Source organism: Gambusia affinis, linkage group LG17 (assembly GCF_019740435.1).
Source record: "Gambusia affinis linkage group LG17, SWU_Gaff_1.0, whole genome shotgun sequence".
Classification (NCBI taxonomy): Eukaryota; Metazoa; Chordata; class Actinopteri; order Cyprinodontiformes; family Poeciliidae; genus Gambusia; species Gambusia affinis.
In genome coordinates this window covers 11,038,278-11,145,736 of record NC_057884.1, presented here as the reverse complement: position 1 = coordinate 11,145,736, position 107,459 = coordinate 11,038,278, and the positions used below count along the sequence as shown (strand labels likewise).

The 107,459-nt window shown below is 36.9% G+C and overlaps 3 protein-coding genes and 1 long non-coding RNA gene across 7 annotated transcripts; all 4 read right to left on the bottom strand.

Moving 5' to 3' along the window:
* Positions 1-5,101: 5,101 nt before the first annotated feature.
* eng (endoglin) lies at positions 5,102-53,488 on the bottom strand. Of its 2 annotated transcripts, none has more exons than XM_044096568.1 (14): positions 53,363-53,488; positions 52,197-52,354; positions 35,418-35,548; positions 21,820-21,933; positions 17,568-17,739; positions 15,989-16,166; positions 15,792-15,894; positions 15,374-15,578; positions 15,085-15,251; positions 13,176-13,424; positions 12,536-12,602; positions 9,245-9,355; positions 8,329-8,376; positions 5,102-8,247 (listed from the first exon to the last, which is right to left on the bottom strand). In XM_044096568.1, the coding sequence occupies exons 2-14, from the start codon at positions 52,252-52,254 to the stop codon at positions 8,126-8,128; spliced, it is 1,725 nt and encodes a 574-aa protein (XP_043952503.1). In that variant the 5' UTR covers positions 52,255-52,354; positions 53,363-53,488; the 3' UTR covers positions 5,102-8,125. The 2 variants fall into 2 exon arrangements, with proteins under 2 accessions (XP_043952503.1, XP_043952504.1); XM_044096569.1 differs by having other exon boundaries at positions 9,245-9,325; positions 53,363-53,454.
* Positions 35,865-39,676, bottom strand: LOC122819662. Its single transcript, XR_006368647.1, has 2 exons — positions 37,513-39,676; positions 35,865-37,434 (listed from the first exon to the last, which is right to left on the bottom strand). It is a non-coding gene; the product is annotated as an uncharacterized LOC122819662 (long non-coding RNA).
* Positions 53,489-62,217: 8,729 nt separating the features above from the next.
* On the bottom strand, positions 62,218-68,367 carry ak1 (adenylate kinase 1). 2 transcript variants are annotated; one of them, XM_044096567.1, is made up of 7 exons: positions 68,234-68,367; positions 63,802-63,839; positions 63,121-63,156; positions 62,874-63,037; positions 62,658-62,774; positions 62,393-62,584; positions 62,218-62,301 (listed from the first exon to the last, which is right to left on the bottom strand). In XM_044096567.1, the coding sequence occupies exons 2-7, from the start codon at positions 63,806-63,808 to the stop codon at positions 62,236-62,238; spliced, it is 582 nt and encodes a 193-aa protein (XP_043952502.1). In that variant the 5' UTR covers positions 63,809-63,839; positions 68,234-68,367; the 3' UTR covers positions 62,218-62,235. The 2 variants fall into 2 exon arrangements, with proteins under 2 accessions (XP_043952502.1, XP_043952501.1); XM_044096566.1 differs by lacking the exons at positions 63,802-63,839; positions 68,234-68,367 and adding an exon at positions 63,260-63,635.
* A 610-nt stretch (positions 68,368-68,977) lies between these two features.
* On the bottom strand, positions 68,978-93,908 carry gpsm1b (G protein signaling modulator 1b). 2 transcript variants are annotated; one of them, XM_044096564.1, is made up of 14 exons: positions 93,648-93,908; positions 86,124-86,345; positions 84,677-84,812; positions 84,386-84,528; positions 82,994-83,117; positions 81,953-82,068; positions 81,669-81,824; positions 80,921-81,029; positions 80,700-80,814; positions 78,904-78,974; positions 78,596-78,769; positions 72,634-72,805; positions 72,294-72,499; positions 68,978-71,291 (listed from the first exon to the last, which is right to left on the bottom strand). In XM_044096564.1, the coding sequence occupies exons 1-14, from the start codon at positions 93,707-93,709 to the stop codon at positions 71,091-71,093; spliced, it is 2,007 nt and encodes a 668-aa protein (XP_043952499.1). In that variant the 5' UTR covers positions 93,710-93,908; the 3' UTR covers positions 68,978-71,090. The 2 variants fall into 2 exon arrangements, with proteins under 2 accessions (XP_043952499.1, XP_043952500.1); XM_044096565.1 differs by having other exon boundaries at positions 72,634-72,790; positions 93,648-93,907.
* Between the last annotated feature and the right edge of the window lie 13,551 nt (positions 93,909-107,459).

Here is a 107,459-nt window from a genome sequence, read left to right as displayed (position 1 = left end):
CTTAACAGTCAGATCTCTGCTCTCTCACATGAGAATTTGTGTTAAGCCTACATCTACCACACTTTAAAACTGAATGGCTAGATATTGTTTCAGGATGCCTAATTTCAAGTTGCAATGAATTGAAATATCCTTTATAAACCCTAGAGTGATTTCTGATGTTGAAAGAGTTGAAACATTTTTTTAGAATGATTTCATAATCACATATTTAGTCTTCCTTTTTTTCAGTTTAGGAATCATGAGTGAATTGGAGCGTACTACAAGAGATGTCAGGCATACGTTTTTTCCCTCTTAGAAATTTCTTCTGTTTTTGCCATTTTCGTATATTTTGCAATTACAAGTTTTAGGTTATCAAACACATTTCTGGATAAAGACTTACATATAATTCAGATAAACTCAAACGTTCAAGTATGAACGTGTATGCATGTTAAAGTATAAACATGTATAGGCCTACTTGCATATTTTTGATCCAGCATGGCTAAAACAAAAATATTTCTGCAAAGAGGAAAAATAGGAAATGATCAATTTCAAAGGATAATAGGTCAAAATTCCTCTGTGGTGAAGCTAAAGACTCACTGCCAGCCACCCCAAACTGTTGACGTCAGTTGTTGCTAAATGTGGCACAATTAAATGAGTTTATGAGTTTCAGGGTGACTTACTTTTTCACATAGAGACATTTTTTTCTTTTCTTTTTTTTTTCTTGAAGAATGCTTTTACATTTACTCGGGTTACCTTTATGCACTTTTGAGCTCATTTTTATGACCTCACAAAAAAAAAAAAAAACAGAAACAAACAAAAACAGAATAAATCTGTAAGTGGTAAGCCATTCTTCACAGTATTGCATATAATAGACAAGTAGCATCCAAAGTAATTCCTGGAATTCTGGTGTCTGCATGTTGTAAATGTTTTCTTGGTTCATTACACCTGAATCAATTGAATAGTTCATTATAAGCCTCTGCAGAATGTGATGGCATACAGAATATGGTATTTCCACTACTTGAATCCATTTGAACTGTGTTGGGACAGGGACACTTCAAAGACACCCAGCATTCCAGCTCCCTGAAGATTGAAATCAAATGCCACTGACCTAGAAGATCACCAGTACATCACAGACACTAATTACATATTTATTTCCCAAAATGTATGTCGTATTGATACTTTATTCAGAGATCTTCCTGCTGTGAGAATTCCAAATTCAAAAATCTGTCAAATAACTAAAAATAGGTTGACACAGTACAGACAGTTTTCCACATCTGATATTCCATTATTTTTCAACTACCGGTAAATATGACTGACATTCATGTGGACTTAAGATGTTGTTTGTAGTTTCACTTTTACCTCCCAAGGTTAGAGTCTTTTACATATTTTAAAAAGGAATTTATTCTTAGAAACAATGGGAATTTATGCAAAAAACAAATAAACATAGAATGTATCATATATATATGCATCCTGATGTGCCATTGAAGAAATATTGAAGTACATCATCCAAACCCAAAACACATAGATCCCATTTCAATAGTATATGATTTATTTAAACTGGCATGTGTTGAGGAATTCTGATTGACTGAGCATTAAATTAATATGAGATTGGTAAATATCCAGTCATAATAACATGTTGTGTTAAATAAAATCAAGTGCCACTGCTATTCTTGCCAGAATATGTGATTAGACCCAGAGTTTTTCATACACTCTGCAGACTTAGATTTAAAATTATTCACATTTAGTCAAGCTATTTGATTATGAAAGGAAAAAAGACAGAGCAATGTGTCATGAAAATGTTTTAAAAGTAGCATCATATTTGCATATATATATATTAATAAGGTTATATATTTTGTCCTTATTAATAACCAATGAAATAATTATTGACTTTACAGCAATCAAATATTCCAATAATTGCTTACCAGCTTATTTGCATAGTCCTTATTTGTGTGTCTCTGAGGTTGAAAGGCATCACTCCCAGCCGGAAGAAACATGTTGGTCAAATTGAAATATTTCTTCAAAGATAGATCTGCCAATGGTATGAATAATATTTGCCTTACTTGTACAAATATGTTGTCTTGAATTGGCACACTGAACAATTATTTGCTTACAGGAAAGAAGAATGCAAAGCAAGGAAGACAACATGAAGGAATATATAAAAAAAAAAAACAACATTGTGCTGTTTTGCCTCTGATGTGTTTTAGCCAAACATCATCTTGAGAGGCGACTGCATTTTCAAGGAATGGGATTTGCTTGGGGCACACTGCACTGCCTATAAGTTAGAGGATTACCAAGGACCAGGCTGTGGATAGTCAGTGAGGTGTGGGTAAGTATGTTGATACTTGCGAGAACGTGAATGTCTGTGTGGGGGGTGAAGGATGAGGACAGGGGCAAAGCCTGTGCACAGCCTTGAAGAGTGTAAACAACTTTGTGTGCAGCACAGCACCTCGGGGTGTGAAAGTCTGAGTGAGAGAGTGCTTACTGTGGGTATCTTCACATGTAGTTTCCTGAATCCGACATGCCCCTGAGGCTTTATCAGCTTTATATCAGACTGGGCTTACAGATTTGTTAATCTGATTTTAAAAACTGAATTAAACAGACATATAGGATAGTTATAATCAAGTCGCTGTCAATGTTGGATCAACAAGATTTTACCTACATAGCTTTCATTTCTTTAACACTGTATTGCAGTATTGCTCTTCTAATAATATATCAGGAAAATCTCATTGTCTTGTTCTGTTTATAAGTAACACAATCCCTCTTGTTGCAGAAAACCGGATAAAAGAAATGCACCCTCTGGTGGTAGCCTCCAGAACTCTTTTCTCAATGTAGTGAGAGAAAAGGGGCATTGCCAGGCTTCTGTACATATGCAGATAGCTTTAAAATGTTATTTCCGCTGAACACATCTGTTTGAAAAAAAAAAATGTTATATGGAAAACGGAGATTTGAATAAAAATTCTAGATTAATTGTAACATTTTAAAAATAAAACTAGCCATATATATCATGACCACATTATAAAATATCTTCAGAAGAAGAGTAATATTTTTTATAGCACTTGTTTAAAATAAGCTTCACAAAAAAACTCAAGAGTTGGCTCTAATTACCTCACCTACCATATTATCTTTTTCCAAGTTATTGTAACTAAATGTGGCATATAGTTTTTATATTGCTTTATTGCTAAACACAAAAATCCATCTTCATCCTTCATCAACAAAGAAGGAAACAAGCTGTGATCTACAGCAGTGGGGGGAAAAAAACCTCCTTGGAAAGAAATGTTTCTTTAGGAAATATATTCATTGAACCTGGAGCCTGATACAACACTAACATGTGTTTCCTTATTTACATACAGACACAAATACTTCATGAGACCATTACCCCCCTACCCCACACCTTGATTTTACAAGAAAAGAGCTGTGATGGCTGGTTTTGCCCCAAGGCTATTGTTGGATCCTGTACACATAGCCCAAATAACACTCTTCACAAAGCATACTTTTTGCAGACAAGAACAGATTTCTACACTGAGATGCGAACCGTTCAGCATACACCCAGGCACAAACACAAACAACGTCTGCTTCTCTCGGCTGAGTGGCTCCATGGTCCTATTTTGGAGAATGAGACCTTCTACAAACATTTCTTGGGTGTGTGTTATTGCTCTATTCCAAACAAACACTGATTTAATAATTAGCTTTTTTTTTCTTTTCTCCCCTCCAAGGGGTCTTTTTGTGGGCTCTAGTGTCCCTTATATGACAGTAGGCTGACAGGAAAGGGGGAGGGAGAGGAGGGGAAGACATGCGGCAAATGTCGCCGCGTCCGAGAATCAAACCCACGACGGCCGCGTCGAGGACCTAAGGCCTCCAAAGGCGGGTCGCGCTATCCCCTACGCCACCACAGCATGCCTAGCTTCTTTTTTTTTTTTTTTTTTTTTAAGTTTCTAATTATAATGTCTAGCTTTATGTAAGACATAACTATATTTTAGTCTTACACTCCACAGCATTCTGTGTATTAAATTTGTGGTAAACCAAAACTCACATTTAAATCACAGCATTTTCTTGTAAAATAAAATGGCTGGCTCCCTCATTCAAATTTAAAATATTGTTTAGACATAAACTAACTACTTTGTCCATGTGCAATAATTACATAAATAGATTGTAAATTCACACCACAGAATTCATTGAGTAGAGAGCCTGGACATTTGTGAGAAGCATTTTTTGTTAGGATTTACTCTAACTTAGTTCCAATGTTGTGTATACTATCCCTCGCCACCTGTGTTATTCTTTATCTCTCTTTCTCTCCCCAGACATCAGTAAGATGTTTCTAATCAGCCATCTCTTCCTTGTTCCCTGATCAAGCTCCTCAGTATATGTTTTACTCAATCTCAGTCATTCCTTGCTGGTTTCTCCTGTTTATTCCCATTACTTCTTTGTTTCTTCCTGGTTTCCTAATTCCCCATTGTTGTTTTATCCTGACTTGTTTAAGTGTTTCTGGTTTTGTAAGTTTTCCGTTTTATTATTAAAGAAAATTCAACATGATCCATACTCCCAGTTCCTGTCTGCATTTTGGTCTATCCACAAACTCACTGTCCATGACAACAGGAAGCAATCATTTATCAATAGCCAAAATCCCAGACTTCCTGTACAAAACAAAAAAATAAAGCGTAATACAATGGGTTGGTTTTTACCAGGCTATCTCTAATGACACCAATACTTCATTCTTGAAAACTAAGAGAGTTGCCTTGTACAGTAAATAAAAGTATAAAATACAGTTATTTTATATATATAGGACTGAAACTGTCTATGTAGGAACCTCACTGTCAGAACAGGCCTTTGTAAATCCCATTGCAGTTGTATCAGACACAAGGAAATAAATACATCTGCTGTTGTAGTGATTATTGAATAATATTTCTTGAACCTCTTGGGAAATTATAGCTTGGAAATGTTGTATCATTTAGTGTTTCTGTGTTTTCATTGATGGAAGGAATGTTTTAGAGCTTGCTCCATTGTGTATTTGGCTTCGCTGCTCTATCAATCTCCAATATGGTCTTGCCAAGTTTGCTGATTCACACATGCGTGCATAATGCTCATGATTACACACTATATTAAGGGATTATTAAAAAAAAAACAGAAATATCTCTCAAATTTACTTTATTAGGATGATTTTAGAAACAGAGTCTCTGGGAAGAACAACAACACAAAAAATTAATTACCAAAGTTAATTCTCAACAAATTAAACCACTTAAAATGGTAAAATGTTGCTCACATGAGCACAAAGATAACACTGCAGGGTTTACAAGTGGATGAATTGACATCCTGTCTATTTTCACTGTTGTGACGGAAACAAAAGTTGCTTTAACCCGGGCAGTTTCCCTACCCTATCATATCAAAAAGTATGTCAGTACTGCAAATAAGGGAGGAACCGTATATTGATAACAGTGTGCTGAATATTCATCTGGAATGTATTAAATGGTGAGACGTCCTGTCTTCAGAACTGACAACCCCACCACACGGTCTGAAGATAATACCATGAACACAATTCAAAGTCAACATGTCAGTCCACAGATTTGTTATGTTTTTGGTTCACAGAGGACTCAGAGGACAAAGGTCAAGCAGGGTGAAACTGCAATGTGACCAGTATGTGATGTGACATGCATTGTCACAAATGACTGGAATAAAAAGTCAAATGTTTTGAAATACAAAGAGATGCGTCTTGTGCCCTGTTTGAATTGTCTCAAGAAACAAAGAAAGACTTAAATGATTCAAAGAAAGACTATCATATAACACATACAAAAACAAAATAATTACATATGGACATTACATGCAAGTTAACCTCTCACCATATTGCACAAACTCTCAAGTGGCAATTTGTACTGGCCCTCTTTGTTTCTGTCTCAAAAAAAATATATAAAAAATGCACATGAGTATAAAGGAGAGAAATATGCTACACATATCCCAAAGCTGGTTTGGAACAGGTCTGAGAATGAAGCTGACCAAGAATAAATAAAACTGGATATTTTTATAGAACCTATATTATACAGTTTGGACATGAACTGTTCATTTTGACCACAAACTAATATTGAAAATAAACCTATTTAGATTACAAACAGGTGAAAATATTTTTTTTATTTTGTTTACATTTTCAAATGCCGTTAGAGCAGTTAAAATAACTAATAAAATATGTCAATGCACATATGGAGGGATGTGGAAATGTTAATATTAATTGTGCTATAGAGTCTGAATGGTCTGTATTCAGAGCTGACTTAAATAAGAGATTAAAAGATACATTCAACCATTTATATGAAAAATATATGTATGTATTTATGTGTCAATCAAATTTAGAGAAGAACATTTCTGTGATTATAGCGCTTTATCAAGTCCAGAGGACCCCAAAGCTCTTCCCACTACATTCAGTCAATCACCCATTCACCGTGAATGTGTGAATATTAGTTTTTATAACACACAATATCATTCTGCTCTTATGTATCATTGTATAATAACTATTACAACAAGAACGATCTTTGAAACTAAATGCCATTAGTAAATGTGTCTTTCAAAGCGTTCAACAGCCTTTTGATAGAGGCAAAATAAGTCTAAATGAATGGCAGGTTAGGGTATAACTGTTATCAAGGTTGTTTCAGTTTGCAAAGCAAACTGAATGAAGCATGATTCATAAACGTCCTGTTAAGTCCAACGAAAATCTTTTTAACTCAATAATGCCTACAAAACAGAAAGGACAATTGAGAATAGCTATATTCCGAGAAAAGGAAAATCAATAGAAGGAAAGAGGTTATAATAATGATCAAATCTTGGTTTTTAAATCTGTACAACAACAAAAAAATCTATAAGGTTAACAGTGTAATGAAAATCATAATACAGGACTTGAATTCATCATACGAAGGTCTGTTCCACAGACCTAAAACGTGCACAGTAGGTTGGTAAGTTCTGGTGAAGAACTGGTGTTACTGGTGACAATGGGTGTTATGCAAAGGAAAACTACTGAAATTTAACTTCAACACTTATTGGGATGAGGGGGGACTCCACCTGGAGTCCAGGGATGGGTGTTAAATGGTAAGATGCAACAATGTGATGCCTGGAAATCAAAATGTAGTAACTTGGTGAATCTCTACAAACACTACTCAGCTCTGAATACAGGAATACATATTGGAAAATGGTACTCCGCAACAAAATAGTGATGCATCCTCAGCTCATGTAAGTAACAAAATCCATGTTAGTCTACATTAAATGTATTCTCTTATCATTTAGTTTTGCTGATTTATTACTAAATGTTGTTCAAATCTAATCCGAACTGAGTGCTATGGAAAAACAATATGATGACACTTATTTATCCACTGGATAACAAGACAATGGCATCATAAGTTATTTTGTGAACTACAAATGGCCCATAGGGCCACTTTAGGGTTTTAATATGGTAGCAAGAAATGACAGTAAATTAAAAAGGAAAAAAAAAATAATAATAACTTCACTACAGAAACCTAGTTTTAAGTTTTACCTTAGCTCCAGATTTCTACTCAATAAGAGGTAGCAATAAAACCATGGTCCTTGGACTGCAAATTAGTCTAACATCATACAAGGAAGTATTCCTTTGTCTATTTGGAAATGCTAATACGCAGAACGTCAGATCCCTTGATGTTGTTGATGAATTTCTCTGGACTGACCTAGCACACAACCTGTCATATTTTTGTTTCTTAAATGTTCGCAAAACATCTTTTCATCTGTTTTTCAAAGCTTGTCTTTGGACTGGTTTGTCTCCTGGATAACTATTATTGTGCTCCCATCACACAAGCACAATTCATTGGAAAGAATGTTGTGAATTTCCTGTTAGCTCTTAGGGGGATATGGTTTGTTTTTCCTGTTGCTGGGAGCCAATTTTTTTTTTTTTTTTTTTTTCCCCTTTTTGTCCTCTGTAACATCCTGGCTGAGGAATTTGAATTTACAGAGAGGCTACAAAGGAAAGCATTAAAAACTAATATCAAAACTTTGGTTCCTCATCATTCATTCTTTCTCCACATCTAACTACAGACTCCCAGATCAAACCCACTTTAGACATGGTATGTCAAATACAATCAGTTGTGCTTTTTAAGCAACAATTTAAACAGAGCAGGGTATGGACAAATGCTTTTTTTTTTTAAGGATCTTATGCCATGCTGCTGGTCGGTGTGCTTTGAGTGCTTCCAATGCTAGCATTCGCGCTGCTATTCTCAGAGGGTGATGTGTTTGAAGAAACAGGTTGTCGCTTTGCTCTTGAACAGGGACATCCTAAAAAAGAAGGCAGATTCTAATTAGAGCCTGATCACAACAATAAAAAATACATTTATGAAGAACAGTTATACTTCTTACCAGGAAAACTGGCAGCAGGTGATCTCATGTCAAGTCCAACTGGATACCCTGAGTTTAATTCAATGAGACCACGTTAAGTCTAGGCAAATTTGGTTGGGTCATTTGACAAGTTGAAACACAATATCCCAAGAATAGAAATATGGAGAACAGCAGTGAACCTCTACCCTCAGGGCTGAGGAGAAAATTTTGACAAATATTACAACAAATAAATACCTATGGGATGACAAAGGTAATTAATCTTTATTCTTTATAGGAAACATGCAGTCCAGGCTTTAAAAAAGCAATTATTTTTGAATATCAGAGGTTTTCAGTGAGTTTTTATCAGAGATGAAGAGCACAGATGCTAAATTATGTTTCACTTGTTTAGATGTGTTCAGGGAACATGTAGTAAAACACAGGTCTGTGATAGATGGTGATCTGCATATTTCAAACAAAATAAGAAACCCTGAAACGCATGTAGGTCTAAGACCATCCCATCTCTTAGATTTAAAAATAAAACATTTTGATCACAGGAGCTAAATGTGAGGTTTGGTGTAAAATTACCTATTTTGTGGCATTATATTGGACTCTGGCAGGAGCATCTTATAAAAGCAGCAGCTAGTTGATGCTTTTCTTTTCAGATAATGGTAAAGATTATTACAATAATCAAAAATGCTGCAAATAAAAGCATGCACATGTTTTTCTTTACCTTGTTTTGAATGGAAACTATTTGGATAATCTTTTTTATTACTTTTTAATGGTGGCAAAATGATACAGTAATAGACTATTTGTGGATGTTAAAATGTAGGTGTTAAATGTGGTAAACATTGCTATCTGAGCTAGTAAGAATATGTTGAATAAAAGTGATACAGATTTATGTAATGTTTTTTACACAGTTTATAATTAGCGAAGTATATAAAACAGAACATGCATTTACCTGTTTTAATCTTGATAAACCACAATGCTCCAATAAGTAACACTCCAATCAGGAACCCTCCAAAAGCAATTCCAAGAACACCTGACAGGCCAAAATCAAAGCATGGCTGATCTGAAAGTCCACAAAGCAAAAAAAAAAAAAAAAAAAAAAAAAAAAAAAAAAGCAGTGCAATAAACCTTTAATTAAAGAACAGCAATTGAATATGATCAAATTGTGTTGTGCTAATTGTAAAGCTATGCAATGTGGGAGGATTAGTTTACAATTATATCATGCCTTGTAGTATGTTTTTGTATCTTTTTACATTTGGAAACAACTGGCCAGCAGTCGTTACCAATTTTGCTGGCCAGTATATTTGACATAGTTAAATATAGCTCTGTTGGCATTTTTATGTCATCGTCCCCCTAAATTTTATTGCACATATGAAGCAATGGTGGCCATTGCAGTTCAAATTTTAAAATGGATTTAAAAAATAATTGTATTTCAATGAGGTTATAGTTAGACTTTAGTAGCTGCATGTTAAGAAGTATAAACATAGTTTGTCTGCAATCAATTTAAGGTCAGTTCATTATTAGAAATAGGTATGCCCCAATACCACTTCTAAAAATATTGACTTATGGTGTAGATTTTAATATAGATATATATTAAAATCTACAAAGTGATATATTTGCAGAGTAGTTAATTTTTAGGTGCTAGTTGTACACTTGGAAAAACTAGGAAAGAATAGCATATAGCTACAGCAAATTGCTCATGCCTCTGAATATAGACCATTCTCACTTTATAGCTATATAGCTGTTTTATTATGATAAAACCCTACCTATATTTTCTTGAGAATAACATCAATTTTGCCCTTCCATCAAAGATTTTTCAACCCTATCACCTCTATTAATAAATAATGAATTAAGAGCTTTCATTTTCGTGTATTATAAAAAAACAAAACAAAAAAAAAAACAATCTTGGATGTTCCTGACACCTTTTGTATTACTGTCTAGTTCTTTTCATCAATTTTAACACTGAGAGAGGTTCAGTGCTTCACATGTTTGCGTGTCTGACTGAGAGGAATCATTTTTAAAATTCTAATTTGCAATAGCACTATGTAAGCTGTTAGAAATCTCCACCAAAGCAGAGACACAATGCTTGTTCTGAATTGTATAACAATAGAGACAGAGTGCAAACAGGTGCTTTTTTTCTCTCTCTACTTGCCTTGCTACCTGTAAAGATGTTCTCCAAAGCAACCAGAACATTTCTAAGAAACTAATCATCACCTGCACATGAGTTTCTCTCACCTGCCTCTGCAGCCTCCTGTTTCCTGCTGAAACAAGCTAAGTTAAGTTTTGCAATAGGATTCATAACTTAACTCATCTGTTGTTTAATCTGGGACAGAAAAAGCTGTTTTTGTTGAAACATAAACAACGGGTGAATTTAAACTGAAGTATTGTGGAAAGTATGAGGGAGTGAGATAATGGAATCACTTGTTTCTATTAGCAGAAAATCTTAAAGTAAAATTAAAAGCACTCTGAAGCATCTAATATATACACACCATGTTGTTTATTCAGCATTTGTGTATTAATTCCAAAGCGTAAAGCTGCTTCTATTCAAACAAAAACACTGATAGTCAACCTTAAATTACTCCCAGGGCACTGAAACAGTGACATCTGGTGGCCTTTAACACCGACTGCAGTCCAACCTCGTTTGTTGATTTTAAATTACAAAGGAACATTCCTTGTCTTTGAATTGGGAAGAAACATCACAGCATCTTGAGACGGCCTTCCTCAGAGACTTGTATTCTCCAATCACTGGCAGTGTTAGTTTGTATAAGTGAGCCTTTGACAGCAAAGCTGAATAAACAGTTGCAGGAAACAGAAGCTGCAGTGCAGGTGGGGAGAAATGGAGGGACATCAGGCCTGCGCCATGACTCCCTGCCCCTGGTATGAAAACTAGCAAACAGGAAGGATTACTGAATGGAGCAGTCACTGCCGCTTGATAAAGACTGGGAAAACAATGACGCCTGCAAGTTATGCTTATTTGTAGTAATTATTCTATCTCTGTCATAATAAACTGAACTCCATGAAAAGGTTTGTCAGACTTACAAAGTTTGAAGAAAAAGTTGTTTTTTGTTTCTTCAAAATTTTAACACCTTCCGTGACATGTAGTAAACAAATTAATCGATTTCATCTGAATTCTGCAGCCAATCACGGATAAGTGTGAAGAGAATGGTGGCACATGTGGTTTGCATTTAAAAGACAGTGTAGTTACTAAAGTTCATTCTGAAATATGGGCTTGTGTGAAAGTACATGGCCACACAGTTCTGAGATCTTCTGTTAGGATATTTTTTTTTTTTTTTAATTGAACAAGGTGTATAAAATGTGTGAAGAGAGCCAATGACTAAAGGAACAAGTGAACCAATAAATTAATTTAGAAAACTGATTTGCAGATTTGCTTTTCCAAGAAAACTTTATGAATTATAATGAAACAGAAGAAGTGGAAATTAAAAAAAAAGATTGACTACAGCATCTGGAATGTTATTTTCAATAAGTCGTATTGCTGATAAAATAGAGAGTGCTATATTACTGAACTGCTACAAAATTTAAGCTAAATAGCATGGCATTAATTTCCTTAATATTTTTCTAGTCAGATTTTGCTTCTCTCATTTTGAGAGAAACACATTCTTCTTTGAGACAAGAATGTTCATCAGTCTTTCAATAGCTCAAAGCTCACCAATGTGTCTGGACATCAGAATAGTCAGACTTTTGGGAAGCACAAAGGATTTTAGCCCCCCTCCACCGGCCACTCTTTCCCCTGGGGGCTGTTACGTGTGATGGTGGCCACAAGGTCAGCCTGCAGACCTTCCTAAAGGACGAGGCCCTGCCCTACAGCCGCTCACTGGCTTCATTGAATATCCTGTGTTCACTGCTATTAGAATCGCCCAGGCAGCACTGTGTGTGCTACTAGCAATTGTAAGAAAAAATATATAGTATTACTCAATTACTGACTGACTGACTGAGTAGCAGTTTAGTCCAGGGGGCATGAAAGGCAAATTATATGTTATTATTATTTGTGTAGGAGTTTCACAAGTTTGTTACTATGAAACTATCAGTTGTTTTAACATATAATTTATAAAAATCAAGGTAATAGAATAAATGAATTAATTAATTAATCAATTAATCAATTAATCAATTAATCAATTAATCAATTAATCAATTAATAATAATAATAATAATAATAATAATAATAATAATAATAATAATAATAATAATAATAATAATAATAATAATAATAAATAACTTTTCTCACCCTGTGATTGGCATGACTGCATAACCTCCAGATTCTCCTCTGCTGTCCTCACTTTATCCTCACAGATCTGTGGGTAATATAAAAAAAAAAAAAGAAATTAGTTTTCAGGAAGTGAGTTGAAAAACTTTTTCAGTAAATGTGACTGGACACCACTTTATACTACTTGGACAATCCCCATACACAAACTAGGGATAATAATATAGCATAAAAGTACATTTTGCATTGAGCACATCAATAATACGATGTAATTGCTATAATGCTGCTTTTCACTTGCAAAGTTGAAAACCAAAAAGACCCACAAAGACAAAGCAGAATACTGAAGGAGTGAACAAAAAGTAAGGTCAAAGCAAATAAAAAGGAGAATCCACCAGGGATTTCCACAGGTACCACGCTTCAGGCAAAGCTTGTGAAATATTTTCCCTCAAAGTATGAAAAAATAATCATTTATGACTATGGTAATATTTTCAATAATTTCTCAAACGCTAAAAAAGGATTATTCAAGACACTTTCGATGTAAATACCTCTAAGCTGAAATTGAGATATTCACGTATATTATGCAGAATGTTTTGTGCCTCTGCTTTCATTTAAAACACCTGAAAATATATATTGTTTTGTCAAAAAGCCATGGTGAAATACCCACCTCACTCTGAGGTAAGTGGTCAGAGGAACACAGCTTGATAGAGCATTGTAGAACCCATGTGCTGGACGTCCCCTCTGGCATCTGATCTAAGGAGAAGCTGAGCCGAGCACTGTTGTGACAGGGGCCTTCGGTGCAGGACTCTGAGAAGATCCGGAGCTCTTTCTCTGCAGAGGATGAGGCCTTTGGCCTTATGCTGCAGCCAATGACCTTGAGGGCCATTTTCATGTCACCTATAGTGTTTGTAGATATCTATAAGGAACAAAGAAGATATTAAATGAACTGCAGGGAAGCAACACAACTTTTAATAAAATGTAAGCAAGAGTTGCTTTTAGCAATCTGCAGCACTTTGGAAATTTTGTTTTGTGATCTCTTGGATGAGTCTTCTAAGTACTCTTATAGGAATTTTGGTATCCTTACCCTCCTGATTAAACTTACTTCTGTTCCATGTTTTTCATTTGCAGTGATGGGAAGAATGGCATTAAAACAAATTGCGTTACTAATAACAGTACTTATTTTAGTAATGAGTAAGCCACTAAATTATTTTGTCCATCGTTACAAGGATCTTTCCTATACATAAAAATGTGGCAGATTACTTTAAATCAGGACAGAGAAGGTGAAAGCACTTGACCAGGAGCTAAGGGGAAGAAGAATGTGCCACTGATTGGCTGAGTAAGAGTAAAGTAGACATAAATTAATCATGACATCACATGGTTCAACAAAAATAGTCCACAAGAATGACGATGTGGCTGCTAGCAGGCGCAGACTAAACCCTGGTGAAACTAAAATAAGCCTGGCATATAAAGCAGATGGAGTGACCCTGTCTAAGCAGAGCGAAGCTTTGTTTCACTTGCACAATGTAGCTACAACAATAGTGTACAGATAGTGTACAGAGTTTTCCCTATACACTATTGCTGAGAGTTTAGTTATTGATTCTGTTTTGTGGGGAACATTAGAATATATATTTTAAAGTCCTAGTAAATGTTCTAGTAATGCCCTGAGAAAAGGCATTAGAACCCCTTCCACGTTGATAGATGCTAACATGCGTTGATGACTGTTTCTCATTTGTTATTTCTTGATTATGCAAGTCAAACAATAATCCAGTTTGGAGAAGCAGTGAAGTTAAACTAAAAATATGAGTTTATTTAGCATTAATAAATTAGTTGATAATGGGAGAAAATGGCTTTTTCACATTGTGCATCAATATTTGAAAACTGCATTTTTGTTTTGTTTTGTTTTGTTTGATGTTAACATTTTGTTCAATGATCTGAAACATAAAAGATTTAAAGGAAACAAAAACAGATAACATATATAAATTACATAAAGAATATAGGATATCAATACATTTTCACAAAGATACATGATTGCTCAAATTTTATATGGTCAATTGCTCAGTGATTACAAAGTAATAGTTACACCGTAAATAAAATAAAATAAAATAAAATAAAATAAAATAAAATAAAATAAAATAAAATAAAATAAAATAAAATAAAATAAAATAAAATAAAATTCTAATGTATGGGAACATACCAGCAGCTGTTTTATCATAAACATAAGCCAAAATTCTGGCAACCACAGAATTTTAGAGAATAAATACGGATTTTACCACCACAGCTGCCGGTATTTAACTGTAAATTAGGGACTTTTTTTTTTCTTCTTCTTCCTTTTTTTCTTAATAATGTCATGTTTGCTGCTTTTCATCACTGTCATAACTGGACTGTTTACTAAACATCAAGGTTAGTGCTAAGTTTAACACACTGATGATCTCTGCAATGTCAATTACTGTGTGAGTGCATTTGTAAAACAAACTGAAATTAAAATAGAAAAATAAAACATGGCATGAGTGGGAAAATGTGTCTTGTAAAATAATGTGATTTGGGTAGTCAGAAAAATTGTGAACAAAAATCCTTACCAGTGCGTAGATTCTCTTGTTAGTCTGCAATCTGGTTAGAGGGTCTAAGGGAAAGCGATAATCTGGGGAGGTGTACAGATGGATGTTCAGAAGCATCTGATTCGGGGCATCAGTTGTTTTGGGAATCATACTTTTTCCCATTTCTTCTATGACTGAAGGAAATCTCTCTAAAAATTAAACAAAAGCGACATTTACAATGTCTATCAGTAGTTGGCGTCCCAGCTTTGTGCATGTATTTCTGTATTTCTTTACAGCTTATTTTTCTCTGACAAGAAAGAAAAAGTCATACCTGGTAAATTGTGTTGTTTTTCAATCACTAGAGAAATGGTTGATGCATCCAGTGTAATTTCACTGTAGCTGGTGAAATAACTCACTTTGAAATATTCCAAAGCCATTTTCTGTACAACCTCTGCTTTGTCACCACTCACTGTACCATTATATTTAGGTAGTGTAACTTTTTTTGTGAAAACTTGCATCTGGACGTCGTTGTTAGACTATAGGAAAAGAAGACAATAAAAATAAAATCTGAATAATATATCACAACAAGTACTTGACAAGTGCCGAATAATAAAGGAACTTCAGAAAGCCTAGAAATTGTTCACTAATACAATCAGCTTGATTGTTTTGAGTCAGACATAAATTTGTCTTAGAATAAATTCCATCATACTGACATTTTCTAAAGAAATACAGATAACATGGAAACTTACGCCAAGCTTCAAAAAGCCTGTGTTGAGGAAGGTCCATGTGGTGCCTGGAGGACCTCTCAGGAAGAAAGAAATGCCCTGAGTTTTAACGAGCAAGGATACATTGCTACCATGTGGAGAAAAAAAAAAAGGATTATGAAAAATGTTTTGGTAAAAATTGCAGTACATAAAATTCTGTTTCTTAAAAAGATAAAGGTTACCGAACAGGAGAACTATCTGGAATGTTTATGACATGAATCTCCTCGTGGCCTGGGTTTTGTGATTTCAGTGTACAAGACGTGATCTTATCTGGAACCATGTCAATCTTCATAAAGTGCTTTTCTGAGATGTCTTCATTGTTAAGTACACAATCCATAGGACCAGCAGTAGGTTTAGTTCCTACAAACAAACAAATCACAGCTCATCATTGAATAATACAGCATTTCATTGGAAAGTTAAGTTTAAAACACAGGCACTGTGCAGAGTAACGAGCAAGTTGATGCTTACCACAAAGCAGTACACTAAATCTATTTAAAAGTGTTACAGAGGTTAAAGTAGTTAAAGTAGCAGGTCTTAATGAGAGTGTTGTTCAGGTAAAAGGTTTCAGACAAGATTGCTAAATTTGATTAGACACTTTATAACGTGGACGAGAAAAAAAAAACATTCTTAGTCTCTTCAATATCCCTTTAACTATGTGATGTTTCTTTTTCTGCTCTGCTGGCTGTCAATATTTTATTTTATTGATTTTTTTGTTAAATAACATGGCATAGTATTAAAGTGTAATCTGTGTTAGCTGTGTCTTCTGTTACATAACAACAGCTACATAAATTTGATCACGTATGTCAGGCTGTGCATGAATATTTGTGCCGCATATATCTGAAAAGTTACTGCTTTACAAAGCAACTGTAATAAAAATGGATTTGTAGCCAACACACATGTATTGTTTTGGACCCAGCTTGATGCATTAGGGTTTGATTTAACCATTAAACATGTAACGTAATGATGACAAAATATGGGAGATTTACTTGCAGTTACCTTCATACAGGTGAACATGTGGTAGTAATACCATTGATCCCTGTTATATTCAGCTGGTCAGCCACAGACATCTCTGTCTATTACATTTTTCCAAACTCCATTTGGGTTTTGGAAATGAACTAACTTATTTTTCTCCCTCTAAATGCTCTGGTTACATAGCGCATAGTGACTGCATGTTCTCCACTGATAACATTTAAACTTTTTTATCATTTATTTTCCACGGTATCTCTATGACGACAGCGCATTTGTAATAATAAACTCTGACGCTCTGTCGGAGGTAAAGCGATTCAGTTCATCCCGTTAAGGGGCGTTTCACTTTAGAACAAATTGCAATTAATGAATGGACTGTTGCTAACAAACACACTGGATAGATCGACATGTGGTGTCTTACAATTTTGATCAAGTATTTATGTCGTCCATGAAGGAGACAAACTCTAGGGTTGTAAGGGAACCTGAGGATACTTTAACAAACATTGTTGAGGTGGTTAAGAATCAGTCTGGTGATTTTCCCTCGAGATGCTGACAACTCTACCTTTTTACCTGCGGAGTGACAGGCCCATATTTTGGTGCCAGTCTTGCTCTTTTGCTAGTGAATTGTCAGCAGCATTTCGTTATTCGGTTTTTAATGCTGCGCTGTGAGGTTTTTATATGTCCTATGATTATACAAGTCATATGTATGCACTGGACAAATTTCTTGACAAGCCTCTACAGTGGCAAGAAAAGCTCTTTGTAAACCCAAGCAAAGTTAAATGATATTTTTCTTACCTTGTGCGTCTATTAGTGTGATTTTATCGGGATTTTTAACAGTAGTGAATGAAGTCACACCCTCAAATTTTTGTTCTGCCCACTTGATAAGTTCCTCATTTTGATGGGGGATTTCTTCTTTGTGGATATTGTTCAGATGCGGATTAAACAGCGTAATTGTGGAATTATTTACCTGTAAAACACAAAACAAAACCAGCATTTCATTAACTGCAAAAACGCAGGGGTGAATAAATGCCTTTTTTCTCATCGTGTTCCCTTGTCATTCTCCTCCACTCCTTTTTCTTATCCTTCACCGAACTCTCCCTCTATTCTCTGAGCGGGGCTATGAAAAAGAAATGTTTATTATGGTTAAGTGTCCACGAGCCGAGTTGCACAACCTCTTTGGAGCCAAGGTCTTTCCTTTGCTTCCTGAGTGGGGCCAGGAAATGGGACCTTTTTTAGCTTTGTGCGTCACCATAGTCGGCTGGAATCTGGCTCCATACAAGGTATAAATATACATCCATCTCATTGACTAGACACTGCTGTTTCCTTGTCTGGATGAATGGGAAGTAAAGAAGTTTGCATGTTGAGTTTCATGGATTAGTGAACAGCAGCAGAAATGTGGTGTGGGTAGTGTCTTACGTTCTCAGAATGCTGAGAGCAGTAATGCTTTCCTAGTGTTACAAGAATCTCAGTGCACTAAAAAATCTCTTTTAACTAAATAATAAAATTCTGAGTTGCTTCTCTTTTGTTCAAGGGTTTGAAATGCATAATGCATATTAGATCGTACCTCAACAACTACAACCTCCTCAGTCTGTTATTCCACAGATTCTTGGAGAAGGGATTCAAAAGGCTAAAAATGTTTCTATCTCTTAGGCGGGAATTTGTTAAGAATTAAAAAGACGTTTAACGAAACACCCGTGATGTCACTGAATTATCCTTTAAGTTACCATGAAGTGTCTATTTTCTAAATTTCTAGAAATCTTTATCCTGGCCTGCGGATGCGGGTTTGTGTGCATGCATTTGCGTCCCAAATTCAGAACAAATGTTGTAAGTCGAGTATGCCAGAGGGAGTCCTATCTCTTTCTACATAAATATTTGATTGATAAGATCAAAAATAGTGTGGAAAGAAACTGCAAACATTAAAAAGCAGGAGGAGGAATTCACAACAGAAACAAGCAGATGAAGGAGTCGTCAAAACGAAGACATGAAGAAAAAGGTAAAAAGCCTAAAGTCATGGAAATTTAACCACATTAGTGTCAGCAATAATCTACATGCTACCAGAGGTTTTGAAAGTTATAGCCAAAAACAGGACCGGTGTCTAATGGGAATGACAGAAACAACTAAACTTTTAATTATTTCGTATTAGTCGTGAGTAATGTTTTGTACATGTTCAGTTCCACATGACAGGCGACATAAAAACTGATTTACTTGTAACACACAAGTCCAATCATATTTCCCATAAAGAATGAAATGAGAATAACTCTCTTTGACAACCACTGAACTGTTACTTACAGAAAACACGACTGCTCACAAGATTTTGAAATTCAGCCACTATCCCACTGGCTTTTTATGCAACCTTGAGTGTTAGCGGCAGCCTCGGGAGGCCAAGAGGAGCTGTGACACTGAGACATGCTGTCAAGCTGTTGACGTACTTCCTCAGATGCTGAACAGATGTTTATTCTCTTACAATGCAATCTGCTGCAAAGCGCTATTATCCCCCAGTGATAGAGCTCATCTCACAACAACATCCTGCCGTCACAGGGAATGTTGTCCAGGCTCCTGACAGGACACGATACAGGATGTGGTACCATGCTGCTGTCAGCATATCAGTAATTGTTGACACGCCTGCAAGTGTGTCATCACATTGATTGGACAGCTGTTTTTCCACTTAATTTACACATATGTGATGTCTTCAGTGTGTCTGCACAATGTTCACTATATTAGGAAATATTTTTAAGACTGCGAGAGCTTCTGTAAAGAAACAAAGAGCGAATGAGGACAAACTGCTGAAACTTCAAATTAAAGTGTACCATTCTGAAAGCAAATGTGGCTTAATGTTAGTTTTTAAAAGACTGAAGAAATCTTTATTTATGATAAATTTATTTAGATATATTTATGTATCTCCTCAAGCCTGAGTCTTGAGGAGTCTTCAGGCTTTCTGTTAAAAAGGTGTTTTCCCTCCCACTCTCACTTCATGCATGCTTAGGATGAAGGATTGCAGCAAATGTGAGCAAGTGTCCAACATTGGTACATACTCATCCAGGAAGAGTGAATGCTGTAAGTCAGTCACTCGAGGAAATCTGCTGGGTTTCTGGAAATGGAAACTTTTCTAGCTGTTTAAATAAATAATTACCTGAACTTGGCAGGCTTGTTTGATAATTAGGATGGATTTGGAACGTATCTCTCTGTATGATTCGAAGAAATTTCCTTTCCAGTGTCCTGAGACAACATGTATTGTCTGCTGGTGCTATATAAATAAACTGAACTTAAAATTATAGTATCATCATTATAAGTTAAAATATATTTTAAAGCTGCAGTAGGTAAAATATGTTTTATATATATATATGTATAATTAAAATGGTGACTATGCCCTGTGAATAAAATCTAGCTCCTCTCCCTTCTCCCCATTGTTCTAATGGCAGAAATGCACAGCTCGGTCAGAAACAACCAGTCAGCTCCAGGACCACTGTCTGAAGAGTGTCAATCATGCTTGTGTACCAGGTGCTCACACCCACCCCGTTACTCTCTGCTGCAGAATAGCTCCTCCCCCACAGTGAAGCCCGTTGTGAATGTGCAGCCTACTACTTACAACCACTGATGACAGCAGACAAACAGTTTTCCAGTAACGCTAAGTTGTTTCTCTGCCATTAGCACAGCTGCAGCAAATTGTCAATCCTGAGCTAGGTGTGTAGAGGAGAGGAGCAGCAACACGTACAGCAGCACGATTGACAGTGCTAAGACTTCTTCCTGGCTCTGATTGGTTGTTTATGATTGTGAGGGTGCATTTCTGGAGATGGCAGTAGGACCACAGGGAGGCAGACAAACTTGATTTTTTTCACAGATTATCTGCCTCATTGTGTCATAACATATTGACAATTGAAGCAAATTTGTAAAAACATTTTTAGGAGTTACCTACTACAGCTTTAGTTCTTTATTTGTTTTAATTTGTTTATTTATTTAACTTCTGCATAGCTTGTATAAAAATGTATATAGCTTAAATTTAAATTTATATGTTGATGTAAGGAAAACAGTGGTCCGCTAATTTTCTTTCATGGTTGTAAACATAAACATTCCTGTCATTATCAGACTAGAATTCACCAGTAAAACTCTTTGTTTGTTTTACTCATTACATCTACATCTGACTATTTGGGCAGCTCAATTCATGTACTTTTTTTTAAAGATGTGATAAGTGTATAAAAGTCTGAAACTACCACTTACTGGTACATTAATTTTACAGTCAATGCCGTCATCCACACTAGTTACTGGCTACTTGTTGGTTTTATAGTGTGGATAATAAAAGCACTAAAACAAAAACTGCTTCTCACAGAGCAAGCCAGTGGGGAAAATCCAGAGAAAATCAAAGTGGTCTCAGTCTTCCAAAAGACTCTCAGTGCTGCACAGCTGTGTCATTTTTACTGCATGTAAAGCAGCTGGCACTAGACTTTAACACAGGAAAAAAAAACTCCTACAGTAATGAAATGAAAGAAGTTCGATGCAGTATTAGTGTTTCAACAACAGCATAATATTTGCTAAAAAGACCCACATGATCTACAGTCCAAAGCAAAAGTATTCACAACCCTTGAATTTGTTCATATAAAGGTTTAGACCTATGAATATATAATATACAATATATAATAAAGTAGACTCGCTCTGTCCAGTCAGTTTTGTTAAAGTATTTTGCAAAAAGAACGCAAAATATTTCAATCTCTAGATGTGCAAAGCTGGTGAAGAAATATGACTAATGACAAATGATTAATGACATTTGGCTGTAACTGCAGTGAACATATCATGGGGACAGGATACAATTGCATATCACACTTTGTAGTGAAAGTGCACCTCCACCTTCGAATATACACTGATTTGTGCTGGTTTTTGACATAAAACACAAATAGAATAAAGTCTTTGGTGGTAAAAAGTTTTGGTTAAAATAGATTTTTGAGAAACACAAATGGATCAACAGATATTACATGCTGAAATATTTCCAAGAGAAATACAAACATGACTCTCCATACAGAAAATACATCTAGAAAAACTCAGCGGTGCTACTCACATAAACTTTCACGCCTTCGCAGGAGTCGCAGTTAGCATAAGCCATTTTTGACGATGAAATGATAAGAATCGCTGGTTTTGAAATGTTCACGTGAAGAGTGAAGAATGAAGTATCCTGGCAAGACAAAAATAGACGGTGACACATTTCAGTTCATTTGAGTTTTTATAATTGTAACATCAAAGCATACAATTACATACTTATTGTTAAAGTTATTAGAATTCAAATTCTGCTCAGCTTTAAATGTGTGTGTGTATTATTATATTTTTTTTCTTTTTACTACATCAGAATTTCACTTTTCTTTTTCTTTTTTTCTCTAACACCTCTTCCTCATTTGCAAACCTCCCGATCTGCCCTTAAATTACCAGACATCAAGTTGACAGCGTCGAGGGGACATATTGTGCTTGCTGCGCCAAGTTTAAAAATATCCCCCAACGGTAGTTTAATTCGGTAAAAGTTTGATTCCTTTTCTCTGCGACTACAAATCAGTGAGGGACGTGACAATCCCTCCTGGTTTTCGCAGCTGAGCTCTGAAATGTCACCATTCCACATGCTTATCCGCTGAAAAAGCAGTGCCAGTCATATGGCACCGCTTATATGACTGCTTATATGATGTGGTGGAGGCATGAAAGCTTTCTTTCCCGTCTGCGTTTGTATTGATGCAGCCGTGAAATGAGGTAATGCAGCTTTGCTGTGTTATTACACCTTTGTGCTGTACAAAGGGGGGAAAGGTAATTATTTTCCTCATTGTGCAATGAGCTGTAATTTTTTATAATTTACGTAATGTGCAGCCAAAGCACTGGCACAACGCAAGCATTTGTAGAAAACTTCTATGTTTTCACTATCATTTCATATATTTCAACCAATCCTCCCATATATGTCTAATCTCATCAGAATTGTGCGGAATATAAAACCCCTTAACATAATTTACCACATAATGTAATGTCTCATCAGCTATATTTTATCCATTGTAACATAATGGTGATGTGATTTGCTAATCACCACCACCGTCACTCTATGAATCAGCCTTAATTACTATGCTCTACATGTGCGTGGGGTAAAGCTGGAACTGCTGAGTTTTATGGATGCAAATGGCGCTGAGTGGTGACGGAATAATAAATTGGAGTTTAGAGATATATATTTCCAATCCAACTTAACACCAATAAATCCGTGTTCTAATTACTTTTACTTCTTTAACAGCCCAAAGATAATTAGATTTAGGAGAAGTGAAAGATTTGGGGGGTTTTTCTTTTCTATTCATTTGTAATCATTCATAAAATCTCAGCTTGACGAAAAAGGGGAAATATAAGAAAAATAAAAAATAAAAAAAATTCTTGAAAGCATCTCTTCAGAGTGATTTTATTTTATTTTTTTAATTAAGATGTTACTTCCATAAACTGAAATGTTTCCCATTTTCCGCCTTTGATAAATTTAAATACCTAAATGTCCACTTTTTGAAAATATGTTTATTGTAAGACAAGGACTGTTGGTCAGACAATCAACACACTGAAGACACAGCATGAATCCCTTCTACTGAATTTATTTACTCGCTGCCTGAGATCGCCAGAACAGAAACTAAGACAATTGTTACCAACCCAAGCTGGAGCTACGCAGATTTTTGGGCGCCTGCAGAGCAAATTAGGCCTAAGGAGACTGAAGTCAAATTGCCTGTGAGCCAGACACAGATGCATTTTGAAGGAGCTGTTTGTAAGCCGAGTTAACAGACGGAAGGAAGTGTTATCCTCCATGCATACAGACATACACTAACAGTGTTTTGTGCATAGTGGGACTGGAGTAATGAGTGCATCTAATTAATGGTTTCAGTTTCCTCTGAGGGAAAAAAAAGGCTGTGCATATGTCAGCGTTTGCTCCTGAATTTATGAACATCTTGGTCACTTATAAAAGCGGCTTGTCTTCACTGTTTACCCCTCAGACTGTCTGAAGCCATTACACAGCTCAAACTGGAAATGTAGATGCGTTGCATAAAAAAGGCACATAATTCTATGCAGTGGTCGATATTAAATCAAGCTAAATTTTTGGAATCATTTATAAAATATATGATTAGTATAGCAGTAGTTAGAACAATGAGAAAGAGAAATTTGTTTCATGAAAAAAAATTGTATTGCTTTCTTTAAATGACTTTAAACTAAAAGCAGAAGATGTCATGACAACATGTCCTTTTTTGAAAGATGATGCCAATTCAAGAAATATTAATATGGAATCTCAAATTTCCAGGGAAATTAGATATAAATAAAACACTTCAGTAAAAATAATAATAATAATAATAACAACATTTGAATAAGAAATACATTAACCAAAACATTTTACATTGTTTGAAAACAACAGATTATTCCATAGCATAGCTTGCTTATGGGGCACTAGAGCATAAAACCTTAAAATATTTCCATGTGCCCACACCTACACATGGATAATGCATAAGATGCAGCGTGAACATCGCCGAGAGTCAGAGGTAATCATGTTTTGGTTAGTCCTCCATCTACTGTGAAGAATATTCATTACAGCCAAAGATGGCAGGTAGATTGCCCTAAAGAGTTTCTGAAAAGAAAAAAGAAAACTCAGTTGTTATTCAAACATGAGTCTGAACTAAAGAGTTGTGTGGTGCAGCAGCGCGACATCTGTCAAGAAATACCTCTGAGGATTTATTTCAGTTATGTTACATCTGCATGCAGTAAGTGAATGAATGGCATTTCCTGCAGAGCCACTGCATCTCATGCAGAGACACCTCGGGGATGTTTTCTTTAAATACTCCTTTTTAATGAGCTTCATTGTTTTGCAGTCTAGTTTTGGGACTTTGTTCTTGAACTTTGACCCCGACCACTCACCTTTTGCTGCTTTTGTTCCTAAGCTTTCAGGATGCAATTGTTTTTCTCTGAATCTTTTCTCTTTTTTCTTTTTTTCAAGGGCCTTTGCTGATGCAGTTTCCAGTTATTCTTTCGGCTTTCTCTCCCCTAAGTTGTGTCGGCTCCATTGGTCTAGTCTCGGCCTGGTGCCAAGACACCAAGCCAGTGTGTGACATCAATGGGTCTAGCACACAGGCAGCACCTCCCAGCAAATTCTGCTGGTTTGTGCAGCCGCTTGACGCTCCTGCTATAATTCAGCAGTGTGGTCAAACTGTGATAGTCAAATGTCTCGGGTGGGTTGTAAATCCATAAGAAAATAAAAGGATGAGGAAAGAGGTGATAAGGAACTTTAAAGGACAAAGAAAGGTGTAGGGAGAGTAAAGCTCCTTGCTGACTGTTCAGTTTTCGCCATTTTTTGTCTGTTTGCTGCATTTATTTATTTATTTTTTTCAAAAGAGTTTTCTGTTAAAACATCTTACGACTAATTTATTATATATTTCACTTGATCAAAAATCCACTACAAAGACAAAGCCATTCATCCACCCATCAAGGCCAAATGGCCAAATCATGGAATAGGACTCAGTTTTAGTCCCAATTGAGGAAAAAAATATGATAGCTCTCGATGATGTCCTCTGCATTACCAGGATTTATTTGTTGTTGAAACTTGTTAAGCTCTACACTAAAATTAAGTATTCTAAAATGTCTCGTTTTCCAGAAATGTTTTAAATGTGTTTTATCATCAGGATGCATTTTCGATTGATTTAGAGTCAGGCTTATCAGCATTTAAAACAAATGCAAAGACCCATTTGCAGCATGTTGAAACTAATTTGGGAAATAAATTTTATATGGGCCTATCATTCATGCTTACAGCCAAAGTAGTTACTGTAAAATGCAATGCCTAGCTTACCACGCTGATTATAAACTGCAGCACTTTTTTAGTTAAGAAATAATCCTTCAGGTTTTCCAAGAAGCATCTGAGGGAGAGACCCCTGCAATGATTTAACAGATAAAATGGATTAATGTGATTACACAGTATTGCACCATCATAGGCAGAATGTCGAGAGCTGCTTTAATCCATGTGAGAAAACTGAATATAAATCCTGAAAAACTAAACTAAAAATACCAAACAGTAGTTTAACAAAGGTTAAATGGAAGTCCCATATATAGTACAAACAACTCGCTGATAAAGGAATGAATAATGTGAGCTGACCGACAGCACCGGGCAGTGAAAAATGTCCTCTAGCAGAGCAATAACTCCACATAGATTAAAAGTTTTCTGAAGTAAGTTCTCAATGTCATTCTTTAAAGAATTGCTTAAAAATCAAATTGCCCCACTGTGCTGTCAACACTTATTTTGTGTGTTTTTACTTTAGCAGGGAAATCTTTTTTTTTTTCTTTTTTAAATGCAGCCAAATTATATAAACTGGCTCATTGGGAAAATCTGTAGTCATTTCTAGTATCTGAAAAATGTCTCCACTATCTGTCCGATAGCGCTGGTTATGGAGTGAAACTGTGTGTTATATTTTATGATGTCAGGGCATAGTTTGTGGACTCATTTCAACATGAGTATTAGTTTGTGTGCAGCATATTGAGTCAAATTCACAGCCAAATGTGTTTGAACAAAAGCATGTTTCATTATAATTCAATATTTTTTTCCATCTTACAGTCTTGGTCTGCAGTTTAGCTGCAGCAGCTTCCCTATACGCTCCTGTGTGAACATTATTAGCATTAATTTTATTCCTCCTGGGCAACATCAAGCTGTCAGTGTTGACTTTATCAGCTTATCACATCGCATGGCTCAGCTGCTCATTTTGAACTGGAATAAACCTCTGTACATAATACAGAGCCACAGATTTGACCAAGAGCAGACTAATTCAACAAAAGCTGTCTTTGGTTACATCTGAGCTCATTATGTTGTGACAGCGAACCAAAATGCATCGAGTCAAGAAGCAGTTATTAACCTTATAGGTCAATGTGCATTGGTGAACAACAAAAGGCTTGTGTGTCTTTTCTTCATACATCAAAAGTCCAACAATTCTGCGACGATGTCAAGAGGAATCTATGAAGTGTCATAAAAAAAATTGGAAAAAAGTTGTTATGTGACTATAAATTTCAAAGCAACCTCGGTTTCCATGACACCTGAGGCACAGGCTTATTGCCTTCTTCCCACGCCGCATTGATGCAATAATTCATGCAAAATGAGGACAAACTAAGTATAGAATGCATATTCTGTGTTCTATATGGAAATACCTTCTCAACATGTTTGTATTAAAAAATATTTTTCTATGCCCTGACAATTGTCCAAGACGCTGAATTTTGGGACTTCATTGGCTGTTCTAAGCTAAAATCAAATGTTATGAACTTAATCAAAATTAAAAGAAATACATTTAAACTAAGGTTGAAATATAACCCCCGAGTGTAATGGACCTAATTAATATCTGAGTTTAGCCTTTTTTTTTATTGAATAAAAAAAATAGATCACATTTTAAGGAGACATTTCAATACGACAACTTAGAGACATATTGAGATGTCCCTATATTAATGTGTCTTGAATATCATGTTATATGCAACATAATTTACTGATAAACCTTTCTGCTTAGTGTACTTGTGGTACTCTTTAAAAAATAATTGTAAAGGATGTGTTATGTATTCCCAATCTATCCTTTTATTTGAGGCTGCCACAGAAAAACAAACTTCAAGTGTGCTGTATTTCTATGCATTTTAATAATGCAATGGAAAAAGCTGAAACCACTTACATCAAGGTTTATTGAGAGAATGAGGGGAAAAGGGAGTGGGTATTACGGCATATGTGTCTCCAGGCTGGAACAATGTGGAAGTGGGTCATTACTGATACTGGTTTTTAATACACATAGATTTTATTTTGTGGTTGCACTTAGTGAAACAGTGGACAACACTGTTGCCGTGTAGCAAGAAGGTTCTTGATTTGTATTCCTGCCTGAGCTTGTTTCTCTTCTACAGGTTTGTATGTTTGCATAGATTCTCTCAGGGTATCCCTGCATCCTTCCTAAAGCGTGACTTTTAGATTTATTGTTCTCACTAAACCTCTTTCATGTGGGCATGGTTGACAATCTGACCAATGACCGACTAGTAAAAAAAAAAAAAAAGTTTGCTTATATACTCTTATTCTGACACTCTCCATGGATCCACTTGTACAAGCCGAGTACAGGCAAATCTTTCAGAGATCCCACTTATGAAAATGAAGTTAGTCTGACACACACGCTACTTTTTTTTAATAAGAGATCTTGTTCATTTATCTTAGTGTGACAGAATGGACATTAGAAGTATTACACCCCCCTCCCTTTTTTTACTTTACTTTATTTAAAGACTTCTTTTGACCGTGCCTTTGGGCTGCACTTCCCCTGCTTGAGCTGGGATGCAGTTACAGCAGTTCGCCACCAGTTGGCACATGGAGCACGGTGAGCACTCCTGACTCAGCGAGCCAACGGCAATTTAGTGCAGTAACGGCTGGTCAGCGGAGGCGCTCACTGTCGCTCTTGTCTGTGTTAACAGTGTAAAGAAAATAAAGAACCTGCGAAAAACACACTGTCTAATCATTAAAGTGTGCAACAAAAATTGGTGGCCCGTACGGGGATCAGCGGTGCTTCAGTAAAGAGAAAGAGAGATCGTGGCACACCAGCGATGGAGTTGGAGCAACTGCAGGACCAGCTAAGTAAGGCCCTAGTGCAGTTGAAAGTGGACCAGCTACAAGAGGTGTGTTTATATGGAAAAGTCTCAGCAGAAAACCAAACCAGGAAGCACAAGCTGATCAGTCTAATAAATACAGCTGTAGATACAGCTATAGATTGTGAGGAAGAGGATGTGGCTTGTGAATTCCTCAGCAGATTAATATCAAAAGCTAAAGAAGTGAGCGAAAATGAGATGTCACAGATGGTCGATGATGCTGTGAATCAGGATAATGCTGCTCTTATAAGTTTGCAAGAACAATATGCAGCATTACAGTTAAGTTTCCAGGCTGCAACAAAGAAATTACAGGGAGAAATGGCAAAATTGGAAAACAAAGTGAAAAAACAACCTACCAACCCCATTGTAGCACATCCACCAGAAGTTACAATAAGAAGAGAATTTAAAATTAATGGCCAAATTGGAGAAAGAGGTCAGAGAGACAAACTGTCCTATTCAAACCTGATCCATCAGATTGAAATGGGCCTAAAAAGAAATCACAGTGAAGTGGAGATCATAGAGGCTGTGGTCAGGGCTATTAGCCCAGGTCTACCCCTCCGCGACATGCTAGAGATCAAAACAGACCTCACTATTGCACAGCTGCGAACAATACTAAAGGGTCATTACAAAGAAGACAGCTCCACTGACCTGTACCATCGGTTAATTAACATCACACAGGACAGTAATGAGTCACCACAAAATTTCTTGTTTAGAGCAATAGAGTTAAAAGAAAGATTGCTCGCGGCATCTAGAGAACCTGGCTCTGAGGAAGATTACGGCCCAGAACTGATTCAAAAGAAGTTTCTGAGAGCAGTAGGAACAGGACTTATTAATGATAATGTTAAACACCAGCTCAAGAACTTCCTGGATGATCTGACAGTTGCAGATGATGTACTGATAGCAAAGACTAATGAGGCAGCTAGTATTGAATGGGAAAGGCAACAGAAGTTCAGAAGGAATAATAAAGATCTGAAAGTGAGGGAGGTTAGAGCAGAAGCACAGGCAGTTCCCAAAACAACAGTTGGAGCAGTTTGGGAGCAAGAACAGCCATCTTCCATCGAAAAAAAAAATAGAACTGGAAAAGTACAATCATCTGCTTCTCACACAGAAACTGAGCTCCTAGATGCCATCCGACAACTTCAAAGTGAGATGCAAGACATCAGGAGACTGGTTAATGACTCTCATTTATCTATTTCCAAATCAAAACCAAGTCGGAGACGTGGATGTAAACATTGCCAGGAAAACAATAGAGGAGAGTTTTGTGACCATTGCTTCAAATGTGGACAAGGTGGGCATCTATCACGTGGGTGTAGATTTGTTAAAAACACATCAGACAGGCCCGGAGAAGCAGATATGTCTGTGAGCAGTGTGACATCTGTACCAGCAACAGAATATGACCAAACAGGAAATGGACACAAGCTGACCACTGACATCACACATCATTCGGAACTTAAGTGTATGGAAGAAGTGAGACATGCAGCACCTGAGTTGAATGAGAGTGTTGGTATCAACCTCCTCTCTCCATCACAAAGAGACAAACTGCTTAACTTGATTGGAAAGAAGTGTACCATTATCTGTCTGCTGGATGGAGTGGAAACCAGAGCTCTATGGGATACCGGATCACAGGTCTGCCTCATGAGTGAAAAATGGAGAAAGCAGAATCTCCCTCATGTTACTATCAGAAGTCTCACTGAGATTATTGGACCTGGAATATTGGATGGAAGAGCAGTGAATAAGACACCAATCCCTTTTATTGGCTGGGTTGAGGTCAAATTTAAATTACCATCAGTGAGTCAAACACAACTAGAGCTCTGGGTGCCAGTTCTAGTTGCTGAAGAGGATGCAGTGGGAGAAGAACCAATCATTGGTTACAATGTGATTGAGTACCTATTAAAAGGGGGTCTAGATCCTCCCACCATCATCACAGAAGCTGTTAGTACAGCATTTTCCATTGAAAGTAAGAAGGCAGAGGTATTTCTAAAAGTCATGAGAAATATGAAGGAGGAACAGGGCATAAGTACTGTTAAAGCATCGAGAGAACTTCATCATCCCAGCTGGCCAGACGAAGATGGTGAAGTGCAGTACACGAGCTGGTCCACTTGCAGGTCAGCAAGGAGTCCTGTTTGAACCTCTGTCACAGTCGCAGCTACCAGAAGGACTAAGGGTTAAAGAAGGAATAGTGCCTACATCAGAGTTCCTGGTCCTGCTTCAGAATCCCAGTGAACAATGATACTGCTCATGACATTATTTTACCCTCCAAAAGCAAAGTAGGTCAAATCCAAGCAGTAAAAGCAATGTATGTGGCACCAACAGAATCAACAAAAATAAATGAAATAGAGACACCAAATTTCAATTGTGAAAAGGAACTTCAACAGGATCAGAGAGCAAAGGAGAAAAAAAGGAGAACCAAAATAGGGCTGAAAGTGAAGATCTTTGGGATCCACCAGTTCCCATCAGCCACCTTTCCCCAGCACAACAGCAGTTGGTGAAACAACTACTCCGAGATGAGTGTAAAGCCTTCTCTCATGATGATTATGATGTTGGAACCATCCCCTCACTGCAGCTCAAAATCCGACTGCAAGATCCCACACCAGTGACAAGAACATATATATCTGTTCCAAAACCACTGCACAATGAGGTAAAAGAATATCTTGAAGATTTGTTAAATAGAGGATGGATCACAAAGTCTAGGTCAAATTATTCTAGCCCAATAGTCTGTGTCCGTAAAAGGGATGGTAGCCTCAGACTGTGCTGTGATTACAGAGAGTTGAATAAGAAGTCTCTGCCAGATCGTCATCCCATTCCCCCATACAGGACATGCTAAATAGCCTGATTGGAAGTTCTTGGTTTTCTGTCCTTGATCAGGAAAAGCCTATCACCAGGGCTTTCTGGAAGAATCAAGTCGCCTCACTGCATTTATCACACCGTGGGGTCTGTATGAATGGGTGAGAATACCATTTGGATTATCATCAGCACCAGCAGAGTTTCAGAGGTCCATGGAGGAGTGCCTGACTGGACTACGTGATGAGGTGTGTTTGCCTTACCTGGATGATAATTTGGTGCACTCTAAAACATTTGAAGACCACTTGAATCATCTTAGAAGTGTATTGCAGCGTTATCAGGAAACAGGAGTCAAGCTGACACCAAGGAAATGTGACATCTTTAAGAACCAAGTGAGATTTCTTGGAAAGTTGGTCACAAAAGATGGATATACAGTGGATCCTGCAGATATTGCTCCTGTACAGGCTTTGAGAGAGAAAACCCTCCACAGTGGGAGAACTGAGAAAATTATTGGGATTTGTCTCCTACTATCGCAGTTACATCCCAAACTTCTCCGGCATAGCTAAGCCTCTATATGATCTTCTCTCCTTAAGCCCTGAGAAAAGGGAAAAGGAAAACACAAAAGCGAGAAGTAGGAAACAAAATCAGAACAGTGGACAATTACCATCATCACACCCAATTATATGGTCAGCAAAACATCAAGAAGTGCTTGGCCAGTTATTAGATTTTCTAGTGAAGCCACCAGTATTGGGTTATCCGGACTTTGAACAACCGTTCATTCTACATTGTGATGCTTCACAAGAAGGGCTTGGTGCTGTACTTTACCAGAGACAACAGGGAACTCTAGCAGTCATAGCATATGGATCCAGAACGCTAACACCCCAGAAAAAACTATCACCTTCATTCAGGAAAACTGGAGTTCCTGGCTCTGAAGTGGGCCATCTGTGAGAGGTTTAGAGATTATCTCTATTATGCACCACCATTTACAGTTTACACTGACAATAACCCTCTTACATATGTGCTTTCCACAGCTAAACTGAATGCAACCACTCATCGATGGGTTGCTGAACTGGCTGATTTCAGTTCTCAATAAAGTATCGCCCAGGTAAAGTAAATGGAGATGCAGATGGTCTCTCCCGAATGTCACTCAGCATGGAGGAGTACATGCAAACCTGCACACAGGTAGTACACCCAGAGGTGATGAACAGTGTTATTCAAGCAGTTGCTCTTCAGTTTCAAGACTCTGAGCCATGGCTATGCCCAGCAACCATCAACAGTCTGGTCACAGAGGAATGTGATGCAGCTAACACATCAGTAAAGGACATCAGTAGAGCAGCTCTTAGACAAGCTCAACAAGATGATCCAGTGATTAGTGAGGTATTGAGATGTGTTACTGCACAGAAAAAACCAAAGCATGGCTGGCACAAGGGCAACAGGTTGGCTGTTGCTCTGATGAGACAAAAACACAGATTATATATGGATGAAGATGGACTACTCCACCGCAAGACAGCCAGTCGCTCACAACTCCTTCTACCACAGAAATATCATGCACTTGTTTTTAAGGAGCTTCATGAGGAGATGGGTCATCTTGGAGTTGAGAGGGTGTTGCATCTCATCAGAGATCGTTTCTATTGGCCTAACATGCAAGGTGATGTTGAACACTATGTCACCCGTGTATGCAGTTGTTTGAAACAAAAGCGGCCCAATAAACCAGCTCGAGCCCCTCTTACCAACATCATCACTACATACCCATTTGAGTTAGTCTCCATTGATTTCTTACATCTGGAGAAATGCAGTGGTGGGTATGAATACATCCTTGTAGTGATGGATCATTTCACACGGTTTGCCCAGGCTTATCCTTGCAAAAACAAAGCTGCCAAAACAGCTGCAGAGAAAATATTTGGGGATTTTATTTTGAAGTTTGGTTTTCCCACAAAGCTGCATCATGACCAGGGTAAAGAGTTTGAAAACAAACTATTTGCATCACTCGAAAAGTACAGTGGAGTCAAGGGGTCAAGAACAACGCCATACCATCCGCAGGGTAATGGTCAGGTTGAAAGGTTCAACAGGACACTACTTGCCATGCTGAGGAGTCTGCCAGAAATTGAAAAAAAAGATTGGAAATCTTCTCTACCAAAAGTGGTTCATGCATACAATTGCACACGCAGCGAAGCTACTGGCTATGCTCCGTACTTCCTCTTATTTGGTCGTCAGCCCCGGCTCCCCATTGATCTTATGTTTGGTCTCAGTGAAAAGAACCAAAGCTCTTCCCACCGGGATTATGCAGAAAAATGGAGGACAAGGATGAGTGAAGCCTATCAGTTGGCATCCAGGACAGCCAGTAAGCAAGCGATGAGAGGAAGGCTCACTATGATAGGAAACTGCATGGAGGGGAGTTGTATCCAGGTTGCCGAGTGCTTGTTAGGAATCTGAATGAGAAGGGAGGACCAGGAAAATTGAGAGCATTCTGGGAAGATAAAGTGTACCTTGTTAAAGAAAGGAAACATCAGGACAGTCCTGTCTATGAAATTCACCCAGAAAGTGGAAAAGGCGAATCAGGACCATCCACAGAAATCTGCTGCTTCCATGCGATTTCCTTTCGACAGAACCAAAAGTAACCACTCAACCTAAAAGACCCCGAAAAGAGAAAGAGAAGCAGAGACATGCAGACAGCTCTGATGATGAAGACGACTGGGAAGCCATCATTCATCCACCTCTACAGCATCACAAAATGGAGTCAGATCATCTCATCGAGAGTCAGCTGAGAGCGGAGGCACCAGAGTTCCACCCAATCAACGAGGACATGCAAAGGGACTGCATAGCTGATGGTGGTGGACCAGGGCAACAACCAACTCTTGGTGAGGACATGGATGCAACACTAGAAGACGACTTTCATCCAGAGAACATGAACAGTGGAGATGAGTCTCACCAGTCAGCTGCCAGTGACCAAGAAGAGACTGACATATCACCCCACAGGGTGGGAAGGTATCCTTTTCGAACAAGAAAACCTATGTTACGATTCAATTACCATAATTTGGGACAGCCTTTTCTCTAATGTGAATAAGTTAGAATGATTTGCATGATTAACTACTTTTTGATGTATCTTAGGTAGAATGATAGATGAGTACCCATGGTATCAATTTCAGCATGTTTTTAAAGGTAGAGTTTACTTTTAAGTTAAAGTACCTTACTCTCAGAAGAGATTGCAGATATTTACGCTACTGGCGGATCAAGTGGTGGATTGTCATCGTGCACAATGACGTCGACTGCAGCAATGTGACGTTAATAGGAGATATATGTCATATTGTCGGACTGGACACAGCATAGCATCTCTTTGAACATTCATTCTGACTCCTTCCTAGAAGTACTCTGCATAATTGTAAAGCATTAAAACATGTTTGCTGATTTATTTGCTGTAACGCTAGGGTACCCGAATGTCGGGACGACATTACATTTTGGAGGGGAGAGTGTGACAGAATGGACATTAGAAGTATTACACCCCCCTCCCTTTTTTTACTTTACTTTATTTAAAGACTTCTTTTGACCGTGCCTTTGGGCTGCACTTCCCCTGCTTGAGCTGGGATGCAGTTACAGCAGTTCGCCACCAGTTGGCACATGGAGCACGGTGAGCACTCCTGACTCAGCGAGCCAACGGCAATTTAGTGCAGTAACGGCTGGTCAGCGGAGGCGCTCACTGTCGCTCTTGTCTGTGTTAACAGTGTAAAGAAAATAAAGAACCTGCGAAAAACACACTGTCTAATCATTAAAGTGTGCAACATTTTATTTTGTGGTAACAATATTCATGTGTCATTACAGTTGAGGTAAACAGAAGAAAATGTCTTCTTTGCCAGTATTTTTGTTTTTATTTTTAATCCTAAAAAGATTTTTTTTTTAATTTGTTTAAATTAAATATTTGGAATTTTAAAATGAAATGCAATTTTCTTTCCTTTTTATTTATTTTTTACTTTGTTGTTTGATGAAAACATCCAATTGCCAGAACACAAATCGGCTTAAGCTGCAGCAACTATAGATTTCATTTTTCCTGATGCAAGGTTTCAGTATAGCAACAATAATCTTGTATTCACCTGCTGACTGAATTTTAAATCTACTTCACAGATTGACTGAGCTGCTTATAAGACCTTTCTCCCCAAAATACTGCAATGGTGTATTTGCATTCAGCTCAGGGTAGAATAATGGTTGACCTGTTTGGATTTGCTCATATGTAATCTCAGTTTTGTGCCACTCAGACAGTCTTACCTTGGTCCAAATCAGGTTGAGGATGTGGACCTCCGCTTTGTCTCCTCTGACAAAATCGGTCCAACAGCCCATCAGCATCTCTCTCACGTAGATCGTCTGTTGTTGTTGCGGTCCGCATGTCTGAATTGATGCTGAAAGAAATCAAATGTAAATGATTATGCAGTGTCAGCAGTATTTTTTTTTTTTTTTTTTTTTTTTTTTTTTTTTTGTCTCCCGCATATGCATAGAACTCATTGTATTCTTTTGTCAAGATTTCACTCCATCTACAACAGTGCTGTCCCATTTTGGCATACAGACTGAATGAAAACCCGTGTGTATGAAAGCCAGAAAGCTATCATTTAACAGATAGATCAGCCCCTCCGTATTACAGATCCCCTGCCTGGAAAGAGCTAAAATTGTTATTAATCATCCTGAAAGCTTTTCCCTGGTTTCAGCGTATGGATGTTAAATGTGTGGGTAGGACTACATTGTTTAAAAACATATCAGCCGCTCCACGTTTATCAGACACGTCAGGACTCTGAGCCGCAGTCATCCATCAAGACCGCTCACTTGGCTCACTGCTACGAGGCTGCTGTTTAACCTGAGGATCCATGTCTCTGGAGGCTGAATTAATCGGGCCGAGGCTGTGCGGTCATGGGTGAGGTTGGTTATAAATGCTTGCTGTTTGACCTGGGCGATGTGTGTGTGTATTCTATTGTGTTAAATTAGAGTGCGTGTGTGAGTGTGCTCCAACCTGTCTGAGGTTGTCAGGGACAAAATCTCCGGCAAACTATTTTTCTTTTCCGAGTTTGGTGTAAAAGAGCAAAGTGATTTTTTTACTTTTTTTTAATCTAAATGAATCAACTCTTCAGTGTTGCCTTGTCCTGCTTCTATTGCTAACCAGAGATTGTAGGAATAGTATTGAGAGAGTCACAGACTTAAAAATGTGTGGTACATTTTCATGTCACCTCCTTTACTCCGAAGAACCTAAATCAAAAACAGTACAACAAGGTGTCTTTAGAAGTTACATATTTTATAACTAGTGATCACTTACGTGCAAAAAAAAACAACAAAAAAACCCCGCAATACCTAAGCCCCGAACAGAGCTTAGTTTAATCCATCATCCAAAACAGATCAGAGAATAAGACACAATTGGAAATTTAACAAGACATGAATTGCTACCAAAGAGAAAAAGAAAAGCAAATATTTGGACGAAGATTCTCTGCTGAGAGGAGGAATTAATTTTCTTTTGGCTCATCTGCAAAATGTCATCTGTGAGGTAAAACTTCAAATTATTTGAGCACAGCGTCCCCATTCTGGCAGGATCCGGCTGTGGGAAGGCTTTTCTACAGCAGGGGATGGGAAGATGGATGGGGCTAAATGAAGGCAGTTTTAGAAAGATATATGGTAAAAGGTATAACAAAAAATAAATAAATAAATAAACTATAGATGGCAAAAATTTGAGTCTTTGAATGTGGAAAGCTGGGATGTGCATGAGCCCAAACGCCATGCAGCTATAATTGCACCCAAGGGGGTTGAAATGTGATATTTGACATTGATGTATGCCATTTTCTTTTTTATGTCTTCCACTTACTAAAAAAAGTTAGAACGTTTCTGTGTTGGGCCGTAACACAAAATAGAAATAAAATACATTGGTGTTAGTAATTATATCCTGAAAACGTCTGGGAAAATTACAAGGGGTATTGCTAATTTTGCAAGGCACAGCATTTCAAAATTAATTGAACGTCAGATAAATCCGACTGTAGCAGGCCCCAGTGACTCTGTTGTTGAAATTCTTCACCACAACAGCTAGTTTAGTAGGAAATCCTGCATGACAGACCGCATCACTGACTTCTATGATATATTTGGACTGTTAACGCAGAGTGACACCATCCATCAGGGAGAGGGGATGTAATGAAGGTTTTCATTACTTGTATAAAAACACTTAAAAGGGGTTGAATGATGAGACAAATACAAATTGAAGTATTTTATTGTTTGTGTTTTGTCCAGTGGCACCTCAGCTGGAACTGATGGTGTCCTGTTAAAATAAAACAAACAAATGGATGGGTTTTGTAACTGTCTGAAATACACTGAAATGTTTGTAGAAATGGCTTACCTCTGTCTCTTCCTCTGCAGGGTGTTCAGGCTAAAAGATTCCCCGGGGGCCTGAACACCTTATAAAGGTTCCGGAAGAGACCAAATGCAGATGGAAGAGGGGGAGCGATGAAACTATGTATTTTAGAAGTGTAATGATTGGATTTATATTTATAGAAAGGTATTTTAGAAATGAAATGGCAGCTTAAAAATGAAGAGTGTTGTTATGATTATGTTGAAGATTTAGTTGTTTTGTTAAGATTGTCTGTATATAGGTATTTTGTCCTACCCTGTTTCTTGGTGGGGTTGTTAATGGGAGCAGCCAGGGACTATAAAAACCTGTATGTTGGCCACATTGCAGGTTAGTTGGTGTGGCTGCTGCTAAGACCCATGGCCATTGTAAGCAGGATTGTCTCCATGTTAAATGTTGGAAAATAAACACCTGGTTGGTCTGCACTATTTCTCTGCCTCAAGACTCCTCTGTAAACCAGCCGCTAAGGGCCATCCTAACAGGGGACGTGTAGAAAAGCTCTGTTAACAGCAACTTGTAAAGATTGGAACTTAAACTGGATGCCCCTTATTTAGAAAACACTAATGAGAAGACTTGGCTGAGGCAATAGCCTCACTATCAACAGGAGGTAGATTAAGACAAATTGAGACAGAAAGCAATAAACAAGAAAATGAGTCTCATAAGAAAATGTTTCCCATAGTAACTCAAACAGGTTAATTGCTTAATCATTTGACTTTTTAAAATGGCATGCTTTAATTATTATTTGACAAACATCTCTCCTTGTCAAAAAATACAATGTTCTTTCTAAGCCACATGGACTCACTATTTAAATTGAGGTCAGAGCTCAATTTAAATACTACAATGTTTCAGAGTTAGAACAATAAAAGATTCCAGGTTTCTATACATTTCCAAATCCTTCTTCTAAAATATTATAATATTTACTTTCAGTTCTGCATTTTCTGCCCTCCTTTAAACCGTTATTAGTCAATCATCCTTTCTTTATGGTACTAGGTATTATAGTGCAGATATTTTTGCTTTGTTGAATGGTCTAAAAATTATGCATGAGGGCAGTATTTTCAGAAAAACTAGCTGTCATCAACAAATAAAACAAGGGATGCAACAGTCAACTCCCTTTTCTTAGGAGTCTACCAAAGCATAGTCCTGGTGCTTCACACTCAACAAAACAATCAGTTGTCTAAAATTGTTGTCCTAAATAAAACCAATTTTAACATAACTACAAGTTGTTGATATATAGCAACTAGAAATGCACTGTAAAAATTGTCTGGGGACCTTAATTAGACACAAACCCTGATCATTTAACTAACATTACTATTAATAAAGAAGCGCTTTAAATGGCATATTTCACATCATGGATGGGATTTTAAATAATTCCCTCCTTTACACAGAGTTTATATATCATCTAATTTAAACACCTATTTTCAACCACTTAGAAGGTTAGGGTTGGGAAAGGTTGCGTCAGTTGTTGGATTATGGTTTGGTACTGTGAACAGGAGCTCTTGCTGTAAATCAAGACTGAGGATCATCTGTGCCCATTTGCCTTCTGTCTTCTCCGCTCTTGCCACAGAGGTCAAGGCTCACTTCCTGTTATTCTGGCCTTCTGCATTAATGTCTGTTACTCAATATCCACATCCATTAAGTTATTTCTCTCTTGTTCTGCTGTGACAGAGTCAACGGCCCATGACTGTCACCCGAGGTCCTCGCGTAAATCACACTGACTGAGTAACAACGTTTTTGGGGGTGTGTATGTGTGTGTCACTTTTGCCTTTTTACGAGCCACCATAGGATATGAAGAACATTCATTTAGCTCCCTTGACCCCGGAAATGCCAATGGCTTTGCTAAGCGGTTTGCTGGTAAATGAGGTATAGAAGAGCCATTCCATCGTCTGTCCCCTTTATCTACTTATATCAGTCCCCATCATTTCCCATTCCATGAGAAGATGTGTTTATGGATGTCAGTGTTTTCCATCTAGATGTTAAGTATCTTGTGTAAATGTGAATAAAAACATTAAGCAGGACAGAAAATGAACTTGATTCATAAAATAAGGTTAGATTCAAAGCATCACTTTAAAAGATACTCTCTTTTCATTAGATTGGACAATAATGATTAGATATGAAAAAATAAAAGCCTTAAAGTAAAGTGAGTGAAAGCTCATAAAAGAGTATACAAATTCTAAAGCATGTTTGCATAAAAAAAGTGCACGATTTTCTGGAACACCACAAATCCATTAGTGAAATGAGGCAGGGGTGAGGTGGGTTATGAAAATCCCATCTGGTCATATACTTGTTCAAGAGTGTCGGCTTATGTTTTCCTAACCTCCGATACGTTCTTTAAGGACACAGAAGACTGCTTGATGAAATGACAAACATCTGTTTTCTGTTTTTGCTCAATTGTGCACACAGTACCATTAGACTCTTAGTGCAACTGCAGCCGTCGTCGGACATCTCCAGGTCGACTTGTCATTAACTCATTTCAGTCTGCAAGTCTTTGTTTTGTTAAGTGCTGTGTTTTACTTTGTCATACTTTGTCTAATTAATGATTTGGATGTGTACAAAAAAAAACAACCCTGCAATGAAATGATGAACATTGCATTGCAGCTGAACTGCAGCCAGTGGCTGTGCTGGTGCTTCCTTATGGGGTTATTTAACATCAGCCAAAAAAGAAAGTTCTTCTAAGCTAAGCTAAATTATTGAAAACCTTTGCCAATTTGATAACAGTGGTATGACTTAAGTCTGTTTTGTTAGCATTTCTGTTTGTCAAAAATAATAATAAAAAAGTTGTTTGCCGCTTATTGTGTAAAGATGGGACCTCCTTGGACAAACAGTAATGTTTTTGAATGTGCAGAGAGAGGTATGCAAAATATATATTTTTATTTTGTTACCATGAATACTTTAAGAAATGTGCTTGTATGGTTTGTATCAAATGTTAGAAAAAATAGAGGTGTATTATCGGGTTTTAATGCATAGAGCCAAAAATAAAATACTTTTGACTGAAACTAAGAATATCTAAGCAATAAAACCTGAGTGTTAAGACAAGACTCAGTCTAACACATGCGTATTTGTTGATAAACTCCATAATACTTTTAGAAGTGTTACAATCAGAACAATACAAGATGTGAAGTTTCTACATATTTCCAAATCTTTCTTTCAGTTCTGCTTTTTCTACCTCCCTTTAAACTCTTACTAGTCAATCATCATTTTTTATGATACTGGGTGTTGTAGTACAGATATTTTTGCTTTATTGAATGTTCTAAAAAGCATGCATGGTGGCAGCATTTTCAGAGGTCGGAGCTGTAAAAAATAACTGAGTTATCAACAAATAAAACAAGGGATGTGACAGACAACTCCCTTTTCTTAGAAGTCTACTAAATTAGTCCTGGTTCCTCACACTCAAAGGTTTTCAAGAGATGTGGTTAAAGCTTCAGTATTTTCGGGGTCAGGAGGTGTTTAAGAAGGAAGTCAAAGAAAGTAGGACATTTTTCAATAAGCTATTCTAAAGGTATTTGTATTTTCTGTGTGGACATATTGGTCTATGAATCAGATTCTCCTTGGAATCTGTTTGTCATTGTGCAGCTTTGTCTTTTTCACAGCTTTGGGGACTGACTTCAGCAGCCAACTTGGAGACTGAAGGGAGCAAAACAAAACTGCTCTGTTTTATTCTTCTAAGCTTTCAACTTCTGTTATAAAACATACCGGATTTGGAAATGTTGACAACCTTTTGTAAATGTCAGACTTAAGGCCTTCACATACCTTCCAGTCGCTGTGAACATGAGCTGGTCAGACCTGGCAGACAAGCGACCCTATTTGTATTATTTTTAGCTCAGCTGAAGAGCCACCTGCCAATTAAAGATACACAGTTTTCACCAAAATCCTTTAGGAGGTAGTAATGTACTAATAGATCTGAAAGACATACATAAGAAAATTAATGCAACTTTTGTGTCCTCATAATGAACATTATATTTTCTATAGAGAGAGAAAAAACATTCCTTGCTGTTTTTTTTTTCTTTTTTCTTAAATAGTTGCACTGATGTTCAGATGCTTCTTATTTTATGACCTGTCGTTTTCATTGTCTGCCACATGTTTGGCATCATACTCTGAGAGAGAGGATTATTGTCTCTGTTGGCACACACTGTCAGCACAGTCATAGAAGTCTGGCTGCAACCAAACATCTGCAGAGAGTCCTAGTGGACCATAAATGGCAGGTAATAATGACAAAATTCTCATCCCACCGGATTCTCAATGAAGCGGGCATGAAATGGGCTGAGAAGTATAAATTAGGCATTAAGGTAAGGTTCTACATTCTCCAGGGATCACAGGCTGTTATTCACAGCAAGGAATGACAACCAGGCTTGTTGTGTTAATTGCTACTTTATGATGCCGAGGAAAGCTTAAAATATCACATTAATTTAAATCTGGTTTGTTTAACAATAAATAGTGAATCCCTATTCTGCTTTCTCGCATACATAGTGTGACATGATCTTTGATTCTAATATAAATAATTAATTACATCCTGAGGGCAGAAAAATGAGAACAAAGATTTTGGATACAATATTCTAAATAAATTTAATTGACTAGCCTACTAAAAACCAACTCCTTGTACTACACTTTGCTCCGTACAGCAAAGTATGAAGCATGAGCTTCTGGGCTGTTGGCTATTGAGAAACGATTGCTCCCTAGAGGGGTGGGCTGTGTTTAAATTTTACCCAATTGCTAATGTTTGCCCATGACATATGTAAATTCAATGCAAAGAAGTCTACCGGAAATTGCCTGCGCTGTAAAAAAGTGTCCTCAACAACAAATAGAGAAATGCTGATTTGATTCAATATTTGGAAGCGTGGCCGACACGGACTGAACGGCTTTGTTGCTAAAACTACAGGCTGACTGCCATTCTAAAATAGCGCAGAAAATCAACATCAACATCATTGGCCGCAAACGATCCAAGTCAAGGGGAGAGAGCCCAACACAGAGGGACTGTGCTGGAAGTGAGAACAATTTTAGACCCGACTTGCACAGGAAGGCAATGGCCAGCCAAGAAATTGACCGAAATCAATATCATCTGGTCAAAGCATTGCAAAAATTGGAGACTGGGCTTTTGCTGATAATTTCTGATAAGTGCATATCCCCCTGCAGCTTGGAGTTTAATTTTTATGACATCACTGGGAAAAAAAAAAAAAAAAGTAATTGCCAACAGTTTAGCGAGTGAATTAAGACCTAGAGACATTAAAGCTGGACAGCATGGCAGCTTTTTATGAGGAAAGAGAGGGAAGAAGAAATGAGGGGGAAACCCTGATAGCGAACAGCGTCAAGACCAACTGTCTCCTGTGGTCTCTGGGGACGGAGTAAACTGTTTGTGTCCAGGGTCGGGCGACAGAGTCATGACGGCGAAAGAGGAGGGAGTGTCGGCAGTCCTATCAGAGTGAGTTGAAGAGGAAAAGGGGAGCTTCAAGGCTGGCTCAAGTTTCTCTCTTGACTCCACACACACAGACCCACACACACACCTATTGTCCCAGCGTTTCCGCAGCTGTAGATTGAGGCCTGACCATCCACAGGAAGGTAAACAAGCTCTTATCAGTGCACTGCAGGGGCATAAACTGTCCCCTGGCCTCTAACCCCTACATACTACACATTACACACGCCATACAACACACAAGCTTCCTGACTGTGTCACCGTCATATTCATATTCCTGAAGCTCTGACAGAAAAAAAAGAAATGCTTATTAGTCTTGTCAGTTTAATGGCTTATGATGATTGTGCATGTATCTTTGGGCCAAGTCCTGCTACCAGTGTTTACTGGAGAGGAACTGAGGATGTGAGAGCTGTTCTGGAGACAGGCTGTCTTCACACTAGCACTGTTTACACCTCTGGGAGCCATTTGTCCATCGACTCATCGTTGAACTCTAGCAACTGGCATTGTTGGCCTCAGTTTACATCTCGTCTGCTGCTAGTATTTAGCCATTTCAGCTTTATCGAATGAGATTATCAGTGGGGACAATTTAGAGAGAGAGACGAAAAGAGATGTTTTCCTGTGGTAACGCACATAAATCATCTATTATATTCCAAGCACCATCAGTTTCTGGGGAATGTGCAGCTCCTATATTGCCTTATGTGGTAAACGTTTTCCACAGTACAGTGAAAGAACACAGGCAACACAACAATTAATCATCTTACGATTTAAGTGGTGGGACGACAGACTAATTTAGAAAGTTTCATGCTAACTGTGTGCAGCAAAAGCAGACTGAGGCATTAGAAAACTCAGTGCACAGTGGTTGCTTCCAATCATTTGAGATTGATGTAGCTTTCGTTCAACATATGGTTCATGTTGAGCCAACAGAGATTACCTTGTTTTCCATGACTGATTTCTGCCAGCAAATATTAATGATTTCCTATATGATAGAGGCTTTATAATGAAGGCTTCAAGAAAGTGACAGCACACACCAATGTGTATAGCACAGAACTCCCTCTGCCTTCTTGAGCATAGAGGCTTTTGAATTATCTTACAGTAAGATTTATGAGACAGCTTCATGTTCATGATTTCATTTTTACTGTTTAACTAATGAAAGTGTCTGGACAAGAGAGAGAGTTCGAGCAAAACTGTTACTTTATTCCCTCAAGCATCTGTAAAAGGATTATTAAGTATCCAGAGTTTGACTGTTTGATATGATATAGTAATAGTGCATGAGCCGATATTAGAATAATCTGTCAAGCCTTTCTCACTAGTTTCCACATTGTGCTCCCCAACATATCACATAAATTGACGTGAATAAAGATGATACAGGGATGATTCTTCCATCACATCGTCCTTACACAGACTCACTGTAAGCAGACTCACAGACTTCAGAGAGGGACTTTTCAGATTTTTAACATACAAACAGACTAGTGTGGCACCTGAATCAACAGGAACCACTGCTTTCATAAACTGGTACGTCTGCTCCAGTGAGTTTCTGGTGGTTTAAATTGAATATAAAATGTGTAATTGTGAAATCTTAACATTTAGGGAGGGTTTAGAGCATGCTTAATGGAATTTGAGGAGGGAAAGCTATTTAATGTTGGGTTTTGTTGAATTTTGAGTTCGTTTTCAAGGTTTATTTTCAGGGCAAGGCAGGTGGAAACATTTTGAATCTTAAACTAATTCTGACCTTTACCATAACCAAACAATTTTTTTCTTTCTTCTCTTTTTTTCCATTGTCACAAGGACCCCTCTGACTCTTAGTAGCTTTATCACAAAAATCCTCATAGAGACAGTCTATCAAATTCATATATACCCACAGTTATGCCTAGCATTATTCATACAGACTGAATTAGGTTTATAATAATCTTTTAAATTTACCAACATGTTACTTCTGACTCAAAGCAATGTTAACATTTTGGAGCAGCACAGATATGATCCTGAAGTGACTTTGTTATTGAGTCTGCAAAGGGAGCTCAATATTAGAGTGTTCTTTAATGCCTTTGCAACCTCAAAGACTTGATGATCATCATCAAAGAAACTGTCAAAATGCCTGTTGAACATTTTCAAGAAGAGTTTGATTCCTATGATGCCCAAAAAAGCTTGATAATAAAGACAAATAAATGACACTGTTGAATAATATGTGAACAAACCCAAGTAAATGTATGAAATTTTTTAAATGTACTTTCTTTGCATTGTTTTAGTGTGAACTGCAGGTTCACTGTCTGAACAGATTGCTCAGCTAAAAGGGTTGCCAGCATCAACTCTACAATGAGTAACAGCAAAAAGCATTTCACTATGTGCAATAAGCATATTTTTCCTGATTTAGTTTATCTTAGTGTTATTCTTCCGCTTTTTCTTAGTAAATCGTTCTGTGCCCAAGCTCGGGGTAGATCCAAGTGTGTTCATTTTTCAGTTTATTCGTTTTAATGCTTTTCCCTCAGCTGCTCAGTTCGGAGCCTAGCTGCATTGTAACATCTAACTGGTTTCCATCTCACTAATCTCCTCTCCAGCTGTTAGATGTCACTTCCCTTATGTCCTGGTCAGCTCCTCTAGACACCTGTGATCCACTTTCCTGTCCTTCTGGGCCTGTCCACAGATAGTGAGTAGTTTATCCAGCAACTGGCAAAGCAATACAACTTCGTTTTCAAGTCGAATTGCTTGAGAACAAATAAAAATGTGCATTATTTTATGCCTGATATTTTGGTAATTTTATCTTTATTGTAATTTCTAATTGAAAATATATCACTGTCAAAGAAAGCATGTATGCATGGTAGTTATAGCAATTATAAGTGTCCACAGTTTTTTAATGATATCAACACTGCACAGAGTGATACTGTCATAATAAATTTGTATCATATTGTGCCTGCCTAAGTGCCTAACAGCAATAGCTTCCATGTTTGGTGTCTTGAATGTAAATAATTAAATCTTCTCGTGCATTTTTGTTTATCTAATCTTGTGTAAATTTTACAAAACTGTCAAATGTTTTTCCTCAAGGTTTTCATGCCACACAATTTCCATACCAGTGCATCCCGACAGTAAATTAATGTGTTTGAGTAAAAAGGCATACCTGGGGGAGAGGAAAACTCTGCAATGATACCAACAGCACACAGAATCAAATATTTAATTGTATGCACAAAATGAATTTCACCAATAAAAATAATCTGACAAGGAAGCGACAAAACACTCGATGACAGAAAGCCTTGAAGCTTTGGCTGCGAATATAATGTATAATGGACTGATAGGTCACATCATCATGTGCATTTAACCTGATTTAAAGTCCAAGAACTATTTAAAGAAGCCCATATTTATTCCAGACGCAACCATCAGAGGTCATGACACTTTGCATAAGTAAAACCTGACAGTTATATAATGCATGGATAGAAATTGCACCTGAGAAATCATGTCTGTAAAAGAAATGTACAAATTTGAATTGACCATTTCTAATGTGTGAATAGACTTTAACAATATGAATATAACAGCAGAACTGTGTGTATAAGCATAGGTTCACATGAAGGCCATGCGCTAACAAACTGCCTCCTGGATAACACCCAGGGGACTGAGAACACACGCTTAGAGCTGAATTTTCTTTTGTATGCATTTTCCACATACAAAATGGTTCCGCATACATTTTGGTTTTTTGAAACGCAACATCACCTCTAATTTCTGTAATGTCTCTAAATTGGAAATTAGTGGTTTTGTTAAGTGTAGGAGTATTTTGAGAAGCTGGTTTAAACATATTACCAGATACTAATTGTAATTGGATTTAGATCACACAAAAAAACAGGACTGGCAAAATTCCAAAATGGCATTTTTATGTGTTTTCAATTAACTCACCCTTCAGTAATGCTCCCTTAAATGTCTTTTCTAATAAGCATGAGCTGCACATTTCCAGTGTTTGTGTGTATCTCTGGGTTTGAACAGGTCAGATGGACGTTCAGATAAGGATACATAACGCCATGCCTTATCTTCACAGACAGCGGGCATGTTGACATGGGCACAAGTGGCCGCCATGCAGACGACCTATTTATCTCAACCGCTCCAAATGAGCCAGTCAATTCACATGCAGCACCACAATAAAAGCCCTGCACCCAAGGGTTCAAGATATGGAAATTAACTCATTAATTGCAATAAGGTGAAATCAAACAATGCTGTGAATATATCTGCTATTCATAAACCACATGAGGTCTGCTTCAGTTCTAAGAAGTTATGATGTTAAAGTAATTTTGTGGCAAACAGTTGTATTTCTTATTTTTTACTATTTTTTCTGATTCCACTATATAAGGATTATTTTTATCACTCACTAAGAAACTTTTTTTTTTGCTATTTATTTACATGTATAGCATTAATACCGTCCCAGTCATGTTTGAATTATCTTTAAAAAATGATCTCTCAAAAACATTTGTAGAAAAAAAAAAAAAAAAAAAAGAACAGAAGGTTGGTGAGGCTTCCTCACATGGGTTTTTTTTTGTATTCAAACAGTGGAAAAGAAAGGCAGTCAGAAATGGATTGTTATTCGGGAGGGGCATAACATTGTAGGAGATTGAAATCGGTCTGAGGCAGCGACAAGTGGTCGCGTCTCCCTGCCACCCAGTCTGACTGCAGGCTGAGCTGGCTCACTACAGTCAAACAGGGGAAGTCGACTGTTTTGACTCACAAAGTCATTTTTAACAGCTCGACTTCTGAGAAACGTATGTCAGCTTTCTTTATTTTTCTTTGTTTCTTTGTCAGTTCTGGACAGCCAAAATGTCTGTGTTGAGTCAAGTTTTATAATTCATTTGTCTGATTACTCTTTAATTGTCACTTTTTGTGATTTAATATTTTCATTTGGCCCCTGTATCTGACACTCTTTTAATACTTGTCTTGTCCTGTTTCCTAAATGTCTTTTTTTTTTTCTATTTCCTTCTTTCCTCCTAAATCTTTCCACTTATCTGCTCTTTGACAGTCACAAAGATTTGACCCCCCACTCCCTCACTGTCTCCATGAATAAGCCTTTATGAACTCTCTTATCTCTGTTTGTGTGTCTGTCTAGCCCTGCGTCTCTCTTTTGGTCCATTCTCAGACTCAAATCTCCCCAACTCTCACCCCCCCTCCCTCCAGCGGCAGGCTAATCACTTTTGTACTTTTCCCTCAGCCCGTGGCAGGAGACTCAGGGGTTGGCAAAAATGCAGCAGGAGGTCTGGCAGTTAGCATCATGAAGCCTATGTCCCTCTGGGAAAGCTGCTGCAGCAGGGGGGATGTTCAACACTATTTCCTAGCCAGGAAACGCTGCACACACAGTGCATAATCACAAAGTCTTCAGTCGGACTCAAAGATAATTGTAAATCTGTCCAACTGCCACAGCTAGCTTTTATGATAGTGATTATTGTGCTTAGTCTGAAAAACATAATCGGAAAATTGTCTGCTAAGGAGGTGGCACGCGGCTGGTTTCCACGTAACAACAAACCAGTAAATCCGAATGTCACCCAACGCCTTGCACCGGTAGAGTAAAAACACAAACTAGAATATTTTGATTTAATCTCCTTTTGGTGAAACTGTAATAATTTGCATGTTACTCTTTAGAAGCTTCCTCAAGTTTGAGCAAAAGTATTTTAAGATATTTGCATGGTTATTTTACTTCCACATTGGGATATTTATAGTGCAGTATATATTATTGGAGAAAATACTGAGCTGCACTGGTTAAGGATGTGTCTAAAGTCAGACAAGAGACTTTAAAATATTTTTGTTAGTTTAGAGCTTAGAAATACAGCACATTAAAGATCTGCTATTGTATCAACCTTCCGAACCTCAACACACAGGCATTCATAAAACAATAACTAATACTAAAAACTATTTGACGGTTACTTCCTGATAATCAGGTATTACCCCGACTGGTAATTTTGATCAAAATGACTAATTTTCTAAATATCTGCTTTAGGTCTTATTAGTTTTTCTTCATAGCCAAACTAAAAAGACACTAAGATCACTTCTTAATCCATTTTCTCTTAAAAACAAAATTACATATCAAATCAGCTGTTAAGACTGAGTGTGAACACACACCACTGCTGAAATATGATCATCGGTCTGTGTAATCTAATACTTATAAAACAATTGCTTACTGAAGAAATCAGATACGTTGTGACCTAAATGCGTTTAAAAACAAACCTGCTGGCTAAAGCCTTTAAGACTATTAAAACAGGAACACTTCTGACAAAATTAGTCCCATAGGGAGGCCGTGTAGTGAAGCTAACACCTGCCTAATAATGGCTGTTTTATTGAAGCCTTGCAAAAATCGTCTCCAAGATTATGGATAAGTTGCTAACAAGAAGAGAGAAATCTGACTCATTTCAGCACAAAGGGACGTATTTAGGTTTAAGAGGGAAAAGAGTGGTCTTTACTGGACTGTAACCACATAAGCTCAGTCTTATTTTTGTTGGTCAGTTTACTGATTGAGAGATAGTGTTTGAAAATCATTACTACTCTATTAAGCACAGTCATAATCAATGGAAAAAATGTGTTCCTGATGAATCCCAGTTGTCAGACTATTAGTACTTTTTGCAACTAATAACTTTCAGGCAAGTTTTAAACATACTTTTAATTAAGTCTACATTTCTGCTTTAAAAATTGTTTTGTACTGGTTTAATGTCATAATCCAATCTAAAAGGTTTGCTGTAGCTCTCATAACTAACAGAAATAAATACTTGGGGAAAAAAATAAAATAAAACATCAGTCTATGTGTAATTAATCAAGATGTGTCGCTCATGGGGAGTTTAGTTACTAAAATAAACAAACTGTTGAATGGCATTTAATTTTTTAAAATATATCCCACATTTATTACACAAAATAGGATCCAAATCCACATCCTTCAGTGAAGTGTTAGGGTAAAGTTACCTGCGAATTTAACAGTAGATGTTGCTTATAGTCATGCGTCATAGCTGACGGCATGGTCGAACATATAAAAAGATTACAAAAAGCTAAAGCAGGCCTGAGCTGAAGGAAAACACATTGGCCAATGTGTTTTGGCCAAGTATGTCATGGGATTAGTGGTGGGCTGCAGGTTATTTTTGATTTACTTTAAGTTTTTTCTGTTTACTTCTTTTTGGCACCTTTTCTCAACATCTGTTTTTTTAGTCACAGTTACAACTGACCGGGTTTTTATTAGAAAAAAAAAAAAAAAAAAACTTAAACTATTTTGTGTATGCTCAGAATTAATTTCCATATTTGTTATCAGTCTGGAAAAGTACCATTTTGAGAGGACGTGCCTGGCTGCGGTGTGACACAGCTCACGCTTGTGAAACCAAAACAAGTAGCGCTAAGCCCAGGAGACACGTTTGAAAAATGACAAACTCATCTGACACAAAAAAAGACGAATACACAATGAACGAGATCCAGCATCTCGTCTCATCAACGTTTTGATTAATGTCTCAGAAATCCAGAGCACAATATCAGAATATACTGCTGTAACAATGTTCCAGCTCCCCTTGGGTCTTCACCTAAAGCTGCTCTGGCAGATGCACAAATAAGGGGAAAAGAAGATCCCCAGAGCCTCATTTAAGAAAGGAAAAAACGGATATTGGGTTCAGAACTATGTGTCATACAGGCAATTAGGACTGAACTAAACAGTTCCTTGCAAACTGCAGCACCAGAAAGCGAGACTGATCCCCTGCAGTGAAACTACATAAGGTCAAACTCTCCACAGGTTTGCCAGTTGGCTAAAGTACAACACTGTATCTGTGCCTCCAGCACCACGCTGAGAGGCTGCTTAGTACCTAAGGAAATACTGTGATTTGTAATACAGCAGGTCAGCACTGGAGCCAGATTGTCTATGCAGGCTTGGTTTGCTAGAAGAAAAAAAAATTAACAACCTCATGTCTATTTTATGTTTCTCCAGAAAGAATGATGAAAATGTCACTTTATTTATTTATTTTTGGCTTGTTTGCTTCTTTGGTATGTGTTAAGACCTTTGAATGTGGGCGCAAAATATCCAGCACTTGCAACTTCAAGCAAAACTAAAAGAAATAAAAATAAAAATCCAAGAAACTTGTTGTGGGAACGGTGAATGTCAAAGTACATTAAACAGTGAAAGTGTGTTTGTTGTTCTGACATTTACATATTCACGGACAACTGTAGGCATCTGTTATTCTTTTAATAAAAATGTTGGTAAATCAGATGCAGTTTGTCAAAGACTAAAATTAAACAGTGACTTTAAATGCAGCAAAAGTGAAAATGTGAACTATTTCACGCTTTATTGCATTATCACCGTCCATCTATTTATCTACCAGCATTTCAAATATAGAGACTGAAAAGGTTACCCATTTATTAACCATTTTAGGATTTAGGTCAATAGTCATCTTAAAAGTGGTGAATCCAACATGAAGAACTAAAGAGGGAAAATAAGTTTCTGGGTTTTTATTACCTAATGCTGAGGCAATCTTCAACATAAACCTTGTCCACAAATAACATCTGTCCATGAATTTAAAGTGCAAGTAAAAACTGTAAATTTGTTATCTCTAAAACTTAGTGAGCATATCTGGAACACTGCAAAATGTTAGGTCTAGTTTTATTACTGATATGGTTGTGAGTGTTGGATATTAATCTCACTGTTGGGAAATACATGGTAGCATGATTCAGAGCAGACGTAGAAGCCTGATTTTTGCTCACTGGGTTAGGTAGGGTTTCGTTATCTTCAATACCTTGTGGGGATTACTGGTTTGAATCTGTTACGGTCAGTCAACCGCAGCAGGCGGGCTGATGGATGAGGGGCAACTGGGAAGGATTACATTAAATCGGTATCCACATGTTTTCTTGTGTCTTTGGACAAATTTTAGAGACATTGCTTTCTAAGCAATAAAAGCAACCTATACTGTCAGGTTACTGGTAGACCCCAGTAACCTGACAGTAAAGGATCCTATTTGAAACAAGACTAACTCTACTGGGACGTCTTTCGTGTGTAATTATTCACAAGGAACTATTTTGTGCATTGTCTGCCTCTACAAACTGATGGACAACTACAGAAGGCCCTTTTATGTGCTTAGAATAAGATGACGTCAAAAGAAGGGACTAAATCAAGATTAATATCTGGCTTTGAACTTTAGTTTGACAGAACTATCACTCAAAGGTTCAACATTGACTAAATATATTGGCCTTTTGCCTAAAGTTTCAGGCTGCTTTATTTCCATGAATGAAAGGCTTAGATAAGAAAGTCTTCAGATGTAAAAAGTGAGAGAAATAAATATTAACCGGTAAGACTTACAGGAGGCTGCAAGGGCGATGCACAGAAGCAGACCGAATCTCATCAGGTATCCCTCCATCACTTAAAGTTTTCTGTAAACGCGGGATCTCAGCTTCTGCAGTGTGAAGGTGCTCGGTCAGTGGTTCAAGTGTCCTTGTCCGGTGGCAGGGAGACAATGACTGTGGCAGTGAAAGAACAGATAATTGCAGTCTTAGAAGGTGGAAAGGTCAGGATAAGCAAAAATGAGGGAACCAGTAGAGAAATGTGGTAATTTATGAGATGACTCCAAGTGTCAGAGTCCCATTGTATTAGGAGTGTGTCATGCTAATGTTGCAATGCAAAAATAGTCTCTGTTGCAAAAATAAAACATGATGTATAATTGATAAGAACAATAGAAGAGTACATTTCTCCCTCGGAAAAAATTCCAAGTATGTGTCCATCAAAAACAAAACCAAATTTGAACAATGAAACTGTGAAAGTAGACAGGTCACTGGTCACTTAAACAGTATGGTCAACAGGAATTTACTCATAAGACAGCAAGGCAACATTTCTGCCCATCTTCCCGATGCACAATCAGGGTCTGAACCCAGAGGTTATCTGCTGGTCACTGAACGTCTGGCAAACTCTTTCAGGAAGCTCTGCGGCATCGTTGTCTTTAAATAATACCACAATGCCGACATCAGATAAGAGGGAGACTGTTCTTGTTATATAATTCATATGGAGGGGAAAGGAAGACTCTGTGTAAACTGTTTATGTAGCTCTAAGGAAAACAGAAACCCTTGCTGCTTCCCCGAACATCACACTGCAAGACTGAAAAAAGAAGAAACTCAAAAGAAAAGCTGAAGCACTGAACTGCTAATATAGAAACAATTTAAGAGTTTTTGTTGGTTGACCTAAGCCCTGATGGTAATCCTTTTGAGCCGCAGTTGGGACTTTCAGAGAATATCTAACAGATATAGCTTCCCACCTTTTTTTATCAACGGGTTTCTGTTTTTATAATAAAATATTTGACAATCCCACGAAATAATCTGCAGACACACAACCCCAGTAAATTGCTTTGATATATAATAAAATGGACTGGCGCAGAGTCAAGGAAAAAAGAAAAAAAAAACTGGCTTCTGCCCTCTAAGCTTTCAGGGAAAATAACAGCAGAGAGGAAGAATGAAAGCAAACAAATCCAAACTTACTGTTTTAAAATAGGTGGCTCTCTTGAATAATAGTTAGGCTTTGTAATCCACTGGCGGGAATGTGGCTGCATTCAGCAAAGTGACGATGTGTGGACTTTCCAAAGTTTTTGTTTCTGCCGGGGCGGTACTGACTAACTTCTGTACCCCTCCCACAGGATCCCTTTTTTTTTTTTCTTTTTGTCCAACTGTTGCTTCTGAGAACAGAAACAGGCTGAGTCCTTGCGAACAGAAGGGAATGTTTAAAGAAGAGAGAGAGAAGAAAAACTAATTCCCTTCAGTTCATATAATGATCAAGAGATGAGACAGTAAGCAGAGCAATTCTCTCATTCCCTCTGAATACAATCAAGTTTGAAAGAATGGATTGTTTGGTGTCAACAAAATTAAATATAAAGGGTTTTTTCCTAACACATAAAGTAGGTAAAACCTTATTTGTAAATAAAACTTCTGTGACTCACATCAGTAAGTCACAGAGGTTTTATTTGGCAAGAGCTGGGCATCCGTCCTCTAAATTAGTAATACTTATTGTTGTTACAAATGTCTCATCAATTTCCTTTTAAGGTATGTTAATTAGCTAGAATTTTGCTAAGGATAAAAGAAGGCTCATATTATACTCTCATTAAAACATCTAGTAACACTTTATTTGACGGGTTGTGAATAAGACTGTCATGACACCGTCATAAACAAGACATAACAACTGTCAGGAACATGAGTAAGTCTTCATGAATATGTATGACTGTTGTCATAAAGTGTCATTCGGTAAATCATGGCACTTTTAATACAAAGTTGACGTTATTCAAAATGTCTTCTTTATGACAACTTGACAGTAACCAAGAAATCAAGTTCTGACATAAATTTGTTATGAAAGCATTTCTGATTAAACTTTTAAAAAAATATGTAGTTTTATGTTATTAAAGCTAAAGTTTAATCAGTAAAACTTTTCTAACAAATTTATGTCAGATCATGATTCCTTGGTTAATTAAATTGGTATTTCATTAACCAATTTCATGATAGATAGATAGATAGATAGATAGATAGATAGATAGATAGATAGATAGATAGATAGATAGATAGATAGATAGATAGATAGATAGATAGATAGATAGATAGATAGATAGATAGATAGATAGATAGATAGATAGATAGATAGATAGATAGATAGATAGATAGATAGATAGATAGATAGATAGATAGATAGATAGATAGATAGATAGATAGATAGATAGATAGATAGATAGATAGATAGATAGATAGATAGATAGATAGATAGATAGATAGATAGACATTCTGCAGCAATCACTGTCAACAAACAATGCAGACATTAAGTGCATCTCTCTGCAATTCTCAGATCGTCCTGTAAAAGTTTCATGTTGAATTAATTTATTCTGAGGTTACAGGGCATTCTTGAGTGAGTAGATATTATTGCTCAACATATTCTATTTTTATTCTTAAGAGACACAGAATGTGACTGAGAATGAGCCTTCTGACAATATGTTCAGCTCCAGGTTTTCTTTATATCCTTGAGATTTTATTGTGTCCAGCGCTGATTCAACTTGGCCAATGCCAGCTGTGAGAAATCATCCCCAAAACATCATGTATCATGTTCTTCTCCCTGAAATGTTGGACTTTCCTTCCTGAAAGCATAGCTTCAACGTGACTGGCCAAAAAGCTCTGTTTTTGTTTCATCAGCTCAAAGGGTATTCTTTCAAATCCTTTAGGGCTTGCCAACATGTTTTTTGCCTTCTCCATTCTGTCTGTTTTGTGTTTTTCCATCAGTGGTGCAGCCCTCCCGGATCTTGAACTTCTTCCATGGAGCCCAGTATGATTTGAAATGCAATGTATGTTGCAATCAGCATGTTAAGTATTTTGGCCTTGGAGTTCTTGAATGGCTTTAAGTGACTCTTTTTTTATCTATCATCTGCACCTTCAATCTGATCAACCGGATTGCTTACACAGTCCACTGAACGCTTGATCTTCTGATAGCATTAATAACTACAGTCACAGAGAAATGAATTTGTTTGAAATTGATTTTTAGTCTTTACTTGTATTATGGATATCTATATATTCTTCTTTCTGAGGTCCTCAGAGAGCTTTTGCTTTTCCTTTCTCTGCAAATACTTCTAAAATGTTAGTATTAAGTCTCTTTAGGGGTAGCACAAATCTGCCCATACATTTTCACCACATCACTCTGCAATAAAAAGCTAAGTATTCATAATTCTGTTTGTTTATTTTGCCAAATACTAATGGCGGACAAGTGTACATTAGACCTTAACTGCATCACTTGTCATGACATATTAATTATTTTGTAATAAGCTGTCAGGGTAACAAGAAATTTGTATGCATTTATAGGTTTAAAAATAATTAGCGACATTCTGCCACACTGCAAGAAAACTGCCTCACATTACACTGTAGGCCATAACAATAATACTGTCAGCTGCAACCTCATTTAACAGCCTGTGGCAAGTTTGTATTATAATGATCTCCTGTTGCCACCTCTCATATTACAGTGTGAAATTATTGGTTGGAGATGTTGATAAAAGGGTTGAGCTTTTTTTTATCTTTTTTTTTCTTTTTTCTTTTTATTTTTGTCTACATGCTTTTTCTCAAAATAATTCCTCCAATCTTCTGCCCCCAGCAACTATGATTTGATTATGCTAAAATCGGGGCTCTTTTTTGCAGTCTGTTCTTTTATTGCTTCTGTTCCATCAGTTCTCATTTCTGGCACTCTATTGTCCTCAGACCCACATGTGATCTCGTAATTTTGAAGTGAGTTTTTGTATCCCTCAGGCAAGCATTTTCTGTGTAATTACAAAGCTATTATAGAAAATTACACACCTATTATCAGTTAAAGGTCATTGCCATATTTTATGGTCTATACTTCCAATTTATAAGCCAGAGATATTAGTGAGTCCATTAGTAAAAATGGGTTAGCAGGTATTGCTGCCGCTTTTTTCTTTTCTTTTTTTTTTTTTACGTTCAAAAATATCTACTGACTCACAGCTTTCAGTTCTAGACAAAAATAAAATTCCGAAATAAATAATATTTTGCAGCCATACCACTGCAGGTCTAAATTGTAGGAGATAATTAAGAGTCGGTCCATCAGACAAAAAAAATGATAGTGTTTTTGAACATGGATCAATTAAAATTATAAACACTAAAAGTGATGGCATCAGAAGAGGAGAGGTCAGAGTGAATAAGATCATTTGCTTTCAGAACAGACAATTTCATCATAGAATTATAAAAGAGCAGAGGAACTAAATTTTTTTTCACAAATCATCCATCTCAGATACTGTCAATACATAGTGACAGTTTAAACAAATATGTAAAAAAAAAAGGATATTTTTTAAGTAAAAGTTACCTACTTTAGCATCAATACTTGTTTTATTTGAAAATGTTTAACAATTAGGTTAGATCAAAAATTTTTATTATGATTCAGTGGGACATAAACCAATACAAAATCAATACACTTTAAGTCTGCTAGGTGTATTTGTGGGTGCCTTTGCAATCCTGGCCACGCATTTTATTCATGGAAAATTTAGAAAACTTTCTATTCACAATTCTGCACCATTTTGTATTCTGCCATGTTAGAATGAATAATAATAATAATAATAATAAAAAATAAAAATAAAAACATTTGTGCTTGTGACAAAATGTAGAAAAGCTTAAGGGAATGAATATGTTTTCAAGGCCTTGTATATTTGATCTTTGCCGTTTTTTGTTTGTTTGTTTGTTTTGTTTTTATTTTTCTGATGTAACAAAAAGCTTGACGTTCTCAGGGAGCAATGTTTTTCTTTGGCTGCTTCACCATCACAGAAAAAAAGCCACAAAAGGGTAGACAAAACATCCTTTCCACTATGAAAGGACTCGGAGAAGTCATATTCCCATTGAGTCAACTCCACACGCAAAGCCTTTTAGTTGAGGAGAAAACTGAATAAAAGATAAACACGGAAATATTTTAACGTGTCTCCAAGAATATTTATAATATGACTGGGTCTCCCTCTTTCAGCGGTTGGAAATAGTCAGAGGTGAGAATCAGCGTGCTGGAGCACATCTCTGTGGACACCAATGTTGTCGTCACACTTCTGATTATGTCATATGAACGCACAACCCGAAACAGAACTGTGCCAGCTCTTTGTCAGTGTGCATTCAGTGAGGGACCGCGGCAATCTAAGAGCATCCTATTTAGACGTTAAAATGTGACAAATAGCAACCTAAAGTTATTCAGAGAGTCTTGTCTTTTCAGCCTAGATGATATGTTACGTCTTAACTCCGCAAATCTGACCCCATTCTATCAAGCAGCTTGTTCAAACAAATTCACATGGGACCTAACCCTAAGAGGGGGCAGTTTTGTTCTACTTGTATTCCTGTCCAAAGTATCTGGTATATAATTGTCTGCATTCGTCACGTAGCTCTCTTGGCTTACATTTAGCTGATGAGCAATATGTCAGGGTTGGAATTCACCTCTGTTCCTCACCAAAGGACATTTTTAAAGCAGCTCAATACTTCAGTGGCATTCCCTTTCACCGGAGCCCTTCCTCTCCCCCTCTCAGACTCCTTTCCCCAGTAGTACTTTTTCAATAACAGGAAACAATCGGCCGTCGTCTTTCATCACAAGCTGACGTTGGTTCCCGCACGGTGCCACTAGGTCTCTATGCTGCCAGCCAGCCAGCCAGCCAGCACACAGCCAGTCTACAGCAGAGCTGAGAGAGAATAAAGAGTCTGTGTCGGCTTCCTCGTTTCCTTATCGTCCTCTTAGGCGGTGGGGGATGAAGGGGTGGAGGGGTCTCACGCTTGGGCTTTCATTGGAAGTGCCCCAGATTAACACAAGTGGAAAGAAGACTATCACCATTACAAAGTCATTTAATGTGCCTCTCCAGTCTTCCAAGCAGATTAAATGATAAGGCGCTTGTTGCAGAGCAGTCTCGTTTGTGAATATCCATCTCATTTTTGAAAGCAGTTGACAGTTTTTTGCTGGAATTAAAGTGAGATTTTAGTTACGTGATGGGTGGAGGCAGTCTATCACAGAAAATGACAGACTGATGATGTTAAATCAGTCCTGTGTTGATAACCAAACAGAGGCCCCAAATGAAAACCCCAGGATAATGAATCTTGATGTATACATTCAGCTAAAAGCTCTTGTTGTAAATAGACTGTGTGGGTGGTTCTGTGCCAACCTGTCCTGATTTCTTGTTTTCATCTACAGTTACTGAAAATCAAAACAAATCCTGAACAATTCCCATGCTTACCATGAAATACTTTGACATGAAATAATCATCTGCAGCAAATTAACCCTTAACTGTAGTGATATTTCAAAAGCAGCACTGCATGCATGAAGCAGGTTTCCGAAGCTGAAACATAATGCACCAAATATGCTTCATGTACGTAATTTTTTGCTGCTGATATCTGTCACAGTAAGCTTTATTAGTACATCTTTTTGGTGAATTATAAATGTAGATTATTGGAGTACTTACTCAGCTTTAAGTGTCAGACTTCTCTGAGATATCTGCCTCATCAGATGACAGCAGTGCTTTAATAAATTCAAAACATAAATATGTAATATATTCAATGCCTTTAAAATATGCACAAAACATTACTTCAGTTTTTCATCTCGTCAAACCGTAAGATTTTTAGGTAGGAGTTTGCGGCATCTAAAATGCATTTGTCAAGGATTTTACAAAAAGGTTGTAATCCGAATGTGTTCAGTGACAAATAAATATATCTAGTCTGATGAAGAACATCATAAAATATTATTCTTTTTTTCTCCAAAAGGGCAATCAAAACATTATCACATGACATTTCTATCTAACCCACATGTAGGGTCAGTATCTTTACTCTAATCTTGAATCAGCAATAAGCTAATCCTTTTAATTTTTTTCTGTTGCCTGACTAATTCAAATATATATATTTTTTTGTTCCTTAATTTCCTGTTTCATTGTTTTGTATTTTACTTGTAGGCTTGAACTATTTAAGCCACTTAGCAAAGTTCAGATGAAACGAAGATTTGAGTATGAATTCTGACAAAAACAAAACTGAAGTTCAATATTCAGAATTTGAATCACTTTTTTTCTCTTTGCATGTCAGCCTCCTGTGTTATGCAATATATTTTTCAGAGCTTAACAACGTAGAAAAAAGGAGATTGAAGGGAACTAAAGATAAGAGTGGTTGCAAGGAGGCCTTTCATTCTCAAAGATTTAGGCTAATCATCAAATCACTAAATACTGAATCATAAAATGTTTTGATTTCTCCAATGGTACTGTAGTTGTTTTGTTTTTTGTTTTTTTCCATTTGATTACTGATATGGTTCTAAAGAAATTCATGCTATTTCAAAATACAATGTAAATAAAAACTTTACCCTCTATTTTCTCTTCATTTACTCTATTTCCATTGCTTTATTTTATTTATTTATTTATTTATTTATTTATTTATTTATTTATTTATTTATTTATTTATTTATTTATTTATTTATTTATTTATTTTAGATGTCTGCTTCATTTCCTTTCAGACATTTCAGCATGCAATAGAGAGCATACGCTCTCTTTTGGCGCCTCAGGTGGCTATTTAAGGAACTGCGGTTTAAATCTTCCACAATACAACTTATAAGACCTGAAAGTTGTGGATTTCTGTGGATGTTTCCGCATGAAATTTTAATGAACTATTAATCCCTTGTCATCCTATCTGAAAGCAGAGTTCTCATCTCATTTCACCTGCAGTTTGGTCAGTGTAATACTGGTATAATAAATAGTTTGCTATTTCTATGATATTTCAGAAACATCTACTTGAAAAGACTGAAATGTACAACCCTGACAAAATACATCTTCTATGCTACTTGCTATTTGCTGTATATTGTTTTGTCTCATTTCAATGACTTAACAGATGATTCTGTGATTGCACAACAAACATCTTTCGCAATAACTTTCACGTTGCAAGTTATAATCTCAATATTCATTTAAAAACAATTCATGCTTACGGTATAAGTCATCAGGCGTTATGGCTTACAGATGTTTTTGCATATATGACTAATATTGTCTCATATTTGTTTGAGATGAATAAGCTTTCTGTCAATCTTGACACCAAATCTTTTTCACAGTTGTACGTGGCAAATTCCACTGCAAGCTCAACATATCCTCTTTGTTTTCTACATTTATGAGGCAAGAACAAAATTCTTGGCATTCCAGCAGCATCCTCAGTGACTCTATGAAAGCGTCTCAGGCGCCTTCTTCTGATTGACTTTCCGACGGACACATCCTGTCCACCTTCAGAGGCCATTTTCCCTTTCCTCATCCCCACAGAGCATAGTCATGATCAGAGCTGTCCTTGGAGAAAAGTCCGGATACCTGCGGTAATGTTGGCTCAGCCCCGACTGGAAATACGTGTGTTTGTGTGAGAGAAAGATGAGGGAGGTGAGAGGTAGAGGAAGAGCAGCTGGTCATTTGGGCCTCAGAGGAGTTATTGGAATAACACTGCTGAACTGCGGCTGCTGCAGGGTGTCCTGTATCCTGTTGTGTCTACATTCTCCAGCGTCCTCGTTGTGGTTTATTAATAGAAAGCATTTCCTGTGTTGACTCCTTTTTAGGTGTTTGTCCAGAATTACCAACAATCTCAGTATGGCGGCGTTTAAAAACATACAAAGTGGGATCTAGGAATGCAGCTCAGTACATATACCACTACAAAATTAACATCAAACTACATTGTTTTATATGATATTGTACATCTGTATTCTTTACAACTTTATAGAGATCTCTTTCACATTTGTGCATATTGTCACAATGAAAGCAGTGCAAAATATCTAGAGAGCTTATAATGGGCTAAAAAATTAACTGAAAAGTTCAGTCTATGTGAACAATAATCTTATTTTATCATTTTGTCTTTGTTAAATGGCACCAGAAGTCATATTGTAGCAGCGACATATGAGACATATAAGCAGTGGTTGTTTTTATGCGCTTTGAACTTCTTTTATCACAAATGTGTTGAACAGATCTATGTTTGTATAAAAGTAAGATTTTGTCTTGTAATTCTCGGCGGGTAATGTGACTTTTACCACATTACCCGCAGATGTCGCAATGTAATTCATTGGTATAACATGCTCTGTTTGCTAAAATGGACAATACAAGAAAATGATAAGAAATTTAAACATCAAAGCTCAATGACCAGCGGTATTCAAGTACAAAAATAAAATGTTCTACCCTCAATCAGGAATACAGCAGAGTCTCTTTGAAAAATAGGAAAATATTATGTAAGGTGTCTGTTACATGGTGGACACCCATGATAATTTTTTTTTAAATATATCATTGCATAAACAGCATCTCAGTGCGATACTCCAGCTGCAATATGGCACACAAAGGGCCCTGAAGAGGACAGTGAGAAGAGCTGAAATGGTTGCTGGAGTGTCTCTGTCCAAGGCCTGTTTAGCAGTCGCTGCAGTGCAGTGACAGGGTGCTGACCTTTACCAGAGACCCTGAAAATCTCTCTGAGAACTTATTACACTGCAGTTTTCAGGCAAACGGTGACGACAAATAATAGCAGAATTACCAGATCGGCACACAGTTTTTGGCTCAAGCTGTTAAAATGCTGAACTACAGCTGGTATTATAATAGTAATAGTAGTAAGGTGGTTATTTTATATGCATTGGATGTTTTGTGTTTTTAGCTGTATTTGTTTTAGCTAGGTATTTTAGGCTTTTGCACACTGAACTGTCCTCAAACTGTTGTGAGCACATTCTATATTACTTTGAAATGATTTAATTTTAACACTGGTGGGGTGTGGAGGTCCTACAATAAGTAGCCAATCTTCCAGTCAGGTTTAGTCGTTTAAAAATCCACACATATACTCAGAAGAAAACAACATCCAGACACAGCTCATCCAGTTATGTTGTTTTACTACAGTGCATCAATAGCCTTGGAAACCTGGGCAAAGACGTCATCCACTGCCAGCTCAGAATCCACCTGCAAGATAAATAGAAAAACAACAGCATGAGACTTCTGTTTCAAATATATTCTACATGTTTTTAGTCAACAATGTGTTTGTCGTACACACCTTCTTCACAATGCCACGGCCCTCATAGAAAGTGATGACTGGCTCCGTTGCCTTGTAATACAAGTCCAGGCGTTTCTTAATGGTCTCTTCATTGTCGTCAGAGCGACCGCTGGTCTCCCCGCGCTTCAATAGTCTCTTGACCATGGTTTCTGCTTTCGCGTCGACGTACAGCAGCAGGCAGGGTTTGCCAATCTGAGGTCAAAATGAAAACTTCTTAGATTTAAGGCTGCAGAAATAAATAATAAATCCCCATGTATGTTCTCACCTTCTTCTCAAACTCCTCTCCCTGTTTGACCTCACGAGGATAGCCGTCAATGAGAAACCCCTTTGAGACATCAGCCTTGGCGATCATGGCATCCTTAATCATGTCCAAGACTGTATCCTAGAGAGCAGACATGAAAAGGTGATGAAACTTTACAACATAACAGTTCTAACAGAAAATGCTCATAGCACTACTTTAAACTCTTGGTCACGTCCTTACCAGAGGAACAAGCTCCCCTTTCTGCATGATGGCCTGGAGCTGCTTGCCCCTTTCAGAGCCAGAGGCCACTTCCGCACGTAGCAGATCTCCAGAAGACAAGTGAGTGTAGCCATACTTTGCAACTATCTTTTCACACTGGGTTCCCTTACCAGAGCCAGGTCCACCTAAGGACATCAACACAAAACCCAATGTGGTGGCATACATATAAAAAAAAGACAATAAACAAGGACTGGTGCAGAATACTCACCCACAACAAAGATGATTTTGGCATCCTTGATTTTGTCTGCAATAAGCATTGCAAAGAGAAGTTGTGAACATGTACAACAACACTGGACACTTTCCTACAAATCTAATTTTAAATCCACAAAGAGATTTAGGTAACAAACCATCTTGTGAGGTGGATGCTTTTTTCATTTTTTATGTTGCAGAACAAAGAGTCTTCTTGTGCAGCAAGCTGCTTTGGCTGTGCTTGCCTTGAAGTGAGTTTGTGTCATTACTCAAACTGCGTCGACATGGCAACTGTTGCTACCTAATTATACTATGCAGCCAAGGGGTTAAGAGAGAACTGAAAGGAAAGTCATAAGCTTAACCACTGCAGAAGAAATCCCCAACACAGAGTTATTGCATAGATTATAACACATTTACATGTTTATTGAAATTAAATATATCATTTCTATTCAAATAATGATTTATTTCTATATTAACAACTAAATACCACAAATACGTGGGACAGTTAGGATTTTTCTTGCAACCTATAAAAATACCAGTAGAGGGCAATAGAGGCCTTTAAAAAAAAAAGCTGCCGTCTGGCTCTGCTTTACTTAAACACCATTAGATTACTAATGGAAGTACAAATGAAGAAGTTTCACCTCATTGATTATATGCAGTAAAGCATGTATCACTTCACTGAAAGTGATATATTGATTACCTGCCATTGTGTTGTGTCTCTGGAGTGTTTTCCTTCAGCTGCGAAAAAATAAATAAGAGATTAAGTAAATGTGAAAAAGGAATACATTTCAAGGTACCACGAACCCTAACCAGTCATCATGCTGCTTGACAATTGGAAAACAACATGCAGGGAAGTGAACTCTTTCTACTTCACTTTTTTTTATTATTCTTCATTACCACTACCCCTTACTGTCAATACAGAGTAAAATACAAATAGATTTTGTAGTCTGAACTGGCTGACATAACTTTTCTCAGATGATTTTTGTATTGTTTCCAAAATCAATTCAGGATTGCTCTTTCTAATGTAGCAGCAGAACACTAAAGGTCATCTAAGGTTTTCCTTTAGGAGTTACAACTATTTTATTGATTCTGACATTCCTTTGGCTATGACTGAACTGAAAACATAATTTGTTTCTGAAGTTGTTTCATACTATTTTATTGTTCTTTTATTTGTTAGCTTTTTCTCTAAGGAAGTTATGTTTGTCCGTACACTCATTGTGCACATTTGATTCATTCATACGGTCCTGAAAATATATAGAATGCATAATTAATATGATAGAATTGAGTTTAAGTTTAAAGTTATCCCTAAGAGGACAGGTTTTGTGCAAGAAGTAAGCTACAAATGCAATGACATATGAAACATTAATATAACTCAAAACACAGTGGAGAAAAGCAGGATTTGCTCTACATGAGTTCTGCATTTTTGCTTCTTAAAATGTATTAATAGTAGTACTAGTAGTAGTAGTAAGTGTCATGTCATTGTACTTTTTTGCTTCTTGTGTAAACCCTAAACACAAAATACACACTGCAATGAAATTTTTGTTGTTTTTATGTTATTATTTGGCCATAGGTAAGTAAACATATGAAGACTTGCATTTTCACATACTATTCCTGGCAATATTGCTCAACCAGTGGAAAATTCAATAGATACCATCTAAAAAAAATCAATATTAAAATCCCCACATATTCATAATTGAACCATGTCCATTTTAACACATGCTTCTGCCTGGTTCTAAGCTTTTCCACTCCAGCTCTGCCCGTAGGTTTAACATATTACTCATTCAAAAGGGTCTATTTAAGTTCTTTTCTGTCAACAGCATGTACTCTCCCATCTTCCAATCAACTCAGACCAGGCTCCCTGTTCCTGCCAAAGAAAATAATCTTCACAGCATGATACAGCTGCCGTTATGGATCATCATGAAAATAGTGTGAAAATCGTGATGCACACCGTTACTTTTCAAACAAAGATAGCATTGTGAATGGAGGGCAAAAAGCTGAAATTTGGTCTGATTTGACAAAAGTTCCTTTCCCCACATCTTTGTCAAGATTTCTACATGGCTTCTGGAAAAAATACACATACAAAGGAAGTTTACTCAGTATGTACTCAGCATATCTAAAGAGAACACAGAAGGGTATTAGTAAATATTCTTTGCAGCTGACAGATAAAAGAATGAGGAAGTAGGTTGGAGGTAAGCGGAGGCGAATATATTCAAGTGCAAACTTGCCCCAAGTCTCTAGCTTAAGAGCTTCACTAGTTCCTGTAAATGTTTGCAGGATTTTCCCTTTTTTAATTTTTTACAAATGAATGATGCATTTTGGTTATTTAACAATCATTTTAAGATGTATACATTTAGAGTTGATTATCACACAGTCACATTTAGTTAGTTAGATTTTTTTCTGAATGGTTTCCTATGGTTTTATTGCTGCATTATGAAATTGTTCATTCTAAAAGTAATTTTGATTTTACTTAAATGAAACAGTACCTCTTTCTTTGATGCATTTCTGCCAATTAAATAGGACATACTCCCAGTCAAGGGTGGATTGAGGAGAGAGAGTGCCTGAGGGTAGAGTCAGTTTTGGTGCCCAACCCAAAATTATTTTTACACATTCAAATTGTAATAGATTGAAAAGTAGATGCTCATCTATTTCAAAGAACACAAAAAACAAAAGGGGGAGGCATGGAGAATACAGTTAAAGAGTGTTGTCATTATGATTTTAGGTGCTTCAGATGAAGGTTAAGGCTTGAGGAAGTGTAATAATGTAACAGTTTTTAAAAAGATGAATTTTGGGCAATGATAGCAGAATCTAACTAAACACACTCACATAATATAGGGTTAAAAGCTTTTTTTTTCTATTTTTTTTTTTTTTTTTTTGGAAAGTTGTCGTAAAACATTCATTGAATAAAAGAAAAAAGAAAAACTCTTTGGATCCCAAGCCACTGCCATGACAAGTCTGTGCAATACTCTGCCAAGGATCAATGCTAACAAAAATATAACATGTTAAAACCTTTAACATGTTATATTTAAGTTTAGTTATATAAAATAGAAAAGATTAAAAGAGTATGGCTTATAGCTTGCAAAGATGCATGAAAATGATAATTACCGGACTATAAACCGCTACATTTTCCCCCACGCTTTTAAACACGCGGTATAAACCGGTGCGGCTTTTCTGTGGATTTTTCTTCAACCACCAGGGGGCTCTTTATCAGGAAGTGAATCATTGGAAGTCAAAATTGAAAATCAAACAGTTTCCATTTAGAACAAGCACATGCTAGGATAAGCACATGTTCATAGAGTTCATCATTCTATGATGCAGCTTTTAAGTTGAAGGCTATCGATCTGGCTGGACAGGAGGGAAATAGAGCCGCTGCACGCAAGCACGGCGTGAACGAGTCTATGGTTCAGCGTTGACGACGGAGGGCTGCGTCTTTAATAAATCCTGCAGATTTATAAAAAACCGAGAGTGGCGGAGACACCAGCGGCTTATACGTACGTTTCCAGGGTTTTTTTTTTTGTTGTTCTTTCTTTCTTTTTTAAACTTTGTAGATCCGGCTTATAATGAGGTGCGTTCTATAGTAAGGAAGATACATAGAACATTTTTAAATTAATTTTGGGATATCCGTTTGTACCTTATGAACCGTATTACCTTTAAATCCTTGCTTAACGTACATTCCCAGTAAAATAGTGGCTTTGGGTTAAATTAACTAACACTTGCCATTTGACTCATTAGTTACTAGACTCGGTTGTCAGCATTCCTGCACTGGGTCAGCTTACGCTAAAGTTTTGAACTAGTGTTAGAATGGCGTAACAAGTTCTATGCAATTCATCTACTGTAAAATACAACCAAAAATGATTTAATTAAGTGCTAATTTAATTTGATGAACACCTAAAGAGTAATGGTGCTGTATTCTCAGGTTTCCGGTTTTATGATGGCACCCACTGACCCCGTGGTCAGAGTAAATGTCACTGGTGGGCTGTTATCGAAGTCAGCAGGTGCCGCTTTGGGATTCCCACTCTGGCCTATTATGGTGCCTTCCTTCTGGACCCTTGGTGGTTTGGTAACTTCGACCAGTATGGTCAGTGATCCAGTGTTTTGTGAAATTACAAATTAGCGGACCACTGTACATGGAGGAAGCATTCTGAGCCATTGTTTGCAGCCAACAAAATTCTTAAATACCCTGAGAGTAACATAAAGTTAAATGTAAAGGAGTTATATTTGTAATCTCCATTAGCCATAAAAGTAGCAAATTAAAATTTAAAAAAAAAAAAACCTTAGACACTCCAAAACTCTACATTACACCCTCACATCTTATTGCTGCTTTTTAATATGTAGTCGGTCCTGCTAAAAAAAGACCCAGGATGTCTGCAGCTGTTAAAGGATTTAGTGACACCCATTAAGCACGTGGAGATGCAGCCCTGGCCGACTGCTCTTCAAGCAACTGGACATGAAAACATGGTTGAGTTTTTCAGTGCACAATTTGGTTAAGCTTTCCTGAAGTTTAATTTGCCGTGCTGCCCCTTTAATGGACCCTTTGACGTCAGTGCACTTTGAGACATTCCATGATGTTTGTGAATGGATGGAGTGAGAGAAATCTTGTTTGTGATCTGGTTGCAAAGTAGAATCAATAACACTCTTGCACTAATCAGTCGTTAATGACCTTTATGGGGGCTTAGAGAGAGAATTAAATGGCTGCAGAGAGTTGCATCACAATGACCTTTATTGGTTGCAGTTCAAAATATGGTCTATGCATTGATAAAAAGGGGGCAGAATGTGTTTCTGATGTACATTTACATAGAATTATGTAAATGTCCCTACCCCATTTCATCCCTAAAATACCCAAGAATGACCAGGCATACATGCCTGTGCACTATTAAAGAAACATACAATTCTCTAAAAATGCCAATTTGAAATGATTTACAAAATGTCTGTAGACCTCAAATGGCAGATGATAACTACACACTCAGCCTCAGTTATTTTCATTTTCCATCCCCATAAACAGCTCTGCCCACTCTGCCTGCCTTCAATCTCCGTCATCTCCATTTGGCACTACGTCTCACAAAAGAATAACTGTTGTCACACAGACAATTCCTGCCCGATCTTCCTTTACCGAGCCTTTCGTCCTCTGTACTGACCTCTCTTCCACGCTGTGGCTTCAGATCCCTCTGCAAAGGGGGCTGCCTTTCCCTGGATTCCCGTGTGTGTACTCTGCACAGTTCCTGCTGCACGGCAGCCCTCCCTCCCCCATTCAATGCCTTTTTATAGCGCAGCTGAGTCTGCTCAGCCTGCAATGCATGCTGGGTAAGAGGGAGGAAGAATAGATGGGGAGAGGGAGGGAGGAAGGAAAGGGAATGTCTGATGAACTGAAGAAAGCAGGAGTAAAACTAAAGGGAGGGTAACTTGAGGGGAAAACTGTGGCAGAAAGTTTAACGGTTGTATAGAAGTATATCCAATAATAAGGTTTAAATGGCTTTGCAAGATCATTCAAAATATGTTCTAACATGTCTGGTAAAGAAATTATGCATGGACATTAGGAGGAAGTAAACTTTTAAAAGAGGAATTGCTACCTACTAAGTTAAGTGACATATTCTAACTGAAATATGATATAAAAGATTGTGTTATAGTTCCTAGGCTTATTATCTTTAAGCAACTGCTTAAAAAAAAAAAGAAAATACTTTTCAGCCCAACCCAGTTGTGGTTAAGCGATGATGGCTGAAGCTAGAAAACCTGCTTGGCTGGATCTTTTCTACAGTTCCAGTTTCACAAACTCGTTCAGTAAGTAGTACGTAAAGGCATAACTTTTCAGCTTGCTGAATATGTTGACATAATTAAGTGTGGAGCATCTGTTCCTGAAAGGAGGAAGTAACGCAATTCAGATAAACATTCGAAACATTTTATTAAAAGCATGAGGCGACATATTCATGTCCTTAAAAGGAACATAAATACAAAATATATTTTTATGTACAAATTATGGCAAGGATAATTAAAAGCATTCCAGATATTTTTTCTAAAAATGTTCATTTACAAAAAAAAAAAAAAAAAGAATATTTTCACTGTAGCTCCCAATATGTTTAATATCAAAGCGAAACGGACTGAGTATTCCAATGTGATTCACAATTTTGATTAAATTACATGGGATGAACTCTGAGGTTCAAATATGAGGTATGTAAATAAAAAAGAAAAATCTAAAGTTAAGAATATATAATCCCAGTACCATTAAAACAGATACGTTGTAGAAGGTCTTACTTTCAGACTCATGGCAAATTTAAGCTTTTTATGTGTAGCCTGTAGTAGGAATTGGGTGATTAGAACTGTCGAGGTATACCGTCGTTTAAAGAAAAATAAAATTCTTTGAAAACTGCAAGTAATTCCATTTTATAATTCCTGTGGCTTAAAGTCTTTCTTAAAGAGATGCTGCAAGAAGGGCTAGAGAAACCATTGAGGAAGCAGTAACACAAAGTCAGCTCACTCACACCTGTTGCTGCACATAGGTGGCTGGAAGTTGGCTCAGCTCTTTATCAATTACACATTAGACAAGTTAGCAGTTCTACGTGGGAAAAAAAAAGAAAAAAACAGGCAGAAACTAGAGGATAAATAAACTAATATTCTGCACAACTAGTTTTTTTTCCCCCCTTTTGATAGACTTCAACATTTTGCTGGTATTTTGCACCTTTGATACCAAGGTAGTAACAATAAAAGTGTTAGATTATTTTGCAGAGATATGTTTACTTGTTGCATTTCTGTTTTAAGTAATTGCAATTAGATCAAATTTAAATTTCTGTAAATTTCATAATACCGCAAACCCATGGTGTTTCTTCAAGGTTATACCCTGAGATTCTTACACCAGCCCATGGAAAGTCTACAATTCTTGTACTTTATAACTAACAAACTGAAAAATGTACTTATATGCAATTGATTTATAGCTTTTATAATGATAGCAACAATTAGCACAACCAAAGTAATCATGCAGAACTGTGATGCTGAATCACAATGTCACTCATATTAAAAGACCACACCCTTCAATTCACAGACGCAATAAGTTTTCACCACATTGAGGCAGTGTGTTATAAATACATACCAGAAACATGACATCCCTTTGCTTTTATCCAATAAATAAAAGCTGTGAAATGTAACTGGTTGCCAGATCGTCTAAGGATCACAGGCAACTGAAAGAATCACCTAAAAAAATAAAAATTCAAAGAATTTAAGGCTAAATTAGCAAGTAACTCTGGTCTGTACCCATAAAGAAGCTGTGTATGTAATTTGCCCTTTAACCTTGGTATAGAAAAATTTGAATTAGAATTTTAATGTAAAAACAATGACAATTTTCTCATTTTGTCACTTGATAATTTTTTTTTTAAATCAAAATAATTAGTAAAATAACTCAAGATGACCAAGTGAGTTTGTCAAAGGCCAACACTAATACTGTTACTGCACAGACAACACTATAAGTGGTAGAAACCACAAACAGATCAAGGATAAAACTAAGCAGCATTAATCAGAGCACAATGGAATTAAATTTCTAAACATTATAGTTCATGTCAACAAACGTTAGTGCACACCTCCCACTGTAACTATACCGTTTTATAAGTTTTACTCTCCACATCATACTGTATGTCCAACCTGTGCATTCAAAAATTCATTTGACACTGGGGAATACAATCTCAGGTCTGAAAAATCATCTGATTAAGGCATTAGACTGAGTATATTCACTTTTTCTATCCTTGTTAAGTCACCCTAAACTTCTTGCAGACTCCTCGAGCCTCCCATTTTGTTTAACATCGTATTTACACACGTTATACATAATACATCAAGTAACATTTAACAGGGCACCACCTATTGCACATGAAATTTCTCTCTTCATTAATTAACTGGTTAGCTCAACCATCAGTACCTTGTTTTTTTTTTTTTTTTCTGCCTGTTCATCCTGCCTTCACCTCTGTTTTCCATTTTAAACGACATGACAAGTTGTGCAGCATTATTCACCAAGTCCTAGCTTGGAAAGTCACCAGGTGGCTCCTGGTCAGAGGAGTGAGAACTGTCCTGGTCATCGGAGGGCAGCTGGACACGCTGCTCATCCATACGCTTCGCCTGTACCCTCTGGATTAAGCTGAAGAAGTCTTCATCAGGCACTGTGGGAGCGTGAGGGCCTGCTTCTGGTGGGGAGCACCGTTGATCATCAATCCTAGAGGACTAGGGCAAAAAGAATGAAAGAAGTCAAACGAGAATAAATGATGGATGCTCAATGACAATATCTTTCGGTATAAGTCCATCTTTGTCTTTTCTCCCTTTTGGCTTTTCTTCCATTGCTCTGAACTTGAGCACTTATCTGCTGTGAACTTCTGCTGACATGAGATAAGCAAGCTATGACTTTAGCACCTATAATAAAAGTTCATAATACTTGGAAAATGTTAGCCAATAATTATTGCACATTAAACAGTGCTTGTTCCACACACCGACTGGGATGACAATATAGTTATGATATTAATGAAATCCTGATACTGGCTAAGCTTGATGTTTCTTATATCAATGTGAGTTTTATAAAAGATGCAACAACTAATAGGCAAGATGAAGATAAATGACACATGCTTGCCCACAGAAAACTTTATCTTGCAAATCCTTTGTTTGGATTCAAAATCTGTATGTCTGTAAATTTTTCCCCTTTGGAAAGCTCTCTGTGTTCCCAATTTCTAGTCTGTTGGAGCAGATTAACGCTCCTACTGAGCCTGCTTTTGCTGGCAATTTTTTCATGTTAAAAAGACTCATTCTTGCAACTGTCACCACATGCTTGCTCAGGATGATGGATTCCATCAAAGTCAATGAGTCAAGGGCTGAGGTTTCTTACATAAATAACTTTTGATGCTAGAAACTGAGCTAGAACGTCTAGTTTTATATGTTGGATCGGGCAGAACTGCATCTCATAGCACCTAATCTGCCTTCATGCCTGGATTATAGTGAATTCACGTCGTTCAACTGCAAGTGTTTAGGAGCAGTTTTTCTTATGTCATCCAAGGATGACATTTGTTGTAAATCGCCAGTAAATAATAAAAAAAATAATAATAATTTTGTTATTTTTCCATGCATAATTAAACATTTCAGTTGAGCAGTTTTATGATTGCACGGGAACCCTGACGTCTTTAATGTGTTTCCGTATTCGGTGACAATTTAGCATTTGTATAAGAATGGGGTTCTGACCTGGCACTTAATAAGCATGTTGAAGAAATCGTCGCTGGGTTCCTGATGATCTCCCTCACCAACCAGATGTCCCAGGTTGTTATGAGTAATCCTAAGGCCTGGGAGGTTTCCAACACTAACACGCTGATCATCAAGGCGGCGACTCTGAGAGCTAGCAATCAAGTCAAACAGCTCCTCAGTCTGGGGGGATGTGGTAATTGCAGGATCTATAAAGGATAATACAAAACAGAGAAATCACTTCCTAGTGTGACATTTCAGAATGATTAGCTTTTCCCCCCAGGTGCACATTGGTACTAAAACTGAAAATGTGAAGAAGAAAAAAATAAATTAATTAACTGACCTATCATCTCACTTAGGGATGTGTTGGCAGCACCTTCTGTGTTATCTCCGTTCTGTGTTTCATCAAGATGGCAGCGCTGATCGTCCATGCGGCTGCTCTGGAACTTACTGAGAAGGTCAAAGAAGCAGTCTTCATCGGAGGGGTCACGGCCCAGTTTCTGAAAAGAAAATGACTACACTCTTAATCATGTGTTTTAATTTTTCTGGACCACCAGATGATGATCTACATCTTCTGAGTAAATAAAATAACTTTTAAGTGTTTTCATAATAGCAAAATAAACTATTCTCGCAACGGTGGACTTTTGGGATAGAAATGCCTAGCCCTGACGCCGAATGTCAGACAATGCAAAAAGAGAACATACGCATGGATCAAAATGAAGAAAATATTCAGAGACATACAGTAGATGTAGTGGCAGAGAAAGTAATCACAAATTAAAAATTCTTAATTGTCTATATTTCTCCAAGAAAATGAGATTATCAGTCACTAATTAACAAAATATATATTTTTAGGATGGGTTTATCTCTGCTAAAAAGTCTAAGGATCCCATTCTTGTTTCATTGATGAAAACTGGCATGGACAAGAATAATAATGTTACTCTATGATAACCTTGACTAAAACTACCATAATTTCATCATACTAAGGTATTTCAAGCTGCAGTAATTTGTACATTCTTACCTTCATGCAAAACAAACATAACAAATTGGTTTGCAAATATCTTTACAATAGCTTTACAACCTATTTCCTTAAACAATATCAGAATAGCAAAACCTCTAAATAAATATTACTATCCATATTTCCTGTAGTGCCTGGTTGTAAGACAAAATGGAGCCTCTTATTTAAAAATGCAGTTATTGACAAAAGAGAAACTAAATGCTGCCATTCTATTTTTTTTCTACTTGCAGCTGGACACTGTGAATCCTCTGATAGTTGTCTGGATTGGTAAGCTACAATGCCTTTACAGAACACAAGTCTTAAGTCATCAACCCAAGGCTTAGGTGATCAACACTGACAATATGATGCATGATCTAAATGACATGCTGACAACTAAAATAAATTACATGTTCCCCCAACATTATGGAGGTGGCAGTAAATGCAGATGAATAAATTTAGTAAGAATTGGGCAAGGGATGAGGCATAACCGATTAGTTGAGGTACTTGCTGGATGACTCAACTGTGTAGAGAAAGCGGGGCTTGGGTAAGTAACTGATTAAGAAATTGAACTAAAGTATCTAAAATTAGGATATTCTATTCTTTTTAACAGATGATTATATAAGGGTTGTGATGTCAGTTTTACTGTTAATTTCAAACTCCATTATTTATTTATTTTTTTCTAAAATTTGTTCCATTTTTTAAGAAGTAATCCCAATCTCAAAAACAGTTGTGGCATAAAAAAAACATAACTTAATGTTTTTGTAAAGTTCTTAAAAATACATTAATTATGTATATGTAGTTGTGTAGCACAAATCATGGCCCAAGTGCTTATGAAAGTACAGAAACTGCCCAAGGATTGGCCGCTTCACTTCAAAATTAGCATGTCATTACATGGTCTACAATGCTGCTAGGACTGTGTAGTCTCTAACTCATGCCTTTGTGTTTTCCAGCTGAATTGCCCTATTTTGTGACTTCCAAAGGCATAGCTTACTGTTAGTCACACATCTATAGCCAAAAACAGATATCCTTCTGGTACCCTTTTTTACAATGTATAAAAACTCCAAGTAAAGTGAAACATCTTACCAGCAGTAGTTGTCGTCTAGCCTTTATCTCGCATTCCACTCTTTCCGGATCACTCTGATCACATGTCTGGCTCACACCCCTTTCTTTTCTGCCATCACCCAAGACTCAATATTCTTCCGTTTGCTAAACTCGACCACTAGCCTCAGATTTCTTCGACTCTGCTAGTCCGCTATTCCAGGCCTCTTTTAAACTGCATACTACCTTGTCCTCTCCGGTCTCTCAGTTTCTCTCTCCCTCTCTCACTCTCTTTCTCCCTCTATGTAGATCTCTGGCAGGCCATTTTTGTCCTGTTCACCCACTGTGGGAAAACAACTCATTATGGGAAGCTAAGCGTTTGACCCTGTGGGGAGGGTACCAGCTCTCCGATCAAGGTCACATTATCAGCTGAGAGGCAGAGCGGTGGGGGACAAAGCGGGAGGAAGGGAGATGGAGGGTAGAAAGACGTATGCAGGGGGAGTAGTTATGTGAGCAATGCTTGGCAACAGGCTGTTCCAGTAGGGATCAGATGTGCTAAACAGACGAGGAACCACGCATTTTTTGCTTTTCAAAAAGTCTAATCCGGTGTGACTTCTAGTAATTTGTGTCCTGTGTCCTTGGCCCAATGGATTCTCTGTGGATCTAGTCACTTCCTACTTTGTGATGTCCAATTAGTCAAGTAGGCCACAATGACAGAACAAGAGAAAAGAACATGTGATGATCAAGAGAGAAAAGGGGACAGAGAAAAGTTGGGAAAGAAAGCTGCAGAAAACAAAAGAATTTGACTGAGAATGTGAATGATAGTTTAGAAGAGAGGCCTTGTCTACTTCAATCCTCACAGTCCAGAGGTAGAACAGGCTGTGGCCATAAAAGCTGACAATGCTTCAAATATGCCAACATAGAACCTGTAACTCAAACAGCAAATAAAAACGATGCCTGGGTGACCAACTCCACTTCTTGAGAGCTACCATCCTTCATTTTTTTTTTAGTTACACCCATTCTATAATACACCTGAATCAAATGAAGAAATCATTACCAGGCCTCTGCAGAGCTGAATGATGAGTGAGTCAAGCCATTAGTTTTAGATGAGTTGGAATAAATATTTACCTTTCTGGAAATATTTTTGCTCATGAAAAACAGATGGTCATGTTGTTCTGAGAGTGAAAGAGACACTGCGTTGGCTGCTTCAATGCAACATGATCTGTTTGGACAGCCGACAGCCGTCTATTTGAAAATGTCATGGCCAAATCAGAGGATTACATTTGTGAAACAGTGAAAAAAAGAAAATATTAATTTCTGCATAAAACATTAACTGGTGCTGCACTGTAATATATTACTAGCCAAATTATTGACAATATTTATGAAAACAGAAAAGTAGCATGTGAGCATTAGCTCAGGACTTCAGATGCTTCAGGTGAAAATATAGTCAGCAGTGTGCTAAGCCAGATAAATATTGAGAAACAAGATTTACATCCTGCAGGGAAAATATGGCATATGGACTGTATTATGTGTATAGTACTTTATCAAAACCAGACGACCCCCAAAGCACTTCACACTACATTCAGTAATTCACCCATCAACTCACACATTCACACCCTGTCAGACTCCACCAGGGCAGCTGTGGCTACAGTCCTGTAGCTTGCCACCATCAGAGACAAAATGCACCAGTGCCACCAGCCCTCCGACTACAACCAGCAGGCAAAGACCGACAATGCAAGGATTCAAACTGGCAAACCCGATTACAGGTCAAACTACTACCAATGTACATCTTCAGAACAAATTAAATGCAATTTCTTTTTTTTTTCTTCCAAAAACTAAGCTTCGAGATTCTGAAGTTTTCTGTCCAAAGAAATTAAAGCAGTTCAACCAAAATGTATGTCATTTTTGGAAACCTGTCAATTCAAAAAATGTCTAGCAATTGCATGTCTCTAAAGGAAACTTTGGAAAATAAAAATTCTTTAGGAGAAAAATTATATATTTCTAACAAATTAAGTATCAAAAACAGCATGTTTTTGTTACTGTAGAATTGTGTAAAGGTGTGAAAAAATTTCAAGAGGATTTTAATTGCATCCCATCTCAATGCATAACTTGCCAAAAATGGTCAAACCCAACAATGAGTACTCTTCAACATTGTCAAGCGCAAGAAGATCCACATCTAAATACATTTTCTACTCAATTAAGATGAACAATTATGAAGCACACAAGTAATTTCCATGTGTTTCAGTCCTGTCAGCCAACTGATTACAACAATTAATATCATCACATTGGCAGATGATTAGATACTGCAGGGGTGTGAGGCTCCAGCAGCTGTGACAGAGCACATTCATTAAACATTCTGTTTCACAGCAAAGTGCTAATTGCTCTTAAATGAGAAGATACTGTTACAATGTTGCCAGCGCATTCATTTCCTAATTTCATAGTGAACACTTAATAAAAAATAACATTCAAAAAGGTTTACTGGTTTAATATTTTCTTGAAAGTGGAACTGAAGGAAATTAAACTGAGTCAATGTCTCTGAGGTCTTCTGGGTAAAACTTAACAAGAAATCAGAATCTTGTCTTTGCTAAGATGAGCCCTCAGTGACTGCAATAATTGTCTGACAAATTACAGAAGGTACCAAGGAACTAAACCCCAATTGCTACACATTTAACACCACACAAAATCTACTAGGTTTGTAGATTTAAAATAATGTTTCCCCTATTGTTAGCAGCAACACTAATGAAGCAAGTCTCTTTTTGTGATTTTAAAGTACCAAACTTTAAAAAAAACTAGTATTTGAATGTCAAATTAAGCTGAAAATATAAAAATGCAAAACTTGAGCTCAAGCTCGAAATGCACAAAAATTGACTTTATGCCTCAGAGGCCCTAGTTTGCGATCAGTCGGTTGGAAACTAAAGATTCGATCTTTCTATCAGTGAACACCCCAGACTAAAGCGAAATCAGGTCACACTGACAACAGTATTCAGTGTGGGTGTTGTTATCACCAGAATAAGACTTGGCTATTCTCTATATTTTCTGCATCAGTGAGTTGTTCATAAATAAGACAGTGGAAATAAAAAGGTGTAAAAAGCTCTTCTGTTATCTGATATGCATTAAAGTTCTTATAAAGATAACAAACTTATGGAGACTGATAAAACCACGTGTGCTGATTAGGTGTCTTTCGTGCTGCACCTACAATGAGATGAAACTTAACCCGTGGTTTTAGGAAGTCCGTGTTAAACACTCAAAGTGAAACAGGATCAAAACGGTATACAGCATTCTGGTTTTTGCACCTCTGACCGCATTCTCAACCTACGGCAGAAAATAGCCTTTTAAAAATTGCTCCAATAAATAATTAAAGTGCTCTTAAAAAAAAAAAAAAAAAAAAAAAAAGCTTAGAAAACACCAGAAAAATATGAAATTCAATTTTACACTCTTCTCTTTTTCCATTACACAATCTAAGATTAATTTAAATATGTTAGTTATGTAATCAGAGTCCATTTTGTCAGGTCATCCAACCAATCTTTTAAAGATGAAAGTATATATTATATATAATAATATATTATCACTTTAAAGCTATAGTTGATATTCCCACATTTTCATTTTGTTCATTCAATTATATCTTAAGAATTTTAGTCCAGAAGTTATAGAAATAAGGGGGACAAACGATTAAAGATCATTACAGAAAGCTTCCATAAAGCTACAATAAGCTTATGAACAGAAAATGTATAAATTAAAACACAAGAATAAATGAATGGCTTTCATACTGAGTTGGACACAGCTGATATTTTCTTTGAAAACCAAAAATGAATATGTATAAGTCATATTTAAGCATTTTTAAATGCATCTAAAAAAAAAAAAGGAAACTATAATTGTACCTGTAAAGGAGCAATTAAAATTTGCAGCAACTCATTTCGGATGGATTTAATTTTCTTCAGTATAACCTGGTTTATTTTAGTCTAATTGAAGATTTTCAGCAAAGATTCAACAGCTTTATAAAATTGGACTGTTTTAGAAAAATTATTGTCTTATTTCAGTGTAAATCTGTAATTATAGACACATTCACTTCATGGAAATGGTAGTAAAAAAGTACACTTGTTACTGAGAGCTCTTAAAGAGAGATTGGAACCAGATGAAATCGATGTCCGCAGGTCAGAGCTTTGTAAGCCTAAAACCAGCCACAAAATCTCTAAAAATATATCTATAGCTAGCTTAGCGAATGTGTTTTTTACTCATAATAACTTGATAAAATAGCAAAGGTGTGACTACTTACAGACACTGGAGGTGTAACTTGAACAGTGATATCATCAGTGTCAAGAGGGGAGTCCAGCCACCAGGGCCTTTCATCAGACGACTGACTGTCCGAGTAGCCTTTTCTTTTACCAGGTTGCGACAGCTGATTCCTAGATCTCCTCTGCATATTTTCCAAGTTTTGGTTGTCACCGTTCTGTAGCAATGCAGCACAACAGAGATGTATAGATTAGCAAGAGTATTAAATAATAAAAAAATAAAAAATAAAAAAAATCCAGTAAAAAACAAAACGTATTTCAGCAGCAAAACATGTGAGGTTAGACACAACACCTTGTCTGAGGAGTACTTCCATAGTTCTACACTGTCCATGCTGTTTCTCTTGGTGATTTTGGGTCTTGCTCCTGCAAAAAAACAAAAAAAAAACATTATGTAAATAAATGTTACATCACAGTTCAGATGTGATATTTAACATTAGAGCCTCACACCATCTTAAATGAACTAACTTGGGCTAAAAGCTGCCATCTGTTTATCTTTTTTCAGCCCATTAGACGATAATTTCAGAGGTGGTCTCATGATGACCAACGTGGGTATGAGGCAAACAACCAGGCAGACAAACTAAATAAAGCATCTGTTTGCCAAGCCATGATTCCAAAGCTAGAAATGTCTGACATGGGTGTCAGCTTCTACCCTGAGGTGGTTTCATGAATGTAGACACTATACAGACCAGGAAGACTGGAAAGATTTCGCAGCTTCTGTATATTTTTTTTAGGAAGCTGAAATGCACAAACTTGTGAACTGCTGAATCATTTGATTTGATATGGAAAGTTATCTTTAACCACAGTTCAGACATAACACAAACACCACCCTGCTTTAAGTTGGTTTTAAACTTCACGTAACCAGTTTGTGTACATATACAACAGAGAGGTTAACTGTGAAAACAGCAAAACTAAAAGGGGATGACATAAAATATTGAGTGGAACATGTTTTAGAACCGTTTTAAATGCGTCTTATCCTAATTTTATTTGGTTTGCCAAAGGAATTTACAGTGATCATAAAAGTTTGCTTAGCCACAGAATAAACATATTTTTTTAATACATTTTTATAACACAGTGGTTTATCTAAACAAAAGGATCTTGCCATTATATTTCCTACTTGAGCTTGATCCATTAGAAAAACAAAGATGCACCAAAAAACAAATTGTTGACTGGAATTAAACAATTTTCAGCTTCATTCCTTACTGCTTAACAGTCCGAAACTCAAAAATCCTACATTTCTACAATTACTGAACACACAATACACAGGTACAACACTTTTGAGGGTAGAACTAGTTACTATAGAAAAAAACGACTCAGCAGGTTTTTGTATTGTAAGGTGTTTAAAAATAAAGTTTGATAAACTGTTGACATGTAATTAACAATTTAATACACAACAGTATATTTTATGACATAATGAGAGATTGCTTCAGTTTATTTCAGCTACTTAGGCAGAACTTTTGGCCAATAAGAGGAAAGTCGAATATAATTCAGACGGAAAGTGTTTTATTGTTTGTTTGTGGTTTTTTTTTTTACCTTCAACCTTTGACATGGAACCCAATACTTTTGGAAATGTTGGTAGCCTATTAGAAATATCAGCTGAAATATGGATCTGCATTCTTAAGGTAAATCATATGGAAATGACTGTTTAGTAAAATCAGCCTTGCTCAACATCAAAAAAAGATGCTGAAAATTATGCTTTAGGGACCGCTTTAACACACAGGGCATGAAACAAGCAATGCTCTTATCATAAATAATTACAGCTAAAAGCAAAACAGGCTAGAAAAAAAAATAACATTTACAATGCTCTTCTCAAAATGTCTTATATTATGCTTCTGGAATAGAAATTTGTGCCAGTAGGCTGGGATAGAGAGGTCAAGATACAAAATTCTGATTAGTGCACTTAAAAAGGACTGAACCTCATTACACAAATACATGTAATAATGTAGTCTTTTCAGATACAATAAAAACTTTTAGCTCAATGTAAAGAGCCTGGCCACTAAAACGTACCCTTGCCTTAAATCACTGTAAATTACTTGAAAAACCAATAGTCATCCATATTTCTTAAAAAGCAATCTACTTTCTGGGCGTTACCTTGCATCTCAAACTCCGAACTGGAGGGAGAAAGATCACTTTCATTGACTCCCAAAGCATCCATCAGCTGCTCCACATTCATCCTGGCTGTTAGCTCCCCGTTTCTGTCTCCGATCTGAGGATAACAAAGAGGCAATAAAACAGAGGTAAATAGACAGGCTTAGAGAAAATGACTTTACACTGGACTGCATTGGATTACTGGGATTTTTAAAATGTCCCACTTCTTTAGAGATGTCCAGGTGTTTTCGGGCGTAGTGGAGAGCTTGTTTATGGTTTCCCAAAGAAACGTATGCATTTCCTAGGCTCCAGCAGGCACGGCCCTCGCCAACTCTATCAAAAACAAAACCAACACAGACTACTCAATCATAGTCAAGTTAAGCATTTTTGTTAATAATCATAACTTGTTTTCACTTTACAAAATTTGACAAACACTGAATATTCCTGCAACAAAAAAAAATGCCATGCCTGTTTAGTCCATTATTGGATCTTGCCACTTTGCACTAAATTACATAAAAGTTGGAAATGCCTCAAGACCATTCTGATGTTTTGCTGTCCAGTCTATTAAATAAAAAGGAAAATCATAAAGTGATGGGTCTAAACAGGACAAAAAAAATTTTCAATAACTTTTCACAACCACATGTAGTGAGGAATGAAATTGAACTAGCAGCAAACTCAGTGAGATATAAACAGACGTCTGATTTTTTTATTTTTTTTTGTCTTGTTTTGCATTTTCAACAATGCAATCGCTGTTAGTAGGTATGTCCGATAAAAACACCACTTAACATAAAAAAAACCACAAAAAAAAACATGACACATTCACTTTCTTGTAGATTTTTGGTTGTTGGTATTATTTTCTTTTACAGCTTATTCATGTGTTAATATGAGATGCTGCCATTGTCAAGCCTTTAGTCATGAAGAGAATCCCAATAAATGCATTTGTGACACCTGGTATTTTTATGTTCACTCTACCTGTCATTGAGCTCCTGGGCTATGCAGAGATGTTTCAGATGGTAGTCTATAGCCCTCTCATATTGTTGCAGTAGTGTGTAAGTGTTTCCCAAACTGTAACAAGCTTGAGCCTCCATCACTTGGTCCCTCAGCTGCCGGGAGAGCTGCAAAGTTTTTCTGAGATGGGAAACAAGAGGATAGGCAAGGAAAATAAACATGACTGAAGAGATGAGACATGCATCGGGATTAACCCAGTTTCACTTTGATATTCCTCCACTAGATGTCAGACTGCACTCTTTCTTCACCTGTAATATTCCGTGGCTGTGTTGAACTGTCCCAGGAATATCAGGGCATTGCCAAGATTACTGTAAGCTCGACGTTCAGCTGCTTTGTCCCCAAACTCCTTGGCAATGGATAATCGCTGTAAATGACAGAACAACAAGCTCAAAAACCATTTTTCAACACTTTGCATTTCATCTTACCAATAATAAAACATTTAGTCCATACATTATTGGCTTTATTTGATCACATTTGTTTGATGAAGCAGATGGAAGTAAAAGTAGCTCAACTACTAAGCTCTGCTGAGCCTCTTTCTTTTACCTAAAAAGTGGGTTTCTGCAGCACTAGTGCATCAAATCACCCCTTTATTTCCTTTAACAGGAACCACGTTCTGCTCTGTTGCATCCTGATATATTTGTAATAGAAAAGGCGGGTTTCCCCAAAAGAAAAGAAAAGGTTTCAAATGATGAGTGACATGAAAACAAGACGAGTTACTGAGCTACACTTTTCAATGAATCATCACAAAAGCAATTTTCATCTTGTTTCAGTAAGTAGAACACTTTCTGCATGCTACAGCAGATTTTGCTATGCAGAACAAAATGCATTCAGTTTAGTCCTACCCTTGAATTTATCAGAAATGCATTCTTCTTTGCTTCAAGAAAAGTAAATATGTAAATGATAACTTTAAAAGAAATTACACACAGATCAGTCCTCTTGTCCTCCTAGATGAACTGATGACCCAAAGTATTTTGCAAGTAAAATTTTAGTCAATCTGACATTTAAACAAGACAAAGTCCTATGAAGAACTTCTCTCAGCAGGAACACAACTCATACTGCGTTGTTTGTCTCACAATAAAATCTGATACCATCTGTTTCATAGAAGGACCAAATACATTCCTGGAACATAAAACGTTTTAATATCAACAAAAAGACTAAAACCCGTTTTTAGTTATTAATCTCCTCCTTTCCGTGGAAGAAAATACCACGGAGCGTAACTAAACCTGCTACAGTTTCAATGTATGTGGCAGACAACTCAAGGTGGGCTCCTCTGAGTTGGGACCACTCACCTGACGGTGAAACTTAATGGCTTCAACAAAGTTCCCTAGCAGGTAGTGTGTATTTCCCAGGTTTCCATACGCTCTCCCCTGAGCTGCTCGATCCCCGAGTTCTTTCACCAGGCACAAGTTCATCCTGCAGTAATAAGGATAACCATTAGTACAATGATTGACATTTATCAGGGAATATCTTTAGTGTCCTTTAAATTTTTGTACTATTTATTTTTACATGTACTAGAATGTTAATCTATACAGTTGAAACCAAATATTTACATAAACTGTATAGAAAGATGAGCTTTTTCCTCCTCACAATCTTACATGAACACATAACATGATTCTAAATTATTTAGGGTTACAAACATTATTTGGATTGACTAAAAAACAGAGTACTGTAATGGGAAAAACATTTTTTTTTTTTCAAGATTTTTCGTTTTGCTCAGATTTAATAATGTATATTAGCCTTTAAGCTATATGACTAAAAATAAAATGCTCTGGATAAAGAATAATTTGACTGTTTTTCACTTTTACTAATAAATGCATTAAAGTCTCTTTAAATGAGCCCTTTAATTTCTCCCTTTAACCTTTTCATCTATTTTGTTCCCCATTTTATTTCCTCGTATTTTTTGTTGTTGTTGTTTTAAATGTTCCTGTCTATTTTTTTTATTTACATCATGTATATCTGCCTCGTTATGCAAATGATGAAGGGTTCTGTCTTAAGGCTTCAACTTCTGTCTATTGGTTGGTTCTCATTACACCTTGCAGCTCCTCAATTGATGTTCTGGGCTCATTTATGACATCTATGTGCTTTGGTAGCACAATCTATACTATCTAAACAGGCAGAAGACTCTCTTTAAAGCACTTTGAATTGCATTGTTGCTGAAAATGGGCTATATAAATAAAATCACCTTACCTTTAGAGGAGAGTGGCACTGTAGAGTATTTATGAACATTCAGTATGTAGTTAGAGCTCCTTGGACTTTTGCATAAGACAGTAATTTACATTATCATTCTTAGAACATTTACACTGAAGACCATGTTGTTTCACCAGCTACTAATTTATTACATGTAAACTATACATAGTAAACAGAAAATATTATTTCTAATAACATTTTGTAACAGTTCATGTATTTTTTTTTTAATTTTTAAACAATTACTCGTAATTATTTTAGATAGTTACTAAGCTTAACATGTTTGACTCTGAAAGCGTTTGCCTTTTTTTCTTTATGCTGAAAACCTACTTTAAAAAAGCCCAAAGTGTATCCAACACGAGGTAAGACGTGTGTACAACTCTTAGTCCTCAGTAATTGTTCAAACAAAAGGTACTACCTGCTACCTTTTAAGCTCAGTAACAAACAACAAATACACACAAAAATGCAATTGGACACGTTATATTATTGACACCTACTCGTAAAAGCCTGTAGCCTTCTGCAGTGTCTCTCTGACATCAGAGGGCAGCTCGCCTGGTTCCTGGGTGCAGCCCCACAGCTGCTGCTTGCCCTTTGCATGAAACACGTTTCCAATGTTGTACAGCGCTCTCGCTTCTCCAACCTACAGCATTGTAGTAAAAAGAGACAGGTGGATCATGAAGCATATGATACTGAATACTGTGTTTGTTTAAGTCATTTTTATTATAGTGCAAGACGGGTTAATTTTGTTTATGCGTCTCTGTTAATCAGTATACGGCGCAACACTTTACCTTGTCGCTCTGCTCTTGAGAAATATCCAGATGTCTTTGGCAGCAGACAACAGCCTCGTCAAAACGCCCCAACACTTTTAATGTGTTACCAAGGTTACCGCTAGCTTTTCCTTCTCCAATTCTGTCACCTATGGTTCTGAGAAAATTAAAAACACATTTCTGCATTCACAATCTGGAACAAAAAACTTTCGGATGTTAATCAGTAAGTTGAATAATTAGTATTAAGGTATTAAAATGCTGTTCATTAGAGACATGTTGTATGGTATGTATGCAATTTATCTGCTTAATTCAGGGACCAAGTCCCAGTGCTCCCCAGTGAGACTGCAATGTAACAAGGTAAATCTCCCAAGGGGTGTTTAATCACTTCCCTGCTGAAGTACCAGCTGCCCTCACTGTAGGAGACCAGATTACTAACAAGCTAAATATCCTGCTTGTAGTCAACTTTTACTATAAAATATTCCTTACGGTCTGATTCCAAGTCAATAACCTAGATTTTCTTATTCTCTGCTCGGGTCAAACTGTGCAATAAAAATTTGGAAAAAGAGTGACCTGAATTCACCTCAGGTTGGAGAAATTCTGTATGCAATATACTATGGATTCTCTCACTTCTGAATCTGTTTCTAGGCAAAATAAATTAACTAATAACATAGAGAAAGGAAAGACAGAATGGGAAGAAAGAAAAAAGGAAGGGCAAAAGGGAGGGAAGGATGCAATGAAGGAAGAGAAAGAAGGAATGTGAAGAAATAAAGATACAAAGGGAAGAAAAAGTATGGAGGTATATGATGCAGGGATCAAGAAAGGGCACAAGGAAGAAAACACAAAAGATTTAGATAATAGCAAAGGTAATAAAGTCTGGAAATAAACATGATTTTCCTTACCGTTATTTTCCTTGTCTATATTTATATTTATCTTAAAAATACTGAATTCCTGTTTCATATGTTTCCAGTATGAGAAGTAGCCCTGAGAGCGTAAAACATCTATAGGCCAGTAATTAGCACAACGATCTCATTGATGAAATTGACCAGCTGACCCAGCTTTACCTTTTGCCACTATGCTCACTCTCCTTTTTTATATGGAATGTAGATGATACACAGATAGTATCTATAAATGTACATGTGACTTACAATTATAACTACTGAATAATTGTAGTCAAAAAAAACGTCCACATAGTGTTAATAATACACACATTAGGAAATTAAACCTGACTCGAGTACAGAGACAGAACCATTCACAAATACATTCATAGAGCTAATAAAGTGAATTAACAGAATGCCAAGCCAAAATTTTATATGCCACCACAAAAAAACACTTTTTACACTTCTTTATAAAAACTACACTGTGCTGCATACTTTAAACCAACATTTTTTGTTTATTTTGTTAGTAATACACCAAAAGCATATTTGCATTCAGCTAAAGTAACTGTAAATGTAAGTAACTGACTGTTCACCTGGCCAGGGTTAGGTCATGTTTGTGGTATTCCAGGGCTTTTCCATACTCCTTGAGGTAGAAGTAGGCATTGCCAAGCTGGCTGTAGATGGCACTGAGGGTCTTCAAGTCTTCTGTGCCAACTTGCACAGCTGCTTCAAAAAACGCTGTTCCTCCTTTAAAGTCGCCCGCCTTGCACAGCCGCTCACCTTCCAAGGCTAACTCCAAACAAGAAGCCTCCATTCTGAAAGATAGAGACAAGTCAGATATCAGCTGAAATGTACCTGGCCTACACTGTGTAGCCAAAGACCAGTAACAGTAATACAGATGCTATTGAAGTGGAGGTGCAACATCTTAAACTGCTAGTATCACTATGACAACATGTTCTGTAGTCATTTCTGTGGACTGTTGCCTTAGCAACTCGGTCTAAGCTCAAAGCCGAACCCCATGAGAAGATGCTGCACTTTTCACTCATCAGTGTTTGCATCAGTTTACCATCTGGAGAAACGCAGCCCTCCTTCACTTTTTGATAATGACTGTCAGTTCGGCCATGTGTGGGAACTTTTCCATGCTTCGATTCTGACATCTGATACAAATTCTATGCCAACATACAGTATGCAAATATTGTAAAGATGAGAAAAGAAGTGGACCGGTGGAGCATCAGCAGCACACTTAACATCGACGAGCAATTTCATGTTCTCCATTATTTTTTGAGTGCTACTTGGCCTATTGACAAGTCAAATTAACAAGTTGATATACTTTCAAGGTTCCTACAGCAAAGTAATGTTAGATTTTACTCCCAAAAAAGGTATGTTGTTTTTAAGTTCTTTTAATAGGATTCCAGAGAATGTACCGTACTGAAGATGTTTTTCAGGTTGTATGAAGCATAGAGTAGCTGAACAATGTCTGAAAAGAGGCTGCTACACTTTTCCCTCACTTGAAAGAGAGACCTATATGATTTTATATAAATACAAATAAAAGGAGGGATAAGGATGAGGTTTTTTTAAACATTCTTAGAACATTTGAAGGATATCTTTGAATATTCAGTCCATGGTTCCTACAGTAAATTTAACACTCAGCTTTTCATTAACATTAATTTGCATAAACATCGTTATCTGATTACATTTTCTCAACTTGTCCAAATAATAAATCAGTGCTAGATGTGATTCAAAATCTTACATCAAAGTGCTAAAATGACCCCATCCATATTAACAGCACCTGTGTTTTTGCTTTGTTCGCATCTTATCCACATACACCTGGAGCTCCAAGTGCAAAGGCTTTAGCATAGACTGTGGTCGGGGTCCATGGTGCACAAGTCTGCACACGGCCCTCTCTGCTCCAGTCAGAGGACACGGCTCCATTGACATGAGGGTAATGTTTAAGAAAAACTAAAAAAAAAACTTCAAAATATCAGTTTTCTTTGGGGGTTTTTTTTTTGTTTGTTTTACACAAAGTTGATTTTACAAAATTGAAAGAAGAAAAACAAAAGCACCAGCTGTCCTTCCATACAAATCCCACACAGCCTCAAATCGTTCCACCAAAATCCAGAAAGCTGGAAAATGCCCAGCAATGCACAGACGTTCGAACTGGAAGTCATACCCACAATCCAAGATCAAGCAACAACATCCATTTTAGAAGGGAATTGATTTAAATTCCACAAAAAATAAAAAATAAAAACTCTTCAGAAGTCTTCATGAAGGATTCATTTTGTCTAGTGAAAAAGTCTCCTGGTGTTCTTTTTGCTGTTACTATGCATAACCAAAATGAGTCCTCTCCTTTTCTTCTTTATCTTAACACAGGAAACGTTCCAGGTTACAGCAGAGATGCATTCAGTTACATTACAGCATTATTTTTAAACTTGCCCGCTGTCCCGCTCAGAAACAGAGAAAAGGAATGAGAGGAACACGACTAATCCAATGACCTGCACCTTCTTACTAGAGTTCAGTAATCCACCCATCTGCTGACCCGAGCACAAACATAATTAGGTCAACAGCAAACACAGATTATTAAGGTCTAAGGACCAATTAAATGAATAAATTGTGGCAAAATAAACACAAATGTAAGAATGTCAAAAAAATAAACCCCCTGTGCATTCAACAACCTTTATTCTAATATGTGTAATGTACAAAATGAGGCTGCCTACACACATATATGTGTTCTGATGCGATTGTTTTTTTTTTTTTTTCTTAATTAGAAACATTCAGTAATAAAATGCGACAGCATTCTTTAATCAAACTGGATATCAGGGTGTACTAGATTAAAAAATGTCACACCAGATAGGTGAATTTTATGTGAAGTCACTATAGTTACAGGCTTCACAGGTAACATTGTAACGTCACTTTTATTACAAAGACAAGGTTAAAAAATAATGTGCTTGGAAATTATTAAATAAGTCATGTGGAAATTATGCAGATCAGATTACCACTGCAGGGTAACAGTCCACAAAAATGTGCAAAGTCCAATTCTAAGAACACCAAAAATGGTAAAACAAATATTTTTACTAGTTGGAAAACTGGTGGAACTCTTACACGCTAAGGCTTTTAAATTAAAATTCCAGTAAGAAAAACAGATGGCAACGCTTTACAAAAAAATATAAAATATGCTCACAAAATCCTTGACTGTGTCAAGGCTCTAAGAATAAAATAGAAGATGCAGCAGGCATTAGCAGCCATAGCCTGAGGGAGGAAAGCCACAAGGCCAATGAAAGAACATAAAGTTACAAAAGAACACATTTAAAAACCCCAGTCTAGTCACTTCTATACAAGAAACAAAAATCAAGTTAGTTGGCGAAGAAGTTTAAACTTTTCTCATGGAGGCTTATTTAATTTTTTTCAAAATGAAGCAAGAACTCAAATATTCTATAATGCTTAAACTTTCATTAAAAAAAACACGCACACAAAAAAAACTTTTACATAACATTGACAAATCTACAGAGCTTAGAAAGTGAAAAGGCTAGTTAAAAATAAAAAGAAAATGTGATGCAGAGCACAATCCCTTCTGGAAAGAAGGTAGAAATGAATAAAAATGGATCACAGGTAGCAGAACATGACTGTTGTCGCATTTAAAAGAGGTTATCTTTCAGAAAAACGACAGAAATGGAAGAGAACTCTGCGACCGACTGGCGTCCTGTCCAGGGTGAACCCCGCCTCTCGCCCGGAACGTTAGCTGGAGATAGACACCAGCAACCCTCCCGACCCCATTAGGGACGAAGGGTGTTCAGGAAATGGATGGATGGATGAATGGAAGAGAACTAGTTCCTCTCAAACACAACTAAACAATAAAATATGTAAAAAGAAAATAAATAAAAACATTAACTGATCCTGTGATGGAAAAATATCATCAAAGACAAAACGAAAGCAACAGAAACACCCACATCACATACACAGAAACACATACACAGATTTATGAGTGCATAAAAAAGAAAAAAGAAGTTAAGACAACAAAACATTCACTAATTTCTTTGTTCTCTATGGCAGGACTTTATTGGCTTTCAGTCTTTGTGGTTTGAGTTACATCAGATATGAGCAGAAAGCTCTCCCCTTTTCTCCTCTAATGAACACTTAAAAGTGAGCTTTTGTGACACACTTATGTCTGTAAACTTTCCAAAAGACTAAATGATAGAACAAAATTGTTTGTGAAAGAAGCTGGTTAGAGGCAAGTCTATGAATGTTGCCCAGTAAAAAGCAAATCCCCTTGTGAAAGCTATATAGTCAAGTTATCACCAAACTAAAAATAGCCTCTCTCACATTACATTTAAGAGGACACTTTGGTTCTTAATTACTGCAATTTTTTAATTAAAATCCCTCAATCATTAAAATGTTCATATTTTATTACCATATCAGGCAGTAGTAACAAATTATTTTATTTTTCAGTATGTTTCTAAACAGCAAATTTGTAAAAAGGATACAAATGCAATACAATGTGAAGCAATTTCAACCGTACAATTGAGATCTATTTTTGGCTGTGCACTTACTTATTTGCATTATTAATCCTGTACATGCTGGTGTATGTCAACTGTAATAAAAATCAATCAATGGAGGGTATGTGATTTGGCAAATCAATCTGAATACTGCTTGTATCACCACTGTAGCATCTGTAGGTTGTAACAAAGTATTAGCATAAGACAGAAGACCCTTCTGGAAAAATATAGTTCAAGGCATCTCTATAAAGGCAATAGCTAAAAAACTACATACAGTAGAAGACCTATATTTTAGAGAATACTAAAAATTGTCATTTGTACTTAAAAGGTCTATACGCTGACTTGTTGTGATGACTAACAATTTTTGAAGTCTTTTTCTATTATTTCATTGTAAAAAGCTCCACATGACTCTTGGCATGTCTATAAAACCCTGTGCTCAGAGTAGTAATACAGCCATAATTACAGTCTACCACGGCCAGTTGTCAGGGGAACTAAAGAAAAACTCCAGGAATGTTTTTCCTCACGCAGTATTTTTCTCTCAAAACAGAGCCTCTTTCTTCTTGTCTTCAAATCTCCTGTAAAGGTGCTTTATTTTTTTTTTGCATCATTGTGTTTTGTCTCAGCCATGTTGTCAGTGGCTGAATTATTTCGAATAGGATCAAAATATGTCCTTCACGTTCCTGAAAGGAAATTATGTAAAAACTAGAAGAAAATCTGTTCTCTCAGGAGTTGTTCAGAAATCTAAAAAGCAGATAAAGTATAAAATTTGAGAGAGGATATGGTTTAAAACATGGTGATTAAATGTTAATAAGTTTAGTAGGAAGCAAGAATGCCAAGCTGCTTTTCCCCCAGCTGTTGGTTTCTCTGAGTGCATTTCTGACCATAAAACATGACACGATAGCATCATTGATTGTTTTATGATGAGACTTTATTGGTTGCTTGCTTCAGCTTACAATGTTTATCAGAAAAGTAGCTAATACTGAACGCTTAAGGAGTCTAAAGTGTTTTGCATAGTTTAAAATGTTTTGAATGTAACCACAGATCTCAAGCTCTGGTAAAACATGTGCTATTTCAGAGTTCCTATAGGGGGAAGTTTTTGACACCAATCATTTACAAGGTAATGTCAAAGTTAAACGCTGTTAGAGTTAATAAGCAGACTGCAGCTACAAATAGAAAAATCCCACGAGATGCAAAATATATTGAGAAATCTGAGTATGATTTAAAGAGGCCACCAGTAAAGCTATAATATGCATGCAGCATTTACAGCAAATCCAATCTAAGGCTGCTCCTCTTGCAAGCTGGAAACCCAATGGAAATTCTGAATTTATGTGCTGAGATTAAGGCTAAGTGCTATTAGCAATACAACCCAGCTAATCTTGGGCCAACTGCCTTAATCAAAGTTTTAAAAAGTTAGGGTTTCAAAATCACTTTTTTTTTTTTTATTTAATTGTATTTATTTGGATTAAAACTCCTGTTCTCCCTTTCCCCAACCTGTTGCTTTCCTTGGTAACAAGACCAACAAACCTGGTTGTGGGTAAATATTGCTATTTATGAAAAACAAAGATGGTGTGATGCAGGTAAAATAACAGCACACCATTCTTCTTGAAGTAACAGTGTTTTAACACCAACTCTGGCAAGCTACTAGTTAGCAACCAAGTGAAGGCTGGACATCCATAAAGATTATCTGATTCAGAAACTAGTTAATATCACTCTAGAACTGCTCTTCAAGGACAGGATCTAAAATGGTAAAACTCTGCACAAAAGGCACTTGAAAAAGACAAAATTTAACAATTCTTCATTGTGTGTTTTTCCTTTTGTATCAAAAACTTAAAACATTAATTTAACAGTTCCAATAGTTGATATGTTGCTATATATTGCACCTCGTTGTGCAGTATGAGGCACAATAGCTGCCTTTTTGTTTAAAATACACACTGTTAGATCATGTTGTACATCTGTGTTTGATGTTTGCCTATACACAGCAATATATTATTTTAACTATAACAATTTCATATTGACCAATGCCTCTTAAAAGTAGTTATATTTCATGACAGGAAACAATAAAGATACACATAAACTAAAATAGGTTTGGAAATACAAAGTGTTTGAAATATTTAATGAGGTATTGTTAATAGTGTGAAATCATATGGTCTGTTGCTAATGCTACTGTATATTGCACTTTTTAAAGTTGATGTATCAAGTTTGGCTTTTATTTGATTTGTTCTTTTAATACCGTGAATTATATCCCATGTATTGTGTGTGTGTGTGTGGGGGGGGGGGCTTGTTGGGCTTTTTTGTTGTTGTTTTGTTTAATGTTTTTAACACATTCAGCAAAGGGGAAATAAAACTGCGGTTGATCTTTGAACCCATAAAGATATAGATACAGCTGAATTGAAAGTCAATCCTTTTTTAACTGCTTTCAAAATGATTGTGTACAGGCTGCGCATTTTAATTACACAGATCGTTTCACAAAACCAAAATCACATTGTGGCATTACACTGTTCACTATCTGCTCCACAGATTAGGCTGCCTGGAATGTTAATTGAGTGTTGACTTGAGATGTGACATTCATAAAAGCCTGCAAGGTCGGTGTGTCCCCTGACAAAATGACACACAAATTATATTTAATAGGACTAAACACACCAATGCTGTTTTCCCCTCTAATTTTACCAGCATAAAGGGGTTAACACATGACCTTCCACAGTGAGTGTGCAGATATGCGAGTGTGCATGTACTGTCTGTAGCATCCCAAAACAAGTATGAGACTTAAATAAGATGATACCAGGAGGATTATTGTTGGCAAACAATGGAAGAAGTGCGACAGCGTTTGCCTTCATCACCTGCCAGCTGAAAGTCAACATGTTGGACCTCGTTTTTCCCTTACACCTTAACAGCCACTCACCATTTATCAGGGCTTGTTTTATTACCCAGAGGCATGGTAATTAACCCAGAGACATGATTATCAAACCCTTTAACTGGGAGTTCGTCTGTGAGACTATACTGATAATTAGAGGTGACATCCTTAGCCTAATGATTGACATGTTTAACTAAAACAAAATGATAGGTAAGCAACTTACAAACACCAAGGACTGGAGGACTGAGGAAACTTACAGACAAAACGTGCTTATGCTTATATAGAAAAACGAATGAAGTCAAAGGACAGAGAAATATGAAAAACAAGACAAAACAATAAAAAGCCCCTTTTCTAAGTATACTGGCAGTTGTTTGTTTTTTTACATGGTCCAGCTAACCCAAAGCCTCATCTAGATGAAGTCCAACCTGTGGACTGTCTGTCTCTACAACATTCCTCCAATGTCCACATCTTTCAAGGCTCCTCTCAGTCTGTACATTCCAGCCACAGCGGCTCAATGATCCGAGCCAGGAGGAAGGCTTGGAGCTCAGCTCTGGCTGCTGCTGCTTTGGATGGGTCTCTATAAACCAGTCGAAAGCTGGCTGGACTTGAGGTTCCCCCAGACTAGCTCCTCCTTAAGCAAAGCCCTGAGCTGGCAGTTTCTTCTATCCTCTCCTGTGTTTCTGTCCCTAAAACCGCTTTACATCAATGTGGTTTATCACAAAATAGATTATCAACACCCCTTACATAAATATATGTCTTCCGAGGGTTCTTCTTACCTTGAGTGCAGCCTCTTGGTGGCCAAGTCTTGCTCCACACCGTTAGCAGCCGACTGAGCCATGGGAGAGCTGCTAATCTGCCTGACTCCAAACCTGCTTCCTCCCGCTGCAGACCCCGTTACAATCACTTCCTCCGGAGGCAGAGATCTTTTCTTCTTTCTTGAGGCGTGCCGCTCCTCAGCCCCTCCCTCTCTGGCTCTCGTTATTCTCTACGCTTTCTTCATTCACCACAGTAATGGCAGCCTCCACGGAAGTGACTCCCTTTACAAATAAGCTCGAAAAACACGTAGCCCCTCCCCCTCAGCCACGTCACGTGTTGGATGGTTTGCTCACATTTTGTTGTTCTGCCGAATTATTCGTGGTTTTACAGCACTGGAAAGCACATTTGGTCTATTTAGACTAAACAAAAATAAAGCTGTATATCCAAACGTAATATTTATCAGTAAGTTGTAACTTAAATCAAAGTATAAATACCAGAAACTATATTTTATATGTTTTTTTTACCATCTGATATGTTGAACTCATTTACTAAAATGCTGAAATCTGAGTGTAGCGCTTTATCCTTTACTACTAAAACAATTTGTGTTATCCCAACAATAAAAATATGTTTTAAAAGTACGTTTTAAAAACGTATATTTTACATTCATATTTCTATCTTAATTTTGTCTGTTTACTCTATATTATCCAGTAGAAAGATTTTTATTCCAAAAACAACATTCGAACCCAGACACTTTTATCAGAAAACCTTAGTGATATTATTAATCAAATAAATGAAATATTGAGCTAGCTGGTATGGATAATGAATAATGAATAATGTGTTACAAGGATAATGTTACAACCCCTCTGCTCTCCTCCCAAAAAGTACAACTCCCTAGGATTGTGCGTCATTTACGTTTGAAGATAGGGTTGCAATGCTAAACCCGTTCTGGCTTCAAAAATGAGTCAGCGGGAGTTTTCCAAAGTTTGTTCCAATTGCATCTCCTCAGAGTTTGGAGTGACTTGAATTAAATGTAATTACTGACTCAGTTAGTGCATTTAACAAAAACAAGCTGGATTTGGATTCCACAGAAGAAAAGCAGAACTGACAGAAGTAGAAGAATCTGGGAACTGTTGTGAACGTTAATTCGCCTTTAACTTGTGCAAGTAACAAAGTACAGCAAGTAACAAAAAAACACTGGACAAAAATTAATATTAATAATAATAATAATAATAATAATGATAATAATAATAATAATAATAATAATAATAATAATAATAATAATAATAATAATAATAATAATAATAATAATAATAATAATAATAATTGCATGTTAAAAGTAAACAATTAAAGCCAGACAAAAGAAAATGACAAAGATTATTTACCTCCTCTTCAAATAAAAATACTTTTATAAGTGAAAGTTACAAAATAAATTTTCTTTTGCACCTAAATTCAAGATATTTCTGGAATATTAAGCTTTAAGAGTTGTATTTTTTTCTCAACAAATTATGCTCTTACTAAAACATGCTTAGAGGGGTGACTTTGTCAATGAACTCTTCCAAATACATGTAAAAAGACATGAATTTGTACAACAGGTAATGTTCTGTTGACGATGTGTCCATAAACTATATGTTTAGTTATATAAGGTCAAAAAGAATATGAATGTTTGCAAAAATCATCCTAACAACATTTGTAAATATGAATATGTTCGTGCACATCAAGTATCTGTAGTACTTACAGCTTACCACACGAGGGTAGTATTGGACAGGTTTTTAGGTTTTGATTAAGGCAAAATTCTTTCCACGTTATAAGACGCAGTGAAATTTGAAAATAACTAAAGATGCTTGTTTACAAATCCACATTACTGAACTGCCACAGCTTTAGCTGACTTTTTCTTTAACGTGTTTTTGTCGAGTAAATGGATGGCAATTTTTTTATGATTTCAGGACTATATTTATGCAATGATAATGATTTAGCAATTAATTTGAAGAATGTTGGGCGCAACTCAAAGAGTAAAATGATATAATCTTTTCCGAAATGCTGTTATTTTTGTTTATTTTATTTTGTTATTTTTTCAGAGTGCAGAAAAATATAACCATATTTTGCTTTGTTTGCAGAATAAGATTATATTTAGCTGTTTATTAATGTCAATTCTTCTAACATAATGACAGTAGTTTCCTAGGGTACTTGCTTCAAAATCATATTTCCCACAGCAAAAAAAACATGTTTTTTTTCTTCTTTTCACTTGTTGTCCTTTTTTCCCTCTCTAATCCTAGATGAATTGAGTGCTTAGTCAGTGTTTGTAACATCTCATTACAGGCAACAAAGAAAAAACAAAAATGGAAAATAAGATTGAGGTAAGCTGATTTAGATTTACAACTGAGCAACTCATATTTATTCTACTTTTTGTGGGCTGCTCAGCTTACAAAAACAAAGCCATCTGGTTTTATGGTAGGTGAAGTTTAACTGTCTTTATTGTTTTTCTCAGGACATTCTCAGTCTTTGACTATTACCCAGAGGAATTATTTTGGCATCCGAGGCAGAAAATATTGCTTTCAGCTGCTTAGCAAAAGTAGGAGTTGTTTTGCTTTCTCACATTGAGCTTCACAATGATCCTGTTATTATTTTGACACTAAATCATCCCTTTGAAGAAGTCTTATTGTTCCCTCCAGTGACAGTATATTTGCATGTGTGTGTGAGTGTGTGTGTGTGTTTGTTTTTTCTAGAACATATTTTCTAGAAAGCCAACAAATACAAAGATATCAAAACTTTCCCTTCAGCTTCAACAGATGACTTTCCCAATATGGGCAGATTTAATTTGCAAACTTGTAACTTGTAAAATAAGACAATTGGTTGGTTGTAGCTTAATATGTTTTCTTAGAATTAGAATTAGAATTCCTTTATTGTCATTGTACAAGAAAACACAATGAAATAAAAAAATATATATTACACATTCACATTATTATTATTTTGAGAAATCTAATTGCCACATGGACAGGCATGCTTCAGTTTGTAAGCCGCCTTTCATCAGCTTGTTCTTTAATATCTTTTCGGAAAACAATGGTTATATTCTCTTCATATTTTAAAGGAATGGTTACATTATGAGTGAACTGCTTAGAAATGTATTTTTAAGATCACTTTAAACTAATTTAAAAAGTGACAAACAGAGGCTGTCATGAAATTGCTAAATTGTCACAGAGGAAAAATTTATATAATATTTAACAAGTGGCCATTTGTTCTAAAAATATAGAGGTAACTCCTTTCCAGACCTACAACTGAGACAAAATTAAAATTAAAACAGCTTTTGGGTGAGAGGTTTGAACTGCACATCCAAAATAAGAGCTTTGTGTTGTTTCGATTTTTTTTTTATCTTTTATTTTTTTATCTGTGGTGTGTTAACTCATTATAAATCAGTCTGACAATTGGTAGGGAGAAGAAAACAATTTGCCTAATGGAAAAATCAGCCCTAATCTTTTCTGAAATCACCACAGGGGGCTTGAGGAGACAATAAAGGAGGGCATGAGGGAGGGACGAAAGGAAGAGGAAAAGAAATGGATAAGCCTCTACTTCATAGTTTATCTTGACGTCTCTTATCCCTGCCATTAAACCTTATTTGGATGTCCTGTGTATTCCTGCAATTCCCCAAGACAATGCTTCAGTTTCCACCAATATATTCTTCCCAATATTTAGGAAGTTTGTATCTTTTTCAAATTTTGTATTGTTTACAATATATACACACATTTTTCTTGTATTTAGACAAATAAGCATACATGACATACAAACTAATAAAGTATAAAAAAAAAAATCATTATACTGTCAATTTAACATTTCTTCCCTAAATTTGTCACAAACAACCAGGTGGTGGCAGTATTGAGCTTGACTTTATTGAATGTAGTGTAAATAATAAAAGAATAAAAAGATTCAACACAAAGAAAATTTATTCAAAACAAAGCAAAAAAAAGAACATCATTAAAGTATATTTATACTTTCAAATGAGTGGGAAGAAGCATGAACTTACTTTTAAGTTCGGTGTTTTTCTTTTGCAGTTACAAAATAAAATTTGCCTTTTCAGAAAAGATCATTTTACCTTTTAATGATTAAGGCTTAAATTATGAGCAGGTAAAGCTAAACATTAAAGTAGTTTTATTTTACCTTTTAATCTTCAAATAAATTAGAATCCATCCAGTTTCAGGATGTGGTGAAAAAGCTGAATTGTGAAGTCCATAAAGTGAGATAGAATAGAATAGAATAGAATAGAATAGAATAGAATAGAATAGAATAGAATAGAATAGAATAGAATAGAATAGAAATATACTTTGTTATTCCTCAGTGGGAAATTTTAGCAAACTGACAGACACAATGCAATAATAATATTAAAGATAAACAAACTCAGAATACGAAACTGCACAGTAAGGGTGAATTTATAATTCAAGAAAACAATACTTTACAGTTACAAAATGTGCAGATATTCTGTGCATAAAAAACAAGAAAGTACTTGCAAGAAAAGAAAAAAAATCTTGTAGTTTAAGTTTGTCGGAAGCAGTGATGGTCACAAAATCTAACAGCTGCTGGAAGGAAGGACTTGCATTGAGGCTCTTTTGTACACTTAGGATGCAGATGTTCCTATCACTGAAGGAGCAAGAACGTTATGCATGCGCTGTGAAACAGTGCCCAAGAGTAATGCTGTTTTTCCTACGGTCTTCTGTCTCCTCCCACCTACACTGGGTTGAGGAAGTATTCCAGGATAGAGCTGGCCTTCCTATTCACTTCCTTAGGTAACAAGGAGGAAAAATTGACTGTAAATATATCTCCTCTAGCTAATCATCTTATTTTATATTTTCTGAGAAATATTTAACATGAACACCTGCTCTCAAATCTGAGTTTTGTTCAACCTTGTTTATGTTGGGGTTCCTTTACTACTTATTTTTATCTTTCTGTCATTTTGCATCGTTAGTTTTTGTGGTGAATTTGTGGTATTAGGGTGTTATTGTATTACCATGCCATATTTTCTACTGTTCTTTTTCATTTTTTTCCTAAACCTAATGTCTCATTAGCAGGTCTCTGCAGAGCTGAATTGCTGCTAGTAAGCGAAGTCATTAATTTGACTGAGCCTTTTGGAGCAGGGCTGCATCTAAAAGTTGCAGGGTGGCATTTCTCGAGGCCTGGACTTGGGTACCCCTGGATCAGAGTAATTTTAGTTTTGTTTGGTAAAGGGTTAACGGATAATAATTTTCTGCTTAAGGCCACATACCACTGTGGGCTGGCCACGCATGACGAGCCAGAGCCACTACTCTACCGGATGTGAGAAACAAACAGAAAGATTTAAATTGAGTGAAACTAGTAGGGACAGACAAGGCTTTTCAGCTTTCATAAGTGCTGCAGAGTTTTTGTTGGCGGTCTTTATGGGATGAGATTTTCAGATCTCCGCTCTTCATTTTCAACCGGCTGACCCTGTAACCCTAGTTCATGTGGTTACAGGTCAAATATGAGGCCCTGAGCAGACCCTGATCTGCCTGACTGAGGAGGAGGAGGAGGAGGAGGAGAGGTAAAGACGGCATCTATATGCCACAAAATCGTTTTGCAGCTCAGTGGGGCTGCAAAACTATTAATGTTCTCAGACAGCTTCTTCACGGGTTAGTCCATCAGCCAAGTAACTTCCCTCATGCCAGTCTGCCCCTGATACCATGTTCAATTACACAAAGCTTTCCAAGTGGGTCATAAGAGCTCATATGTCTAACAAAAATATTATGACAGCCAAATGTGTCCACTTGTTTGGACCCATTAAGGCTAATGGTTTAAGTTGATCACCTAACAAGCAACTAATGAGTCTACAGATATCCATAAACAACACCTACAATAAGCAGATTCCAACATCATGTAGGGTTGACAGTAATAATTATAGATTTGTGTTTACAGCTTAAATTCTTACCGTCGTGCCATTGTCTCCCTCTAAGGTTGTGTATGCTCAAAGTTATAACACAATAAAGAGAAAAGAGCAATGAACACATCTAAGAGTGGATGATCTGTTTTATTCTCTTATGAGCAATGAAGTAGGTTAAAGCAGGAAATGTGTGTGTTTGTAAGTCATAAGGTTACATTTGTTTCTGTACTGAAACCCAGCTTATGCATCAGCTGTCCATGAGTCCTTCTGTGCGTTTGTGCAAAGATTTGTGTCCCTCTTGTCTGTTTGTCTAGCACTGCGGTAAAGCTGTGCCCTGTGAAGCCGCTTGCCTCTCTGTTGTGCCTCCTTGTTCTTGGCCTACTTTGTGTGAGGTGAATTGGGGGCAACCCGAGTCTATGAGTAAGGGGATTAGGTCTCCAAACACGCTCCTCTCCAGTTTGGGATTTTGCCCCGATGCCAGACACTTAAAGTCTGCCAGGGATTAAGATAAAAAGAGAAGTAAGAGCGGTGTGTATTGTGGTGCTTTACACCACGAAAAAAGCAAGACCCACGGCAGGTGGCGCATATATAAAATTAAGATGCATGGTGCTAATATGATCCAGTTCACTAGTTCAGCATTTGCTGACCCATTTGTATGTGACTCGTGCCAGGATGCCGGTCAGCATGTTTTTAAAGGATGAGACACAATAGTGAAGAAGCTGTTCCTTTATTATTATCATTTTTTGTTTGCATCAATGGATGATCTTTGCTTAAGTCACTGCTTTAATTAGTAAATATCTAAAAAGCTTACTTATTGTTATTAATTTAACAATATCATGTTGTAGGACACAACAGATCGAATCAAGGATCATCTGATTAAGAGTCATGTACCAATAAGCACAAGGTAAACAAAGTACCTATTATTTATTTGAAGTAGCTCCCTCATAAATCTTCCTCTAAAACAGAACATCGTCTGCATACAATATAACTGCCAAAATCCTAAAGCTTAAAAGCCATTTAATTAAAAGCAATGAATGGTCATCACCTCTGATTATTTAACAGATAGAAATTATAAGAGCATCAAGTTAAGGTATTAGTGTAGCTGAACCTCTTATGTGGCTTTTAGGATTCTTTAAAGGAGTCTGCTTTTTTCTTTGTCTTAAAGGGGCTTGGGGGGTTACACCACCCGTTCACCCTGCGTCTGGAGGCACCTCCTGGGTCAGAGGAGGCTGCTGCTGCAGTATGCTCCTCCAAGAAAGTGGGTCATGAGTCTGAGACTGTGGGATTACTGACCGCCATGCAGGCGTGTGCCGGGCAGCCTCTTATCCACGATGTTTAGCCCACACCACCCACCCAGCCTCTCCCTCTGTTTAGTACAGGAAAGAAAGGCAAAAAAAACAAACATGTGTTCCCTCATCAGAGCTACGCAAACATCACTAAACCTGTTAAGACAGCTTGAAGCTGATGCAACCGTGGTCAGCAAACAAAGAGAACAACAGGAATAAAAACAGAGCCAGTGACTGAAAACAGGTTTTACGATTAATTTTCTCTCATTTATTGAGTCCTCCAACCTGCTTGGCAATAACATCAAAACCCGACATCATGATAAATACTGTCTTTAAAACACCTGACCCCTGTGATACTAATGGCATTCTGGGTGTCTTGCTGGCTCTGACATTGAGAATGATTAATCAGCATGTAATTTACTGATATTAAATCCATTAATTTTCCAATGGATAGATTATAGCCATGAGGTCACTGCTGGCTTGTAGAGCCACTAATCAGTTTTTCCACCTTGTGATGGCCAAACAAAAATGATAAAAGAGTGAAACATTGCCTTTGATGGTGGAAGCAAACTAATGACAACAGACAGTGGTGGCGCTGTTGTTAAAATATGAATGGGCAAGTTGAAATGTCTTGTTCAAGAAAGCAAAATCTATCATGTTATCTGAATTCAAACTGGGGAGCCAGCGGTCTGTGAAGTGGGAGATTGTTAGGAGGGGATGAGGTTTCAGTTAGAGGGTTGGGGGGGTTAATTAGAGTTCAGATATAACCACTGACATGCTGTTGCAAATTAATTTCTCCTAAATTAAAAAACATTGATATTAGTTCTTTGATCACCTTTGTTAATGTTTTAAGATGATTAAATAATTACGCCAAAATTTGCATTTGTGATATGAAAACCCGTGAAAAGCAGTATTAGTACTGATACATTTCCAAGACATTGTAGTGTTTAGCAGGCGTACTTAAATTTTCACAAACTTTTCCATTTTGACATTCCGAGTCTAATAAGTAATTTCACGCAGGAGTCTGCAATGTATGTTTATATACTTCTTTTAAAGATTAATTGAAGTAACATAAGAACTTGGTTAGAGCCCAAGGATTTATTCATTAAAAGCCAAGAATTGATAGAGAGAAGACTTTTAATTGAAATAATTCATCACCGGACCATATATTTGTACAGCTAATAGTAACACACAGTGTGGTGGTGGTGGTGGTTGTGTGTAGGGGAATTTGTGAATTAGTTGAAGATTGCTGGGTGGTAAGGCAAGAACCTTGTTACTAAAGGGGTTCTCAAAATGATAGGAGTGGGCCACCTTCTCAAACAAATCTTTCCCTTATAGGAAATTTCATGATTTTATTTTTTTTTACATTTTCCTTTTTTTAAAGCAGCATGTTTTCCAAATGAAATGCAAATTTTACTTGCATCTGAAAGAGGACTTTGAACCAACAAACAGCAGTTCCTTTATTTTTCTCTTAGCCCAGGCAAGACGTTGAACTTTGCAGTGAAATTAAAGAAAACAACACTTCATCAAGACTTTACAGATCTCAGTTAGGATTTCAGATGTTCAGGTTTAGTATATATTGACTGTCTGGAATGGTTGACATGTAAGACAGCAAGACTGAAAGCTTTAAAATGGATCTGACTGGACTTCTGGGAGAATGTACTTTGGACACATGAAGTTAAAGTAATGATGTCTGGTTATAATGTACATCCCCACGTTTGACAGAAGTACAGCATATCAACAAAACCAGTTGTTGAACATGGTGGTGGGGGTGTGATGGGTTAGGGTTAGCCACAAGTCCTGGATTCCTTTGCAACCTGATTGAAATGATGAGACAGGAGTTGAACAGAGCTCTTCAAAAACAAATACTCACATAAATCAGTGAAGTTTGTGAGATGACGAGTCTGACAGAAATTTCCTGAAGGAACTATTGTCTGCTAAAATATTTGCTTCTGTTTTTTGTAAATGTGTCTGATTAATTGTGTCACAAATAGATTAAGAAAATGAAAGGTTTGCAAACTTTGAGTATTTCTTGCAGTTCAGGAAGTTGTACAATTTTAAACAACCATGAAAAGACCAAAAGTAACACACAATACGTGGTCATTTGATGAAATTCATAATAATTAGCACTTGCTTATGCAAGTTGTGATGGAAGGCTTTACGATATTTGGTCTTTTCTATTCAATTTGTCTATTCTAAGATTCAGAGCTTATGAGCACAGTGTTAAAACCAAAGTACTTTTTAACTTTACAAGCTGTTTATTCTTCCTTTTTGTTCATGTTAGTAGGGACGACAAAATGAATGAATGAATGAATGAATGAATGATTATTATTTATAACAACACTGTAGCTCATGCTCTTCAACAAAGAAACCACAACTTTCTTTAATGAGACTTGACTCACTCGTCCGACTGCAAATAAAAGTCCTCTGTGACTTTTCTTTGCTCTTCAAACTAAACTCTTGGATAAAATAATTCCAGAGAATGATTTGGAAATGTTAAAATCTTCTATTCTTTGCAATGTAGATGGCAAGACAAAAATCTACCACCTACAAACAGGAAAGACCTGACAACAAGTCAACATCTGTAATGGCAGTCATGCAGAGAAAAGGTGGATAAATCATGGGATAACAAGTCTGGACCTTAGACTGGTCATCGGAAGTGAATAGCTAAATAGATCGGCAGTTGCTGGCCTTTTTGTCTGTGCATGAATCTAAAGGCACATGTTGGGTGGTAAAAGTGTCAAAGACTGACTGAGGATCCATTGTAGTGGTTTCCAGTGGTAGCAGTCCAGCTTTGTTCCCTGTGTTGTTAATCATTAGCATATCAATATTCAGAGGGGTTAACACTGGGCAGAGGTGGCAGCCTTTTCAGAGGAAAGTACACCCTCATGCACAAGTCCTCAAATCTCTATTGGGCAGTCAGTTCTTAAGGGCCAGCTGTTCAGTTGATAACAAGTTAGTAAGAATCCTCTGGGATCTAAAAGTAGAGGAACTTCTTATCACTGTTTGGTAGAAGTCTTTTCTTCAACTATTCAAAATTTATTTTAGATATTTATCCAACAAGTCGAACATTTTGACCCATTTTTTCGTGTTGCCATGTATGAATAACAAAAGCGTACAATGGTGTCACCCTTCCCACCCCACACCAGCCGTCCCAACTATCCCCTCCCCTCTGCTTTAGCCATCTGACCCCCAAGACGGGTAGGCTGGTGGACAGTTAGCCTTGTGTGGCGTTGGGCGTGTGTGTCTGTGTATGTTTGCAGGCCAAAGCCAGGAGAGTATCGGTTATTGCGAGGGCCAAGCAGAGAAGCGGTTGGACAGTTTAGCCAGCTGCTCAGGGCTGCCAGCCTCGGCTGGTCTGGTCAGTGAAACCTTGCCAGATGGAGCCATTTCAAAACAATGAGAGTTACCCGCTATAGTTGAAAACTATATGCTGGTTACTCAGGCGACAAAGAAGGGTGGGTGTTTGTAAAACTAAAATAACCACCATTTCCTCCACGCGGGAATATCATGTCCTATTTGACATCTGACACCGCAAGTATAACTGATTCAGTCAAACAAATGTACAGTTCCCATACACTGTTCTGTGTTAACAGTCACCATAAAATAAAGAACTTGTGTTATGTTTTCTCAGTTTCCTTTACCCCACCTTTCACACATATTTGTGCTCCTCCTTTTTCTCCCCAAAACAGCAACAGGCCGAGGTGTCTGGGGACTGAACTCCGCATAAGAGTGACCAAGCCTGTGTAATGAGCCGTGTGATTGGTCCCCTCCCTCCCGGACAAGACCACTCTTTGGAGGACATGATTGATCATGACAGAAGCACAATGGCTGCCTGGTGTCAGAGGGGTGGCATGGGTGAACACGGACCCCAACGCAGTAACACTCGGCCCCCACCCGTCCCATCTTGGTGAGTCTTGGGCAGTTACACACACAACAACATGTTTGCACATTTAGTACATGTGCACGGTTAAGTATACAAGAGGAAATGTTAAGGCCTGCACACAAAAACTTCTGTTTTAAAGAGCTACATAAAAATTATTAATAGTAAGTCACATGAGAATCACTGTTTTTGATCATATATATATATATATATATATATATATATATATATATATATATATATATATATATATATATATATATATATATATATATATATATATATATATAAAGACAGAAAAGTCATAAAAGTTAGGTCATTGCAAAACTGTTTTGTCTTTACAGACCAAGTTAATTAGTTGTTTTTTTGGTTTGTTTGTTTGTGTGTGTTTGGAGAAAAAATATTCAGTTATAATGCTTTCCAAAAGTCGCATCAACAGTTGAGTTCTTTTTCGATGTGTGTATATTTTACAAATGTAATACATAATTAACCTATGTTCACTATTCCTGTCAATTCAGGAATAGTTCAGACTAATTTATTTTATTATAAAACTAATTTATAATTCAGAAATACATTGTTAAATTTCTACTTTAAGTTTCTTACACCTGCATGAAAAAACAAGTTTAAAATTAGATCTAAATAAATGCACTCATGAAAATGTATGCAACTCTATTTCTGATATTTGCTTTTACTCCAGAAGCCTGCTGCTTTTATTAGGTATTAGCATTTCCTAAACCATCACATTTTGATCAGAGCAAGTGACTCTTCTTAGAACTGGGGAGAGAAGTTCAATTTCAAACATGATGCTTGTTCTTTTGAAGTGGTCCTTGTCCACGCAACACTCGTGAGACCACTGATCCAGCTCATCAGGGTCAGAAATCAAGTTCTCAGAGGTGCAAAAGGCAGAGTCCTTATGGAGGACAATTAATTGCCCAACGCAGCTGCGTTCTCAAGAGGGACGCAGGTGGGTTATCGCTTTGCCAATCAGTTTTGATGATGCTCCAAAGAATTCGCTGTGTACAAACAAGACAGGATCAGAGCCTTGATATGGTTTTAATCAATTAGTTGTAGGAAAAAGGAAAGTTATAAAAGTAACAATATTTCAGACTTTGCATGGACTTTAATGCAAAGTCTAACCCTAACCCTACCCCAGTTTTAAGCTATTAATACAAAAATTAAATGTACTGTGCAAAATTCTTCATTTTACTAAATTGAAAACAAATATCATTACTATTACTGGAAAAAGAAAAAAAAAATACACACTGATACAGTTCTAATAATATTACCGGTAAGATTTACTTATTGTAAATGAGTAAATTTTATTTTCTTTAAAAAATCATACTGTTTCTTGTAGATATCAAAAGGACGTGTCACTAAACAACGTGACAATACCATAAGACATGATGGCAGACATGATGGTGCCTTTTATTATACTGGAAAAATGACTCACCACCCAGGGCAGCATGGCCTAGGGGATGCCCCCAAACACTCTAATTGCTTATTTATATTTCCAGTCATTGAGATTGGATGACCCTCTGTGGCTGGAACAGTGAAAATATGTTATTGTAGAACTAGAACAAAAGTGGATTATAATGCTGAAGTTTCTGATTCTATTGGCATTAATTATTAGTTAGTGTTATTGCACTGTTGTTAATGGAATCTGTGTTTCATTTGTGAGTTTCCATTTCATAGTCTGATACTTTACATTCTAATGCCTGAACTGGGTCAATTTTTTTTAGATTTGTAAAACTGTCATCTTACCTGTGAAACCAAAGTAGTTTTGTTGTTCTAAAATAGAGACGCCATAGACATGATCAAATTCTCGCCACAAGTGATGGGCAAACTTGGATTTAATTATTCAATATTGAGTCCAGAGTCCATAACTATTTAAATACCATTTCAGGCAGGAGTGTGGGGGAGAGGAGGAGAGGATCGCCATCCTGTGCCATTCATTGAAAAAGAAAAGAGAGAGAGAAAAAAAAACCCCACTGATGACAAAGAGTTACGTTTCTTCGTGTTTTTGCGAGACTGCTGTCCTAATTGCTTTGAGCGAACTAATGAACAGCATAGTGCTTCTCTAATTGGCTTACACCAATGGTGAGCTGGGGTGCTGGGCGAGTAAAATTGAATCAAAGCTGTACATAAGAAGCAGTATTACGATCCTAATTGGCAAATGAGTAAAATGTGGCACAAAGCCAACTAGGCGGCTCTGAGTACACGTGTGTTTGTTTACTGTAGCCAAGGGCTGTAGCCATGCAGGCCATGCCCAGGATTGAATGGGGTCCTAAGCAGAATTTGATGCTGGTGCATATTTATTGACATGACTTCAAGAATACCACCCTAAAGATTGCTTGCACTGCAAAAAGCATGTCTTAGAGTTAATTAGTAAATCAACATGCTAAACATAGCCTACTGTACCAAAATGTGGCTATGTGTCTTAGCTCGTGAAAAATCTACTGAGACAAGGTTGCTCATAGTTGTTTTGGCTCAATCAAGAGTCTAAATGTTTTGTATTTTATCAGTCATTTAATCAAAAACACTCAACTTCAAACTAACTGTAGTAATTGGCCAAATTGATTTATTTTCCTTTTATCACTGTACAATATTCAAATAAATAAATAATGGGTTAGTGTGTTTAAGAAATGGTCTGTTCGAAACATAAAGAGGAGAGATGAAAAGGCGATGTGCTATTACAGATTTCTGTAGTGATGTAGAATTGGATGGTTTCTTGGGGGCCCTCTGCAAGCCCAGAGTTTTTAAGCATGGGCTGATTTCACTTACACCA

What these genes read in the sequence shown, in the direction of transcription:
- ak1 (XM_044096566.1), bottom strand. Translation starts at nt 63,287, where the DNA reads ATGAAAAAAGCATCCACCTCACAAGATG. An exon ending in CAAAATCATCTTTGTTGTGG is followed by an intron (nt 63,038 to 63,120) that starts GTGAGTATTCTG and finishes TGATGTCCTTAG; the next exon opens with GTGGACCTGGCTCTGGTAAG. An exon ending in GCCGTGGCATTGTGAAGAAG is followed by an intron (nt 62,302 to 62,392) that starts GTGTGTACGACA and finishes TTTATCTTGCAG; the next exon opens with GTGGATTCTGAGCTGGCAGT.
- gpsm1b (XM_044096564.1), bottom strand. Translation starts at nt 93,709, where the DNA reads ATGGCTCAGTCGGCTGCTAACGGTGTGGAGCAAGACTTGGCCACCAAG. An exon ending in CCATTAAGTTTCACCGTCAG is followed by an intron (nt 82,069 to 82,993) that starts GTGAGTGGTCCC and finishes TGTCATTTACAG; the next exon opens with CGATTATCCATTGCCAAGGA. An exon ending in AAGTTACACCTCCAGTGTCT is followed by an intron (nt 72,806 to 78,595) that starts GTAAGTAGTCAC and finishes TTAAGAGTGTAG; the next exon opens with TCATTTTCTTTTCAGAAACT.
- eng (XM_044096568.1), bottom strand. Translation starts at nt 52,254, where the DNA reads ATGGAGGGATACCTGATGAGATTCGGTCTGCTTCTGTGCATCGCCCTT. An exon ending in CCAGATAGTTCTCCTGTTCG is followed by an intron (nt 15,895 to 15,988) that starts GTAACCTTTATC and finishes TCCACATGGTAG; the next exon opens with CAATGTATCCTTGCTCGTTA. An exon ending in AAAACAACACAATTTACCAG is followed by an intron (nt 15,252 to 15,373) that starts GTATGACTTTTT and finishes TTTAATTTTTAG; the next exon opens with AGAGATTTCCTTCAGTCATA.